Source organism: Dendronephthya gigantea, unplaced genomic scaffold, assembly GCF_004324835.1.
Source record: "Dendronephthya gigantea isolate DGI-Jeju-01 unplaced genomic scaffold, DenGig_1.0 000027F, whole genome shotgun sequence".
Lineage (NCBI taxonomy): Eukaryota > Metazoa > Cnidaria > Anthozoa > Malacalcyonacea > Nephtheidae > Dendronephthya > Dendronephthya gigantea.
In genome coordinates, this window is record NW_021163037.1 from 2,147,872 (window position 1) to 2,272,937 (window position 125,066).

General features: G+C 36.1%; 10 protein-coding genes across 15 annotated transcripts; 5 read left to right on the forward strand and 5 right to left on the reverse strand.

Moving 5' to 3' along the window:
* Nucleotides 1-2,730: 2,730 nt before the first annotated feature.
* LOC114523356 (eukaryotic initiation factor 4A-I-like) lies at nt 2,731-10,746 on the reverse strand. Its single transcript, XM_028544252.1, has 12 exons — nt 10,683-10,746; nt 10,355-10,433; nt 10,172-10,251; nt 9,999-10,051; nt 7,811-7,950; nt 6,632-6,797; nt 6,333-6,442; nt 5,879-6,022; nt 5,585-5,722; nt 4,900-4,989; nt 4,394-4,473; nt 2,731-3,492 (listed from the first exon to the last, which is right to left on the reverse strand). Exons 1-12 carry the CDS (start codon nt 10,715-10,717, stop codon nt 3,348-3,350), a joined length of 1,260 nt encoding a protein of 419 aa, XP_028400053.1. The 5' UTR covers nt 10,718-10,746; the 3' UTR covers nt 2,731-3,347.
* A 2,021-nt stretch (nt 10,747-12,767) lies between these two features.
* Nucleotides 12,768-20,449, reverse strand: LOC114523494. The gene is made up of 6 exons (XM_028544439.1): nt 20,305-20,449; nt 18,559-18,594; nt 18,335-18,436; nt 17,029-17,079; nt 15,858-16,731; nt 12,768-13,423 (listed from the first exon to the last, which is right to left on the reverse strand). Exons 1-6 carry the CDS (start codon nt 20,338-20,340, stop codon nt 13,014-13,016), a joined length of 1,509 nt encoding a protein of 502 aa, XP_028400240.1. The 5' UTR covers nt 20,341-20,449; the 3' UTR covers nt 12,768-13,013.
* Nucleotides 20,450-21,494: 1,045 nt separating this feature from the next.
* LOC114523510 (steryl-sulfatase-like) lies at nt 21,495-26,492 on the reverse strand. The gene is made up of 3 exons (XM_028544460.1): nt 25,854-26,492; nt 23,539-24,237; nt 21,495-22,315 (listed from the first exon to the last, which is right to left on the reverse strand). The coding sequence occupies exons 1-3, from the start codon at nt 26,311-26,313 to the stop codon at nt 21,684-21,686; spliced, it is 1,791 nt and encodes a 596-aa protein (XP_028400261.1). The 5' UTR covers nt 26,314-26,492; the 3' UTR covers nt 21,495-21,683.
* Nucleotides 26,493-27,409: 917 nt separating this feature from the next.
* LOC114523421 (protein ABHD14A-like) lies at nt 27,410-29,202 on the forward strand. Its single transcript, XM_028544326.1, has one exon. It carries the CDS (start codon nt 27,435-27,437, stop codon nt 28,317-28,319), a length of 885 nt encoding a protein of 294 aa, XP_028400127.1. The 5' UTR covers nt 27,410-27,434; the 3' UTR covers nt 28,320-29,202.
* A 2,554-nt stretch (nt 29,203-31,756) lies between these two features.
* Nucleotides 31,757-33,014, forward strand: LOC114523349 (protein BTG2-like). The gene has a single exon (XM_028544246.1). It carries the CDS (start codon nt 31,950-31,952, stop codon nt 32,568-32,570), a length of 621 nt encoding a protein of 206 aa, XP_028400047.1. The 5' UTR covers nt 31,757-31,949; the 3' UTR covers nt 32,571-33,014.
* A 2,815-nt stretch (nt 33,015-35,829) lies between these two features.
* Nucleotides 35,830-51,794, reverse strand: LOC114523348 (glucuronokinase 1-like). 3 transcript variants are annotated; one of them, XM_028544243.1, is made up of 27 exons: nt 51,698-51,794; nt 50,693-50,799; nt 46,740-46,784; nt 46,459-46,545; nt 46,166-46,232; nt 45,943-46,014; nt 45,479-45,567; nt 45,231-45,291; nt 44,985-45,080; nt 44,637-44,708; nt 44,001-44,092; nt 43,536-43,641; nt 43,287-43,366; nt 43,013-43,081; nt 42,461-42,521; nt 41,650-41,666; nt 41,500-41,557; nt 41,299-41,391; nt 41,110-41,170; nt 40,800-40,874; nt 40,360-40,398; nt 40,086-40,143; nt 39,477-39,506; nt 39,055-39,093; nt 38,632-38,695; nt 38,368-38,439; nt 35,830-37,890 (listed from the first exon to the last, which is right to left on the reverse strand). In XM_028544243.1, the coding sequence occupies exons 1-27, from the start codon at nt 51,752-51,754 to the stop codon at nt 37,816-37,818; spliced, it is 1,842 nt and encodes a 613-aa protein (XP_028400044.1). In that variant the 5' UTR covers nt 51,755-51,794; the 3' UTR covers nt 35,830-37,815. The 3 variants fall into 3 exon arrangements, with proteins under 3 accessions (XP_028400044.1, XP_028400045.1, XP_028400046.1); XM_028544244.1 differs by lacking the exon at nt 39,055-39,093; XM_028544245.1 differs by lacking the exons at nt 35,830-37,890; nt 38,368-38,439; nt 38,632-38,695 and having other exon boundaries at nt 39,071-39,148.
* A 236-nt stretch (nt 51,795-52,030) lies between these two features.
* LOC114523397 (ubiquitin-fold modifier-conjugating enzyme 1) lies at nt 52,031-54,158 on the forward strand. Its single transcript, XM_028544297.1, has 6 exons — nt 52,031-52,161; nt 52,754-52,821; nt 52,925-52,988; nt 53,258-53,334; nt 53,435-53,525; nt 53,953-54,158. Exons 1-6 carry the CDS (start codon nt 52,039-52,041, stop codon nt 54,031-54,033), a joined length of 504 nt encoding a protein of 167 aa, XP_028400098.1. The 5' UTR covers nt 52,031-52,038; the 3' UTR covers nt 54,034-54,158.
* Nucleotides 54,159-54,551: 393 nt separating this feature from the next.
* LOC114523347 (fibropellin-1-like) lies at nt 54,552-65,489 on the forward strand. Of its 2 annotated transcripts, none has more exons than XM_028544242.1 (14): nt 54,552-55,861; nt 59,310-59,390; nt 59,887-60,048; nt 60,779-60,946; nt 61,473-61,586; nt 61,870-61,986; nt 62,183-62,299; nt 62,563-62,703; nt 63,412-63,525; nt 63,712-63,831; nt 63,990-64,103; nt 64,231-64,453; nt 64,589-64,882; nt 65,298-65,489. In XM_028544242.1, exons 2-13 carry the CDS (start codon nt 59,324-59,326, stop codon nt 64,815-64,817), a joined length of 1,686 nt encoding a protein of 561 aa, XP_028400043.1. In that variant the 5' UTR covers nt 54,552-55,861; nt 59,310-59,323; the 3' UTR covers nt 64,818-64,882; nt 65,298-65,489. The 2 variants fall into 2 exon arrangements, with proteins under 2 accessions (XP_028400043.1, XP_028400042.1); XM_028544241.1 differs by lacking the exon at nt 54,552-55,861 and adding an exon at nt 57,435-57,933.
* Nucleotides 65,490-67,401: 1,912 nt separating this feature from the next.
* LOC114523345 (fibropellin-1-like) lies at nt 67,402-87,043 on the forward strand. Of its 3 annotated transcripts, none has more exons than XM_028544238.1 (28): nt 67,402-67,464; nt 74,280-74,357; nt 75,263-75,424; nt 75,677-75,844; nt 76,448-76,561; nt 76,973-77,089; nt 77,212-77,331; nt 77,581-77,694; nt 78,604-78,723; nt 78,814-78,927; nt 79,134-79,253; nt 79,708-79,821; nt 79,919-80,038; nt 80,137-80,250; nt 80,453-80,572; nt 80,660-80,773; nt 81,008-81,127; nt 81,341-81,454; nt 81,574-81,693; nt 81,791-81,904; nt 82,812-82,931; nt 83,587-83,700; nt 84,202-84,321; nt 84,657-84,770; nt 84,987-85,106; nt 85,351-85,573; nt 86,160-86,460; nt 86,687-87,043. In XM_028544238.1, the coding sequence occupies exons 2-27, from the start codon at nt 74,294-74,296 to the stop codon at nt 86,440-86,442; spliced, it is 3,357 nt and encodes a 1,118-aa protein (XP_028400039.1). In that variant the 5' UTR covers nt 67,402-67,464; nt 74,280-74,293; the 3' UTR covers nt 86,443-86,460; nt 86,687-87,043. The 3 variants fall into 3 exon arrangements, with proteins under 3 accessions (XP_028400039.1, XP_028400041.1, XP_028400040.1); XM_028544239.1 differs by lacking the exon at nt 67,402-67,464 and adding an exon at nt 69,671-69,723; XM_028544240.1 differs by lacking the exons at nt 80,453-80,572; nt 80,660-80,773; nt 81,008-81,127; nt 81,341-81,454.
* An 11,474-nt stretch (nt 87,044-98,517) lies between these two features.
* LOC114523385 (major facilitator superfamily domain-containing protein 1-like) lies at nt 98,518-116,487 on the reverse strand. The gene is made up of 18 exons (XM_028544282.1): nt 116,290-116,487; nt 114,985-115,037; nt 112,180-112,292; nt 109,595-109,637; nt 109,259-109,326; nt 108,874-108,982; nt 107,983-108,082; nt 107,631-107,729; nt 107,411-107,522; nt 106,179-106,235; nt 105,573-105,652; nt 105,264-105,340; nt 104,974-105,071; nt 101,701-101,813; nt 101,323-101,370; nt 100,646-100,706; nt 99,776-99,896; nt 98,518-98,721 (listed from the first exon to the last, which is right to left on the reverse strand). Exons 1-18 carry the CDS (start codon nt 116,459-116,461, stop codon nt 98,659-98,661), a joined length of 1,587 nt encoding a protein of 528 aa, XP_028400083.1. The 5' UTR covers nt 116,462-116,487; the 3' UTR covers nt 98,518-98,658.
* Nucleotides 116,488-125,066: the final 8,579 nt, after the last annotated feature.

Consider the following 125,066-nt stretch of genomic DNA (forward strand, 5'->3'; position numbering starts at 1 on the left):
TAGCTGGGGTCATTTTGTGATGAAATCATCACGTATAAAGGAATCATAATTCTCTTATAAAAATTCCTTTTTACCACTGCTCGACAGAAACGCTCGCCCTATACCGTATTTTTTTAAAGCCTAAAAATCTGTCCCATCCACCACATATCCGTTTGTCCGTATCTGAAGGCTAACCGTATCCGTATCCTTTCACTAAAAATGATAACACAAGTCTTGTGACTTATTATATGACATATGAGATTTATTATAAGTAATCTTCCTGTGATGCACACTGATGCTGTTGAACTGTACTTAGGTAACTCATGGCAATATTTTATTATTAAATACATTTTATCAGCTATATTTCCCAATTACAACCTCCTTATATAATTAATCACGAATATGTCTATACAAAGAATATAATACTGCAAGTCAGTTCTTGCTAATCTATGCGATTCAAACTGATTAATGCTTATATCTATTTCTGTATAAGCTGTGCGTTTGCGTAGTATGATGGGGCAATGCCAGTCGGTTGAGGGTAGTTGGGACCATAGGCGGCAGGATTGATATTAGAGCCAGCGGCGACAGCAGTTCCCGGAGCACCGACTATCAGCCCCGGCGATCTTTGGCGGTACGACAAACATACGCAAAGCGCAATACCAGCCACAGCTACTCCCAAGACAATGAGACATCCAATCGCGATCAGGACGATGCCCCAAACTGGTAAACATCCTCCTTTCTTACATGAATTGAAACAACAGTTCTCGTCAGGCCCTCCACAGTCTGAATCAAAAGAGCAATAGTATCCCACACAGCTTTCTTTACAGCCGACACTGCAGCAATGGCTGTTTCCGCCACAGTTTTTTTCGAGAATACAAGATCGATTGATACAACTGTCATGGCACAAATAACTACAACACACTCTTAATCCAGCGCACTCGCTATCATCATTGCAAAATATAGAATCGCCTTTAGTTTGTCCACCCAGAGTACCAAAAAACAGCACAAATAACACCACCTTCTCGAGTGTAATATTCGCCATATTTGTCAATTGCGACACTTGACAACGCGATCTGCATAGGTTAAAACCCGGATGCAGACGAACTTGTTCGTAATCATGGCCTGTTAATCAGGCTTATTGAAGATTAAATTCGTGGATTCTAAAAATAGAACTATCACAGATAACCCGATCACCAACTTTTAAGTTGTACGGCAAATTGATCCGCAAAAAGTTAAATGCAGTCGTGGAAACAGACTTCACTGAGGTTTAAAATAAACAACTATACTGGGACTTTAGTAAAGAGATTGACGAAACTAAAGGTATGTTTACCTGAATTTTTTTTGAGAGGTTAGGAGATGTATTTTTCCTGCACTGCAAAACTTGTCCAATATTTCGAAAGCTGTTGCCCCTGACGCTTTCGTATGTAAGCTACTTGCCAACTTGGTTATTTTCAGGTGAAGTTTTCATGTGAAAATACAAACTTCCCTTGCGAACTTTTGCTTAAAAACGTTTTCCACTCTTTGACACTCTCCTCAGTCCTTCTTTGCCGTATGGGCACTGGCACTGAGCTCTACTAAATTCCTAATATAGCCGAGGGAATTTTAACGTAGTTCAGTGAGTATAGCAGTTATTTGATACTAGTACAAAGGCGTTCGATTTTTTATTACCAAACGATTTTTGTACTATTTTCTAAATTTTTTATGGACTTTTTGTTGCTAATATACGGCGAAATAGATATAACTCTAGTCTAGTGCATAATTTTGGCAATTGGCAGTGACAATAAATATAGGAATAAACGAGACAACTACAAGGCTATAGGTTAAGTGTCACAAAACATTTAAAAAAAATTAGGATTGCAGAAAGACTGCAGAACAAAATGTGAAGAACTTGTGCTTGAGTTTAAGTTCATAAATAGCAGAACTCAAGTGGTTGCATGCATAAGAATTAGAGAGTGTACAGTAATAGGATTCCAAATTCGAGTACTTCACAGACAAAATCGAGACGAGACGTGAGACATAGTCCATCCAAGATGGCGTCAAAGTCTAAAATCGAATGGCATGCAAAACCACGCGGAACACCGCGCGAGTCAGAATTAGAATGCGTTCTCCTTCGTCGAACCTCGAACGCAATTAATAGCGTAAGCGCGCAAAGCAGGCTGGTCAAGTTACAATGGTTCAAAATGAGTATGTTAGCGACTACACCGAGATATCGCTAAATTGAAATTGCCCCGAGTTGAAGTAAAGTCAATCGTAAACTCTTACAATGAACCCTATTCTATTTTAGACTGGAACGAAACGGTTGTTTGGCCACAATCTTTAAAGCCAATTTGAAATCCAAATGGGTACCAGTGCCAGTCTCATTCTATCGTTTTCGTCGCGTGATTATTCACTGTAGTACCCAATTTGGCTTCAAAAATGACGACCGAGTTACCAGCGCACAATAGAGCTCACTGATACGCTATCATGATTGGCCAATCTTTTCATGTCCTATAGTTAAAAATTCACTACATGTTCATGTGTCTGGGACGGTCTGGACCATGGACTTTGAAGAGCTATTTACCAAGGTCTCTATTAACCGTCGATGGAAGTTAAATGTTTGGAATGGTCTTTAGAAATGAAAACGATCACGTTAGTTTTGTAAATTGCAAAACAGCCATTCTCTCTTTTAATTTCATTATTTTAGCAAACCAAAAATCATACCGTGGAATACAAGGCTGTAAACATACTTAATAAAACAAAATTCTATGAGGATTTACGTATCATGATGAAAGTAATGTACTATACATCATATGTTTATTATTAAAATAATTTTATGTTGACAAGGAAGTGGAACAACAGTAGACTGGTATATGCAAACAGGGCCGCTCTTAGGGGCGGAGTGGCGTCTTCACCCGGTCCCAAGGAAAAAAGGGAGGGGGGTTAACAAAAATCAGGAGAGTATTATCGTTGAATCGTCTCCGGAATAACACAAAAAACAAATTACACTAACAACTATTCGTAAAACTATAACATCTAAAATGCGAGTTCTGCAGAGATAAAAAGGCTCGATGTTTTGGAGGAAAACTAAAAGTGATAGTGATTTGGGAAAAAAATCAAAACAGACCCAGAGCCCTAGAACTTTAGTTTCGATCATGCAGGACTTTAAAATCGTGGTGCGGGCCTGTATGCAGATACGTGAAGAGGGGCTAACACTATATGCCCTAGTCCCATGGTATTTCTACTTGGATAATTTAACTCGTTTGCATGAAATATCGTTGTACAACAGTGCTTGTTATTCCTACATACTTAATATAGAAATATCTTAACAACAAAATACGTCTTATTTACTTCAATATCATAGCGGAGAAAGAATGTCAATTGTGATTAGTTTAAATCAAGTCAGCCACATTCATCGGCATTTCTTCTATCTCGGTGTTATAGAAAGATTCGATATCTTTCAAGATACGCGAATCTTCCTCGGTGATAAAATTTATAGCCACACCTTTACGACCAAACCGTCCTCCTCTTCCGATTCTAAACAAGATTGTAGGATATGATAGAACTTCTTCTAAGACATGTGCTACAGACATTATCAACACCAACAAGTTGCTACCTGTTTGCCAATCCACACTGATATCACTATTTTAAGACATGCATTGACTGATCTAATAATACTAGTAAGCACTTAGAAAGCGAAATTAATAAACATTTAATGCCCAAGTTAAAAAGATTTAATGCATCATGTAATCTCCAAAAAGAATCTTTACTACAATTAACAACTAACTACGCTTTCTGATGGGGTAGGGCCTTGGTTCGTGTCAGGTTCAAAATCGATCACAAAAATTGTGCGTATAGATAACGACGCGTAGTATTTTCCTCATGCAGTTCTGGTCTTCTGCAAGTTCATTATATTCTACTCTGACTTTCGTTGGTATAGTTGCTTACATCCTGTGTGTTATCAGATCATGACCAGTGCAAGTATTAATGTGAACATCACAAATGTGAATGAGAAAAGTTGAGAGCATGTAACCACTAGCAAAACTTTTTAACAACTATCTCAGGTAATATATAAACTTTAAAGGCCTATCTATGCTACATACGCGATTTCTCGTATACGATCTCCACTGTGGTGTATGTGATCGGATTAATATTTTAAATTTCGTCATCAGCGAAAAAAGAAAGGAAGTCATTGGAATCTTTATCTTTCATCGCGCACAACCAATCGTATAATGGTAATTATGTAAATAGGGCATAAGAATGACAATTGCGATTTTCGAACTTCGATGGTTGGAAAAGTGAGAGGTTATATATCAGCTTTTCTTTAAATATGCGAATTCCCGTTGGACGCAATCTGAAGGTCCCTACACATGCACAAACAATATGCTGCCTAGTGTTTTTCTAGCACAACCTGTTCTGGCACTACATGTACACATACCTGTGAATATAGTTTTCACGATTAGCCGGGAGGTCATAGTTTATTACTAACGAAACTTGTTGTACGTCAATACCACGTGCCTGGAAACATTTTAAACAAAAAAAGTTCACTATCCTTCGTATGTACTGCTACATTGATACGGTATACACAAGGTCGGAATTTGATATTAAAATTGGGAGGAGGATAATTAGCCATTTCCCAATCGAGCAGGGTACTACTGGGTCTAGTCGCGAACCGCAAAGCATCTATGGACTGTTTGGAGGGACAAATGATTATTTCCTGTCCCTCCAAACAGTCCATATATTCTTTGCGGATCGCGACAAGACCCAGTACCCAGCTCGATTGGGAAATGGCTAAAGAGAAAGGACATAAGAAGACCTGCTGTCAAAGTTTGCACAGAACTAGTGCGCCCAGCGTACAATATTCACCGCATGATTGAAAATGCAGTTTTTTTCTTATCAGCCATAGATGCAAAGCGAAATAACAATCTGTTAAAATATACATACAAGTAAGTCGGTAGTGATGAGCACTCGGCTGGACCCAGATCGGAATTCTTTCATAATAATATCTCGTTCCTTCTGATCCATATCACCATGCTGCAAAAATCCAAACAAAATAAGCATACTATACAGATGAGCTGGTTTTATACGGAAGGAAACTCGTTTTGCTTTAGTTTATACTTTATAGGTGTAAAGTTCCGGGTTAAAATATCCTACATTAACTGCTATAGACTAAGGCACTGTACTCAAATATATAAGCATAATTTAAAGCAGTTAAATGAATGCTCTGAACATTGAAACAGACTCAATTAAATCACTGAAAACAGTGATATGAAGAATTGATTTTATCTTGGATTGATTTTCCTAGTTAGTTTTCCATTAGAAGAATGGTTAGATGGCAGAAGTGATAGTGCTATTGTATACAGTAAAATACTGCAAATAAGGCTAACTGTACGAATCATGCGTTTTGAACAATGCACAAAATGTCTTCAATGTATTTTAGCTTCTTTCTCCCATTGTTTATAAGCTACAGTAAACGGCCTTTTTTAACCCGGTTCTAGTTCCAAAACGACAAAATTTCAAAAATACCCCCCTTGCACCTCTCCATAAAACAAAACTAGAAGCAAAATGTAGCACAACACTGTGCTTATCGACAAAATCGAAGTCTTGGGATATCAAGCAGCTTACTTACCATTGACGAAACTGTGAAATCCCTGCTTTGCATTTTTTCGGTAAGCCAGTCGACCTTCCTTCGTGTATTGAGAAATATTACTGCCTGCGTAATAGTTAATGTCTCGTACAGATCACATAGCGTCTCAAACTTCCACTCCTAAGAGACAAGCGAGAATGATATAAATATACCGTACCTGCCATACCGTTCATAGCGAGCCCCCCGCCCCCCGAAAAAAAAACTGTCTATAAATTTCAAATAGCATTCACGGTGCAGTGTTCGAAGTAAAACATAAAAATCAAACCATTTACTAACCTCCTTATCGACCTGAACGTAGAACTGCCTAATGCCTTCTAGGGTAAGCTCTTCTTTCTTCACGAGGATTCGAATTGGATCTCTCATGAAACGTTTTGTGACTTCGAGTACGTCAGTTGGCATTGTCGCAGATAGAAGAATTACCTGTACAGTGTAATATGGTTGAGCGTGGGAAACGAAAACACAAGATGCAATGCACAGGATTTCCTTTAACAGAGAATTAGGCTTCAAATCGGCTTCAAATCGCCTTCAAAAGATGGCGACCGAGTTATCTTTCCAGTTCACATAGAGTTGACTGAACGTTATTAGATATTATAAAAAATATCGGCAAAAGATGAGAAAGAGAATTATAAAGAGAATTATACATATACAAATCTCTTTAATCGGCTTGCCGACACAGTCTCGTATCTAATGATCATTTGTACTGTAGCTGTCATTACTAAAATTAATTTACCTGAATATCACTATTGAGCAACTGAAAAATATCGTAAATTTGGTCCTTAAACCCTCTTGACAGCATTTCATCTGCTTCATCGAGCACGAAAAATCTAATAGACTCGCGTTCTACACAACGAAAACCAAATGATGTCAGTAGAGCATGTTGCAACCTAATGACGGTGGTGGCACGCATTTTGCAATGGAGTTTGTGCAGAGGGGGTTTGTGTAAAGTTTGGCAAATCTACTTTTTGACAGCCTCATTTACAGCGTCATATGGAAACCAAGCTTAAATGGGGTTTAATTAATAAGTCTTACCCAATAGGCCTCTACTCAACATATCAAAAACCCGGCCTGGTGTACCAACAATCACGTGTTGGCCCTCCTTTAACTTGTTTATTCCAACAGCCACGTTTGTTCCACCAATGCAGGCGAAGCACTTCACATTCATATAATCTCCAAGGGCAATAACTACTTTCTGAATCTAAACGATAAAACATCAATTTCAAGTTTTTCGTATGAAAGAATTTTTAGCCAGGATCAAGATTTTGAGTTCCCCCAAAAAGTATTATTGGCGTTTGTAATAACAACAAAAATAATCATACTAAAGGCCCTGTTACACGGTGCAATTTTTCTTGCAACTTGCAATGCAATTCTACTTTTAGGAGATGTAAATTAGTGAAGAAGCTTCGATAGTTGCCAAATTTTCATATCTTTAAAGTAGAATTGCATTGCAAGTTGCAAGAAAAATTGCACCCTGTAGGAGGGCCTTAATACTAATGCTAGTAATAAAGGGATTTCAATTTCTTATTAATACTATTAATACGAATTCTGCAAACGATCACAGTTTTGAATGACTAAATGTTCTACCCAAAAATGCATTACTACAAAACGTGGTCAGGAAAAACAGGATTTAAAAAAGAGGTCTAACATATGTATTTGTTCTCCCCTAATGCTCCAGGATACTATTAAATACCAGAAAATTAAAATTATACTGCTGCTTTGTGCCTTAATATTTCGGCCATAATTGTGCAGTGGCGAGAGAGATTGTAACAGACAATTGGCATTGCAAACCAATATTGACCAAGAAGAACATATTGGAGTTGGTTAAATTCTAAAAGAGTGTGTGTGTCAAGTTATTACAGTGCACAATGACACACAGTTAGTAGATAGTGATACTGTATTTACTGTAACCTGTTCTAGGTTCATATGAAACTTTCTAATTTTCCTTTATGTCCTTGCAATTTTTAATGGTGCACTAACATAAAAACATTTGTGGAATTAGTACCCTCGCCTGTTGCAAAGGGGATAAAGTTACACATGTGTAGCTACTTATAAGAATACTGTGGAACTGATTTCTGGATGTGGTTACAGAGTTCCATCTGTTTTCTTGCTGGAACTTAATTACAGCTTCCAGCGAAAACCTCAAAAAGCTGTCATAAAATGCAACGAAACTATTCTATGATGACAAATTTATTTCTCAGAATTGTTACCTACCTGTTGTGCAAGCTCTCTTGTTGGTGCCAACACTAATGCTTGTGGCTTCTTATGTTCTAAATCCAGCTGTTGCAAAATTGCAATGGAAAATGTGGCTGTTTTGCCAGTACCCGACTGGGCTTGTGCAATGACATCTCGACCTGGAAAATTATGGTCATCAGGATTAAAATCAGTTTTGTGTTGAGATCCCAAAATTTACAATAAAAGTAGAATAACCAATTATTGCTATACTACAATACCTATATACATGAAAACTTTACTATAATAATAATGATATAAATTTCTGAATATATCAACAAAGAAATATGTTATACTAAAGAGAACTGTTGAATTTCATACAGTATAAATTGTTCAGTCCTCAGTGGAAGCTCAGCTTCAGGGGCCATGTCGGTGTTCCTTTTAGGTTTTTGGTCAAGTACCTCTGTATAACTATACAGCCTGTTCATGTAAACATGCCTGCTGGCATTCTCTGTATTATTTTCAATGTATTTTTTCTTAAAATTTCATATTTAAAAATAAAATTCCAATTTCAGGGTGCATGTGCAAATCAATCCTTTCACTGATGATGTAAATTGTAGCAAATTAAAAATCTGTACATAACAAAGATCACAATCATGTTTGTAGATGAATGTGACAAAGCTAACAAGTTGGAAAAAAATGTTAGTATTGTTTAGTTTACAAAGTTCAAAAGTTTAGCAATTGAAAAAATCAGCAAAAATGTCCAAAATCTAGCCACTTGCTCTCATGAATTTTTGTATTACCTTGAACTCATTTAAAGTTTAAAAATAAAATGAGAGTATTTTTTAAACCAGTTTAACCATTCCTGCCCTTGCTTTTCATTTAGGAACCTCTCACTATAGAAATTATGGTTTTCTACATGCAAATGCATCACATTAAAATAAAAAAAGAAACTCATGGGAACAATATTTCTTATGCATAGCAGGGAATTGATAGATATCAAGCAGGTCACACAGTGTTTTAAAAATAATCATTGCAGTAGGCATATATTTGCCTGACTTACTGATAGTCTAGAAATATATTCTACTGGATAAATACTGAAGAGAATAGTCAGACTGGTCATATTTTCAGTCGTCAAAAAGTTACTGGATCAGCAGGCAAGAAAACCATTCATATTTCATAGAGAGCAAAGATGAAAACTCTCCAATCAACAGGGCTGTATTAAACGAAAGGTAGCCCCGAGGCATGTTGGCCCAATCACAGTCTGCGACACACGCAAGCTGCATACTATCAATCACCTAATTAAAATTTGAATTATACAAAAACTTCGTAATGAAATTTGACATTTTTGTTTAAAACAATTGTAGCAAAGCTCAATTGAACAGAAACTTCACAGGGTTTTGAATTCAATTTGAAGCACAACAAAAGGTAATGGAACTGTTGCTTTGAAGCCCAAAGTTTGCCAAAATGTCACGGAATTGGAAGATATGTGATGCAATGCAGTATAACAACTGGCTAAAATAGACAACAACATCGACATTTCAATTAAACCCCTTAGGTCAAAACATTGATAATTCAATAAAACCTCTTAGGTCAAAACATTGAAAAGTGTTTTGATCTTTGTTAGACAGTTTTTATATGTATTGTGTTGGTATTGGTTCTGTGGATAATTTCTAGTGCAGTGGTTGATATGATGAATGAAATTGCCAACCGACACACATATCAGCTTACATGCATAGATCAGATGCAGTATAAAACTGGACATACGCACTTCCTAAGTTACCTGGGACTAAACTAAAATAAAAAAACTGGCAAAGCAAAATAGAAGGCTGAAGAAAATCCGAACGTATCACCACTGAAAACCCTTCATATATTTGCCAGCAAAATTGCCAAGCTGCTTCATTGCACATGCTGTCAATAACCAACCAAATGAGCAATCTCATTCAATATTAACAGTGTCAATCAATACTTAGCATGCAGTATGTGACGTAATAAGTAAGCTGCATTTACACAAGGACAATGGGATTGCTTCTGCTTGTGGGGATTGGTTCTTTAAACCACAATGGTGAAATGGCTAATCAATGAGGGAAAACTTTGGCCAAGGATGTTGGCATTAACACCGTTATTGAACTTTCCCAACCCTTACCCTATTGCGCAATAATTGAAAGAAAACTTTGCAACCATTATAAAATATAAAAAATGAAAGCTTAACATCTGATCAAAATCATACCTTGGCAACATGGGATAATGGCTCTTTGTTGAATTGCTGATGGCTTTTCAAAACTATTAACAAAAGTAACACGAAGTTTAATGACGACAAAAATATATCCATAAAATTATGGCAAAATTTCAATATTTTCACAAAAGTGACCATATAAATCTCATAAACAAAAGGAACAATACCCGTAAGAAAAAATTCCACGGAGTAAATCCTCTCTTAAGTTCATATCATCAAAACATTCACATACTTCGTCCCAGTTCGACTAGAAGTGACACAAGAAAAGGATGTACATTTCAATTTGTTCAATTCAATGAAACATGACAAGCGCACCGGCAATTTTATGGGTTTAGAAAATACATTTTTACTTCAATAGCTTGCCCTTCTTGTCCTGGTGGACCATCTTTCGAACCGTTGTGATCTCTTGGCGGTATATCGCCTGGAATACTATAACATGGGGAAATATCGTCGAAATATTAGTTAAAACACCGTCAATCGCAAAGCAGAACAAACCAAAGACAACACGTGTCTTTCGTGCCTGCTCAGGTCGGCGAAATGATCGTGTTTATTAACGTATAAACAATCGAATAATAGACCCTAAAATACTACCAAATAAAGCACAGAAACTATTATTTTATATACGAGGGGTGAAATCGGTGATTTCTTTTTTTCATTTTAAGAAATATATCCACATACCCTGAATCTGGTCTATCTTCGGGCTTGTGCGACATGTTCCTCAAAGCGGGAAAGGATGGGGAGATTCACGGCCTGGAACTAGAAGCCATAGTTAATTATAGGGGGGGTCCCAAAATTCGTTTTTCGTGCAGGGCTGTTCAAACAATACATTTTAAGGTCCGTTCTGCGCATATGCAGATTTTCTTGCTCTGGGGCAAGTTGTATCAACCACCAAGCCCGTTTAGCGGATAAGTCAAATCAGTGGCATAGGAAGGGGGGGGGAGTACTGGGAGCACGTGCCCCCCCCCAAGATTTTTCAAGGGACCAAAAGTGCCCTTTTTGTGAAAAAAATGCCTTTTTGGGAAGCGAAAAGAAATAAAAAAGTATCAACTATTTCCCAATAATCCTTAAATTGAGAGGGATTTGCGGCCATTTCAGAGGCCTATATCTCAAAATTTTCTCGGCGGAGCATTCCCCCGGACCCCCCTAACAGTACGAAGCCCAAGCCAATACGAAAAATGCTCTGCGGTCGGCGGTCCCTGAATCAAACCGTCCCTATGTATATATATTTTATTAACCATTTTAACCGTCATTTTTATTAACCAAAAGTGCCCCTAGAAGCTGGTGCCCCCCCCCCAACCTCTGGATGCTTCCTATGCCCTTGAGTCAAATTGAAATAACACTCTAACGTCTCTCTTGAATGAGTAACTTGAATATTATGCACTGAATTTGTAGTTGTAAACAGTATCTTTGTATTACGGTCAAAAACATTTAGTTCGCTTGTTGAATAAAACGATAGACTTGCTTTCTATTTTGGACTTATCCACCGTTTAAGCTAAACGGGCTTGATACAACCGGCCCCAGATCAGTGCTCACAACAATCCTGGTGACATTTTAAAAATGGCACATCTAACATTGGAAGTTTGGTAATTAAATAAAAGTCACAACAAAGGAAGCTTGTCAGTATCCCAACTGGTCTGTCGTAACACCTGCGGGGCTTTCGCAAAAGTCTTTTGGATTGTCTATGGTTTGCTATAGGAAAATTATTTGGCTAGAACGGACCTCATTTTTCCCATTAATTTACTGATAGCATTTAAATGTATTGAGATGTCCTTCCAAAATCTTGTCATGACCAGAACTTTTTTTCAAACAGATCATCACCTCAGCGGCTTGGGTAACCAGAATGGCAGGAAGTCCCTAGGGCTTGGGGGGGACCCCATTCTAAATTCGTTTCGATAATGTCATGCCAGCAGCCAGATAATTGCCTACGACCTTCTACGATGAGCAGTGACTCACTTGGCACTAGGAATTAAAAACTATTTTTGGGGGTGTGTAACTGCACAGTAATGAACCGTTCTCGGTCTGGCTGTCCACCTCACTTGCCGGAATACGGTGTAGCGAATCAGACCGTATACTATAGACGTTTGTTTATTAAGCCTTAAGGCAAAGCACGAAGCGAAAACGTCAACATTCACCTTTCAGTTATATCTTTAATTTCATTTTTCTAAACTGCGTATACATAATCGACCCTTTCATAATTTCAGTTCATTGTCTATTCGATTGACCTGATTTATACTAGAGAACGGAATGACGGATCATCCGTCTGGACCAACTTGGGCAAGCGAAAGATAGTTCGTCTTTTAGTTCGTCTGTGTATAAACGCGGGCAAACAACGCGGGGTCAAGACGAATTATCTGTGTAGTTCGTCTATTTAGACGAACGTGCATGCGTAGTTCGTCTGGACGGATCATCCGTCTGTGAGAGTGCATGTGAGTGTAAATACGGCATCTAATTACAAGCTACGGTGGCCCCTATGTGCAATACACAAATCAAAGTCACAATTCAAAACAAAATGTTCAGTACACAAATCAAAATAAAAGTTCACGTAGAAAAGTTTCAGTGCGCGACAAATTTGAGAAATACACAACAAAATATCTCGACTGAAACACGTTGCAAAATTTTGTACGAAACGTGAATACAAAACTCGATACGCGACAAAGATTGCTCTCAGTACAAAACAAAATGTTGCTCGGGGACTTTTAGGGATCATCTGGGACATTATGCGGACACGCTGTTGTCAACTACATATAAAATAAAAATATTGACTAAAAACTAAACAATACATTGAAAAACAAACAAAAATGTGATTGGTCACTATTGAAGTGCGAACCGTCGCACAAATTCACCAGTTGAATAAAAATTGCCCGTGCTAGACCTGGGTTAAAATCAATATTTTACGGTTACTCAAAATTAATTTCTCGTACATCTATAGAATGTGTAATTCATTGTATCCTGTTATAGCGTAGAAATTTAACACATTGTAAAAAGTGCATGTGCATGTATCGTTTATGTTCAATCAGTAGTAGTTTCCTCTTGAGATGCTTGAGTTTCTTCCTTCTTCGTGTGCAACAATTGGAGTATATCCATGACCAAATTTCGCACGAAATTGAAAAAGAATTTCAGGTCATCCGGAATTTTCTCTGCTTTTTTTGCATTATCTTTCAAAGCCGTCATTGTGCTCTTCAACTCTTTCAAACTTTTGATATGATTCTTGATATCCGTCACCGAGATGTCGAGGATATCTTTCGATAATTTGATTAGCTTCTGGATAGAATCTGGAAATAGATCGACCAACTCACCACCACTCTTTAAAACTCCATTGAAACCATCCCGCATATCCTGCATCGCCTTCGGCTCCAAGCCCTCAACTTTTTCGACTTTAACATGATTTCCATTTACCGATATTACGATATGAACTTGGCCTATTTCAAACCAATATTTTAAAGTCAATTTTGGCTTCAATTAACTGTATGTCCATATATTTAGCACTATACTGACAAACTCTTAAAATATTCGCATTACTTCAAATGAAACCAACCCACCTCGCTCTTTCCCGATCTAAAGTCCCACCCTTTTTAGCATCTCAATTCGCGCCCAATACATCCTAAAAAACCTTCCTAGATAGGAGGACCCTTAGTTATGGAGAGGTTTTTATAGGGATGCCTATCAATATTCTATACAGATTCACGCGATAGAAAAATCAATTAATGGCCGATTCATACTTGCAATGGTAAGAAAATTTGCTTTCAGTCAGTGGAACCGGTAAGCCCCCCCCCCTCATCAGTCAGTCAGTGGCACGGCAAGAGCCCAAGGGGTAAAGTAGCCCCTCCCATCTAGAACCGGCTTTCCGATTTTTCCAAATTCAATGAAATGGTTACCAATTTTGAAATTTACTAAAGTTATAGAGTGAAAATTCAATAAATCCAGGAGCTGTCCCAGAAGTTGCCCCCTCGCAATCAGTGAAGAAGAATAGAAAGCCAAAAATAAAAAGGTTGTTTGTATTATTGCACGTGTATAATTATAGATCTAGAGATGATATTCGCACAGTGGAAAGATAAGATAAAAATGCTAGTTCTTCACTCAATAAATCAACTTTATGCAATCCGATTAGACGTACGATTTTCACCAGTTAGAAAATGTCGTACACTGCGGCCACTGAGTAGACGTATATACGAGTGAGTTTATAACTCGCATTACCAGAAATTTGCGACACGATAATTTGCATGTATACTAATTTGCATTTAACTTTCAGCAAAATGGCCTTCAACTTTTACTATAAAATACATATAGTAAATATACAAAACTTAAAAATGCCGTTGCCCTAGACCTTGCCTACTGTTTCCCGACCTCTAGATGGGTAGAGCAGCTGTTTAGAAACGTTTTGGAGAGCAAATTTTTTAGCTTGGGCATTTTTGCAATCTGCCAAATTTAAAAATATATTGCTTAAAAAAGTTTTATCCGTGTTCTGTCAACGAACTTATAAAATCGCTCACATTGATTCGAATATCTCGATTCAGGTAGTTGATGAATTGACGTGTATATAATATACCAAAAAAAAATTGTTAAAGAAAATAAACTTTTCTGTACGGCTCGGATTTTCACTGCAATCACTTTAAAAAATATTATCAGTCTTATCAGGAACTTGAACAGTACGAAGGCTATATGCACATTTGTTCACAATCAGTTGGCCGAACGTAGAAATACCTAAGGTAAGTAATTCGATCATTAAAACGTTGGGAAACGGCTGTTCTATTGACCCAGAGGTCGGGAAACAGTACGCAAGGTCTAGGGCAACGGCATTTTTAGGTTTTGTATATTTACTATATGTATTTAATAGTAAAAGTTGAAGGCCATTATGCTAAAGTTAAATGCAAATTAGTATAAATGCAAATTATCATGTCGCAAATTTCTGGTAATGAATGGTTCATAAACTGAATTGTATGCACTCGCGAACCATGAAGTAATTTCTATTTTTTCATCAAATGTACATCGCATACTGCTAAATCGAAGTTCTACTCATGAAAGCTTAGATTTTCAATACCAAGATCAGGGAAATAATTATTACTTATCAGGGACCGCGGAGCGTTTTTCGTATTGCTGGGGCTCGGAACCGCGCGCCTGCTAGGAAAGTCCGGGAAAATTTTGAAATATACTGGTCTCTGAAATCGCCGCAAATGCCTCTCAATTTAAGGATTAATGGAAAATAATAGATAGTATGTAAAGTTTCCAGCATGTTTGGCGCTCATAACAAACATTAAACAATATAACCTTGCTTTGGTTATGATGTCAAATATTTTGATATGCATCGATAACCACGCTGTTTTAATGGTCAAATGCTTGTCCTATATGTAAAGTTTCCAGCATGTTTAACGCTCATATACAAACATTAAACAATATAACCATGCATGCTTTGGTTATGATGTCAAATATTTTGAAATGGGTAACCACGCTGTTTTAATGGTCAAATGCTTGCCCTATGTAAAGTTTCCAGCATTTTGGCGCTTGTATTGCTTGTAAATTTGAGCGAACTAAAAAATATTCGAAATTAAAGACTAATTACGGAAAAATTATTGGTGGGGCTAAAGCCCAGCGAGCCACCCTGCTCCGCGGTCCCTGCTTATCGCTACCGCTCTATGCGAAGAACACGATATCAACGAGAATACTATATAGAATACCAACGAGAATACTAAAACTTCTAGCAACGGGATCATCTTTAATAATGAAAATGCCCAACCATTAATATAAATTCAAATTTTTGGCCTTTATATCTTCGGAAACAAACATATTCGTGCAGAAATAATCAAGTACGCGTGGTCTATTAATTTGGGGAAATATAACTTATAGTACGTGGCTCACCTTTTCTTAGCCTCTTTTTTAGGTCTTCCAAATAATCATCAAACGCCTTCGATGGATCATCGCGGAACTCGCTAACGGCTTTTGCGGCCTGCTCGACTCGCTTCCTGGCGTTGAACATGTCAATGCTTAATTTCACCACCGGGTTCACCAGTTTGGCAACATCGTTGAAGAGTCGATCAACATCAGGGATTCCAAGCGAAGTGAAGTGGATTTCCTCCGGCGGTGGGTATCCTTCGGCAACTTTCGTGAAGCTTTCAATCTTCTTTTCCAAATCTTCAGCCACTTTCTCCGTCCTCTTTTTCAATTCTTCCCTGTTCTTGTCTTCACCTAGCTCCTCTATCACATCATTCACAATGCTGTTCGCGTATTCGAAGAAATCCTTGACGATCTTCGGCGCCTTTTTGAGCTCTTTGACATTCGCGCGCATGCTTTTTACCGGTTCTGGCAACTTCTCGAAATCATATCCGCTTCCCCGGAATTCCTCACCCGCTACCTCGCTCTCGTCCAGCGACATGACATCTTTAAAACATTCGATGCTCTTACTGATCACCTTTACTGAGAGTTTTTCCAAATCTTCGTATGTCTTAAAGATGCTAGTTAGTGCCTTCGCGTCGTTCACTTGGACAGTTTTGGGGAATTTTAGAGCCAACTTCTTGATGACAACGCGTTGACCTTTCAATTGCTCTTTGAAATGGACGAGACAGGCCCGGAAATCCTCTTCCGAATTACACGCGGTTTGAAACTTTTTCATCGCATCTTGCATATCAATCTGGCATTTGTTGAATTCATCGAAAGTCTTCTGGAATTTTTGGAAGATTTCATCGACTTTTCTCACTGTAAGAGGTTTCATCTGAATCCTTTCAATCTTGACAGACTTAAAAAATAGTTAAAAGATGCGTTATCTTTGCGTTATCTTTACAAGGCGTTGTCGTTGCGTTATTTATGCAAGGTAGAAATTTGGAATGTACAAAGAAGTGCCCGTATTATGGACGTACAGTTATTAAACCAGTGAACACCAAGATAAAATTTTTTTCTGGTCAAATAGAGTTACGATTTACCAGGGGATTTGTTCAAATGGTATATATTACATCCTAAAATTATCATAATACATTGAGTAAAAATAAATTCAAGCTAAGGCAGTTTATCTGGTTCCATGTTGAGGTGTACTCACCTTTGGAGGTTGCGCTCGACGACTGTTTTCCAACCCGTTATTGGTATGTTGCTAAACAAAATAGAGTAACAATAATTATACTTTTAAAGTAAAATTCCTAGTTCCGCGTGACAACGAAAACATTAGCCGCCACTGGGAACTGTCGTTCGCTTTTTTGTCGTTCAACTCACTGAAATGTTTTCGCATACAACCTTCGTTTATTGCATGTATTTATATGTCGGTCGGGTAAGGAACCGAGCTCAACTGTGAAATATTTAACAAATAGATAACATTGAAACGTTGTCTGTTCAGTAATATAGACACACGGATGACGTCATTTGAGATAAGAACAAAACCAAGTTGCCTCGAGCTACCGGGGCGAGTGGTCTCTTTTGTTCTTATCACAAATTACGTCATCCGTGTATAAGTGAACAGACAACGGTTCGATGTTATCTATTTGTTTTATATAATAAAATCGAAAAAAATCCAAAATTAAACACGCAGATAAGTTTCCCCAACACTTGGAAAATTGTCAAAGTAGAAAATTTGCAGATATCACCGTACATGATCAATAGGATAGACGAAATGCTATTGGCTAGCTTAAGACACGTGCTAAAATATATATGATTGGCTTACAAAATAAAACAAGAGATTACTGAGTAAATTCGTTAGCATTAACTGGGAGGTCATTCCGTGCGTCTGTCCTCTTATAGATCATGGCTCTCTACCAATCAGTAAAATCGCTTGAACTCTTAACGTTATTATATAAAAAGAAATACAACCGACAGAGCAGAACCTTATTTTCCGGGATCTTCTCGCTTATAATGTAGTGATCGAAAAACGTAAGTTCTTGCCTGTTTTTTATTATCAATAATTGATTAATATTTTCTCATTAGTAGAGGTTATTGACGTGTCCGCAAACATAATTGAAATGTATCGCCACTTGCAGAAAATATTAGAAAAATATATGAGTAATTATACACGAAAAATTTGGTCACGTAGGTCATTTTGACACACTTAAAATGCACAAAAGTGACGGACGTAGGAGTGGAATTCGACAGTATCGACACTGAATTCTTTAAACAAATTCGTAGCATTCGTAAATGTTTCGTAGCATTTTTAATAACTTATACCGTAGTGAACTATGGATTTTACAGATTTTAAATTTCTCATAGTTTAACTTTGTGAATGGACATGGACGTGGCTGGGTCTGATTAAAGTAGACGCCGGCTTGAAAAGATATCAATGGCGTAGCAAAAGCTCTTATTATATAGCTTCTGCTAGTTTTTGCAGTTAGATTTTAAAGATATCCTCTCCTTATCTTTACCTGTGAGTTTGGACTGCCTTGGCTGTCCGTTGTGCCAGTTGTTTGATAACCGCTTTCATTTCCTTGTTCACCAGCACTAGTGATTAAAGGACTTTTTTCGTTCTAAAAATTAGACGAGAAATGCCGTGTGACGATGTAGAGATTTAGTTATGCGCAAACACTGTAAAACGATCCTGGATAAGAAAAACAGGAGCCATGGCCGAAATACCTACTACAAAACTCACCTTATCCCCTTCACCATCTTGACTTTCACGTTTACACTAAACGATAGAAAGATTAGAGGATTGAAAAAAAAACTCCGATATGATTTCCAATCAAATGATTTTTACCTTGGAAATTAATACATGCATATCAAGAAATTTCGGAAAAAATTAATGTTCGGGAGTCTTCGTAGGAACTTCGGAACCTACCGGAAAAACACATGTTTTTCGGGTCTTTGTGGTTTTTCGTTTTGATCTTTGGATAATCTTTTGTTCAACATTTTTTTATTCAAATATATTATTTATTGGTTTATATCATTTATTATTCGTATGGGATAATTTGCGAGTTCTAAAGAACAATTAACATTCCACGAGATTTGCAAATGGTGCCAAACAATAGCTTTGTGAGTTTATGGTATGATTAAACTGTACAATACAAATTCGGTTATAATTTGCCTCGATTGCTAGTTGCGGTACTCTATATTTGGCTTCAATTTGGCTTCAAAGATGGCAGCCAAATAACCATCAGTTATCGTTCCAGTGTTTATAGAGTTCGCTGGTCTGATTAAAAACATTCACCAAACTACTTCGAAAAAATTGAATAACAGGTTTTAGAACCTTCCGCAGAATAGGTTATTCACAGATTAGTAAATATCAACCGGAAAGATCTTGAAAAATTGTATTCTACGTCATTAGTTCAAAGTCTAGGTATCGCTGGTTTTTCTTGTAACTTTATTAGCAGGGTTAATATTGGTCAGATATCACAATTAACAGCTTGCTTTGAAGTTTTAATCTGGTTTTATACCGGGTATACACGGCTGCATTAATATTCAAATTAAGACCATTTTACACATGGAAATATTTTTGTTAAATAAAAATTTAACATTTAATCTTTGTCTAAACACACTTGCCGTAAAAAATTATGTTTTACATTTTCCCCAAACACACAGGCAATATTTGTCACATAAAATTTGTCAAAGAAAGTTTCTTTAGTGAAACTATGTAAACTTTGCTCTGCAAGCATGTGTTTGAAGCATGCTAATGAATGTCAAAAAAGCCAAATTGCTGTTTCAATACAAAAGTCATTATGGTCAAAGTTGGTACATACAATACAAACGTTCTCGCCGATGGCGGAAGTAGCATATTATGTGGCATACATTACAGAACCGTCTACGATCAATACTTGATAACGCGCAGGCATTAAATTTGTACCATAAAATTTGTAGGAGCACAGTTAAAAATGGTATGTACACCAATCGAATGCCGTCGGTGTAAATGATATTTTTTCGTATGTGACATAGCTAGGATATAGCTGAAAACATGGTACTGATCAGTCTGATATAAAATGTTGCCACATGCAGAGCCAAATTGAGTAACTGCAAGCATGGTCGTGCTCGTCTATGTTGTCAAAGCGTGTACACGCATTGTGTCTAAACGTAACACCATGCAAAGAACATGTACGTGTATTATATGATTATCTATACGTATATACGATACGCGGGATGATGCAAACTATTTCCAAAGTTTGCTGTGAATTAAACTGGGCCAACAACGTTATGAGTGGCACTAGGACAGAATATTCTCATTGACGGTATAATTTAAACTGATTGAAATTTGAACGAACAGACAAAGATTATTGCCGGGATGATTTTAAGAAATATCAACAGGTAAACCTGACTAACGCGAGGAAATTACGCTTACCATGTAGCCCAGCTATGTGATGTGGCCGCGGGAATACAAATATCTACAAGTAGTAATGCAAGTATTTACCTTAAATAGAGAAAGACAACAGCAATTATCTGCCATCGTACTGTCGATGGAGTGATATCGTTGAAGTTTTAAAATTTGCAACGAATTAAAAGTCGCCTGGCTCCTGTCTGTGAAGTGAAACGATCGATTAGTGTATGACACCTAATACCTTTCACGTGAGGCTATTAAAACGAATTACCGGAAGAGACACAGTATTGTGCAATCATGCACCTTTATATACTCGGAATAATTCGCGATACTGATGAAATGTCAAATACTGCATGGCATGCACTAGGACTGGACATGTCATAAGCACTAGGACTGGACATGCGCTATACGCAGTTAACAAGTCCATAAAATATAATAGAAATGATATCTAAATCAAATATTATGTGTAATAATAATGCTTCAAATATTACATCATATGTCAGGCCCGTGCGTGTCATAGCAAAATTAACAATGCATTGTTGGGCACGCAGGGACCGGTAGTCGTTATAAATGATCATTTTGTCTAATAATGAAATTGACAGCGGATATCATATGACTGCAGCGTACCTCTACAACAAGTCACATGAATACCACGAGTATTCTATTTCCGCATGCCCGACCTTCCTGTTTTTCGTGCGCGCTAGCTGCACTTCGTTTTTTCGCTTTTTGCGTTTTCAATTTGTTGCCTCTCATGAACGTCTTTCGTCCCTCTACATGTTCAAATCAAAGTAGCATTAAGGATACATAAATCTTGTAAAAAATAATTCTATCGAAAACCGACATCGGTACGGTAACAAATGAACAACATATTTATATACTGATGCCATATGCGTATGTCGAAAGTATTGATGCCTATTCATACAAAATTTTCCGCTTATTACCTATATAGCATTATTACCCATCAAACATTACCTATGTAGCATAATTATACAAGGGTATAATTAAAATCTCTGGGCGGAATTAGTGCATGCCCTCGTACGGCGCTCTGCACTGGCTTTGGGATAACAACCTTCTAACAAAGGGGCACCAAACAGTATACTCTACGACACTTTTGAATTAGGGCTGTTTCCCATTTCAGCCGCATTGTTTCGAATCTTAATTCTATTGTGTAAGAACCACCTTAAAGTTAGAGTAAGAGACTCATTTATGTCCGAAATGCTACAGATCAACCCAGATACCGTAACAACAACATCAAATTTACACAGTTTTGCGAGAGAAAACTAAAATATTTGTTATTTTTTGTCCTTTATTTAAAAGAGAGAAACTATCTTGGTTTTCATTTGCGGCGATCAAAGAAAGTAAACGTTTTTGCTCCATTTTATCCAAAAAAGGTCAAGTTCTGCAAGAAGAGTGAATCAGACAAAGCCAGTCATTAAATAATGATGTAACTAATGAAATTTATCTCATGCAATTCACTCGGTTTCGACGCAAGAACAGTATGGAAAATTACAACATAGCTGAAAAAGTGGATTTAGCTGTGGACGAACCCTAGAATAACCAAGTTGTTTTGGAACCGGTCGTATTCCCTGCTGGTGGTTCTTCACAGCCTGCTTCATCTTTGATATGACATCCTGATGTTGTTCAAGCAAAGGTTCAAGTGGGTACCTCTCGTAAGGATCGTGTGTTACATCATAGAGCAATGGGGGATCGTGACGGGTAACGTGATCACCAAAGCATGGACACAAAACCAACGAGCTATCACACACTTCTCTACCTGGTGCCCATACAGGAGTTATGAAGTGTGCTTTCCATGTCACGTTCAGTCCTGAGCGAGGTCGATATCTCACCGCGTGAATAGAACTTCCGCAATAATGAAACATAAATTCGTGCGGGGAAACGGCTTGTTCTTGAAGCAACAGTGGAAGAATATTTTTACCGTCAATCGCCCTTTCTTCTGGTATTCTTCCTCCAGCCATTTCAATCATCGTTGTGAATATGTCCATGCTGCTTGTTGGTTCGTTGATTACAATTCCTTCTGGGATATGATCCTTCCACATCGCCACGGTTGGTACACGTATTCCTCCCTCCCAGGTTTGGGCTTTTCCTAGGAAAGCAACATCACTTTCAGTCCATTTAACACGAGTAAATATCGTATAAATACAGTTACCGCTAGCTATAAAAATAATGAAAGTGATTCACGAGACCCTGGCTTGCCGATCATGTGAGGTAATTTCTTAATGAACGTTGGCAGCTTAGGGGATTCCAAGTGGATGCTCGAGTGGATATTCTTTCAGACAAAAGTATCCTTTCTTTACTTTAAAACGGATGTAGAGAAATGATTAGTTAAATCAAACGTTATTTTGTAGATTAACCATCATAGATTCTTCATGCAGCGGCCTACATTTAGCTTAAAGATCTGACTTTAGCCGAGTTTACACTACGTCTACGTGGTTTGACCTGGCCTGAACCAGAGCTAGGTGTGAACGTTGTTTATCAGGCCCAGACCAGGCCTGGACCAACACCGCAGAAATTGGTGTTTATGAAGATCAATCTGAAAATTTAATCACTGGTTAAAAAATGTGCATTTCTGTATCGCTATCAAAGAGAAAACTATTGAATAACTTTAAAAAGTTCGGTTTTTCTTCCGAATACGCATTCTACAATCTTTTGACAGCTAATCATACACATCTGACAGCTGTGAAATGGCCATTTCGAGGGCTTAAAGTATACACATTTAAGGTTATCAATTCAGATGATTCGTTTTTGCCGTGTGCAAGCTTTAAATCTTTTGTGCAAGACATATTTTGTGTAGTATCTATAAATCTTTTTTCTCACCAAGTTTGAAGCCTTAATATTGAGAATTGCGGCTAAGTATTTTTCAATTTTACCAATTTCCGCGGTGTCGCCTGGACCTGGTCTGGCCACATATGGCACATAATCCAGGCGAACAGAAGAAGGTTGCCTGGACCAGGACCTTTGGGTGATGGGTTTTACCTAGTCGTAATCTATTTGCCACTTAATAGTACGATGCATACTAGTATTACCACTTTTCGGTGTGTTTTGGGTCCAATCTCGTAACCAGGGTCTTTTCTGTGCTCACGCTGGGGGGCAAAGGACCTGTGTACGAGGTTGTTTTGGGTCTTATTCCAAGTATTTTGTCAATAATACTTGCTCGATATCCGATATCATCAACACGAAAGACAGTGTGAACGTGGACTTGTCATCGTTTCATCGAAACGACTGCAGCCTGTTTTTTTTTTCTTTCGGTTATGATGAAACAATTTATACACTCGCCATTATATTCTTACATGCCTTATATTAACTTACCTCCCTTATACGGTCCATTTGAACCGCCAAGATGCTCTCCAGAGGATGACATAATTTCCAAAAATGGACCATGATCCGATGTGAAATACACCAAGGTATCTTCCAAGAGATCTTCCTCCTCAAGTGTTGAAACTATTTCGCCCACACTCCAGTCCATTTCTTCGACGTTGTCACCATAGCGACCGTGCGCACTGTGACCTTTGAACCTCGGCGACGTGAACAACACCGCGTGAACTTTTGCAAAAGACATGAAAAGAAGGAATGGTTCCTGTTTATTTCGGCGAATGAATCCCCTCGCTTCGTTCGTGAACCGAACTGTTAGATTCTCAAGATTGGTCGGCTGTTCGACAGTTTCAAAACCACGCATTGTAATGCAAGACAGTCTTGAATAGATAATCCGAAGTACATACGGTGAGAGCAAAAGGCAGAGAACACCAAAGCACCCGAAAAGGACGGTAAATCTCTTGGATGTTACATTAGTGGCGAATAATCCTACAAACAGAACCACGAAGGCTACAGCAACACGGTGTACTGGCCTCTGCACCACTTGCAAGAAACTGGACCCATCCGCATACGGTCCACAATCGCGTAAATTTGTAAGTGGTAGTCCGTAATATTGGTCGAAACCCATGTTAAGTGGATGGTGGCAATAATCACGCCTTTCACAATGCAAGCCAAGATGCCATTTGCCAATCATACCTAAAGCAATCATATACTGGGGGTTACTCAGTTAAAGAATTGTTTCGGAATAGGCATGCATGCAGCCTGCAGGGCAAATGATCTTTTGGGGCAAGGGGGCTACGCATCTCCGTCTGACGTAATGGGCAAAAAAATCTAGACATTTTCGCTTAGGGTCCAACCAAGTCAGGCCAAATTACCCAACTTATTATCAATTCTTATTGGTTACATTGCCACATACACACTGCATGCCAAAACATCGCGAAAAACCGTCTACGCACGCGCCAAATTATCAAACTGTGTCGGAAAATCTAAAAAATTACTTTTGAAATAATCATACCCGTTAACTTACAGGCGAAAATATACAAGACGGATAGACCAAACAATCGTTATAAAGCGTTCTAGTATTTAAAGTATCGAACGAAATGGAATTTGTGTGTATTTTCTTGTTTTTAACGGGTATAGCTACAAAATATTATTCGGAAAGAAAAGTTCAAACCTAAAAGTTAAGAAAAAAAAATGATTCTTCTGTGGCCTTTAAAGAGCATAGTAAATAGTTATTAGTTGGATAGATTTGGTGTATTTATGGCAAATGTTTGAAAATAAAATATTTTACTGCCTTTTAATATGTAGTGTTCTTTGCTTATACCTTTAAAGCCAAAAACAAAGGCCTTTTCATATGGTCACGACGACATATAATTTAACCATGTCGAACAGTGGAAGCGAGTTTTACCGCCCGAACGCATTGATATAGCACGATTGTTGGCTTTAACATGATCCGTCAAATGAAAAAAAATGTTCTGAGGATAGAGATATGGACAACTTAAGCTACCTTAACTCAGTACCTTGTGGCTCTTGCCATTTGAATCTGCATAGTATGGGGTAAACGGAGTAAAAAAGTTAACAACAGTTGGGCGAGGCAACGAAATGCTCGTGAATGCCTCACTAAAACCTGACCTAAGGCTAAAATCAGACAAAATGCCGTTTATGCTGTTTTTTGATTTCACTATAGCATAACATAAGTGTAGGAGATTTAAAATTCCGCCGGACTTAAATATATATGAAAAAGAGACAAGCAGGAAATATATTCTTTTGAATTTTTTTGTCTTGTCTGAAGAGTGAAGTGTTTTGGCTTATGCTTGTGTCGCACGCTTCTTAAATCCTTCTTTATTGTTTTGCCTTCTTCCTTATATATGCTTATGATTATGTCGCAAGTGAAAACAACCAGACTATTTTAATAATATCGCTACTATTTCGTCGTTCAACAAGATGTAGTCGTGTATGGGCGTTGACACGTCGCAGTTTGCACAGGATTGAAGATTTAATATAAGCGCGACTGCGCGAGTACCAAAGTGTAAGACAAAGTGCACGTATCATGCGGTTTATTTAGATTTCAGTTTAGATTTAAAGTACGATGTGCTTCTGAATGTCGCGATCGAACAACATTTGGATTTTAGGTTCGCAAGGCATCTAAATGAGTATGAATGCATTGTTTATGTTCAGAAGCTGCGAGCTTTATATTGAAGACTGGCACGCGCAAAGCACGCCGGACCTAACGCCGGAACAGGCGTTTTGTTTTAAATTAATGAATTAGTTTACCCTCATACGTGTTGCGAATTAAGACGAAGGGAACATACTTGTTCGATAGCCGATTTCTTGTAGGGCCCTTGCGAAGGTAGTTTCATTGTTTGGCAAGCCACCTGAGCAAGCAAGGTTAGACAACACTCTTAATTCGTTAGGTCCCGACGCCATACCAGAACGTATTGCGTAACGACCTGTTAACATGGCGGCACGACTTGGCGTACAGATGGATTCCGGTGACAAATTGTGATTTAACTTCGCCCCACGTGCTGCTATGCGATCGATATTTGGCGTCTTAATTGTATCGTTGCCGAAGCATCCTATATCTCCGACACCAAGATCATCGACCAAAAATACAACGAAGTTCGGCTTGCGAACTGATGTTGTTGTGTGGGGCACATCATTATTCGTTACTTTGTCAGCGCTCGATGTTTCATCCAACTCCAAAGATGTAGCAATATTCGCTAAGAATATGGAGATCAATTGAGTGCAAAATGCGATATCGACAAGAAGCATCGTTTCAAATAGTTACTTTACGGTTGTGTCGCGTGTGACCAAGCCAATTAAACGGCTGTTGCAGGCAATGAGCCAGTCAGATCGACTGTGTACTTTGTTTGTATCCGGTTACCATTTTATTGACACTGCCTTTCCTTCAAGAGATTATAAAAATAATTAACGAGCATCAAGCGACTTTATATAAACGTGGACGGCGCAGTAGCTGCGGGGGGGGGGGGGTGGCTCACTTCATGAAAAACGAATTCCACATGAAAGCTAGTGTAGGATTGGGGAGCAAAGCCCTCCCCCCCGCATATAAAATGCATATCTTGTATCAGCCTGGTGCAGGCTAGCGTGATAATGAATTGAAAAATACATTTGCACGTACTTAATACTCGACATTTATCAAAATCTACAGAGAATTAACGCTACTCGTCATTTTTATTAAAAGTCGGTTATTGAAACCTTCTATTATTATATAAAGCTTTAACTTGTGAATTTTGAGTGCATGGCCGCGTGAACAGTGAGAGGTCGATGTTATAGGGACAACACAGAATTGAGATAATTATGGCAATGGCTTATTTCTCAATCAGTAAATATTTAAACAAGTTGACTGAATGTAGCCTGCTCGCAGACCCCGCCTGGAAATTAGGGAGGGGGGAAAATAGGGCCCCTATTTTTCCCCCCTCCCTAATTTCCAGGCGGGGTCTGCGAGCAGGCTAACTGAATGCTTTGTTGGCTTTTGTGAGGGACGTTAATTTAAATGTCTTTAAATAATTTTAAATTACAGGAAGATGCAATGGCAATTATCGCATAATTATCTCAATTATCTATGTATGGGAGGAGGAGTTGCGGTGAAACCTGGGGGGGGAGCCGTCTTCCCCCGACTTAGCCTATCAGGACCCTGGTTCGATACGATGTGTGTACAGGTCATGTCATAGAAAACGTTAAATTCGAGAGTATCTTATTCATAAATTCATGTATGCGAAATTAACATTTCAGGCTCTCACTCCAGCTCTTATGTAAGGTCTGTAAGCCCTTAAAACACAAAGACTTTTCAAGACGTCACAACAACAATACAGCGCCAATATTAGGTATATTGGATTCATCCACTGGAGTCGAATTCGTAAATAACCCGAAGAATGAACAACTCCAGCTCTATAAGATGGACGTTATTTTTCATCTTACTGATAGCACTTGGTCTTTTTGCGTACAAAGTTCTTAAAAGTTTGCCAAGTACCAGAATCGCGAGGCTGTACCGAAAGATGCCGTACAACAAACTGAACAAACCGTCGCCTCGCAATGCTAATGACGTTTCTTACATCAGCAGATATTATAAAATAATGAAACCGACTACTGTGATCGTGCCAAAAACGCAACCAAAACCAGTAATTAGAAAGTCGAAACTAAAATGGAAAAGGGGTATTATATTTTACCGAGAAATCAACCCGATTTCTGCACCTAAACTGCACATTCTTTTGTTACACGGCAAAATGTTTACATCTGCAAATTGGGCAAAATTGAATACTATGAATATTTTGGCTGCTCGTGGATATCGCGTGGTGGCGATGGATTTGCCAGGTCAAGGAAAATCAACATACAAGTTCCAAGTTCATTCAAACGACAAAAACAGAGCGAAGTTTTTGGCGAATTTTATGCGTGAAGTTGGTCTCGTATCGCCGGTGATTGTATCACCGTCGTCAAGCGGGCGATACAGTATTCCCTATATCACTGCTTTGAAAAATTCAGCCAAAGAGGTGTTGAATGGGTTCGTTTCTATCGCCGCGGTTGGCACAGACAGAGTGCCTGGAAAGGAATACAAGAATTTTCCAACAACACTGATCGTGCGGGGCTCAAAAGATACCTCATTAGGCGAGACATCTTCAAGTACACTTCGATTAAACATACCTCATTCTGTCGTGAAGGTGATCCAAGGAGCAGGGCATGCTTGCTATATGGATAAGCCTGGCGAATTTCATGCAATATTGCTGAAATTCCTTAAAGATATTTTTAGTCATGGGATTTAAATTATTGGGTTTTCCTCCTTCTTTGAAGCCTCGATTTCGACATAGCACCGGAATTATGAGCTTTCCCATACTCTTCCCATAGTTCCCTCGAGGCCCACGGTATGCACTACACATTAAGATGCCATGCATGATCATCTCACTCGGCCGATATCATGCACATTGTGGTATTTCAACTAGTGGTTAACATATTTCACCGTCTGAACCCACAGTAAATCTATTCAGAAAGCAATTAATATGGTACCAGATGGTATTATATCAGGCTCTTTTATTATAAATCTATACAGGCAGATACAGTTTAGTTCAATTTGTAGACACTTTACCGGCACATCCTGCAAAAACAAACCCATGCATGCACCATTTTATTGCAATGAAAAATAAAGAAATATCATTCCTGGATATATGTTGTCATTCCTTATTACAGTTTAAATCAATGTCATGGTTGTCCTTTCAGTTTCTACGTTCTAAATAGACTATACTTTATATATGATTAAGGGGCTGTAATGTATAGGATGACCCGTCTAAAGTTAGTTAAATACACTCATCCGAATATTAAGATTAAGAAATAAGCGTAAATGTAAATGCTATTCACAGGTATATATCAAAGATTAGGAGTTGAGAGAGCCCTCGTGCAATACCATGCACGGCATAACGGTCGATATCGATAGGCAAATTGGTAACAATGAGATGCGGCCATGGCTTCGTTTCGCCCGCCTTAAAATTCGCGAGGAGATGAAAAGTCGAAAAAAGGGCCGAGGAAAATGTGTTAAAATCTTTCGTTTTATTAGTCAGAATAATAAGTTTCTATTTATCCATATAGCAATTTATGAATTCAAACCCAAATAGTGTACTTCAAATAAGGAGTACTTCAAATAAAGAACCTAGTTACGCGTGTTGTTAAAGAAACTAAACCAATAAAAGAAAGCTATGTTCAGTGTTAATGAATAATTGTTACATTACCCATTACTTGCTTGCTATAAGATGAACGTTCGACTGTGCACGAAGGATTTTTATACGATTATAGCTAACAGGTAATTTTGATTTATTTATTTATTTTCATTATTCATACATTTCTGTATAAAATTTTTAAAATACTTGAATATTTTTCGAGTCTTGTCGGAAATTTGGATTATCTTTCGGATATCAATCGCCGACTAAAGGTTACCGGCAGAAAATATGTGGTTATTTGATGTTTTCCTTAGAGCATCATGCTTAATATGCATATCAGCCCATTCAAGGAAACAAAGGCCAAACCTCATGCAAGATGCTAGGCGGCTGATTAGTAATAGTACTTCAAGTCATATTCGCATAGGATATTTTCATTTAGGTCATTATAGCTATAAGTTACCCCTATCTTACTAGCTGTATCCCAAGTAATGCACTTTCAAATGGTTCCCTGCTTGACTCAAGGATTTGATATGGAATCATATTCCAGATAATGCAAGGAAACGCTATGGTAAATAACAAAAATTTGATTATATATGTTACCAAGAAGATTATGGTACTAGTTGTGCTATCAAACATATGTCTTATGCAGGGACGCCGGAACAGGGGGGGCAGCAGGGGCAACTGCCCCCCTTGCCTTTTACCAGCAGGGGCAAGGGGGGCAAAAATGCCCTTTCATTTTAAAAGATTAATTACATTCTATATCCGAAGTAGACGTGCCAGAAACGAGCATCAAGAATAACACAATCGTCTAGGCACAGAAATTATCTTGGAAAGAGAAATCACGACCATACGAAGTTCAACTGACGATGTTTTGCAAACATTCTTTATCAGTGCGCCGCTACAGGAGTGCCCTTTTACCAAAATTTGCCCCCCTTGCCCTCACATCGTTCCGGCGTCCCTGGTCTTATGAATTAATGAAAATGCAACTGAGCCTATTCATTCCTCCATTAGTCTATAATCTATTAACCTTCAATTCCTGATTAGCCCCATGATAATATTCCTTGTAATGGTGGGGAGGGTAAAACTGTCCAGAAAATTATAAAAGTTGCTGCAAATTGGAAACAAACTGCTCAGTCAATGCATGTCTGTATAAATTTATTTTCCATTATTTTTCTCAGTGATTGTAACGCCGTAATACAGTTTCCGATACAAGGATACGCGAACTCAGATTCATTCGAAGATTCATTCAAATGTTCATCTTAGCAAGCCAGTGATGGGTATTATCATTCTCTTTATCGTATTCTTAATGTTATCGCTGAGGTTAGCTGAGTGCAAATAATACTCTGAGCATGCGCATTGGCTTCAATTTTGTAAACAACAATGGTGACTCTAGAATTGGAACTGGATTTTTTTCCAGAAAATACGCTTGAGTTGTGAACGAGCTTGTAGTCGTAGAATCCAAAACTACTGTATTCCTTGTTGTCCAAACAATAAAACTGAATCTCAATTAGGAATTATGAGGGACATTCACATTTCACACGAGCGCAGTTACTGGATCGAGATTCAACGAAGCGTGAGAAGATTTTACGGTAAAGAAATAGCCGGCCTCGCAACCAATCAGTAAAGAAGCAAAAGCTATTTTTCGGATCAACATATTACACTTATTTAAATACCTCAAAGTCATTTCTTGCTTCGTTTAACTGTGCTCGTGCAGTTAAAACCTGTACTCGCTAGGTTTAAAACGCTAAATAATTACACGTGCACGCAAAAGCGCTTATGCAATTGCAAAACCTCTTCCGCATAATGCCCGATTTCGACTAGCGATATTTTTCACGCGAAGCGAATTTATTCCTTGGTATTTGAGCAATTCGTTTCAGATGGTTGCAGTTGAGAGCTCTGAAAAAAAGTAAAATGTTACTTCGCGCGAAAACTATCGCTAGTAGTGGAAAACCGGCTCCGTGCCCTGGAAATTCATGTGCGTAACTGATCGAAACTCACGTGCTATAGCCTTCGCCGGAATTAACGATTAAATATAGAACGTGGCATAAGCACATGCATTCATCAGACGGTTATCAGCTATACACATGCATATTTAAAACAGTTTAAAAAACACTATCCGGTTGCATAAATATATTTGATCCAGATTTCGTACAAGTCCCGCGGACTCGTATACAACATATATAATTGCACTGTTTGAGCAGGCCTTAAACATAAGATGAGGTTAGTGGTAAGTGGGGTTATCAAAGCATACTGAAATATGCTATTTTCTAAAAGGTAAAATATATATATTGGCTTTGTTATCGCACCATGACAAAGTACAAAATACAAATCCTCACAGATAAACATGCCTGCCATGTTCGGGCGAACGTCACATCCGGCAGCCGTTCTTTGTTTTGACTGCGCCTACGTAAGCGTTCTCGAGGGGCTTGCCCGTCACCTGGCAATATGACACGTGTGAATGTCGATGTCGCGTTCTGATTGGTCAACGCTTACGCCAACTGCTATTTTTGGCATGCCAGCTGTGCAACTACGCATTCAGACAATAATATTTTGTTGTGGCTTACGTACTCGTTATGTTATATTGCCTCAGCGAAGAAGGAAAAAGAACGTTCGCGCTGGATCTTTAAAGCGACGCGTTAGGACAGCCTTTCGATATCCAACCAACCTCACACAGTGTTCATATACAGAATAAAAGACACCGTCAAAAATAATTTCGTACAGATTCATAACAAACAACACGATATCATGAAGGAGGAAATCGCTTGCGCGTGCGAGTTCTTGTGCTCCAAACTTCGTTCGGACAGTAACATAACCTTAACCCAAGGACAATTGGAGACCTTTAGAACAGTCTTAAATGATCTGATCGTCGACAAATTCACAAATCATTGGTATCCTAGCAAACCAATCCGAGGAAGCGGTTTTCGTTGCGTGAACATAGACAAGGACACGAAAATCGTCGACCCAATGTTGATAAAAGCTGCTGAAGTAAGCGATATAACGAAGGATATATTCCTTTCCGTGTTTCGTTTTGGGCTTGCGTTGTGGGTGGATCCCGGAGACGTCTCGTATCGAACTGGCCACAGCTCAAACGTAATGTCCCTTTACAGAAGTGTTACGAACGTCAAATGTACACCATTGCCCGTGAGTTACCAATTTCCCGTTTCGAATCAGTCGCTGTACAAGCCCGTTTATACCAATGCCTTGGTTGTGAACGCATTTGACCACCAATGGAAGGGACAGAGTAATACCATCACATACCCACAACTGACGAGCAAGCAACTAAAGCAATTACAACGAGGTTATATCGACCGTTTCCACTGGAAAAGCACGAACTACTTTCCCAAGCAGGTCACTGAAGTTTACTGAGCAATGCCTGTAAATTTTTAAATTGTTCAATCAACGGAAATTGTGAGATATGTTTATAGATTAGTGTTCGTATTTTAGAATACATCAGGCACGCATTCAATAATTCCAATTAACATTTGTATAAAGCCAACCACGCTACGAATTTTATCTGTATTATTTTAAATTGTTGGCTATCGTTAGTGTTTCTTATTCAAACTATATATATCGACAACATGGACAAAACAAAGGCTGCATAGCTAGATATTGTACAGTTAATATGTATATGTATTATATGTTGATCCGGATACTAATTCATATTTTTACTCATTGACATTTGGGGGCGAGTTTTAAATGTATAGACTATATAAGAGTAGAGATAGATATTTTCATGACACCAAATAGAGAATATATTTATGCTAGAAAACCGAAAAGAAATAAATTTTCCAATTTTATTTGGTTCAGTAATTCAGTTAAAACGATTGCTTGTACTATTATATATATACCTTCATCACCTTTTAAAATAGAGGCTGTGAATTTGTTTTTCATGGTGAGTAAGAGTTTGGCGTTGTTGGTTATGAACCTTACACCCTGCTGAGACTTGGGAGGAGTTAGTTTACACGGGTAATTCCCATTTTACACATCCTGTCTATATGTGATAAAAACAATCTGTCTTTTCCTGATGTAATTGCATTAGTCAAATCGATCAAAGCATAAAATGAAAATCACTTGGTTGGCGCACTGCCATAAACCAATAATTTACCCTGGCCTACTATATACAAAAATTTGTTTTTCATGGGTGTATGAATATGGACTAAACTAAACCTCAGACAGTGTGCAGGATTTACTAACAAAACTTGATTTATTTCCATCGTGATTTATATCATGCGATGATCTTATCATATATAGAGTTATATAGACGGTGGGTCTGAGATGGCCTGCATGGTCTGATTGTCGACAGAATCTCTTCTTTCGGTACAGACAATGGACTGTTTAATATCATTCCAAACATGATAAGGAAACCAAGCCCAAATGACAAGGGTTATCACCTGGCAACAAGGGCTTCAAGTGCATGCATTGTGATAGTGACGTGCGCTGGGCGACGACTTGAGTGGGCGTTCGGGCATAGATAATACTACAAAATCTAGATATAAAGCTGTTTTCACGGGAAAGCGAGGTTCCTGTCTGTGTGTTCTCAGCCAGAACTAATGGTCATATCCTGCAATACATCGTGTAATTTACTAGGAATTCAGGAAAAATGGTAGCAGAGTCAGGAACCGAGTATATGAGAAAGGACCTTAATTGTGCATGCGTCAGTCCTAGTGTTCAGATCCCAAGGCTGCCATTTACAGTTCTACATAGATGATCAGTTGAACACCATGAAAGGCGTAATACGGTAATAGAGAACCGTATACACTGGAGTGTACAAATTGTTACTAAAAGTCTGAAACGATAAGTTTTTATTATATCGTTACTTATCTGCATAATTCGCCTGATGATGATGTGGTTTTAATTAGGCAGTGTGCAATGCCCATGAATGATAATCTCATATTCATCATTTATTATATACTATATATTATATTACATACTTTGGTATTTTAAATGTTGATATTTTTCAACTAAGAGACAGACGTTTAAAAATTTGTAAGGTCAGTATCACAAGGGCTCAGTGAAATATAACTATTATACCATGCATGAAAATTAAATTAAATATCTCGTTTGCAGGACTTTAGTCGTCAAGACTCAAGATTTCTAATTTCCTGTATATACCAAGCATCTATTAAAATTATATCAACGAGTATCATGTATAATATATATAAATAAATAGCAAAGAAATTATCGACCCGGAAGTTCATATTTTACAAACTATAGCAATCCTTAGTTAGTGCAGTGTCTAAGAGTCCCTGGATTTTTGTGGCGAATTAACAATATAGAAAATGCGGATTCAACAATAGACTGAATGGTTTAAAATAAGCATTACGCTTTTTCTGAAAGACAAATTCCAATGAGGTTTACTGACTGCATTTATTTTAACTGAATTTAGCAACGGTGAACTATTTCTATTGGCTATTTTTGTTGGTGTTAATAATAGATACTAATATTTACCGGCCAAACCTTCCCATTTAATTATGCGGATTTTTTTCCGAGTTATACGTATGAATTTTTCTAGTTTCAGTGAACTTAGAATAAGGTCATTGGCCATTGTCGCTGGGCATACCTTGAATTTTGGTGGACAAGTCAGCTATATTTTTTTATTATATAAGTGATTTATTCATCTGCCATTCAAAATAGGTTTTCCAGCTAATAATGATTAACTCTCTAAAAACTCTTAGGAAACTTAGGAAAAAAACCCTTGCTTGGGAGTTTGATTGATGCCGTGAAAACACCGTGCGAGAGAGAATTGTTACAGTGGGTATCTTCGGAAGTTGTCGGAGTACGCCGTCAAAACATCGCAGACACACTTACAATGTTGTTAATGTTGACGTGTAGGATGTTGTAATAAAGAGGCCATATTAACCTGCTGTACTCTTCTCACAAAGGTTACTTAATAGTGCAGTTCGTTTTGCCTGTTAAAGTGAAGACAATCTCCTGAGAATATGAGGCAACTTAAGGGTAAACCAGCGAAAGAATCGAAGAGGGAAAAACGCGAACGGAGAAAGGGAAATTTGCGTGGCCAAGAGCTTGGACTTAAAGTCGCTTTACCGGCTTTACTTGTTGCTTTTGCTGTTCTGGCTGTCATTATTTATAATGCTACTCATTGAAGAAGAATTGTGAACTATTTTGTTTGATTAATGGAACTGCATTTTACTTTAACTGTATATAGAATCGCTTTCAAGTTACAATATTTACTTTATCGTATTAATTAGTAAACTTGCTAGCCTTATTTGAATTTGCTATATTTTTGTAACGAAGAACATCTACTTGCTTTGTACAAGATTTGTCATGCGAATATCGAGGAAAGTTCAGGAAACGTATAGACAAATATCGCTGCGTAAATCAGACATTTAATCGTGGATATGGACAATTCATCATGCTTTGATTCTGTGGTATTTTTAAAGTTAATATTTTAATGAGATACATTACTTTAATGTGTAAGGACTAAGGTCAGTATGACAAGAGATTATTGAAATATATGAAAAGTATGGAAACCAAATTCAATATCTCTCGTTTGGTTGTCAAGACTATACCAAGGACCTATCAAAATTCCATCGTGGATATATTGCGACAACCATGACAACCACATGGCAATGATTGTATTGTAAGGGACAGTTCCTCAGTCACCAATAAGTAAAAGCTGTTATTGTCGGGTTGTCGCTTGTCAAGTGTTAAAAATGAATTAGTATTTTATGAACAGAAACCATGAGTCATAACCAGTTGATAATAAGGAACAAATTCAAGATTAAAACCGACTCGAATTAAAATTTCAGACATTCAATGTACGATTCAAAAATAGGCAGGTTGAGCGTAGGCCACTACCAGGCGCGCACGCCGTAGTATGTTTACATGTATAGATTATAATAATCAATTATTGGACGAGGTCTCACAAAATATCGTGATTTGTCGGTGGCGAACAGTTCCAATTATTTACTTATCTTATTATTTTTTGGTATTTTCCGCGTTTTTTTCTTCGAGTAAGCAATACAACTCATTTTCCAAAAGCAATTTGATTGGCTAATAGTTGACAGTTAAATCGCGCAATCACGCAAAATTCAGTTATCTGCTAGCAGATGAGTTATCTGCAAGTGGGCCTGCGGTGGTTACCAAGCGATATTTATTTCTAAAGGAAAACAAACGTAGTCGTAGAAAAAAGCAAATATGGATAGATTTTCAAACTTCACTATGTTTATTATTCTTCAAATGTATAATAAAATAATTATTGAATTCGGTTTTTGTGATATGCGCCTTCGGCTCGGCTGATAACGTTTATCTCGACCTTGATAATTTCATCTCGACCTTGATAATTCCATAAAATTCTCGCCTTCGGCTCGGCTAACAACGCTTACCTCGACAATTCAATAATTTCAATGTGTTGACATTTCTGTCTCTTCGGCTCGGCTGATAAAGCTTACCTCGACCTTGATTATTCCGCATATCACAAAAACGGAAAAACCTCATCCAATATTATTTATTTACTACGGCGTGTGCGCCTGGTAGCAGGCTACCTGTAAAGGGGTTAAGAGGTAATTTTCTGTCTGAAGTTTACATTAAACTACAAATGTAAAAATCTTCAATTTGGAATCGCAAATTCTCTTCTAAAGATGTCTTGTATTACACAGAGTAAAATATTATAGGCAAGTGAAGTATTGATGACTGAAGGATATATGTCAGTATAAAATCTATATGTTATTTACTGGCTGCAAGGTCCTGATAGAAAAATATTCTGGCAGCTTTCGGTCGGATTATAATTGTGTAGTCATGCAGACTCAGCAATCAGTGACAGTGGGGACAAAAACATAAACAATCATGACCAAAACCTCATTCGTATACCAAAATTCACTTCAATTTATCGTGATAATCATTTGTGCATGCATATATTTCAAAATAGACGCTTTCGCTCTAGAAAATATAGGATTCCGGACCGTGGTTAGATATCGTAAAATTCTGCCCGCTGCTACAGCCAATCAAATTGCAGGAAAGACTAGGATTCCGCCCGCTGCTGATTTGTAAAAAAATAAATATTCTTCTTCTTGAAAAGTACTTGAAAAGAGCGACCTCGCGCTCATCTCATGCATATTTCAGCCAATCAACGCGCAAAAGATAGTCAAAAAAGAAATCCATTTTGCAATATGTATTCGTTTATATATATCCATCGTTGTTCTTTATAAAACCAGTCGAAATTTTGTGATTGTGTTTAGTAATAAAAACTATAGCTCTGACATAAATTTGAAACCGAAATATAGTATGTTTCAAGCGTAAAAAATGGATTTCAATTTGACAACTAGTCCCAGTCCTTTCTCGCCATTTAGACTACCTGGATATGCTATTTCTGTTTTGCAGTTCTACTATTCGCGGGGTCTTCGCGAATATCGCGTGTTGTACCCGCATGCCCGCGGCTTTTTTGCAACTCGTTGACGTCGTAAATATACATCCTAGCAGCCAACAGCGCAGGCTATTTAAAAATTTAGACATTTATACTCGAAATTATGTGTAAAAGACAAAGTCTTTGGTATCCTAGTGGCAGTGCAGCCGTGTTGTAAAATAACAAGTATATGTGTATCTTCAACTTTCGACATCGCGGTGTTCGGCGGTGGAAGTCAGAGTTTGAGCATTAACTAGGGGGAGGATATGGAATGATATCACAAAATACAAATCCTTCAGCTTGAAACGCTTTTCTAAGTTCGCTCTATAAATATGATAGATACGAAGGATATGAATGTCATAACAAAAATCAAAACGGACAGCATATCACGTCTCATGCATGTCAGTTTTACTGTTGATTTAACTTTCTCTGATGAGCCGCCGGTTACCCGAGATTTAACAAAGCCTGACATGACTGAAGTGTTAGAATGTGTCTTTTTGAGACCAAACAACTGAAACAAGCACATGCTATTGTCGGCTAACAAACACGACCAACAAGAACTATGAAAGGGAAGTGTCCCTCGTATTAACTCGCGTTCACATTGGCTACAGAGACGGTGGGAAATTAAACCGTCAGTTACAGACTAAATCTTGCAGTTCCAATCTAAATCGCTTGCTGCTTCCATGCATCAAACAAAATTAGTCGACCGTGTGATTCGTACTGGTAAAATCTTTTGTTTCCACATTTATACACTAAAAACCCGAGAAATGAGAAATATGGACAGAAAATAAATCAAAATACCTTATGCTGGTTATCTAGACATAAGCCAATTACAGCTCCTCCACTTCCTGGAAATTTAACTGCAGATCCAAACTAGAAACGGAATTATGAAAATTCCAATTAAGACAATTAAATATAAATAGATTGCATCCAGGATATTACATTGCAGGCGGTGCAGCGATGTATATTTTAATCACTGTCCAAATGTTATTTGTCTTGGATTGTACAGTTATTGTTGACCAACCATTTCATTAGGCCGTTAAATTTCATTCAAAAATAGTTTACCTGACGAGCGATTTCAACCATCCGTAGGTTCGACTCTCCCAAAGCAGAATCGCCGTAAATTTTCCTGCAAAGCAGTCCCGCGATTATCAAAAAGATCATTTAAAGGTCTGTTCATACGATCCAATTTTGCATGTTTGTTCGGTCCAATTCATTTTTGATGTATGCATGTTACTAATAAAGATGCAGCCCATCGAATCGAATACATTAATTTGTAATACATTACTATCTCTATAAAACACGCTTTCACTATATATGAAATTTCATTTTACAACAAATATGGCTATAGTAAAATGAAGAGTTTATACATGGTTTAAATTCCTCGGTTTTTTAGATTCGACAAAAACTCACATCCTGACTTATTGATATTACTGATGATCATGGACGTACAGATATTCTTGAGCAATGGTTGTGTATAATTTTTACCTCCTCAAATCAAAATTCTTGTTCATAATATTTGCCAAGCTATACAAAATGATTTTATCATATATAGTCATGTTTGAGCGGGTTCTATGTAAAACTAAAAAAGAAATTCAACGGCGGCTTTCAAAATGCTACTCTTTAGGGAAATTCAGAAAGGGAAAAACTGCATGCATGTAGCAGGCCTAAAGTTGTAAGGTTTCGTTTCAACTATAGCAAGTCTCGCCGGCGTTCGGACTCTGTATATATATTTGGGGCAGGCTGTAGGGGCGGACGGATGGCTTCAGCAATGACTTGAGTACAAATTTCCAAGCACTGCACAAACCAAACAAAAACTGCTATACTGAAAAATCAAAATACTTACGGAGACACTTAAATGAAAAAAGCCCATGAGAGTTTTAACTTATTTTTGAAAATATTTCACTTACCGTGTTACATCCTTCTTTTCAAGAGCATCCCTATATATACACGCATTGAGAGTTGCGAATCAGAAAAAAACTAGCATATTTTTATAGATATAAAAAGCTAATCATTTCGAAGCCGATATGTGCCTAGCTTAACAGGGAAAGAAAGGGCGTTGGGAAATTTTTTTGTGGCATTGTTACACGGTGTACGACTATACTGTGTGACTGAGGACTGGTTTGTGTTAATGGAGATCCTTGACCATTTGCAGTGCATGATTAGTTTTCGAAAACCCTATCCAGTGAGCTTAAACCATTTAACTCCACCCCTCCTTCTGTTCCATGCTTAAATTTCACTAAATAGAGAGTCATAAAAGGAACAGTGAAACTGGCCGAAAGCCGGATTGCACGTTTCCTTTACTATGACTATATACATGTTATGGAACTAGTATGGAAGTTCAAAAACATCCATACTATTGCCATTGTTTCCATACCATTCATACACTATGACTATGGAAACAGTGTGCATGGGTATAGCAAATTTTGCAAATAAATTTCAGTGTATCGTGTCCACGCTTGCCCTAATTTTTCAGTGTTTGTCGTTTCCACACTTCGTTCAATATTGTGTACACCAACCTCGCCTGATCAGTGTAATCTCCAAATTCCTTCATGGCAGCGACAACATCCTTATCACCTGGCATTAATTCAAAGATTATTTGGTGCGTTACAAAGACCGTTAAAAGCTACGACAAAAATTACAGTTTGAAAAGCTCGCTCGATCATCGACGCTACCAAATGCAAAGTATATATATCCTATATAGGCCTATAGATTTAAGCATATTTTACAGGATTTATGCATATGATTGTGACAACGAGTCAGACATTAATTATGAAAACCTATATATATTACCTTGATTCCATCTCTGCGTGACGTCACTGTGAAATTTTCCTGTTGGAAGTAATACGAATTTGTATATATATTGAACTGAATTGAAGAGAGTCGTAAGGAACTTGACCTGGGAATTGTTATTGAAATTTAAGATAACATTTGAGATAAAATATGAGATAAAACTTCGAAAACTTGGATTGTGAGGACTTAATTTCCGGGGAAAACTTTAGGACCGAGGAAAAAATGAGATTGAAGTCCAGAAATAATGCATGTCAACAACACATGCAAAAAAAGCTGTATGGCCATGAAATATCTCCCAGATCGTAATATATTATGCTAGAAATTGATTAATTTGAATCTAACTGAGCCGTATATTAACTGAAATGTTGCAGTTATCAATAATATTATATCATTTTTTGGTAGAGAAAATTAATATCACAAAATACCGCATTTATACTAACCTGAATCACTGGGATCTGTGACATAAGCAAGCCATAAGTTTGGCTTTGGATTAACAGATAAATGGACATAGTTTCCTAAACACATAATAAAAATGTTGTCAGTGCAAGGACATGCATATTGAAAACTAATAACAATGTTTGATATGTTGTCACCTAAGTTTACAAAAACTTTATTTACAAAATTCTATAAGTATCGAATATATGTATATATAAAGGCATGTAAATATTTGCGCGAACGCCAACGGTGTTGTTTAGTTTTTTTTTTTTATTTTAGATGCAGGTCAATTTTGACCATACACCGAATTCATACCGTATCCTTGTTTATCAATCAGATCTTTGTTGAAGTCCATGTAAACAAGACCTTCATAAACCTGAAGTGGAAGGAAACGACATAAAACATAAATATAAATTTTAGCCAAGCGCTTTCCGTATATGATGTGAGCAAGTTTTACACTATTTTTGACCACACTAAACTATATATACATAGTAAATAACATACCTGAATCACTCGATCCTGTAAACCAGCTTTTATAAAGAGTTCATCTTTCTCAACGTCTAATATGAATCGAGGTTGGATTGGTTTTTCAAGATCCTTTCATTCATGCAACCATGTAACATAAAATTAATGGCACTGCATGTGTATCGAAAAAGTGGTAAAACGCAATAATACTTTAGCACATTTAGAATCTTGTGCACTTACCAGATCGTTCAGGTTGAAAAACTCCATTAGACACCTCAACGTCGCGGTTACAATGGCACTTTTCAAGATAAGATATATATAATATATATACATGCAAATAAATCAGATAGTAAAGGGATTTATAAATGCACATTTTGCATGAACACACACCTGCTTCCAGCTAATCCCTGTTAAAACAAATTAGGTTTATAGTTATACTTTTTTATTCACAAGCAACCGGGCTTTATATTAAAGATAGATTTTTAAATCAGTATATAATTTAGAAATATAATTAATGTAAGAAATGCACGGAATTTGATTGGTTTGCCACGCAGCAGCATAATGGTTATCGTAATCAAAGATACGGCATACGGCCAACCAATGGAAATTTCCCCAGATTCAATGAGTCATGCAATCTATCGACATTTTTTGTCCAGGGCACTGCCAAGCTGGTGTACCGTGTACGTCGGTTTCACATGCATCATGCATCATACAATACGTAGAGAAAGTCACTCTGCAATCATCAATACACGCATTTAATGATTTTAAATTGCCTTCATGCATAGATGCATCGACGGTCGATTGCAGTAAAAAAATTATAAATAATGACAAAAAAAAATACAAACGTTTTTCAGATATCGGTCTTTTTCTTCCAGGCCCTAACCCGCTAAACAAAACCACCCCAAACACCCCCGCACGCTTACGTTTTTAAGCTGACCTCTACACAATAGCTGAATGCAAAGTTATATATTTTACTACTGAAGCGCCTGGGTACGAGGCTGATCATCGGGGAACATGCATGAAAATTTTGACAATATGCATGTATATTTCTATTTTAAATCCGTATATATTCGACTGCATGCATGTCTATATGTGTTCTGCATTCCAACTCATGTCATATAATTGATTTAGAACTAGGATAACCTCGTTCTAGGAAAAAGCATATGCAGGAGAAGGCCTGGATAACACAATGTTTACTTACTACTTGACGAGGAATGTTGGTGTCATATTTGAGCGTAAAATTCCTTTTTGCTAACGCAATCCTATAAGTGAAAAATAAATTTCCTCATCATGCATAAGGAAAATACTTCCATTCGCGCTAATCCAGAAGAAATTGCTCAACAAGAGTGAAGAAAACTCGCTCAGCGAATTCTCCCAGCATCCTGATGGATTACACAGTAAAAATGTATGATTTGTTTTTCAGCGAATATTTTGCAAGTCGGATGTCACTTTGAAAGCAGGACATGAACGAACCAAAATAGTTCTTGTCAATTAAATATATGTACGTATTATGTACGTATTTGACAGAAATGCCAAATACGAAAAGCTGTTAAAAAAATAACAATATATAGGCCCTTTTAAAAAGAAAAATAGAACCTTTCAAGGTATTAAATTCTGATGTTTTTGGATCAGCTGCGAGATAGCGGAAAATATCTTGAACTGATTAGTTATAATCAATTAGTCATAAGCCATGTTTTCCCAACTTTAAAAAGAATATATATGCACGCATATAAAGACATTATTGAGTAATTACCCTTGCTCTGAACAATATTGATAAAATTTCTTACACGTCGCTTGCAGCAATCGCAGTCCACCAAAATATCTGTGGGAAAGCATTAAACAATAGTTTAATTATTTTTATTTATAATTATTTTAATTGCCTCCCATCAGACACAACCCAATCAACTCTACAAATGTACACAAAATTTCAGCAGTTTCGGTTTTTCTATTTTTGTATCCGTCTATCAGTCTGTTCAGTGACAGATTGTTAATTTATTATTGTATACATTGCTATATATATAACGTACCCCTCTTTTCTACTTATGCCATGAAGATCCCCTAAGCTTCCAAACTCTGTTGGATCGTTCAAAGGATGTGGAACTAAAACCTGCGCATAAAAAATCACTATATACAAACACGCATTTATGCACAATATATTTGTTCGGTCATGCAACCACCATGCATTTTAACAAACAAAATTTGGAGAGATTTGGTGTCGTACCTATATTTAAATACGACGGAAAATAAGCTACCGGTAACTACGCACTAAAACCTACTAGTTTTTCACTCTCTGTAATTGTAACTTCAGCCCAAAAGTTTGAAATTGACATAGAAATTGTTTTACCATAGAAACCATCGGAAGGATTGCCAACCAAGCCTATCCTATATGTCACATAGTAAACATGAACATGCATGATGTAAAAAAATACATAAAACAAGAAAACCCATGCATGCATATCATTCATATGCCCAACATATTGCCCATGCATGAGTTTCTGTGTATGCTTGTTAGGCTAATTTAGTTCGGTGAAAGGCCCAAATGTTAATAGTCCCTTCAGTATTGACAAATAGATGGTGCGGAGTGTAATGCTAGCCTATATAACGGCCTTACCCAGCCTTATAAATACATCGCTAAGGGTTACTTGTTGCAAAGGGCGCTTATTTCTATCAATTTTTATGAACAATTTAGCCTTTCGACCTCCGCCTGGGCCACCATCATATAGTAAAGCTTATATTCTAACCTTGCATATACACGTGACACAAACGAATTCTTCACAGCCTGATTTTTAATACCCGCAAAGTAAGCAACCCATCTTTTGTAATCAGACAGACCCTATAGGTGAAATATTCAAAAATCATATTAATTAGCGTATTCAAGAAAAAAGATTATTAATACAAGGTAGCCTTAATTTCGTTAATTTCGTTTGAAATCATTTTAATTGTTAACTAGTACATAGCTATGTTTAAGCTTTGAATTATCTATTTGTAGCACGTGTCGTTGACAGCCGGAGTTGTGCATGCTTGATTGAGGTCTTACTTATAAAGCCTAGCAATTATAGATTGTTTAATATTCACCAGTACAAACGTTTTCACTTTTTCCGAAAAAAACCCCTCCTAAAATTAATATTCATGAGCAGAACTGCATTCAGTCTTAATGTCCCATCACTCGTATAGAAAGACTTGTTTATTATAATTCGACTAAAAGCGAGAGGATTCTGAATGAATGTATTTATAGAGTAATATTAGTTTGGACTACTTGGTAACCCTTGAATTGTAAAATAAATTGCAAACGCATAGCATTTAAATAAGAAAATATTCATGCTATTTTTTTGTTTATCAAGTTACACAATAAATTACGTGTACAAACTATCGTTTACCACTTGTCCTATCAACTGAAATCCTGTTGGTAATTTCATTCCAAAAACTGGGGTCTGCATCACCAGCCATTCCTTCCAAGATATACAGCAAGTTTAACATGTCAAACAAAGTAACAAAACGCATTAATGGATCAGGTAAAAAGTGTTTCGTGCAATCCGAACATAAAACCTATATAGACATGTCCAGACAGGTCAAGTAAAACAGAGCACATGAACTATATATACATGCTAATTTCTTATTTGTTGTTGCAAAGGATCTGCGCGCGCTACTTTTGCCATCAAGTGGAATACTAGTGCAGACTATGACAAAGCAAAATTATAGCGAGGGCATGCAATTCATATGTATACCATGTATTTTCCAAACACTCTTTGGTCCGATTTCGGGTTTTCTTGCAGAAATGTATCAACCGTATACAATGTTTCTTTGCGAAGACAGTAAAAAACCTAAAAATATATATAACTGGCTCCAATATAACAACGCAGAAGCGTGGCAGCGTCTTCTAGAATTCTGATCCGTTTAAATTTTGGTCAGTTAAACCAGAAATTCAATGAATCAATTACTGGATATTTTAACAAGTAAAGTTTAATCCTTACCACGCTAGCTAACCTCGACTTCGTTTCATGGGGTTCAGGCTTTTCAAGAAATTTACAAATTCTAAAAAAACAGATGAACAATCGTTCTATTCATCCCCCAGATGCCGTTGAATGAAACTCTTTAACTGGAAAGTTTACGTAGTTAAATCAGTCGGAGTGTCAAAATACACGATTCCAATTCCGATTGGCTTTGTCACTATGCCAAAAACGTTGTTCTTATTTCACACAAAAATGCAACGCATATTTACTTGTTTGTTGTAGGACAAACTTCAATGATTCCGCGTGATCGAGTGCTTTCACCCTCATCCATTTCATAGTAAATTGCAAGTTCTCCTTTCTGAAAGATCAATCAATAAACCATTCCGTTATTAACCAAACGCTGATCTTGAAAAATCATCGGCATTGGTATTTGGTACAGTTCCCCAAAATTAATAAAATTTTAAAAATTGAAAAAATATATAGCCTTAGAAATTTCGGGATCTCTCTTTGCGTCTCTTAAAATGATAACAATGACTGTCACTCGTACTTTAGTGTGGACTTTTTTAGGACTAGTGTGCGAATAATACAACATTTTTTAAGGTGCTTAAATTTAAGGTTCTTTCTAAAGTAGGGGGCCCCTTCCAGCGGCCCTGGATATTTGTATAAACTTTGTCTCCGTAACATTCAGGCTAAGTTTACTATTTGAATGCGAGACTCGCAAGATGATTTTTACCTTTGTTTTAAAATAGTTAATTACTTGACATATGTCAAACTTTTGATCTTGAAACAGCATGTCACCAGCTACCTTAAAAGTTACATGTGAATATACCGCATTACAAAGATATAATCTTTGTGGAAAGTGAAAACGCGTGAATTTATCCCTATTCTGAAGTTTAAACAGCTTTTTTAAAATTGTACAAGTGGATTCAGTGAATCGAACCAACAACATTTCTTACCACCAAAACATCGTCCTGAATATTCTTGTTGCGCAATACCAGCTCAAAGTCGGCGACAGAACCAAGTCTGAAAATCCGAGCACATAATTGTATACACTACACTACTGTCCAGAAATAACCTAACACTGCGGCTGCGGTTCAGCTGCGGTTAGGTCGCGGTTCGGGTGCGGTCGCAGACGACCGCAAAGAAAAAAATACGATCGCGGTTGCCGTTCACTTCCGAACGGAATTTATCAGGCTTTAAAGTTTACTGCTCAATGCTTGAACACACTACAAATGATGAAGCGGCTCACCTAGATTGAAACGTTGTTGATCCATCGTTCACAATGTTCTCCTTTGGAAAATCGTGGGCTGTCGCCCATCGTTCGTAATGCTTGTATCTAGTCGATGCGGGTTGATGAGAAATAAATTTGTTACCACAACTTGGTATATTAACTTCTCACTAAAAATTTATACTCATCATAGCAACATCATTGTCTTTGCACCAGTCTTACAGTAAGACTGGTGCAAAGACAATGATAAATAAGTCTTACAACGTTCCTGAATTATCGAATGTTGTCCAGCCAATACTTACTTGTCTGCATTTGTCACCAAGTATACCGCGGTGAAATACTGTCTCCTAATTAACACATGTTAATGTGTTTAGTTAAGAATTATAAAAAAATTAAAATACAACTAATTTTTTAATACTCCTGATTATTAGTATTATATAAGACTGCGGAGAGGAAGAAGAAATTTGTCTTTTTCGACCGGGACGAGAGTAACAAAAATGAACGATAGTGAGTGCTTATATATTACACATCAATCTGAGCTAGACTTGACTTACATACATTAAGAAAATATTATTCTCCGCAAGTCACACCTGTGCATGGTAACACAGAGGAGAGATTGACAGAGAGTCGACTCGCGGCTCCACGCGTCCCCACTTTTTTACTCGCACGCGCTAGTAAGCGTTTACACCCGATTCCCTTCTGGTAAGCTCCGAACACATTTTTAATAAGGAAAAATGGAATTTTTGCCAGTAAAAATGCAATTTAAAAAAATTTAACCGCTTTGGCTAAAATGTTCCAAACGTTTTTTGTAGTGTAAGGTAAGAGCTAAAACATATTTTCTTTAGAAAGCCCAGGGATAATATGCTTGGTGAAAATTTTATCAAAAAAGTTTGAAAAATGACTGAAAAAGTATGTAATCGAAAAGCAACTCTGCTTGAGAAGTAAAGATACGTAATTATGAATGTTTTCAGTGTATGTTTGTATCATCAAATGGTACTAATTATTAAAAAACTGATATCCTCTGCGAGTTAAAGCTATATAACGCCAAAAACTTTTGTTTTGTTTTGAAATGTTTGCAATGTATTTTGTCGATATTTTGAAATTAAAACGCGAATTTAGAGGTATTCTTTGAAATTCGTCCTATATTGTTATTCCACAAATATGCAAACGCTCTGCCTGCTAGTTGACAAACAATAAAAAAGGAGCTCTGACAACGTTTCACTTTGGCAAACACAATTTGACAATTCGGGTACAAATATGGCAGCCGACAAGGGTAATCAGAACTCACTTACAAAACAAGGATTTTAATACTGCTTTTAAAAACAGCACGATCATACCCAACAAAACAAACAACTTACCGTTAATCTCCAAAATTTTAATCCAAAAATGAAGATAATCCGACCCAATTAAAAAAAAATCAATTTTTCACATTTCGAACAGCGTTTTTTCTATACTTTTGTATTGAAATTTGGCCGAAAGAGCTTACCAGAAGAGAATCGGGTGTTTGCGTGGCGCGTGGAATGACGTGATATTTGGCAAAACTCGGGGACACTCGTTTCAATATTAAATCGGTAGAGTCGACTCTCTGTCCATCTCTCCTCTGTGATGGTAATCACGTTGCTCTATATAGCTATCTTTATCATTCTGCGATCAGTGGCACGCATGTCATCACATCCAACCTCGTACCCAGGGTCTTTTCTCTGCGAGACCCTGGGTACGAGGTTGCATCACATCATGCACTGCGACGTTCGTTCCTCTGTGAGTTTGAGCGCGAAAAATTTGAGTCGTTATTTGTTACGCTGTATACGGATTTAACTGAAGAATTCGGAACCATTTCAGCGACTTAACCTTATATTATTCAGTGAAATGAGTGTGAAGCAACAATTGGAAAAGATCACAAAACACGATGTTAAACGTTTCACTCTAGATGGAACCGAAGCACTCGCTAAAGTTGTTTCAGTATATGACGGAGACACATGCGATGTTGTGTTTTATCACGACGATATGGAAAAATTCGTCCGCTTCAAATGTCGTTTGACAGGCTACGACGCACCGGAGTTAAACAAGGAGAATGGTGAACTGACCCGAGACTACTTAGCTCATCTATGTATGGGTAATAAACCTAATAATTTTGATGACAGCGGAGTGTGGGAGGAAGCACAACTTCAATATTTGTTAGACAAAAGCAAGAACACGGTGTATGCCGTGTTCGGGAAGTACGATAAGTATGGCCGTCCTTTGCTGACTCTCAAAACCCGGCGTGGTGGCATGTCTATCAATGAGATGGTTCGCGATTTTATAGTCGATTTCAATTTAGCGAAATGGTTATAGTCTGTAGTTTCACTCGTATTGTGGACATTTGGAGCGATTGTTTAGCAAAGAATGAGCTTGAATTTTGTTCATATCAGTCCATAAAAATACATTAGCTATATACTGCAGCAAGCGGGCTTAGCCTAGCTTTATTATATATATTGTATCACTGTTTCACATTAAATCAACCAACATAAGAACCATGCAACCTTAGCGTATACTTTCTGTTCAGTAGGTTCATACTAGTCGGGATATTGTTAAAACTCTTAGCATGCATGCAGACACACTTGCACTGACTTACATATGTATTGTGCTATAAAGCCATCTAGCGCCATTGGCAGTGCCATTGGGACATGATTACCATAATAACTATTTTACAGCAAGTCAAATACGCAGCAAGTCGTTATATACGCCTCGGAAAAATTGGGCAAATAAATCATCCTAATTTTGTTATTATATAAACTTTCGCTACTACACAGTTCCAGGTAATATACTTTTTACGGATTCCAAGAAATAGTTTGACTTCCTGATTTCGCAATGCAGGAAATTTTCAAGGTGCACGCTGCACGTACAGCGGCGAGGTTGCTACGCATGCGTAGGACAACATCACAAATTTGTTACGTATATAGAATCGAAAAAACCTTACAAAGTTTGCGAGCTATACATAAAGAACATCCGGTTTTTACTGTTATTGCACCTCATTCTGGCTATTTAGCTTACTTTGGCCATTTGTTCAAAGCTAGGTTGGCGCTAACCCTCAGCAGGGTTAAATTTTAATCATACTGCTCACGGTTTTACTTTATATGCTTCTGAACCACTGTTCGTTATATAAAAAAATATGAATTCCATCGGTCCAGAAAATATTTATAAAAAAAAGATATTCAACTTTGTAACAAGCGATAAAAAAATTAATGTAAGGATCAACCCAGGGTTAATTAAGTTAGCCGGCTTTTGAACAACCGCCCCATGTTTGCTAGCTTTGCTTTCATATCAATATACTTTGGAAAAAGTATTACCATGATATCGCTGAATGCCACTGCGGTTCATGATCCTGGTCATGCCAGGCATGCCAGTCTTGCCAGTAATGCAAGCGATCCACTTGATCGGGTTTTTACTGAATGTAATGTACTAGTCATCCAAGTATACTTGCATAATAACAAGTTTTAGGGTACTGATTGATGCATTTTTTGGCACATATAATCGAGCACTTTGACTTAGCGTGCATGAATCAGGCTGGTTCACAATTTACCTATGCTATATTTACGCACATGCGGTTTACGCAATATTTCGATTGGACTATGGAAACTACGAAACGTGTGTTCATTACACCCCATGCATGGTTTGATATACAAACGTTCCGAAACTATTTCCCATCTAACAAAGTAACAAGATTGCAAGTTGGAAGAAAAATTGCATCGTGTAACAACATATAGTTGGTTTTTGGATAACTGTACGACAATAGGTCCGGACTAGTTAATTAAAATCAAGTAAAGCTGTAAATAGAACAAAGTTGACCGGTTGAAAAATGAATAGGGGTCAAGTGGATAACCTTTTGAAACAATGAAGCAGTTTCAATCGAAAAATATCAAATTGGGTAGACTAAATAAACTTGTATTTTCTTGCGGTCGTTTTTTTAAAATGGATGCTATCCAACTATAAATTTGCGCCGGGTTAATTTACCTCTCAAAAGTAGAGTTGCACCGAAAGTACGCAACAGCCTGCGTACGAAAAACGTTCATCTGGAGAGCAGCCTTTTAATACTAGCGGGAAACTGAGTTCATTCTAGGTCCAGGTCAAAGATTATGCGCATTTAATCTATTTAGAAAAGGTGTTTAACTTCTTTTGCCTCTCTGCTTAATTGTTTCAACGCCATTAATACCAGTATTTTCAATTTAGCCGCTTCCTTCCCAAAGGTAAAAAGTTGTATAATCAATAAGAAACTTACACATTGATTGCATCCCACCAAAAATCAAGAATCTTTTTACCACCAACTCCTGGAAGTAAGGCTTTAGGGACCCCTTGAAGATGAGTAAATGCACCGGTCTTGTCATTCTGAAATTTTAAGACAATGCAAGATGATTTTTAATGTCACAAACATTCAATCAATTTTCAATAGAGGAAAAATAATTTCTTGATTTTTGTCCTCCTGACTGTTTGCATCCATCACGCTAAGCAGGCTCCCGTCGCAATAGAACAGAAACATCTCAACGTAATAGAGCCTGTTTAATTTTTTTGGGGGGAGGGGCATGACAAGAACAGAAAAGCACAATGTCAAACTGACCATTCTTTTGTCTGAGAAAAATGTGGGGAGCATGGCCTCACCAGCACCCCTGCTCCATGGTACATGAAATACAGTATGAAGAGGGATTCAGTATGTAATATATAAAATACTAAAATCAAGAATGGAATCCTGAATTGCACAAGATGATGAAGACAGCAAATAATTTGGACCAGGTACATGCTACAATGAATCTAAGCACTCAAGCGCTGACTGCGCTGTGATTTATGCACACAATCATAGACAACATTTAAATGTCAACATGCACATGCAGTTTTAATCTGTACATCTCAAATAAAAACATCATATTTTCATAATATATTGTACATTTGTACATGTTCAACATGTATACAAATTATTTGATTAACTTTTGGCAGTTGTTTTGAGTGCATTTTAACCACCATAGGAATCAAAATATGCATAACCAATAATTTATAATGCGTAAGATAAGTAGTTTTCTTCTAAAATGATGATCCACCATTAGCATATTGGATGATAACAATGATCACCCAGTTCATTTCATGTACTTGCTCCTGATCCAAATAATATCAATAAACATACCCAATCGTGGTGAGTGTATGACAGCCCTTGGTATCATTTAGGGCTGTACCAATTATTGGGCACTGGGTCTATTAAGCATAATGCATGGTTTGGGCAATGCATACAGCATACCTTGATTTCATTTTCCAGTATTGTTCCATGGCCTGCCACAAGAATGATGCAAATCATTTCTGCCAGAAGGATTTATTTTGGCATTTAATTTTAAATAACAATATAAATTGTTACTTGACTTTAAACTAATCACTTTATTCTTTTCTGTTTCTTAAATGGTTTATTAGCAATTTAATGGTTTATGATTAACAACTTAAATGTAGCAAATATGTTTGAATTTGCTAATATAATTCCAAATTTAGAAATCCCCCTCACCCCAGACCCCCACGTTTCCAAATTCCCACAAGTTTCCACAAAACCGCTGGCGAAGCAACATATGGTAGGCGGCTCAGAAAACAAAAATGGTGGACGAAGCGACAAAGAAAACTCTTGCTGCAATTCCACTTTTAAAGACAAAAGCTGGGCCTAGAGATAAAGATTCCTGGGTGATACGGTTAAAGGAAGAATATAGTTCACTGATTAAGGTTATAAGCAATTAGATTTTAGTGTTTCTAGCTGTTTGCGTGCCAGTGTGCAACATAGACGAATTTAATACTCGAGCTTAAATAATTAAATGACGTGTTATTAAGGAAAATATAATATAATATACTCGTCCTTACTATAATATACAGTAAGGGCCTGATATTTTAGGCACAATAGATACTTCCAAACTTGCCCTCGAATGAAAACCTATAGTGCCTATGAAGCATGAAAAAAAATATTTCACCAAGAGCCTGTGGACTTCCATCATGGCATTTTACCAAGATTTAGATGTATGGAAAGTGGAAACTGTTATGACATCAGTGGACAATCTATAAGGACTGTGCAGTGTACACAGAGGTGTTCTTGGTGTTTATAAAGAGTTCAATTTCAATATTTCACTATTATTGTGATAAATCACATGTATACACCAGAGGATGTACATTTACATAACAGCTTGTTGCTGAAAATTGCAAAATTTGATGCACTTGGTGCTCACCAAACACCCTCAAAAAATTGAGCAGGATCGACCATTGTGTGAAATTATTTATGCTTGTTGGATTCTTACAATGTACTATCTATGATTATTTTATTCAGTATGTTGGCAATAATAAACAGGCAGATAATGATTGGTTTCGCCTAGAATCTAATAAAGAAGGGACTAGGTAGGCATGTCTTTTTTGTTCATTTTCAAATGTGTGCATTTTACATTGTATGTTATATTAGGTTTGGGATAGGTGTAAAAAGGTTTTCCCCTTTTGTCTGCAGGTGGTTTGGAAAATGTTGGTATGTGCACAACCTTCTAAAGTATGAATTTGATATTGAGTTTGACGTAAGTGCAACAAAGCAAAAAGTGTGATTTGTGAGTGTCAAATGTTGAGAAAGTTGACTATTAATGTCAAGTAACCAAGTTATCATTACAAACCAGAGTCAGAATGCCTTCTAATAAAACTGCAATACTTTTGCAACTATTCTGACAATATTTTGCCTATAATGTGGCTCTGATCTATAAGTTATTTTTTTATTTTTTTGTAAATATTCCTTTGTCATTTGTTAGGAATGACCATTCTATCACTTCACATGTATTTATCCCACTCATAGATACCAGTTACATATCCCACTACAGCTCCAGAGATTGCAATACCAGAATTAGATGGGAAAACAGCAAAAATGTACAGGTATATGTGCTTCATTTTGTTCAAAAAATGACCCATTATGCCTAATGTCACATTCATAATTTAGCGGATGCTTTGATGCTAAAATTTAAGACTGTTATAGAGGTGGAAAAATTTGTCTTACGGAACATTTTAAACCGTTATGGGCAAGGAACGTGCCGAAGTTTGGAATAGCACACGCAATGGCTTTAGGTGTAAGTTTAATTTACTCTTTATGTTTGTGGCATTAACCATGATTATTAGAATATACAAAGTTTGCAGACTAGATAGAAGTACAATACAACTCATTATCTATGTTATTGTCCAGGTTTATGCAAAAAATGGTTCCTTATCCGTCACATGTCTATTGTGTTTTTGCCCAACTAACAAATAGCAATGGCTTGGCTTAGCTCCAAAACCGTGACTTGAACAACATGTTAACTCAAACCTTACTATTGGTTTATTTGCTCAAAATACAATAGACACGTGACGAATAAGGAACAATATTTTGCATAAATGTTCCCCAATATAGTTAATGAGTTCTATTGTATTTTGATGTAGTCTCTAAACCACGTATATTCTATTAACTGTGCATTAACCTATAGCCAAAAGAAATTGTTAAATTATCCTTCTTCTTTTCAGCTTGGCCCATGGCTTGCAGTGGAAATACCAGACTTGATAGACAAAGGCATTGTCATCTACAAAGAAAAAAGTGCAAAATAATCATTTTTTTCTTATTTATAAATAATTCTGTACATCATAAAGAATATCATGAAATGAAAACGTCTTTCACTTCTGTGATATAAAATGAACCGTATATAATAAAAAAATGAAATACAATTTTATACACACAACGGGCCCTGCCCTCCAGCGTTTTATTTTGATTCTTTTGATTCCTGGTTCCACTTTCATTTCCCAGAGTTCATTCCTGTTTAGTTCCGGTATTTTATACCGACCTTTTATCCTAACCCTTTGTGACGACAGGATGCATTTATTTTTATTTCTGCACGTCATAACTCAACCTTGGCTTTGTGCGAAACAAAGACCACATGACACATTTATAACTGCTGCGTTCTGATTGGTTATATGTTGCAGGTGGGGTAGATTAAATCATTCTGATTGGACGCTTGGGCGAAGTCACGCGCAAGACGTCGTGCTCTGATTGGTCAATATTACAAAGGCGAAACAAATAATTGAAATAAAACATCTGCTGCGGTTTGATTGCGTATGTTTTATAGCAATATTTGTTCTAAAGTGTTTCGTTCGTAGGCTTTTACGAACGCTTTTTACTGGGAAGAATCCTTTTGTTTTCTTACAAATTGTATTCAAAGTAAAGCTTAAATCTCATCAAAGAAACAAAGTGAATTTGAGTCGTTAATCTCAACCGAAAAATGAGTCGCGATCTAACAAGAAGGAAGCAGTCGAAGGCTTTGTCACCGCCAGGAAGTCGAAGCAGAACTTCACCTCGCGTCGTTGATACTTCGCCAGTTCGTTTTGAACAGCATTTTGTTGACTCTACAGTCCCTCACGACATAGACTCTGCCTTCTACGCCGGCCCAAAGACGGCTCCACATCCAAGTAATTTACCATTACCGCCAGCACACTGGCTAACGTTTTCACAACCAATACAAGACTTGACGCTCATGACGATGCATATAAGACAGATGTTGAAAGTGCAATCGTAGCTAAAAGCATATTTCTCTTTCTAAATAGCCTATATCGTTCTTTTTTGTGGAAATTTTGTGTAAATCTGTAACATATTTTTAGCTTAGATTCGTAATGCGTAGATTGTATAAATGTAAATTTAGCTTTTGTATACATAGTCAGACAAAGACAAACCTACATATATAGGCATAGCCTGAACGACGAATTGACATAAAACAACAACGTATTCTGAACGAACTTGCACAACTTGCTACTAAATCATCCTAAAACCATTAGGCAACTTAGCGGGCAAATAGGTATAACAAACTAGGATCTTACTCCAAAACAACGATATTTTCACGTACAATCCTCTCCTGAACTGCTGGACCACTCTCAAGAATTCAGCAAGTGCTAAAAGCAAAGAATTTTAAAGACACTTCATCAACAGACATGCCACACGACAAAACCGGACTGCAACAACGAAATCTCAAGAAGATTAAAAGCACCTGAAAGCAGACGAGACCGAATGAAGTTTTTGGTTCTCGCTTCTTCAAGCCAACGACCACTGGACAAGACAAACAACAACAGGCTCTTTTTAGGGCCGCCAAATCGCTCAAAAGAAATAAACGAAAATTCTCGATAAACAAGGTGTTCAATGGGGGGTGGGTGGTTTAGACTCTCAAAATTCCCCACTTCTCTTTACCCACAAATACAGATGTTGAAAAAATGATTGTTTAGGGGTCAGGGTTGATATTAATGCAGGCAGTATGTTTGAGAAATTTAGTGTGATAACCAGTTGATTTGCCAAATGCCATACCTACAAAGCCAGAAGGATGTGAAACTTGATGTGAGGTGGATTTGGAACTGCAAATATTTCGACCTGATGCAAGGTTGTGGATCTGATAGTGTAAGTAGTGCTTTGACTGAAGTGCCCATTATCACCATTATCTGCAAATGTCTGTTGCCACTTGCCACTGTTGTCATTCGATATTTTAATTTCCCAATGAAGCTAATGCTAATGTAGTGAGTGCGTAGAGACTGCATAGGGGACAACCATAGAAATTAACAGCATGCATCTTTCTTCTAGTATAAAGTATAAGTGTGTTGTTATGTATAGGTCAACTTAAAAATATATATATATATATATATATATATATATATATTTATTATATATATATAAATATATATATATATATATATATATATATATATATTTACCCATTTGCAAAAACGTAAATATATATATATATATATATATATTATATTATATATATATATATATACACCCGTTTGCAAAAACGATGGCCGCAGATAAATATATAGATAGATACCCGAAATCTAATTAGAATTGCATATGTTGTGTAATATGATTGAAATCCCTTGCAAATGTATTCATATGCAATTCTAATTAGACTTCGAGTATCTATCTATCTATCTGCGGCCAACGTTTTTGCAAATGGGTGTATATATATATATATATCGCGAAAAATCATTGTAATTTTAAGATTTTAAATGATAATATAGCTCTGCTTTTCAATTTAGTATTGAGCACTCTTTTAGTCTTAACGAAATACGATTATCTTCGTTATATATATATATATATATATATATATATATATATATATATATATATATATATATATATATATATATATATATATATATATATATCACTTTGACACATTACTCGCTGCAAAACATTTAGAACTTATGTTAATTTTTTACGGTAAATACAGGTACTTTAATAATATAAGGGCGGTGAATTTCCACTTGCAGAGAAAGAGTTCGCAATTTTGACAGAATAAATAAATAACTTGACTGTTCTCATTTGAAAAAAACATAATTTCATGCAAATATTTCGCTAGCGAATCATTTCTCTGCAAGCCTAGAAATTCAGGCCAAGGGTCCAGACTGTTCTCATTTCAAAAAGAAAAAGCCATCTCTTTCAGTCTGTCACAACATTATCGCTTTAAATTTCAAACCACCTTAAATGAGATGGATTTCAGGTTTTACTCTCACGAGCTATGTTAAAGATGCAAAACATCCTTCCTCAAGACATGCATGAAAAAGAATTTTTCATTTTGACCAATAAGTATAGAAATACGACACAACGCGAGAACGAGGCTCGCGGTTTTGGCCCCTGAGCCTCGTTTTCGTGTTATGGCTTGTTTCCACATTTATTGGTCAAAATAAAAAAATCTTTTCCATGCATGTGTTCAAGAAGGATATTTGTATGTTTGCACGTTGCTACTTGCTCGTCAAAGTAAAACTTGAAATCCATTTCATTTAAGGTGGTTCTAAATTTAAAACGTGATGTTAAAATGTTGTGACGTAATTACCGAAAAGGTCTATTATACAGATTGAGTAAAAAAAAGCTAGCTGACACCTTTGAAATTCAAATTACGTGGCTGTAATGTGACAGAAGTTGCCTAAAATACCTCATAGGTATACGAAGCATATCAAATAAGTGAACCCATTAATTAACCTAAAACATAAAGTTTGCTCCCTTTGGAAGTTGCATTCTAAGCTTTGTAGATAAATGCTAACAAAATGCATTCTAAGCTTTGTAGATAAAAAACAACAGTTTTATCAAATCGTTTTTCTAGCACACGCGCCACGTTGAATTAGTTCAAAACACTTTTGCATTAATTAACCACGTCCTGTTAATTGTACACATGGGTCTGGCATGGGCATTGTCAAATTCCAGCCATAAGTTCGCGGCTAATTTGAATTTCAAAGGTGTCAGGTTTTTTTTACTCACCCTGTACTACGCAATCGAGCCATCCACGTTCACATGCTCTTTAAAGTACTTCGCGGAGAAAGCACTAAGCGCGGAGGTGCTTTGGGAGGTTGCAAACAAAGCGCCTGGGAAAGAGACTGCAATCGAGCTTTAAATACACAAAGCCTGGGGCATACAGTGCTTCTACACACCGAATTCAAGCACACACGCTCTTGGTCTCTTTGGAAGATCAGTAGAAGGTAGGAAAGCATCAATTTTTTATAATTTTAGCCGTGCAAGTTAATACTACATAGAATAATATGGCATTATCCTTGGGTATACATGTGTAATGCTATAAAAGGTTGAATTTGCTATGTTCAAGGTAGTGAGTTTCAAAACCGGCCTTTGAATTATACTGTTGATTGTCGAAAGCATGATTTCTCATCCACTCTATAATATTTATCCATAAGTTATAACCGTCACGATTGTTAAATGTATAAAAACTTGTGCCGTAATATACTTAGATGTCCTTTTCTATTGGTGTATAGTTGGGTAATATGGGTGTGTATATTTTTACAACAAAAAATGAATGTTCAGTACTATTGCTTCGCGTTTTAACGATCCTTGTCTGTTGAATTTATTCAAGAGGACGCATAGCTCACCCCGACCCGACCGAGATTCCAATTTATATAAATTCATGCATTAGTATACATTATCTTGCATGGAAATGGGAATCCTTTTACGTCTTTACCGCGGCATATTCCAGATGACTATATAGCTAGCTATAATCCTGTCACTCACAAAACGCGTGATGAGTCGGTCGGTTAACAGCTCTTTAGGCATTCTCAATAAATCATAGATATATATACGGATTAATCGGTCGTGAGGAAGCTTAAATAACAGCTATATAGGAAATAGTCAAGTACTACATCCAGAACTACGATAACCATAGACGTGTATTGCTAACAGTCGGTTCTTGGCCGGATAGCAAATTGTTTCAATACCAGGGTGGGGCAATTCATTCATGACTATTGCACATAGTTGAGGCGTACTCGGTACTCCGGACAAATTTCGGACGTCGAACTTTTCATGCGCCGAACGACGGATTCTTAACATACTACCTGTTGAGACGAGGTTTAAAATATTTTGTTGCTGGCTTAATCGAAAACTAAGGGCGTGACGCTTTCAACAGTATCATAAAGTGGAATGACACTGCAGTATATCACCTGTATCGCTTAATTTCGCTTCCAATCAGTTCATGCTAAATAGACGTGTATATAGATATTATGCATCATTGCGCTAGGAATCTAACATGGCGATCAAACAAAATAAAATTTTTTACCTTTGCAATGCAAGAGTATACATAGTGAAGCAGGACGTGAACGTCAAAGACAACGTGAAAATGGCGAAAAAATGGGTGAATCTCCCCAAACTGCTTTCAACTTACTCGTTTTATTACGCGCGGATAACTTTAAATCTTTCAAATTGTTATTTAACGAATGTGTCAAATGCATACTAAAAGATGCGGAAAACTAACTTCTTTCGATTTATTCCCCTAGCTTTTTCAAATGTGACATAATTATATGTGATTTAATGATTTGAAATAAATGAATAACAGTCCATATTTGTTCTCAAGGATTTAGCGTCAAAATGAAGCAAGTTAACTTGATCATGTTGTGTGCAGTGGCAATTGCTTTATTAACTGAAGTGAAATCAGGTATAAGTGTAGATATATTCATACACGAGTATTTAAGGCTGGGATAACTCCAAGGCTAAGTAAACGAAGGTTCAATGTTACATTCATACTCACAAACTATTAACGTACACCGTGTTTTATGGCAATATATTGTAGAGTGACTCGTAAAATCTTATTTCTTTCATTAAATCGATTAAATCGCCACAAAAGTCAACTGTTGAGCCTATACTTTACGATAAGAAATTGAGCATCGCTGATCACTCTGATATACTTCACAATTTTTCTAAACGTAGAAACTACTATAGAGTTAGTAGGATTTTACTCGGTAAGCGAATAGCGGGATAACGCCTAAGCGTGACAACTCGCGGTAATCGTAATGTTAAAACAATAGGGAAAAAATATACGAAGCGAGTCAACTCGGCAAAGCGAGTCAACTCACATAGATGGGACTACTCGGCCCTTTAAGCAGCCGGAGGCATCAACATTTGAGTGAATGTCACATCTTTCATCCTTTTAGAATGCGCAATTGTAACAGACGACGGCGATTGTTGTGTAATCCCATTTACTTACAAAGGTAAAATCTACGAGTTTTGCACATTTAAAGACGCGAAGATACCATGGTGTTCACTGACTGCTGATTATGACAAGGACAAAATGTACGGCGTCTGCGAATTCAAAAGTAAGTTTCCATGTTAATGCATGTCATGCATGGGCGTTCTTCGTATCGGCTGACCTTCGTGTTGCATTGCCACTGGTGCATGCCAACCTCGCAGGCCAGGCTCTTCTACCTACGCTCCACGGCCCACGCTGGGGCGAAGACCCTGGTTAAGGCTGGTCACTTGTGACAGTCTAGGTGGCTTTGTACTGCCACGCGTTCAGCCGCAACTAAAAATAGCAGTTCACACAATAAACTGAATAAATACAGCTAGTATGGCGCAGCAGAAAACTCCAAAGAACAATAAACCGAATTTAGATTCAAAGTGTGTGTGTAGACTGTATCATCGTCGATAGAATCAGTTTTAGTATCGTCACAAGTTCTGTTGACATTCGATAGACACTCGAAGGCTTGTCATATATTCTGAATTTGGGCGTTAATGAGTGAATTTAGAGGTCAAATAACAATAACGACACAGGGTATTTCGCTTTGCAGTACAACAGCGCTCGATATTCAGTCCTTAGAAACGCGCTGTTTTAACTGATGTAATTTATGCGCTATTTGTGTCCCACCCATGTCCCACCCATCCCCACACGGGAGAAGCGTAACAAAATAATCGCAAACCATCCTTCACCAGGGTCTTCGCCGCAGCGTGGGCCGTGGAGCGTAGGTAGAAGAGCCTGTCCTGGGAGGTTGTGGTACATGTATGCATCGTTGCAACGTTCAATTTGTCATCTGTCAATTTGAATTCCAGCTTGTCAAATCAAAACTACAAATGGCGAATGTTGTGTGTTCCCATTCACATACGGAGGAGTTTCTTACGACGCGTGTACAATTAGGTGGGACAAGAACGCATGGTGTGGCACAAAGTCTTCTGTCGATTATCTTACAGTTGAGCCAAGAGGATACTGCCGATTATATGGTATTTGAGCAGCCTGCATACATATACTAATAATGGTACCCCTATACACAAGACCCTCGTCCGATAAAAATTGATCTATATTCTATATCGCACATTTTCACCTTTACAACTATTGTTGTACATGGCGGGAGACGATTACAGTAATAAAGGCATGTTAACGAAGGCGGGAGACGATTACAGTAATAAAGGCATGTTAACGAAGGCGGGAAACGATTACAGTAATAAAGGCATTTTAATTTTTACGAAGATTACAGTAATAAAGGCATTTTAACAATAGGTACAAAGTTCTACTAAAAATTCCCAAGCCCTTCCCCAGTATGGGCATGTCAATTGATTTTAGTGCTAGTGGAAAGTTTGAGCATCGACCATTCTTTATAATAATTTGTATACAATTAGATCAAGATATGCTCTGTAATTTGTACCACAGTGGAATACCACTAAAAATGCAAATAGTAGATGAAGCGTTTTATTTTGGGTGTAGCGTCTCGTAACATGATCGTAACTGGATAATACTTTCCTCTTTCAGCCGAACCGTGTTTTAAGAACCCATGCAAAAACAGTGGCGTTTGCCAAAGTGACAAGTCTCAATTTTACTGCAACTGTACAAAGGGGTATAAAGGAAAAACGTGTTCAGAGAAAGGTTAGCGATGATATAATATTATCATGTCCGTGCATCTTTGGGTGGAAAGCCTACAGCGTGTTTTGGGTTCGGTTTAGCTAGACGCCCTGCTTTGAACCTGGTAGTTTTATTTATCCATCAGTTTTGAAGCTCAAATCTAATGTCTAAATAGGGGGCTTAAGAAGTTTCGAAAGGTTTAGATGTTCGCAACACTACCTTGCAGAATTTATTTCAAATTCGTGTTTATTGGACTACCATGATACCAGTGATTATCCAAAATTATTTATGCTATTATTCTGATTAGTGCTTCCATGTGAAAGTTCGCCATGTAAAAATGGAGGACAGTGTGAAAATGATGGCGAAGAGTTTAAATGCAACTGCCTGGAAGGATACAAAGGAGATGATTGTGGCATTGAAGCAGGTAAAAAAATAATATCGGTAAAACCCACGTTAAGGATAGAATGCACACAGATTAATCATTTGTGAATGAACAAGGTTTCGCAACACTCACTACCTTGAAGAGCCAGTTAGCCCTATTAGAAATTCGTGTTTATTGGACTACCATGATACCACTGATTATCGAAAGTAAAATTTATTTATACTATTATTCTTAATAGTGCATCCATGTGAAAGTTCGCCATGTAAAAATGGGGGACAGTGTGAGAATGATGGCGAAGAGTATAAGTGTAACTGCCTGGAAGGATACAATGGAGATGATTGCGGCATCAAAGCAGGTGAGAAAAATATTACCCACCTTAATGCAGATGCTAGGGGATTTCAGTCCCCTGCAGTCCCATGTGTGACCTCTAGTCCCATAAACCTAATTTAATAATGCACAATTATACAATCAATCTAGTCACTCTGCAGCACTGTGTTTCTCTACGATTACTTACTATGACAAGAATACCACCAGTGAAATTGTAACAAGTCGTATTCTAGGCATACGCATATGCATTTCTATTGGCTTGTAATGACGGCAGCAATTCCTACCTTGCAGGTACCTTAGTGTCATCGATACTCGACCCTTGCAATACCTCTCCGTGCCAAAATGGAGCGAAATGTTTTAGTGACACTGCGAAAGAAGAGATCTACTGCAAATGCCCTAAAGGTTTCAAAGGAGAAACGTGTGCAGAAAAAGGTGACGGTCTATTGACCTACTAGAAATGCAACGAGTTGATCAAACTAGTTGAAATATATAGAACATCACAATTTGGAAAAAACTAGCAAGAAAAGAATTTATTTAGCTCATATCAATATTGATTACCTATTTTATTTCAACAGTTTTTTGTTAATCATTAATTTAAATATGCAAAGTTAAAGAGTAGTGTAGCAGTGTCTTCTGACAACTTCGTGTCAAATGTGATTTAACCACCCCCTAAAATGGACATATTCGACCTTTCGAGATGTTATGCAGAAAGGTGATTTTGTACAGGGCCGTAGCTAGAGGCTTAATGGGGTGTATATTCATATATTCGTCTTATGCCCGATTGATTTTTTTGTACGATATTATTTCTACGGTATACAGTATAAACATGAATACATGAATATACACCCCCCCCCCAATTAAGCAGTCTAGCTACACCCCTTACGGGGGGGGGGGGCAGGGGAAGACAGAGATAAACTCCTCGCTCGCTTTCCTAAATTTTATGCACATAAAATACCTGTCGAAGCTGTTAGCTAGGTTATTTCAGAACACCTGGAAGATGATTGGATATTACGTATCAAACTGCAATGGAAAACTGAGAATCCTTGTAACGAAGAACTCCCTATGATACGAAATTGCTATATTTTATGATACAAAATTTGGATAATTCATATATCTGCATAATTTGTTGTTTTTATATAGTTGATCCATGCAAGCTCTCTCCCTGTGAAAATGGTGGAACGTGTGTAAATAAGAGTGACAATTTCCAGTGTAAATGTGCTAAGAATTTTCAAGGCGACACTTGTCGATTCAGAGGCAAGTATACCTGGATGAAACGAACACAGATGATATAAATTAGCCTATATATTGGTCGTTAAAAGGACCACTAGTACATCTCCTATATAAGGAGAGGAAACCCAATGGAATAATCTTTAAATTCTACATCCATCAGGGCCCAGTCAAACCCGACGGTAAAAAATAACATATTTTGTCATTATTAAGTTGACCTCTGCAGCAGAACTCGGTGTGAAAACGGAGGGAAATGCTTAAGCGACATGCAAAACTTTGTCTTTCATTGCCAATGCTCTGAAGGATTCGAAGGAGAAAAATGTGGAGTGAGAAGTAAGCCTTTTGTTTCTCATAATAGTACCAATTATTATTAGCTGGGGTGCAAACTTCAGATATCAGTGCAGGATCAATAAATCTGTCATTGCTCATGCACATGTCGTGTTTCAAGAATCGACAAATTCCGATGTGCTACCCTATCTATTTTTACACAGTCGAACCATGCAACTCTTTTCCATGCGAAAACGGCGGAAAATGCGTAAATACGGGTAATACGTTTCGTTGTGAATGTGCGGAACCTTATGAAGGCGATACATGTCAATCCAAAGGTTTGTTATACTGGTGCTACCTTCATGTGAACAACATATATTTAAATATGATGAAATTCGTCACCATCCGTTAATTCTTAATAATATTCTTGAAACCGAAGTTGCTTTTCTGTAACCCTGCTTTTAGCTAATGGCTCGTGTAAAAATGCAAACTGGTGGAGAAGTTTTGACAGCACTGGATGGTCGAGATGTCCTTCCACGTCTCCTTACATCAATGGTTTGTACAGAAGCAAAACTTCATTGCCCTCCAGTGATAGTATACAGCTTCTGGAAGAAGCTAAGTGTTGTGAAGGCTACAAGAACCTGAAGAGTGAATGCTTAGTGGTAGATTGGACCATAAGCTTTGATAAGTACGTCGCAATATTTATAGGCGTAATACGTATAGTAAATAAAAAAATAGCTAAATAACGTACCCACCTGCATGATATTCCTAGAACTATTCCAAACGGGGCCTGTTATAATAATTTCTATTCAATATTTTATAGGGATAAGACATGGAATTTGTGTACAGATGGGTACTACTTGTCAGGCCTGTATCGTTCATCTGGAAATAATTTGCACAACATCGAGAAAGCGTGGTGTTGCAAGCCGAGAGGCGCGCCTAATTCATGCACGTCTTGCTACAACGAGAACGTTCGCACAAAATTCGACTACAACAAGAAAGGGATGGTGTCGTGCTTAAAACCTGGTCATTATATAACCGGTCTATATTGATCCACCTGTGATCTCATGTATTGTATCGAAGAGTTCAAATGCTGTCAGTTGTGATTCATTTCCAGGTTGGTATATAAATACTTCTTATACCTGTCCAAAAATCGTATACGGTGCTAGTATTTGTTGCGCGGTCAAAATGTCATCCACTGATGAGTAAAATTGTTTGCCACTTAGACGCATTGTTTGCTTAGGCCTGGTTTTCATATATCGCCATTCATCGGCGATGCGTAATATTCTATTGCTGGTGATTATTGATACATAAAATGCTTTGTCTATCGAAAGAAATTATTTACTTCAATGGTCAATGACGATGAATCGTAGAACATCGCCGATGAATTACGACATATGAGAACCAGTCTTTAACGTGCTTTCGGTGACTTCTCTTTGTTAGAAGGTAGTTGTTAGAAGTCATAGAAGGACATCACGAAATGACAACTTACTTTTAATTACAAGTGGAATAATCTCTTACCTTATTTACAGTTCTGCTGGTTAACGTGCGACCAAGCGTGAGTGTGATTGCATTGAGTCTTGCAAATGACTTTGGCCAGATGACTGATGACGTTATACATAAGTTCAGATTTGGTATTCCAACGTTTTTTAAAGTATTTGGAATGTGATTCGATGGTCCCAGCAAAAGAAGTTGTTAACATTAATAAATTATATTAAATCTTTCGGTAGAAGGTCTCATCAGTTGTTCTCGTTGTGTTGCTCTTCAGAATAAAGTTTACATACATTAGTTACTCTTCTAAATAAAGTGTACATACAATACATACAACAGCCGTGACGCCGCGAATCCAGCTGTGGTGCCTTTTACCAGCAGAAGCAAGGGGAAAAATTGCCCTTTCATTTTAAAGGATTACATTATACATCTATCCCCGCCCCGTGCGAGGGTACTATTATAATTATGTACGACATGGTCATGCATGTGACGTACGTTGTTCAGGTGACGTAAGTTCTTGTCGCACGGTGCAATTTTTCATTAAAATTGGTAGGGAATAATGTACGTTGCAATGGCATTATAGCGAGAAGAGTTCTATGAAAATTTTCGCCGTTCAACAGGGCGTATAATCAAATGCGTTCAAAACTCGTCTGCCTGCATGTTTGCATGAGATAAGAGAAGAAATTTGCCAATAAAAATTTCATCGCGTAAAAGAATATAATGTAATGGGGTAAAAATTGAAATGGTAATTTTGCATATGACGCTAACTCGGCTATTTTACATTCAACATTTTGTAATTAGATATTTGAATAATGATTGCCTCTGATATCACGTGCGAAGCCTTGTGTATCAAAGCCGGGATGATGCGTTGTCACAAGACGTTCCTCACCGGATATACTGAAGGTTTAACGCGGTTAGACAAAGTTGAATTATAATGGCGTTTTTAGGTGAAACTGATCGCGTGGAGTGAAATTCGTATAACTATTTGTTTCGTGAGACTGGAACAGGACTAGTGCAGAACTAATTTCTAGAGGACATAGAGTACTTCATAAGGGTTGCCAGATTACTGAATAAATTTGCCAAATGTTATTAGCATGCATAATCGCTGTTTTCTTTGTTTCAAACAAAGAAATCAAAGGGCCGACCACAACAAGGTTTGGCTTTTTTGGACTTTATTCCGCGTCGATGATTTCGCTTAAAGCCCGCCGCACACGAGAGCTATCATGCAGCTGAGCAGCCTGAGCTAATGGCGGCGAGGCAGTTAGCTCAGCCTGAAAACCATCCGCACACGTGAGAAACCTGCCTCTCGAGGAGAATTCCTCACGAAAAACTATCCGCCAGAGTGACTTGCTGAGCGTTAAGCCACGCGTGGTCTTTACCTCAGCTAGTAGCGCAGTGTGCGGCGAGCTTTACGGCGCTGTTACGCTTAAGCAATTTTCCTTGTAACTTGGAATGCATTTATAATTTTCAGGCACGTTAATTTGTACAGCCGAGTTTTCGAAATCTATAAGAAACCGTTAGCAGATCGTAAGAAATGTTTGTACTCGTCAACATTAGATGCTTCAGAAGTAGAATTGCATTGCAAGTTGCAAGAAAATTTGCATAGTGAACACCGCCTTTAGGGGAAAAAGTCGCTTCGTTCACATATACCCTGAAGCGCTATGAAAATTCGGCACAACAAAATATATCCTATCTTTAGGATTCTTTGGAAACACTTCTGAACGGTCTGATTTCCTTGATCATTATGGGAGGTCAAAACTAAGATAATACAATATCTAGGATGCTGTATAGGGAGCATGGTATGAGTATCCTATTAAAAGAGATGGTTGATGATACATCATCTCATCTTATCATCTCATTATTTATCGTTTGAATTGCATTCGACCACCATAAAAATGCGACGATTAACCTAGGTCAGTAGGCCTTACATAGACTCCTATAGTTAAAGTTAACCCCAGTTTGTCGCTGTGTATGAGTTTTACGTCTATTTTCTGTGTTTGTTCACGCATGCATGCAGTTCAACGCTTCATTTCAATATGAATATCGCTTATGGTCATTCTTCCTGTGCGAAATTAATTAAGAATGCATGTTCGTCATAAAATCACTCGACCAGGACAATCTATTATATGATATGGTTGATTCAGGCTAACATTGTGCTCAAATGCTTCACCCCGTCAGCTGAGAAAGTGGTACAGAAATAAGTGCTAGGTATGTTGATATTATTTCTACTTCAGTATCCTAACTAAGACGTGCAAATATAGTATATGGTTATAAGATCCAAATGTTTGGATGATGGTTGTAGTTTTTGACACTTGACAGGCATGTTAGTATATATAATTGCGTTCATGCGTATAGTTTGCTACAGTTCACGTTGTCGTTGGAAAGTTTTTACAACCGGCTGAGGATTAAATTTTTGACGTCTCACGCCTGATCACTGGTAATCTTGTAAAAATACAAATCAGGCACTAAGCCTGTTATTTAGGTATCAACTCATACAGTATAGACTATAATTATTCAGCGGCTCCTCCATTCAATACATATGGGAATCGTACGTAGCTTGAATTGTGCTAGAGTTGTTTGCCCGTCCAGTAATTCAGGAGTAACTTTGTGTGAAATTTATCAAAGTTCGATATCTGCGTGTTAATAATGTGAAATATTTCTCGGGCCTTTTATCCTAGTTCAACGATGGTAGGATAAATCCGTTTATTTTGATCGGTTATCATAGCCAATATATACTTCATGCAGAAAATCACACTATAATGTTCACTCAATAAACTAAGTTTTAAAATTTGGACCGGAGATTTCACTCGTTAGATTTCTAATTCAGAGGGTATATATTTATATATTCATGTTCACATGTAAATTCGGTATTTCACAACAAGGACCGCGTATACGAAAAATGTTCGCTGCCTTTACCACGCCAATAAATCTCTGGCGTTAACTCGGTCCTGCTAAAAACCGCCCGACACCGCCCGAGAGTATAGAAAACTGCCCGAGACTTGAAAAAACCGCCCGAAAGAAACTGAAGCGATTGTAATACTTGTAACATCGCAGCATTGCAGTCATTTAATTTGTCTTTAATATTGGTAAATATGAAACGTGCTAAGAACCGGTCAACCATTCACGACTATAGCTAGTACAGATTAGCAAGTTGAATTGCAGTTCGTGCATGAGAATTTCTCTCAGAAATTGCGCTCGGATTGCGTACTGCGTCAAGAACGCCAAAAGTTGGAAGAAAACTAGGGAAAAAGAAAGGAATAAAAAACCGATAACACGAACAAAGTTATCTAGTAAAATCTCTCGGGATCTATTGCATGATGCATGATGTGTATAGCACCGTACAATATATATACTATGATGCATATTGAATATATATTCGGCTGTATGTATGAGTAACTAATATTTAGCTGTAATTACGTTTTTTTTTATTCTACCGGGGTTTTTTATTCTATTTTATTGAAATCATATTTTCTCAAGGGCGGTTTTTTTAAGCCTCGGGCGATTTTTAGTAAGACCCCTTTTACAACTTTTTCAGTTGGCAATTTTTTTCCTGCCGTATGTGCATGCATGTGCATTCAACCACAGCAAAATAAAATTGCACATGCATGCAAAGCGCATGATCAAATACATTTCAAAACTTATCTAATTGTTTATCATCCGGTAAGAGGACTTGATCGTGTAAGAGCGCCTTAACTTTACTAACCAACGTAACCAATGTACTTTATGTAACCAATTATAATTTTATGTCCAAAAACATACACTGATAATTTTTTCCCCTTAAATTGCAATTTACATACCAGTTAAGTGACCCCCACGCAGTAATTATATACAGCATAACTCCTTAGCTCGTTACCCAAAATTCCCAAACGTATACTGTCTGCTGGCATTGATCTTGTTAATATTGTACAACCTAGTGGTAAAATGAAAATGAAATAAAATGTTAAGTGCACAAATAATTCATTTTGTATCATACTTTTGTCGAATATCGATAACGCTATATATAATTCTACTACTTCCAATCAATTATATGCGCAGTTCAATGGTCGCAATATTGGTAGCACCTAGTTGTCAGTGACATAGTTGGCCAATCACAATCGCCCTTAGAGTTCACTACGATTTAACCGCTATCCGCAATATCCGGTTAAGAGCTCTATAAAACCGGGCTGCAACTATTTTTGCATTTGATTATCGCCTCTTAATGGAAATTCCGTTCCGTTCTTAAGGAAAAAATTCTCAATGCAAGTCAGCCCACACTTACCACTACGGTTGGCTTACAGTTACATTGATTTAGACACCATTTCTCTGCAATTTCCTAAGTGTGTTGTCAATAACTGCAGTCTCGTTTTAAAGCACTGAGATATTTATGAATTAATCTGTGTAGCGGACGTATTTTAATTCAATGCAGTGTTTTATTTAGGATGTAGGATGTATTTTAATTCAAAGTCACTTAACAGTGAAGCGGCGAAGGTAATTATTAGTATTTGAGTGATTCCTAAATCCTCAGTAATGGGCTTGGTTACGCATAATTAATGTAGTTCGCATGCATGATTGGTAATTATGAGCGTACCGGTTAACGCGCCAAGAGTGTTAAGCTCGCCGCACCCGAGAGCAATAAGCTGAGCTAAAGACTTCGCGAGGTTGTTAGCTCAGCAAAGTGATAGTTTTCGTAAGGAATTCGCCACGAGGGACAAGTTTCTCACGTGTGCGGATGTTTTCGGGCTGATCTAACTGCCTCGCGAGGTCGTTAGCTCAGCTGATAGCTCTCGTGCGTGGGGCGGACTTTAAGCTTGTTCTCCACTAGGCAAAATTTTCCGCGTGTAGCGAAGTTTCTCTTTGTTTTCTGATATTATTTCTGCATGAAAGCAAGCAGACAATAAAAAATGGCGCTTCGCAGGCAAAGTTACGCCTATAGAAGAAGGGTCGACACAGACCGCACGCGATACAGCAACGCGACGCGAATTATCAGCTTCAGAAGCATATAAATGAAATCGGTCTGGATTCAAAATTTGAAATCCTTATGAACGCGCCAGAGCAATCAAAATGTATTATTCTTAAATATTCAACAAGAATATGATAAAAGGTTAAACTTTATTTGCCTGTCTGTGTGGGTCTTATGTTATGAAGTGAATTCGCGCGAAAATTAAGTAGCTACCACGTCCACACTGTTTTGCTTTGTTTTAATTAATGATTCATATAAATTATATAATTATCGCCATTAACAAAAAATGTTTTTATTTTAAAAATGTAATTGCACACGAAAAACTCTATATACCCACACTGTTTTATTTTCCAAAATATTTCCTCACAGAATTAATTAAACGTATGATATACCCATTTCAACGACAGAAACCTTATCTGTGTAGTGTTAACACTTGTTTTGACATACCCGTCTTTTAATCTCTCTCAATTGACTGAAGTTGAAGTTCGTCATTGTGGCTTCACGCCATTTTGGGGTGCAAATTGAACTATACTTGTTATACATGGCAAGCTAACACTGAATGCAGACGATATTGTAACATTACGGCTTAGGTTACGTTCAGATGGTACCAGAAGAATTTGGGACCGCACTCGAATTCATCCAGTAAAGATGTTGGCACAGTAAAAATAGATAAAAATGGTCCTACGTGTTTACATGCATGCATGAGAAAATAAAAGAAATTCGAACACGGTCCCAAATTCGTCCGGAACAGTGTGAACGTAGCCATTCTATAGTCCACGCAGCCAATTTATGGTCCAGCCTTCAAAGCACAGTGCCACAATGTCTTAATTGTTTTACCGGCCCTCACCTATTCGAAGGCATTACGAATCATAAATACACAACACACCACTTCAGTCGCAAGGTTCGATTTCTACCGAAGGATCGATATACTTGACACAGTTTTGACACACAACTGTACCTTGCTTGAATTCGAGTTGTGTATTATTTCACTCGAATTTAAAACCCTTAATTTACAGCTGATATACACTGTAAAAACTGAATGGTTGAAATGACCAAAAAAAAAGGTTGCAACCATTTAAAATGGTTGTTTCAACCAATTAAATTGGTTAAAACCAAATTAAAATGGTAGAAATAACCAATAAAAAATTGGTAAAATGGATATGAAAGCTCATATTGGTAAAAACAACCAAATATATTTAGTAGCAACAAATAAAATTTGGTTAAATTGACCAATTACTCTTTGCGGTCGATGAAGTATATTTGTACACCTCTGGTTCTTTTTTTTTATTGAATCCAATAGAATATGATATAGCACATTCTAAATCCTATAGAATATTCTATAGGACTTTTTATGATTTTATGCTATAGAGAATTCTATTGCTATATTCTATAGAATTTACAAATCCTATAGAATATTAAATTTTAAAGTTAAAATTCTCAGCAAAAATCGCTCCGGTTTTGGAAGGACAAATCACACATATTTCACTGTTAACTGTTTTCATAATATACCTGTTCGCGGTAAGGTGGCGGGTGTTTTGCCCAAACAAGACCGCAAGGTCATGTGGGACTTGTCCAACCGACACGCGTTATTTTCAAATTTGAGCGCGTCTTTGACTCTTTGTCATCCGTTCAAGGTTTTATAGTAGAATTTAGTGAGTTTTTCTTTCGTATTTTAACATAAAATACGCGTTATTTGAATTTGTCAATAAGTAGTCATGCGAAATGGGTGAAACAGGCTGGATTAATACGCGAGGAGATCCGGTTATTTGTGAATAGTGACTGTGATCGCGAGGATGGTTGTCATGGCCATGTGGAATTTCTAAAGTTAATAAGAAAATAATCAAAGGTTCCATTCGACCATCTACAATTTCAACAACAACATGTGTACAGCTAAAGTATTATAATTCAGTGGTGAGTGTGTTTGTATATAGTATATGTTATATTTAAAATATTGACTATTTTTTCAGATCAGACTTTGTATGGCTGCTGGACCCTTTTTCAAAACTTTGTCCAGCTGTCACTTCACTCACTTGCCTATTAGTATTAATTAATATAAAATGCCCTCTATGTATAACCATGCACTGAGTCATTTAAAAGATTACTTTATTCACTCCATCAAGGCTTCAAGATCACCTTTAAGTGCAAGATACTTATGACTGATGCTGAATCAGAAATGGCAAGTATTATTGTATTTATATGCTGTCAAAACTCAACAACTGCAAATCCTACTTCTGGTGAATCATATAGATAATATAATATACCTTTTATTTATATCATTATAAATAGGACAATTACAACTAAAATTTATTTCTGTCAATGCTTTTGCAGTACATTTATAAATTCTATAGCTATTATATCATGGCATAATGCTAGGAGTGAATAAGGTGCTAAATGTTTAATTTTCATATTAACCGTTAAAATTTACAGATTTTCTTATATCCAAACATCATATTAACCAAAGGTCAAAATAGAGTTATAAAAGCAAAATTAAATGTAAAAGATTTGGTTTAGGCAATTATGGGCATGTCAAGGATGCAAGAACAACTTTGCTGTCATTCCATCCCTGGAAAAGCTTCAAATGCCTTTAAAGAAAAGGATGCAAAACCCCAACTCAACCCAGAGAAAATTAAGAGTATATGTGGTAAGTAGTATTGTTAGTAACTATGTGTGGAAGTTAATATATCTTATATACATATCTTGGTTTAGCTATTGTTGACTTTTACTTTTTCTGTGTGTAGAGCATCATTTCAATGCACATGGTTGAGATGCCGAAACATTGATTCAAAGAAGCCGTCAATGCTGGCTGCTCTGGAAAAGAACAAGAACAAAGATGTCCAACACATTATTGGTCTGTTAGAGGATTGTCACCCGAACAAGAAAAAGGTATCTACAGATATATATGTATATAATATACAACGTTGAAATACAGTATGCAAATCACATTTATTATGTTGCCTGCTGAATCTTGTAATCAAACTTATTTAATAGAAATGGAAAACCATTGCATTTTCACTGCCCCACTGCTTCAGTTGGGACAGAAAAAGACCTGGCCAATTTTTTTGGGAAATTGGCCCTGTAAATATTAAACTATAGGCCATAAAAACTTAAAATATGCTCAAGTGGCTTCTTGTCTAGTGTAGGATCTTGTTCTTTTGTGTCCCAGGATTTTTCCCATATGTAAATGTTTTATTTCCAAGCTTAGGAATATTAAGTTTTATAATTTTTAAATTTTATTTTAGGATGACAGTGGTGTTGAAATTTTGACTATTGTCAAAAAAAGCACATCCCCGAAGGTGCTATTAACTGGATCTCTTGGTGACATTCACTAGACCTTGTGGCTGAAGGCATGGTAGTTCAAGCAGTTTTCCATCTTAAATGAAGTTATGTGTTTGCTGACTGCATTGTATGTATCCAACGCAGAGAACCCTAAAGCTGGAGGTGGGTAGACAAAGAATGTGTTTCCTTCTTCTGGACCAGATATTACTACAAACAGACGGAAAACGGAACATTCCAATTGGAGTTGAAAACTTTTTACCCCAGCTTTGAGAACCTGGAAATGACTTAAGTATAGATGAATCCTAGTAAGATAAGTGTTTGCATGTAGTAACTTGTATATATGTGTGCAAATAACCATTAGGATAAATTATTTATTATATTAGATCTTTTATAATATATATGTGTGTATTGACAAAATTTGATTTGAAGTGCTTTGAATTTCAGGATAATTTAACCAATCTTTAATTGGTTAAAATAATTGGTCAAAAAAACCATTGCACATTGGTTACATTAACCAAATTCAATACAGGTTACATCAACCTATTAAATATTGGTAGATTCAACCAATATTAATATTGGTAATTTTAACCAAAATGAATTTGGTAAAAAAATAACCAAATTTTAATTGGTTGTCCTGGTTGCATCCAGGAGAACCTTTTTTTTTTGGTTGTTTCAACCATTCATTTTTTACAGTGTAGCTAGTTCAGGTTTTAAATGTCATTGATGTCGATACTTGCGAGGATACTTGACACTTCCACCGATAAACGTTTTCACATTAATAATAAAACATAAAAACTTTGTTTCGAAGGATTTAGTGTCAAAATGAAGCAAGGATACTTGATGACGATGGTAGTTTTGGCTGTCTCTCTCACCGAAGTAAAATCAGGTTTGTACACTTCTTATTAGTGGTATATAATAAGTTTTGTTAAAACTGTTTAAAAGAATTAGGATAACTCTACGCCCAGAGATTTTAAGTCAAAACTCTCACGCCATAACCTGTACCCCTACAATACTACCCAAGAGCTACCTTGCTTATACCACGGACTAGAGTTTCTTTTCAAAATCTACATTATGGAATAGTATAGTATCATGAAAATAGTAAATATAAGTTTGTAATAAGTTGGAAATAGTATATATAGGTTTGTGATATCCATACTAATTGCCATTCCCATAATATGGATGTATTAGGCATGAGTGGAAACGGTATGGGTGTATATACTATATAGTATAGATTTTAACTCAGGCCATTCCTTATGACGAAATGGTAAATTAATACTCTAGCTCTCAGTGGAAGTCTTGCATGCATTCTATACCATGCAGGCTTGAACCCTCTAACTCCAACAAACTTTGCACGCTTAGAGTTGGGGCCTTTTTTAGTTAGCTGCATGCATTAACATTTAAGCCCTTAAAAAATTAAGGTGTTACTCTAATTCATGACAAAATTCCATAATCTGCCCTGACATCGCATGACAACCAACATGTTTATACTGAAAGCCCGTAACCCCTCATGAAGCACTCTATTCTTTTCTTGGAGAAAAAAGCGACTGGGTACTGAATGGATTCAATAGCTAGATTCGTTCTTGTTTCGATGTTTCTTCAATTTCTGTCAATGCTAATTTCTGCTATATTAACTTAATATAAGATAATATAAAACTAACATAATTAATATATATAAGCGATCATAGAGTTTGGGGCCTGTATTAGCTGCCTCATAGAATAAAAACTATGTACACTCAATTCCCACTCATGCCAGTTCACATTATAACCCATATATTTTTTCATTTTTTTCAGAATGTTCTATCGAAACGGAGGACGGTGACTGCTGCGTATTTCCATTTATCTACAAAGGTGAAACCTATAACTTTTGCACGTTTAAAGACAGTATCAAACCATGGTGTTCGCTGACTTCGAATTACGACGCAGATAAAAAATCTGGTACATGCAAATACGAAAGTAAGTCTTCTTATAAGAGATAGCGAAATATAGCGGTAGACAAAATGGCAAAACGAACTTTTTCTTGAAGAGTTTTTTTAGTGCATTCGTGATGCATAAGATGCACAGTATTTGCGTTAAATTACAATATGCACTGATACTCTCTATCATTGACATGCAATCATAAAATAATTTTAGCATTTGACAGACAGATTTTATTTGAAAAGTGTGGTTCTGGCAGCCAGTTATATCGTGCTATTGTTTCCTTATTAGCTTGCCAAATTAAAACTACAAATGACGAATGCTGCGTGTTCCCATTCACGTACGGGGGAAATACTTACCACGCGTGTACAATGGCTTGGGACTCGAACGCATGGTGTGGCACGAAATCGTCTGTCCAATACTTTAATAGGGAACCAAGAGGAAACTGCCGATCGTATGGTATGGTTATTTGATCCTTGAAATCAGGAGGTTTTTGTATGACCGATTGTCCGGAAAATTTTAATGTGTTGGCTATATAACCCATGCATTGACATGTATCATATCGAATATATTTCTAGTGCATGCATGCACGAAGCATGCCATTTTGAGGCCGACATATTAAACTATTTATTACAAACGTGAAAAGTTATTTGTTTCTCTGTATTATAGTTGTATATAACTTCTAAATTTACATGATTTCATAAATTCATTTATCGTAACACGAAGCATAGACGACAAAAAATCGTAATAAGTGGGGGGGGAGAAGGCTAGTTATAAGTGGGGGGGAGAAGGTTAATATAAATATACTGATGTTCAACATTATTAGTTCCTTTTGAAATTGACTGCTTTTTCCGTCTGCTAACATGGATATACATATTAGCCCCTCCCACGCCCACTATTTCCGCCGTCAATGCGATATGCTTTGTTATATGGAAAGATTCTGGCGCGATTAAGCCCTATTTTTGAGCGTCGTGAATAGGCCAGTGGATCCACCTAATATAGAACCAAGTATCCAGTCGTGTCACGAGACATGATAATAACACCTTTTCTCTTCCTTCTTAGCGGAACCGTGTTTTAAAAACCCATGCGAAAACAACGGCGTGTGTCGAAGCGACAAATCGCATTTTACCTGTGATTGCCGAACGGGGTATAGAGGGAAAACTTGTTCAGAAAAAGGTTAGTGTTATAGTATAAAACCGCCCCGATTAGAAGTCACATATATTTTTAAAAAAATGCGAAAACGAGCGCGACCAAGTTCTGAGGCCGTAACAGTCGTAGGTAAAAGAGCCTGGCTTGCGAGGTTGGTAACAGTCACGGGTTTTCCGACCGTATTCATCATTACAATATATAATGCTATGTTATCGTATCGTCGTATGTATAAGCGATTGACGACAAACTCTTTTGTAGTTTGTGCTATTATATTTGGACAATATAGAAATAATAACACAATGCTTGCGACAGTATGCGATATATACTTTTCGTTGATGATATTCGTTCAAAACTTAGAGAATTTTATGGTTTCAGTTTCTTTTCTTCTTCGAAGCTTATTCTAGAGTAACATTACTCGTATATATTACTCGTAAATAGTTCTTCCATGTGAAAGTTCGCCATGTAAAAACGGAGGAAAGTGTGAAAATGACGGCGAGGCATACAAGTGCAACTGCCTAGAAGGATACAAGGGAACCGATTGTGGCACGAAAATAGGTAATTAATAAACGTCTTAGATCGTGGATGTATACTTCTTGAATTGTACACAGCCGCTAAAGCAACCATCACATCAGAAAATACGGCAATCACAAAGAAAGTTATTTATTTCTTACCTATAGTGGACCCTTGCAAAAATTCTCCATGTCAGAATGATGGGAAGTGTTTTAGCGACTACGAAAAAGAAGAGTTTTATTGCCAGTGTCCAAAGGGATTTGAAGGAATCGCTTGCGCAGAGGAAGGTATAACAACGATGTTTACAATGCTTATTTTTTAGAAATCGTTTTTTAGAAAAAATTCCAGAAATTTATGCTGCCAGATAACGATAATATTAATTTTAGCAGGATTTATATATGTTGATAAACGATATGCCCTCATGGCTTATTTTTTTGTGAAAGAATCCGGTATTTGAATACACCTAAAATACCATCGAGGTGAAGGAATTATGGCACAGAATTATGAGAATTCAACTGTTTTAAATGTTTTTATAGTTGATCCATGCGATCCATCGCCTTGTGAAAATTCTGGACAATGTTCTGCCGTTGGACAGAATTTTCAGTGTAAATGTTCAAGTAACTATGAAGGAGATACTTGTCAATGCAAAGGTTTGTAATTATCAATTTTATGATTGTCAACGACATTGCTAATTGACATGAATCATGTTGTTCGTGATTGACGTTCCAGAAAGAAATTTTATATGAAGATTTATATAAGATATGCGAAAAGATAGCTTTCTGTATTTTTTGAAAATTGTAAGATGAAGATTGGGACAGGAAATTTGAGCACCTATTAATATGAAAAATTATTTCCATTTATAAAAAAAAGTACCAAAATAATTCACTCTACAACAGGTGGTTTGATTTAGTGATAAGTTTTTCATGGTCGAACGTTTAGAGAAGTGGCGATCATTGCATGAATATCACTCCCAGTAGTAAGAGCAAAGTCATTCTTGGAATGAGCGTAAATATATTTAAGATTTAGTATTGTTTATATTATTTAGAATTTTCAGACAAAAAGATCAAAGAGCAACTAGATACTCTGGAAAAATTTTATACGCCCCAACTGCTGAGTTTCTGCCAAACACTTACATGCTTATATTACGTTAAAATGTGCATTTTCAAAAAAAATTCCAGATAGAAGGGGATCACTTTTATACTACTAATTGCGCGATCTACCTCTGGGAAAGGAACGTGTTGCATGTGCACATGTCTATATAGTTATATATATATATATATATATATATATATATATATATATATATATATATATATATATATATATATAGTATAGGGGCGTCGAGGCAAACAGTTTTTGTAAGGATAATGGTCATAAAACACGAGTCTTGTATCAAAGATCCTCAAAGAATGTATATCGGCATGTTCATTTGCATGCCAGGCGTATATTAACATACTACAGAGAACAGATACAAAATCCGACCCTCAGTGTGGATAGGAACCATGACGTTCGATGTATTTAACATACTCTTGATTAATTTCACACTCTTTGTCTTTTAGCCGATCCATGTAAGAGTAGTCCATGTGAAAATGGAGGAGAATGTTTAAGTAACTTCGAAAACTTCACTTTCTCGTGCAAGTGCTCTGAAGGATACGAAGGAGTGAAATGTGAAGAAACAGGTAAAGCTGGAATTTGTTCATTTGAATTACGAATAAAAGATGGCCATCAACAAAGCTATAAATGTTCAATTCTAAAATCTATTCCAACAGCGAACCCATGCGAGTCCGATCCTTGCAAGAATAGTGGAAAATGTGAAAACAAGGGAAACGATTTTCAGTGTGAATGCTCAGACCATTATGAAGGGGATACTTGTGAATCAATAGGTTCGTACTTTTTGTGTCAAAAGTGGTTATTTTCCGTAATGATTATACTGTGTAAAATATACCATTTATACGAGAGCGCTGCACGCGGAGAAGACAGTAAATCCACGCATACCAAGTCAAATTCGTCGTTTATAAAGTAACCATAAGGAGTGCGTCGGGCAAAAGATTTTTTAAACAGAATTTAAAAAGAACTTTTTTCATATTAGTTGATCCATGCCGAAACAATCCATGTAAGAACGGTGGACAATGTCTTAGCAACTTGGAAACCTTTACCTTCTCGTGCAAATGCTCTGAAGGATACGAAGGGGAGAAATGCGAAGAAACAGGTAACAATATAGCTACATGTGTTACCGAGCGTGTGATCTGTACTGTGAAATATCAGACCAAGGCATGGAAAAAACCTCGGACTGATATTTCACAGCATTGACCGAACAAACGAGGTCAATAATCGGTTTATTATATGGCTAAAAATCAGATATCCGGTATACAGGTCCAGATACGGAATATACTGATCACGGTTCGAATATGAGTTTATACGGACTGCTCGTCAACCAATCGGAATAAAGGATTTTGAAAAGCCGTATAATAACAAGTGTATATGCGCGGTTGAAAAACTCAGAAGATGATCTTAAGCGGCTGTGGAAGTCTGTGATCTCAAAATATTTGATATTCCACCTCAACGGCATTTAAATGCCACATCTATCTTTCGACATTGAAATAAAGTTTGTCAGCAGAAAAAAACTACTATATGATACTTGAATTCTATTCCAATTTCCACAGCTAACCCATGCGAGTCTACTCCTTGTAAAAATGGTGGAAAATGTGAAAACAAAGGAAACGATTTTCAGTGTGAATGCACTGAGAATTACGAAGGGGATACTTGTGAATCAATAGGTTTGTAAAATATGTTGCAATGGTGCGTAATTTTGTTTTGCAATGATCATGATATTTGTGAAAAAGATTAAAAAATTTAAATCAAAAACTATTATAGTTGATCCATGCAAAAGTGATTCTTGTAAGAACGGAGGACAATGCTTGAGCAACTTGGAAGATTTTTCTTTCACGTGCAAATGTTCTGAAGGTTACAAAGGAGAACATTGTGAGGAGACAGGTAACAATACAACGGCATTCACGGATTTAAATATTTTCATCAACAAATTTAATGATTGCTAATTCTGACTGTTAATATGTTTTTCGCCTTTACTTCAGCAAATCCGTGCGAGTCTTCGCCTTGTAAAAATGATGGAAAATGTGAAAATAAGGGAAATGATTTTGAGTGTGAATGTTCAGAGAATTATGAAGGGAATACTTGTGAATCGATAGGTATTTTTTTGTCAAAAGTGTTTATGTTTAGCAAAAAAATTTCCCCTTGTACATTACATGCAACAGCGGTACAACATTTCAACACTGTGCGTACAGGTAGCAATATAAAACAGTTCATGAGGATATTACTTAAAGTGAAAAATATTCCTAAAAGGTTCTAAATGAAAATAACTAAAACATCTCATTTTTTCATATTATATAGTTGATCCATGCCGAAACAATCCATGTAAGAACGGAGGACAATGCTTCAGCAACTTGGAAAATTTTTCTTTCAAGTGCAAATGTTCTGAAGGTTACGAAGGAGAACATTGTGAGGAAACAGGTAACAATATAGTTATAGGGGCATTCATAGATTCAAAATTACTGTTTCCTAATTCTGAATATTAATTGTTTTTCACGCTTGCTTCAGCAAATCCGTGCGAGTCTTCCCCTTGCAAAAATAGCGCGAAATGTGAAAATGAGGGAGATGGCTTTCAGTGTCAATGCTCAGAGCATTATGAAGGAAATACTTGTGAATCAATAGGTTGGTACTTTTTGTGTCAAAAGTGTTAAGTTCTGCAATGACTTCTGTAATTTTTCCCCTTATACAAGAGCACTGCTCAATTCTTCTATACACTGTGCATACATGCGCGTGTACCAATCTACAACAGAAAACATAAATATACCCATTTGTTAATTTTTAATTTTTATATATCATGAATATCTTCCAAAAGATTTTAATCAAAATAATTAAAATATTCCTAATTTTCAAAAATAGTTGACCCATGCCGAAACAATCCATGTAAGAACGGTGGACACTGTCTTAGCAACTTGGAAACCTTTACCTTCTCATGCAATTGCTCTGAAGGATACGAAGGGGAGAAATGCGAAGAAAAAGGTAACAATAAATATAGATATAGCGCCCAATCGCGGTTAAAAAACTCGGAAGATAATCCTGTACGTTTGACGTGGGAATCAGTGATATCATAATATTTGACATTTCACACTCATCGGCATTTAGAAAATGGCGCATTAATCTTTCGAAAATGAAATAGAGTTTGTCAACGGCAAAACTGCAATAATACTTGAATTCTATTCCCAATTTTTTTAGCTAATCCATGCGGATCTACTCCTTGTAAAAATGGTGGAAAATGTGAAAATATAGGAAAAGACGTTCAGTGTGAATGCTCCGAGAATTATGAAGGCGATACTTGTGAATCGATAGGTTGGTAAAATATGTTGCTATTGTGTATAATTATGTTTGCAGTGACTGTTTTAAAACGTTTTACACAATGCAGAGACACGGAAATATTTATGAAAAAGTTCAAATAAATACCATTTTAGTTGATCCATGCAAAAGTGATTCTTGTAAGAACGGAGGGCAATGCTTGAGCAACTTGGAAGATTTTTCTTTCACATGCAAATGTTCTGAAGGTTACAAAGGAGAACATTGTGAGGAGACAGGTAACATACAGCGGCATTCGCGGATTTAAATATTTTCATCAATATATTTAATGATTGCTAATTCTGACTATTAATATGTTTTTCACGTTTGCTTCAGCAAATCCGTGCGAGTCTTCGCCTTGTAAAAACGGTGGGAGATGTAAAAATAAGGGAAATGATTTTCAGTGTAATTGCACAGAGCATTATGAAGGCGATACTTGCGAGTCAATAGGTTGGTACTTTTTGGTTTGGTGTAAACGCAGGATTTCTAGGATTAATTGCAAGGATCTTTGTGCTCTCTTATTGTTTCACCAGATCGAGCGAACTCAGTGGCGTAAATCTCCAACTATGGGCCCCCGGAGAGGTTAAGATTCCCCGGTTCCGGTATACGGGTACAGATAGCCTTATTTTGTTCGCTGAATTTCCATCATCACTTTTCAATTTTTTCAACGATTACTTCGACAATTTATTTTCAGTGGACTTTAGCCTCTTGAGGCAAGCATAATTTGTATCACGAAACTTGCAAACAACAAGAAATTCCAATGAGTAAAATATGTCTACCCGTACCGTATCCGTACCGAAACCGGGGTATCTTAACCTCTCTATTAAGGAAGGGCCCCCTGATTATACATCCTCCCCAAACCATTTTACGGTGCCAACCCTTCCAATGGATTTTTATGCACAAACACGAGATCCATAAGCTGTGTGCGCTAAATTGTGCATCGTAATTTTGGAGATTATATATTATAGCTTTTGAACATACTACAGAACACTGCAGAGGAAGCAGCTCCGTTAAAAATATGAATAATTCATACATTTTGACAGGAAATAACACGAGGAATAAAGTTGTTTTAACAATGTTTCTATATCAGATTTTGAAAATCTCTTGTTTTCACCTATATTATACAATATTTGAGATTCAGTGATATTAACCAAGCCCCCCCCCTGAGAAGCGGACTCACCTAGGGCCCCGCCCGGTTTAGGGCTTTAGTAATCGAGCACTCAAATATCAGTTTTCCACAAATCTGACTTTGATACGTTTACAACCTTTACCGTAGCCGATTCAATATATAAGTTATAGTGCAATATTTTTGCAAAGGGTAGAGAATTCAAACTGATCGAAGTCTGTATCCTTTTAGTTGATCCGTGCAAGGACAGTCAATGTGAAAATGGAGGACAGTGTCTTAGTAACCTGCACGACTTCACGTACTTCTGCAAATGCCCCACGGAGTACAAAGGAGACACATGTGAAAAGAAAGGTAAAAATGGGTAAAACGGAGTCGTATATGCCCTTCATAGATGCCATATCCGCCATATTAAAAAAATGAAGAAAAACACTCCTGCGAGCATGCAGTGACAAATACTGCAATTTCATTGGAACATAGGGGTGCAATTTTAAGCATTTATTATTACATGATAAAATTACGGGATGCTGACTGGTCGAGAGAAGTACAGTAAAGCTCAATAATTTTATATCTGCTGTAATCAATGGCAAATACTCAATTTAAGGAATAATCGCACTCCATAGGTATTAAAAATAATTCCCATAGGTATTAAAAAACAGTTTAGTATTTACAACTAGCAAATCATCATTTAGCAAGCATACAAAATATGAATTTCTTTCACTAGCTAGTCATTCATTCTTCCAATTTGTCAAAAGTGCTAAAACAACCAATATTTTTGCTGCTTTGACGAAAAATATTCCTAAAACGAGATGTTTTCTGATGTATACTGACAGAACGAGTTTTTAAATAATCGTTTCACCAACCTGATTTTACAGAGCATTGTTGCACTGCTTTTTTAGGTAAATTACCGGCACATGTCAGAGCAGTTATCCTTCAGTATTCATTAGTAAACTGTACGTCCAACAGTGTTGTATAATTATACTAAATCCAATATAATTATTTTTTATAATCGATCCATGCGAGTCTTCTCCTTGTAAAAATGGTGGAAATTGTGTGAAAAATGGAGTCAATTTCAAGTGTGAATGTACAGCACAATTCGAAGGCGATACTTGTCAATCAATAGGTATATCACACTAATTTGGAGTTTACATATGTTGTTGGACATCTTAGAGACAACCGCAAACAGTATCATGTTACAAAGAGGCGTATTCAGGAAGAGTTTATTATATGGGTTTTCAAAATCCTCCGGATCCATTCTGATTGGTTGACGAGTGGTCCCTAAACCCATACCCTAACCGTGGTCTGTATATTCCGTATCTGAACCAGTATCTAAAGCCATACTAAAAAGCCTCTGTCTGATATTTTACAGTACACATCTCACGCTCAGTCAATAATCAGTTAGTAGGTATACAGAAAGGGATGTATTCCATATCTGTCACAAAGCCGTAGATCAAACGAGGAATGATTGTCTCAAATCTCTCAGTTAATTCCAACCGTATCTTTTAAACTGTTCTAACTGTTATAATTATACACACAAGGCAAAACACTGCGGATATAGCTATAGTAATTCGAAATTACTCGACAATGGTCAGGCATTCAATTAGCTAAATCAAACTTTTTACAGTTGATCCCTGCAGCAGTACTCCGTGTAAGAACGAAGGGAAATGTTTGAGCGACATGAAAGACTCCACGTTCCTTTGCAAATGTTCGAAAGGATTTGAAGGGGAAACATGTGAAGTGAAAGGTACGAATATTTTGTCTATAATAATTTAGTCATACTTATAATGATACTATACAAAAACGTAAAGTCGCACAATTTACTCTCTCTTTTATTGGTCTTTTGTGTGTTTAGAGCGAAAAAAGGAACAACTTTCTCGTTATAATTTGAATTTTCTTAGTTCGATTATTAAAGGAACCGTGCATGGTTATATATTCGTGATAAAACTTACGCATAAACCCATCCCATCGACAGCAACCGAGTATAGCAACGAAAATAATTCCGGGTTGAAAACCCAAACAAGATGAAAAGCGGGAATATATAAAATTGAGTAGTAACCATATTCATTTAATTACATGCAGTCAATCCATGCGACTCTTCTCCCTGTGCAAACGGCGGGAAGTGCGTCGAATCAGATGATGGTTTCAAATGTGAATGTACAGAACACTACGAAGGCAATAAGTGTCAGTTAAAAGGTTGGTTACTTTTCAGTCACTTGTTATAAAATTACACAAAAATGTCAATTGGGATTTCCGTCCTGTTTTTCTCTCCTGTCACTTAGTTTGTTGTAGCTACGTTTTTCTCTCCTGTCACTTACTTTTTGGGGAGAGTTTACTTTCTGTACGTTATACACCTGTATTTATGTGACAAATTCTATGGTTGTAAAATGTTTGCGTATTTATAATTCTTAGTCGATCCTTGCAAAAGTAGTCCATGTAAAAACGGTGGAAGATGTCAAAGTGACTTGGAAAAGTTCACGTTCTCATGCAAATGCTCTTACGGATTCTTTGGAAAAACTTGTGAAAGGCGAGGTGATGAACTTTTTAAACACATTACGAGTGCTATACTCCTTAATTGCACCAGCAAAAATCGCACGATATTTATATTTTTTTTATTAGAAAGATAAAATCGTGCAATTTTTACAGAGCATATTGTCGAGGTCATAAAGCCGTACCAATTTCGCGGTATCTATCATACCGATCGGCTCTTTCTCTTTCTCATTAGTTTTCCGATGTACTGTTAAAACTTAAAAACCATTTTCTGCAACCGTTGTAGCTACTGGCTCATGCACAAATGCAAACTGGGTGACAAGTTTTGACAGAGCTGGATGGTCAAAATGTGATGGCAAATTTCCTTATATTGATGGCTTTTACCGAAGCAGATCAGTATTTCCATTCAATGATTTCATATTTCATCTGGAAAAAGCCGAGTGCTGTGAAGGTTACAAGTATATGAATAGTGAATGTTTGGTGGTGGATTGGACCATAAGTTTTGATAGGTAAGTTTGGCTTACTAAATTATAGCGTATAAGCCTACCTATTCGATCCTAATATATCAGACTGAAGTTTGCATGCTCGTTTTTTTCAATACATTCAGGATCTTATCAAACTGTTCCGTCGGTATATTCAAGTTAATTTCATCATATAGAAACTCTTCCGAACACATAGTTTATTTCATTTCTTTTTATCGTCCCATTCTTTCTTATATTTACTAAATCTATGCACTAGAATTCGTGGAATTCATAGAAAGCACCGCTTATCCTAGATCTATTCGACTTTGTAATGTCACAACGATCATCGTTAGGGAACAAAAATCCTTGCCTGCATAAAAATTTTGCACAGCCTTAATAATCTAAAACTCAGGTTACTGGCATTACTTTTCTTTTCAACCAATAACCGTAGATCATATATAAGCTAGCTAATTCAAGGTAAGAACTCAGTGTTCAGTTTACCTTCGAACAGGAAACAGGAAACCTTCAAACATGGTTTTACTTCATTTAGTTATTTCCTACTGTCTGTGTTTTGATTTTTTCACTAAATTTCACTGCGTCATGAAAACTATTCCTTTTTTTTTAATAAATATAGAAAAAACACATGGAACTTGTGTAAAACCGGGTACTATTTGTCAGGCCTGTCTCGTTCACGAGGACAAAATTTGCACAATATTGAGAAAGCGTGGTGTTGCAAGCCCAGAGGGGCGCCGAATTCCTACAAGTCCTGCTACAATGAGAACGTTTGGGCTAAATTCGACTACAATAGGCAGGGGATGGTGTCGTGCTCAAAACCTGGTCATTATATAACTGGTCTATACAGGTCCACTTGCGACCTCCTGTATTGTATCGAGGAATTCAAATGCTGCAAACTGTAGATTTTTGATTTCAATAAGGTTAGTAATTCGTGCAGTATAACTGGTACGTCCTCCTTGGGAGTTGTGCATCGTTGCATGTGCGTACTAAATGACTGTATGTCTATATGACCGAAAACTGTTGACTAAGTGACCGAAAACTAGTCTAGTTACACAGTTATCACATCCCTATAAATTACAAGCTGAAACTTAAAAGTGAATGACTCAAACTTAAAAGTTCATATGTAAATTTTTTTTTAATTTGCAGTTCTACCACTTGGGATATGCGTGCGCATGCGTGGAGTTTGAAGAATGAAGAACTGCTTTTATCAACATTTTCGTGTTATTTTAGTAAAACCTTTAACTGGGGTTCAGTGACGTAGCTATAGTAGCGATTTGTGTCCGTACCGATAGGTGATTATTTTTCAGATTCATAGGAAATGGATTTGTGATATGTCTAATCGCAACTTGTTGTTTTATAAAAAAATTAAATAAACACGAAGAGTTAATCTCGCGCGTGAAGTCAAATAACACTCGAATGTAGCCTAATTACAATGTAGCCTGGCAGCGTCTTCAAACAACTTCGCGTCAAATGTGATATAACAACTGCCTGAAGAAGACAAAAAACCTTTTAATTTTTCGACCTAGCTTTCGACCTGGCTTTCCTCAGGGGAGAGTAGCTACATATTTTGCCTATATGGGTGCCGAACCCGTGATAAAGATAATAGGAAAGAGGAAACAAAAAATGAAAAAAAAATTGGAATATCATTATGTTGCCAACGCAATCGAGGAAACCTGATTTGGCACAATAAGTAACATTACAATTTGTTATGATGAAAACAAAGAAATAATTACACTAATTTCCCTGTTTATATTATAATATTATTTACCATTATTTGAAATTTGAACTCAACAATCATGCAATATTCTGTAAAAAGATTGCCAAACGATCGCAACATTTTGTTGCAATTTTGTTGTATAACCTTGTTGGACGATGTTGAGACAGAATGCGACCGTTTGATTACAGCTTTAAATATTTTTGAGCCCGGTAATTTGCACTATACGTATCGACGATTTTAACTTTCGTACGAAAAATTGATATACGGCTTTATAATAAACACACCTGCGGGGAAGTGAGTCCGGGATGCTGGAAATTTTCCGAATTTACAGAGCGTATATGTTTAGTTTTTAGACTCGAGAGGCTTGATTTCATTTAAAATACAACAACTGTAACCATTTGTAACCTGTAACCATGCTGGAATTTTTCTCATTGCATTTAAAACAGAAATTTAAAACTCTAGCCTTTCTCCACAAGAGCTCTGCATAGGGATGTTTAAGGGATGTTTTTCTATTTGAAAACATTTTTTCATATAAATTCGTCGAGAAAGTTAAATAGAAAAATGCAGCATTTCACCGCAAGTTCTGGTGGTCTGTTGATGATGGCGAACTTCTCCCGATTTTTAAAGCGGAGGTTCTAGTTCCTGAGCCGAATATTTTTCTATCATATAAAAATCCTTGGAAAAAAGGTTTGAGTAAAATAAGAGACTGTGTCTTCGTGTGCAGGCATGTACTCGGCATGTGCTGACGGTGCACCAGTCCAAGATATAAACAAACTTTTAAATGTTCTTGCTTCACTTCATTTCTTAACCATATTCATAAAGATTTTGAGAGCAGTTTTTGAGTAGGCAAGAGAAGTAGAGTTATTTAATAAGACTTGGTGTGCAATTATATTTATAGCTGTGAATTTACTTGCATATGTTGCAAAATTCTGATAAAACTACTGAGTTAACAACCATTTTCTCTTAAATTTTAATTTGTCCCTTTAACTCGAGAGTCTACTTTATAAAGGATTCTACTTATACGACGTCGATCATTCAACAGAAACGAATATTATTGAATTTCGGTGATGGAAATAATGTTTATTGCTTCAGGTGAGAAGATTTTGCATGCATGTATTTCTAGTATGCATATAAATTAATAAGGAATGTGCATGAAAAAAGGAACTAAGGAACCATGATAAGCTGTTCCACTAAAAGGCAAAAGATCGAGATCAAAAGTATCAAACAACGAGAATGTCAAGGATCGTACATCCCAAGAAACTCGAGGTCGATCGGGATAAGACTGTAACATTCCCGAAGTCATTCTTTTCTAGGTGCGCGAGAGTATTGAATGTTCTTTCAATTTCCAAACGGGCTGACAACGAAGAACATAAGCTTTTGTCGATTCAAAAACGATCTCTATAGCTATTACCATTCGGCCTTGAATAAACATAACGCGGAAAATCCTAGAACTTGGAAGTCTGTTTGTTTGTCTTGTAACGCGTCCCGTAATTTGTCTAATTCAAACTCGTGTTGCTATTAATTCAAATGTTTGTCTTTGTGTTCGTTTTGCATGTCCAGCTTTGTTACACGTAATTTCCTCACAGGTAGATATTCCTGTGAGATTTGAGCAGTCATTTTGCTCTCGTGAACTCACAGAGTACAATTATATTCTGCTCCTATCATGAGGACGATTTTCCTGAATGTAAACTATATATTGTGTGGAGATTGTATGATGTTTTATTTGTTTTGAAAGGGCTGCTATAATTGGCGTGAGCTGTAGCAATACCCTGCCTCGATTATCAGTTTGTGAATATATATATATTCATACATTTGTATTAATTTTGTGCTTTTCGTGTTTGTATTACTGTATCTTGTATTCAAGTGGCAAAGCAAAATAGATAAATAAATAAATATTTAAACTTTGCAACGCTACCACTGAAAGTTCTAATATTTTCTGGTAGGTTGTTCCATAGATATACTATTCAATCAAAGAATGTCGCCTTTCGACATTTAGTTCTACATTTAGGAATTTTCAATTTCCCTTCAGCAGTTAATCGCCTAAGAATCAATAGACTCGACATAAGAATCAATAGAACAGTTATATAAACCAGTTCTCATCGTCATTGTCTCAGTCGTTCCTTATATATTTCATTTCTGGCATTAACATACGTATGGCACGTCGTTGAACATTTTCAAGCAACTTGATCAACGTAATTGACTTGGCTTCTCACCAAAGTAATGTACAGAGATATCTTTTTAGAGATTGTACGTCGAATAAACCCCAACATCCTGTTTGCCTTATTAACTTGCAATTGAGTGTATAATTATATGCTCACCAAAAGTAGCATTACTACTCAGTTGTACTTCCAGATCACGTTGCTCACTGACTCTCCTAATAAAGGAGCCTCAAATAGTATAGCCACAAGACACCGGATTTCGTTTTCTTGTTATTGTGCATGGAGATGGTACACTTCTCAATATTGAAATTTAATTTCCATTGGGTACTCTAGTTACCTAAATTATTTAGGTTAATTTTGAAGTTAATGAAAGACTGCAGTTTTTTAATTTCGGAACCCTGAATAAATATTTCAAATCTATCAAATTAATTAATAAGCATTTACTAATCGTTACTATATAAAGGAAACGAAGATGTTGTGGCGAGCGGCGCCGAGAAAACGCAGAAGCCTTAAGAGAATTAAAGTTATTTAATATCTGTTGCCTGAAATTGGAGTGCAATTTCAGTTGTGAAATTAGATGCGAATGTTGAAACCACTGGTTGAAACATTCTAATTAATCTACCAAATGAAATACCATTTTCCCCAAATTTCATTTTGTGACCTGTGAAATCAGACTTAACTTTATTGATCGTAAAAAATCGTACCGTGACCATTGGCTTCACCTGGGCCACATATAATTAGTTTATGGCAGAGTAATACTTCTTTGCTCAAGGCGTTCCATATCTGCGATATTTTATAGCGTCAACACAAATGGTTGATATTAGGTTAAAGTTGAGAATATAAGGTACAGTTACTTGCGTTTTGGGCAAGAACATAATTCATCATAACTCATTGAGGTCATTAATTTATGTACAATCCTTCGACAAAAGATTTCATAAAATAAAATAGGGTTAGTCGCTAAATGTTCTGCTGATCTAGTGGTGAGGCAATGCTCTGCCCGGTTCCAAACTGGAGGTTCGAATCCTACTATACTGCTTGTAGTCTAATGACTAAGACAATGGTCTCCCAAGTGGTAGATCGATAGTTCGAATCCTAATAAACCCTTTTTCATTATGAACTTCGTGAAAACGATAAAGTAAATTAAATAACCATAGCCGTTCAGCAAAAGATCTTGTAGTCTAGTGGTTAATACAATGGTCTCCGAAAAATGTGAAATAAAAAAAGTGGTAAATCGATAGTTCGAATCCTACCGTAACCGTTTTTCATTATGAACTTTGTGAAAACGATAAAGTAAATTAAATAACCATAGTCTTTCAGCAGAAGATCTTGTAGCCTAGTGGCTAACATAATGGACTCCCAAGTTCTAAATCGATGGTTCGAATCCTACCATAACCGTTTTTCATTATGAACTTTGTGAAAAGGATAAAGTAAATTAAATAACCATGGTTTTTCAGCACAAGCTCTTGTAGTGTTGTGATCAAGATGTTAGTCCCATGTGTTGACAGTCAAAGGTTCGAATCTCGTTTTAGATGAAAATTTTCGTTATTTATACAACGTGGTAAGTTTATGGTGAATAAATTGGTGCAGGCTTCCAACAATCACCAGTTAGCCTTGTGGTAAAATCGTGGACTGTCAAGTACAAGATCGAGGTATCAAAAACAGTATGGTACGTTCCTCATGGTGGTGGAAGGAAAAATAAAAAAAAAAGAAAATTGGTAGGTATGTTGCTTGGGGAAAGTTTGTACTCGATTAATCTTTGCAAATCAAAGTTAATCTTTAGGGAAATCAGGGGATAGGTAGGGTGAATGAGGGGTATATGAGTACAAAAAGACTTAGTAATTGGGCGGCTGCCCCGGGCGGCCTCGGCTCCCGGGGCAAGGAAAAAGGGATAGGTGAGAAAACACGATATAAAATGTTTAAGTTTTTTTGTACTCATTTAAACCTCTTTACCCCTATTTATCCTCCTATTTACTCCTATCTATCCCTACTTTTTCCTATCCTCCGATATCCCTAACTATCCCCTAACTCAATTAAATGTTTGAAGAAAGCTTGCTTTGAAAGTCAGGAAAGCCGGGGGAAAAAGAACCCCCCTCAGTCTACTCCTCGCCCAAGGCGAGGGCATATTCGCCCTCTCGCTCTACTCCTCTCACACTCACAAATTCTCACTTTATTACCTTGTTCTTTTTCGGTTTATCCAGGGCTTGAACCATCGACTGTATACTTGGCAGATCATCGTCTTCACCACTACATAACCAGTTCTTGTGGTGTAAGCATGGACTTTTTTATTTTACTTAATCCTTTTTGGAAGGATCTTAAATGAAATAGAAGAAAAAAGCATTCCTATCTGGGGCTCGAACCTTCGCCCTTAAACTCGGAGAGCACTGCCTTTACCAGTAGACCGCACAATCTGGCGATGAAAGACTGGCAGTGTACTTTTTTATATTACTGAAAACCTTATGGGTAGGGTCTCAAATGAAATAACAATTTAAAGGAGTTATTTTTAATGTTCATGATTTATTTTCTTGTCTAAAACACGCACACAATTGTATCTAATGCGTAGCTTGTAACCTAATAGTAGCCATTTGTGTTCTCGCTAAAATATCACATACAGGTATGAAGTGCCCTAAAGCACTATTGTTTTCATAAGTTAGTTGTTATATGCGGCCCAAGTGAAGCTAATGGTTACGGTGCGATTGTTTTGTATTTTTAATGAAGTAGATTCAAAGTAAAGTACAAGAATTAAGAAAAGCCGAATACTCATGTTACTGAGACTGGAAAGTCGATAGCCGTAAACACCCGTCTGAATGTGAATTGGGATCTGGAAAATTTATACGTTTGGTGATGCATGGTTGATGGTTCGGCTAATGCGTAATCATTACGATAATAATTGTTTATTTTCCGTAGCCTTGTTCCGTCCTTGCATGACCGTGCTGATATTTCTCAAACTCGTCTGATTTACTGATCCGTCTAAATGCGAATTTAAGACGAGTTTCTCCTCCAGACGAGTTTCCCGTCTTCAATGAGCGTCCCGTCCCGTCTTTATTTAGAGGGGAAAGTTAGACAGGAAAATTCGGACGACAAACCCGTCTGTGATTCACCGTCTCTAATACTGATGAATTCGACTAAATGTATATAACTCGTATAGTCATGAGGCAACAAGCATTACATCTGAAATTGCAAATAAGCAAATATCCAGTTAAACCGATAGAGAAATATTCTTTCAAGACTGTTCGTCGCCGCTTCGTCTAGCCGGTTCGTCGAATATAAAATGCACTAATCTAATATTTAAACCTTTGGAGTAAAGAGACCAACGGCTTAACAACTGCTTGACGACCACATTGTTTGTCGATAAGCTATTGTAGTATTGTTGTCTATTTGACTTAATCGTTTCTTCGAAGAACTTATAAATGAATAGTTATGAATCGTTGCCGTAATATTGTAGAGCCGCTGTTTGTTTGTTTGTTATCGCGGTTAACTGCGGAAATTGCGCTTTTGAACTGAACTTCTTTTTTCTTAGCGTATTTTCGAAGAATTTTAAATTACTGAATTAGGCTACACTTTTTTGTATTACTTAATACCTTTTTGGTCAGATCTCAATTGAAATAACAATTTAAATAAGTTCATTTTAATTTTCATGATTGATTTTCTCGTCTAAAACGCACACAACCATAAAGCTTGCATGCCTGTGTCTTGGAGCACTACTTTTCCAGATCCCAATTCACATTCAGACGGGTGTTTACGGCTATCAACTTTCCAGTCTCAGTAACATGAGTATTCGGCTTTTCTTAATTCTTGTACTTTACTTTGAATATACTTCATTAAAAATACAAAACAATCGCACCGTAACCATTAGCTTCACTTGGGCCGCATATAACAACTAACTTATGGAAACAATAGTGCTTTAAGGCACTTCATACCTGTATGTGATATTTTAGCGAGAACAAAAATGGCTATACTATTAGGTTACAAGCTACGCATTAGATACAATTGTGTGCGTGTTTTAGACAAGAAAATAAATCATGAACATTAAAAATAACTCCTTTAAATTGTTATTTCATTTGAGACCCTACCCATAAGGTTTTCAGTAATATAAAAAAGTGCACTGCCAGTCTTTCATCGCAAGATCTTGCGGTCTACTGGTAAAGGCAGTGCTCTCCGAGTTTAAGGGCAAAGGTTCGAGTCCCAGATAGGAATGCTTTTTTCTTCTATTTCATTTAAGATCCTTCCAAAAAGAATTAAGTAAAATAAAAAAGTCCATGCTTACACCACAAGAACTGGTTGTGTAGTGGTGAAGGCGATGATCTGCCAAGTATACAGTCGATGGTTCAAGCCCTGGATAAACCGAAAAAGAACAAGGTAATAAAGTGAGAATTTGTGAGTGTGAGAGGAGTAGAGCGAGAGGGCGAATATGCCCTCGCCTTGGGCGAGGAGTAGACTGAGGGGGGTTCTCTTTCCCCCGGCTTTCCTGACTTTCAAAGCAAGCTTTCTTCAAACATTTAATTGAGTTAGGGGATAGTTAGGGATGTCGGAGGATAGGAAAAAGTAGGGATAGATAGGAGTAAATAGGAGGATAAATAGGGGTAAAGAGGTTTAAATGAGTACAAAAAAACTTTAACATTTTATATCGTGTTTTCTCACCTATCCCTTTTTCCTTGCCCCGGGAGCCGAGGCCGCCCGGGGCAGCCGCCCAATTACTAAGTCTTTTTGTACTCATATACCCCTCATTCACCCTACCTATCCCCTGATTTCCCTAAAGATTAACTTTGATTTGCAAAGATTAATCGAGTACAAACTTTCCCCAAGCAACATACCTACCAATTTTCTTTTTTTTTATTTTTCCTTCCACCGCCATGAGGAACGTACCATACTGTTTTTGATACCTCGATCTTGTACCTGACAGTCCACGATTTTACCACAAGGCTAACTGGTGATTGTTGGAAGCCTGCACCAATTTATTCACCATAAACTTACCACTTTGTATAAATAACGAAAATTTTCATCTAAAACGAGATTCGAACCTTTGACTGTCAACACATGGGACTAACATCTTGACCACAACACTACAAGAGCTTGTGCTGAAAAAGCATGGTTATTTAATTTACTTTATCCTTTTCACAAAGTTCATAATGAAAAACGGTTATGGTAGAATTCGAACCATCGATTTACAACTTGGGAGTCCATTATGGAGTCCACTATACTGTTAGACTACAAGCAGTATAGTAGGATTCGAACCTCCAGTTTGGAACCGGGCAGAGCATTGCCTCACCACTAGATCAGCAGAACATTTAGCGACTAACCCTATTTTATTTTATTAAACCTTTTGTCGAAGGATTGTACATAAATTAATGACCTCAATGAGTTATGATGAATTATGTTCTTGCCCAAAACGCAAGTAACTGTACCTTATATTCTCAACTTTAACCTAATATCAACCATTTGTGTTGACGCTATAAAATATCGCAGATATGGAACGCCTTGAGCAAAGAAGTATTACTCTGCCATAAACTAATTATATGTGGCCCAGGTGAAGCCAATGGTCACGGTACGATTTTTTACGATCAATAAAGTTAAGTCTGATTTCACAGGTCACAAAATGAAATTTGGGGAAAATGGTATTTCATTTGGTAGATTAATTAGAATGTTTCAACCAGTGGTTTCAACATTCGCATCTAATTTCACAACTGAAATTGCACTCCAATTTCAGGCAACATATATTAAATAACTCCACCTCTCTTTAAGCTCCGTTAACATAAAAAATGTTGTCACGTTTTTTCCAAATGGTTAAGTAGTTTTCGATATTTTGCAAAAACTGAATACCCTTTCAATATATCATTTCCAAAATCACGCCTTTTACATTGTAAAAAATCGATATTTAGCACGATATTTATGGGATCGCGACGTAATAACACGACGATTGTCTTCACCACTTGGCCAAAATATCTTGAAATCAACAGCTATAAATATATTTTTTCTAACTTACCTAAATCTTCTCTTTTACGCCATATTCCTTCCGTTTAAAGCCGGCGCATACTAGAGCTATGTGCTTCGCAAAAAGTCATTCGTGGCAATTGGCGTAAGCCAGTTGCTCTCGTGTGCGAGCGACTTTTCAGGAGACTTTGGTCATTCGTGCCACTTACGGCAAATATCTAGCATGTTTGATAATTTCTGCCTCGCGTGCCGAAATCTTTCCGTGTGCGGCAAACTGAAAGCTATCTGCTTATGGATTGTCTTAACACAGCATGCGTAATATACGAAAGTATACATCCAAGATGGCGGACAGATTGCAAAAATAAAAATTATGGATGGAAGTGAAGACGAAGAGGTTTTGTTATTTTTGTTGCTGTTGCGTCGGACTAGACTAGACTTCCGCTTTAAACACCGTGATTAATTATATTACCTGTTTGAGAGAGCTTACTAGTTATTTCTGCAATAGCGCATTCCCGTTTCTCTCTGCTTCTAAAATCTGTAGAATTCACATCGTATAAACACCTGTATTCTGGCCAAAGATCAACCAGTTTGTCTTCCAATGTGGTCTCAGCCACCAATTCGTCTTGCTTTGTTTGCACCGCTATCTTGGATGTTTACTTTCGTATATTACGCATGCGCTGTTAAGACAATCCATAAGCAGATAGCTTTCAGTTTGACGCACACGGAAAGATTTCGGCACGCGAGGCAGATATTATCAAACACGCTAGATATTTGCCGTAAGTGGCACGAATGACCAAAGTCGCCTGAAAAGTCTCCCGCACACGAAAGCAACTGGCTTACGCCAATTGCCACGAATGACTTTTTGCTAAGCACATAGCTCTAGTGTGCGCCGGCCTTAAGACGTGCGAGAAGCAGACAACTGCGGCGCCATAATCAAACTTGAAGAGGAGCCTCTTCCTCGAAACAGGACGAGAGAGCGAGATTGACGTGTCACGCAGTGGATTTAGTTAAGAAATGATGTGAATAAAAAACAATCTTGATCAAACGTAGATAATTAAAGATAGTAAGCGCACGACGCATCTCTGCAAATTTCTAATTAAGCTACTGGAGCTTCAGCACTTGGTGTTAAAGGCTACATTTATTTATTTTTACCTAAATCCCTTTTCAAAGTCATAATGAAAATTTAGTCGTCTCATTAGTTAACCTGCACCGTACTGAACGTACGATTGAGTAGCCTCGTTAACTAAACGAGAGTTCGGTTCGCAATCGTTAATATAGACGGTTTCTATTAGCTAAAACAAATTTAATTATCGTATTCGTTTGTAAACTTTAAGCCATAACATAAGCCATGCATATTTAGTGATTTTTGGTCATGTAATTTTGTGTTGTGACATCGTGTATTAGGTGTATATAGTTATAAATATTACCATGCATGTAACGGGATGACGATGATTGATGAACTGTGATGGTAGTTTTTCAAACTGCGGAATAAGCCGAATAACTTGTAGTTGTAGTACTTGTATATAAGTTGTATATACAAGGGATACAGAGTGCACGACTCTGCAAACTGCAGCAAATAATTAATTTGCATTGCACCTACTGCTGATTTTTTGGAAATGTTTTTTATCCCCCTTCTTTATTCCAGATTCGGTGGATCAAACACGATAATCGCACATGTGTTATTATCGCTTTTCAAAATGGCGGATTCGTCAATAAAACCCTTCATATTATAAAATAAATTAAATAAATATAATGATATTGAATATTGCTACAAATGGGCAAACATACTTGCTTGGATCCGAACGATCGACTTACCATTTGGGAGCCCGCATTGTCTTCGTAACTAGACCACGAATCTTCTTCTAAACGGCTATGGTTATTTAATTTACTCCTGTTACATGATCCGTAACACCATGTAATTATAATAATATAGCGTTATAATTATACTTCCCAAACTATATATATATATTATATTCGATGAACCTTAGTGAACTTAGATTTATATTCATGAGTAAGCAAATAGTTATATTCAGGAAAGACTTCTTACAAGTATGAGTAAGCAAATAACACCTTATCCCACAAACGACGTCTAACAAGGTATCGACCAGAAACCACGAGAGTGTGCTACAACGCACTGTATTACATTGGAGAAAATGACTTGTAGTTTTATAGTCTCTTCTCCTAGCAAGCGTATAAAGTCTGCATGAGGACTGGACAATTCAGGCATTATTCGTAATATACAATACATAGAGATTACTTCTTGGTTGGCGAGTACTATACGATACGGGTTGTGAAGGATCGCAAAACGAACGAGTGAGTTTGCGATCCTTCACAACGAGTTCAAAACAAAAAGATAAGATATATTGTAGCGAAACTATAAATGCCAATTTGACATATTTTGCGTACGCAAATGGTATCCCCAAACTGGACCCGAATCAATGACCCTATATTCAATTTTTCTAAGGGGCTGTTTACGCGAGCCCGATTTCCCGAGATTCTGCAAAGTGGAAGAGGTCTTCAGGAAACCAAACAAGAACATGCTATTGTCGGAATGATAAAACCCCTGGGATGTTTATGTTATATACTTATTTCGATACCCCAAAGTCATCTCACGATTCAGACCCGATAAGATTCATACAATTGTGTTATGTTAATAATATATTGTTGATTAGAAAAATAGATACGACCCGAGCTAAGAAGGTAGAATATGTGGCACAAAATATCTAATTAGACAAATTGTTTCATGAAATTATGGAGAAATATCTCAAAAAACATCTTGACATTCCGACTTTACAACGAGATGTCACCCAGGTTCAGTACAATTCGCTATACCTTTAATTTTATCTCATATAGCCCTAGTTATCGTATTTGATTGGTTCGTGTTTCAAAGCTGCCGGTGGTTGTGGTCAAATCCCAAACCTCGCTATTAAACGTTTACTCGCGCATCGATCCTCCGACGAGGGCCGGCCCTTGGGTCGAAATTGTCAAGACGTTTCCTTGTATTCAAGGCTCTGCATGGATGAAACAGATTTGTCGATTACAATGATTCGATTTCAATTTGGATCTCACCTATGATCTCAGTTATTGCATATAAAGAGAGCTGCATTTCCATGCATGCACTCACAACACATAAATGCACTTAAGTCACTCTTATATAACATCTAGTGACAATGGAAATATCAAAAATATAAATTTTCAAATCATTCCTAGTACAAATTGGCTACTAAAATTAAATCAATTTAGCAATGTTAAAAAAAGCCCACACCAATTTTGTTTCGGGTCATCTCCTGTGGGTCGTAATCTTTTTTTGATATTCATTTTAACAAGTGAGGATATGCCAGGGCAGATGATCTGTGAGAAACAGGAACCTGGAATTTCTGTAAAGAGAATACGCAGTTGTCAAACAAAGATATATAGAATATTCGTTATCTTGCACTAAAAATTTTGGGAAGATATTCTTCCAAAATGGAAACGTGCCGAACGCACATTTTTACGAATTGATTGTGGAAAAGATGTTTGAGACAGCCCAGCTCCGACTTGTATATTTCGCCATAATATGTAAAACTGTGACATGTGCATATTGCATTTCTCTGCCACGTGAGAATCAGAAATAAAAATGATTCAATGAGAATCAGAAATCAAAATCTTCTTTTATCTTGGCAATTTGTTAAAAAAATGGTCGCTGCTCAGGGAGTCTATAGAAACAAAAGCAAAATGTCGCTTCGAGCGAAAAATACCGCTCGTTAAAAACTGGCTCAAATTGCAATAAGAGTTGAAACCTGCAGGACCAATAACACATTGGCCTTGTTTTTTCTACAATAAAAAGACACTATAGACACTTCACACCTTATTACACTTTACACCTTATTCAAGTGAAGTTTTTCACCTTTCCTTTTTCCTCCAACAATCCCTCATTTTTTTCAATGTTGAAAAATTGGTGAAATTGCATGCACCTTTGAAAAACCGATTTAAAACCCATCGCTTCATGTAAATTATTTCGAGCCCAGTGCTCCGACCACAAGCTGCGCGGGCTTAATTTGTTGTATAGTACATATCGGAAATATAAAAGTGTTTTGATCAATTTGTCAAACAAAAGAAACAAGAACAATAAAAAGAACAATATTTATCAAAAGAAATCACTCAACTGTCTCAGCACACGTTTTTGAGGAACTAATCGGCATATTTGTTCACATTGCTCAAACAAAGCCAATTAGAATGCTCAATTTTCTTATATATCATGCAGAATGGCAAATAACGTATGTTTTATTTACCGGACATAGTCAATATTTATGCACTCAGATTGGGTTACTGAAAATATAAAATGGAACTGCAAATTTGCTTATTGGTCTAAAACAAAATTCCTTTTTCATTGTATGGCCATACAATCTGAAACGGCCGAGTGAATCAAATTAAGAAATTTGTCCAACTTACATTTTTGCCAACTCGTGATAGATATCGGAACCGGAGTTGTTGAGCTGACCGAGGCTGTATAGATGTTTGTCCATCATATGTATACGGATCATTCTTTTGGTTTTCGTCAGTGGAGAACGTTCTGGAAATGAATAAGCGATATACAACTACAATTATACCTATAACAGATTTTATAATTATAGACCATCGGTACTGCGAGTTTTTATTAGAAATAACGTCTCATTAGTGGTGGATTCGTTAGTGGATGGTAAAAAGACAACCTGCATGTTCGCAAGAGTGGTACAGGCGCGTTAACGACACCTCACACACCATTGTCATCAGCTGTTTAGATGCAAAATCTCCAGCATTATAGTAATATAAAGAACTCACAATCATCAACGACTCCTCAAAAGAAGTCGCGCGACTCGTGTACTGAATGGTGGGTGGGTGTTACAACGGCTTTGCTCATTATAATCAGAGGCAACTGGATGTAAAAATTGCTTAATTCAAATATGGACTCCAGGTCATATTGATGTCAAATAGATGGTCAAATATTCTTACATGCATATTATTTTAATAATTATTGCAACTCAAAATGTAAACAAAGCGCTTGTTCACATCGCAGAAAGAAAGACTGTACATCACATCACATCCAAAACCCTTTATAAATTCAACAATACGCTATAGAGCGATAGCTATCTCTAATTTTTGCAGCGCGGAAAAAAGAATATCAGAAAACCAGCTGCGGAAACAGCTTCTAATAGAAGAAAAGATTTGAAGTGTGTTGATAAAGAACACCAAATCCAAAATTTTTGCGGATGTTTATAGCTATCCGTTGGGTTTAAACCCGCTGGAGTTTATAGCAACCCGTCAAAAACAGAAAAAACTTACAGCGCTGATTTCGGTAATTGTAATTGGTTTCTTTGTTTTGTTGACAGATTAAGTTTCCCGCCTAAAAAAGCAAAATATTAAAAGTTAACTAAATCTCGATTTCATGACTGAAGTGGCCTTATATATGCATATACATACTATACTCGAAAAAACCAAACTCCTTACAAAGGATTTTAATAAAATTAAATCTTCCGAAGTACCAGATGCTATAATCATTCATCTACATGTTAAATTCAATTAAATTTTCTTGTACTTGGTTTTGAAAAACGAAAAACGCAACAGTGTTTTCAGTGTAATCTTTTACGAACTATTTTTTGTAATAGGCACCTTAAAAATGTAGGGCGGGAACACAACGACAGCGGCTATCAATACAATGACAGTGTATTCGCTACCTCGAATTAAGCTCTGTAGAATTGTTTCCTACTAATGTTTTTAACGTCTTATACATCATTAATTTGATGCGATTGATAATATTTAACAACTTTTAACCATGCCATTAATTCATTTAGCTAGAGTATTCCAGCCGCGTCGTCGTCGGTTTGCCGTCCCGGACGCATGCTTAACTTAAGGATCCCAAATAGCTATCTCATTACCATCGGAATCGAAGTCATGTTTTGAATAAATATTAGATTCCTGATGACACATGACGTCGATTCCATGAGAATGAAAAACTATACCTTTGGCTGAATCAGCCAGATAAAGCATAATAGTGCACATCAACGCAACTGAAAAATAAAAGATAGAAAAAGTAGGCAACTTATCATCATTGTGTAACATGGAATTGTATAAACATAATCCATCAATTAAGCTGATTTTCATTAGGGAAAGTGGAAAATATTACGTTAAATCCTTAGACTCGATAAAACGCTTTACATCAAGTCAGATTTTGCATTTTTACGAGATACGCTATATATAAAATTCTACATCAATTAAATTCCTCCTCCTTCAGGTACAATATATTAGGGAAGATAATAACGGAAGAAGCCATTTAATTAGAGCTTAAAGTAATCTCTTGAAATATTCAACAAATGCAATAACAGCGGGACAAAACTTACTGCATAGCCAAGCACAGAAAAATACTTCTAAAAATAGATAGCCTTTGGCGTCGACAATGGCACCGGCCGCCATGTTAATAAGAGCAAGGCCAAGATTCTGTATCGACTGCATGCTACATAATAGATATAAAACACATTCTTGGCGCTCCGGCATAATATACATAAATTATATTCATCTACTTTGAAAACTACATGGTATTTTATTTAATAGAAGAAAACAGGATAACTAAATAATATACAGATACGATAAAATGTATACATTTAAAAACAAATATCCTTTACCAGCTGATAGTTTTAGTAATATAGAATTAAAGTAATTCCGAAAAATGAAAGCATGATACAAATTTTATTCGGTATATTTCGAATCAAGATCGATTCATCTTCAGCAGAATGGTTTAACGTTTATAAGATTTGCGTAACTATAAAGCGCGTACCATTCAAAACATGCGTGATCGTAGCACGCGTAAACAAGTAAAACAAATTTTAACGTACAACCAATTCAAATGTTAACCGCTGTTCTTCTGTTCAGCGATATTATGTTCAGGAGTTTAGATGTTTGTTGACAGCGCTATTTTCGTCTTTGTATGCATGTTCTCGTACCCGTTCTAGTAGCGTTCTGTCAGTTTTATCAATGTAGGTTTTGTTACATTTTGGACAAGTAAACTCGTAGACAATGTTGGATTTGCTTTGTTTAGTCCACGTAATAGCTGTTCTCCCTTTGTACCAATATTTGGCATTTCTAACAATAGTGTAGGTATAGTGGCGTTAGCGTCTGTCACGTTATTGTTGTTCTCATTGTCAGTAGATTCAAAATGGTGTTGATCGAAGCGTTTCATTAATGAGCAGACAACATGTTTAGGATAACCGTTCCATCATAAAAATTGCAGTTTTTGTGTGAGTTTAGATGGTGAACACATGTTGTAGATGCGGTTAAGAAGAGAACGAATCCATGCAATGCGATGTTTTCATAGTACAAAACTATCAAAGTATATTGACAAGTAAAAGTACGTTTTCGGTATATGGAAAACTTGTTGTCGTCAAGATTGAGGTCGAGAAAGTGAGGTGGTTCGTCAGGAAACTGGTCATAAGTAAAGCGGATGTCAAATGAGTGAAATTTGTAACATATCAACGTCATCATGCTTAACTACTAGTAGTGTATCATCTACATAGTGGCAATATAATTTATTGATACCGCATGATGGAACGGTTATCCTAAACATGTTGTCTGCTCATTAATGAAACGCTTCGATCAACACCATTTTAAATCTACTGACCATGAGAACAACAATAACGTGACAGACGCTAACGCCACTATACCTACACTATTGTTAGAAATGCCAAATATTGGTACAAAGGGAGAACAACTATTACGTACACTAAAGAAAAAACTTCTGATCAGAACAAAAGTAACAACAGCAAATTTGAACTTGTTTACGAAAGGAAGCAAAGACGAAGTTCCTAAACAAAGCAAATCCAACATTGTTTACGAGTTTACTTGACCAAAATGTAACAAAACCTACATTGATAAAACTGACGGACGAGCACATGCATAAAAAGACGAGGATAGCGCTGTCAACAAACATCTAAACTCCTGTTTATATCGCTACTGATTTTAAACTCTAAATCTAACAATGAACAGACAGAAACGTGTTCTGACAAATACCAAAATCATCGACTACTCAAAAGAACTGTAACTTGTTACTTTATAAAGAAGCATTACACATCAAAAGACGAAAATCGATATTAAATAATGGACTAAAGGCTAGTAGAGAACTGCAGTCATTTAACTAATGGCAAATGACACTGAACAGAAGAACAGCGGTTAACATTTGAATTATTTTCACGTTAAATTCGTTTTAATTGAATTCGTGAATGACCTTCCCAACGTTGCCACGTCTTCATCTTCGGCAATGTTTGCGGATGACACAAAGTGTTTCCACACCATCGAACATCACAAGGACGTGCATGATCTCCAAACTGATCTCGACAACATTTGTGAATGGTGTGATGTTTGGAGAATGGATTTAAACGGGGGGAAATGCAGTCACCTTCGCATCACGAGGAACTTAAACCCGATTGATTCGTCCTACAGTCTAATGGGGACAGCAGTTAGGAACGTAACCACCCAGAAAGATCTCGGAATTCTCGTCCAGCACAGCCTCAAGTGGAATGATCATGTGTCTGTTGTGTCGAGCAAAGCCAACAAGATGTTAGGATTCGTGAAAAGGTCTTGCCATGGTATGCATGATGTACGCGTGCGTAAGGCACTCTACACCAGTCTTGTACGTAGCCATTTCGCCTACGCGTCTGAAGTTTGGGCTCCGCAAACAGTCACCCTAATACAACAACTTGAGAAAGTTCAACGTCGAGCTACCAAATTCATATTATCACTGCCATTCCGGACTAATATTACGTACAAGGACAGGCTTTTGAAGATCGGTCTGCTGCCCCTAACCTACTGGCACGAATATCTGGACATCATGTACCTATTCCAACATTCACAAGGTGACCCCAACATCTGCACTAAACAATCAGAACGCATCACAAGACGATCAGACACCACAGGTCGTTACACCACGTTTAATATACATAAAGCAAACACGACAACCTTTCAGAACAGTTTCTACTGCAGAACCCCAAGAATTTTCAATGAATTACCAGAACATCTCCGCGACTCCAAACTCTCAATCTCTAAATTCAAATCTGAACTGTTTAATTATTATAACTATCTCACAGAACATGTATATGACGTGGACATTCCGCAAACGTTTAAGAGTGTATGTGTAAAATGTAATTCGTCTCGTCCTTTGTATAGTCTAAATGTAAAGTTGTGTTGTTGAGAGTTATCCATGCATGTTCAACATATTGTGAAACAACCTTGTATTGTATAATATTTTGTAATAATGTCCACCACTAATGTTCATGTAAATATTCTTATTCTATTTAGTATAATTGTACTGTAAGCAAGGGACCCCATAACTGGAGTTAAAACTCTGTGGGGCTCACCAGCCAAACATGGCGAAGAGTATAAATAAAAAAAATAAATAAAATAATTGCTTACGCGTGCTACGCTTACGTATGTTTAGAATTGTACGCGCTTTATAGTTACGCAAATCTTGTAAACGTAAACCATTCTGCTGAAGATGATTCGATCTTGATTCGAAATATCGTTTTTCGGAATTACTTTAATTTATATCATTTTTCGGAATTACTTTAATTCTATATGTACAAAAACAAATATATATGTATAAAGTACAAGTTAACAATACTTACAGTCCATAAGCAGTTCCAAGTTGATGCTCTGGCACTACCAGAGCCACTAAGGGCCACAATGCACATGCTACTATTGAGTACGATAAACCCATAAAAACCTAAATACGTAAATGTATTCAGAAAATAATATTCAGAGGTAAGAACGTTCCAACTCGGGGCAAATCACCACACTCAGAGAGGACATACAATGTCACTCAATAGGTGGCAGCTAGACGATTAAGTTTACGATCCTGAATGTATTTAAAATAGTATATAATTATTCAACGGCAAACTATATTCCCAGGACATACCATAGACACAATGGGAGAGAAAAATGTAAATGCCATGTACACGTGACAGCCAAGGGTCATCGAGACTCCAAGAAGTACTTGAAGGAAAAATAAAAGCGAAATAATATACATATAAGAACGAAACAGACCGACAACTTTTTACGACTTTAAAAAGCCAACTTCGCGCTCAGGAATAACCTAAAGTTTTTTATACAAAAAAAATTTGGTAATATTTTTAGATACAAATTTATTATTATTTTAAATATTACATGAAATTACAATGAATTAGCCTACGTAGCAAAAATTATAAACAACTCAAAAATTACTTACTCCATGAAACATTTCGCCCAAACTTATCGACAAGAAATCCAAACACGGGTGATGCTCCGGCAGATATGAAAAACATGATGCTGAAAAAAAAATACCGCGCGATGAATATATTGCATGCAAATGCAACATGCAGCTGTTGATCTCTGACCGCTGCTTTCATACTAATGGATTTCACGTGACGCCATATATGGACTCAATAGTGAGGTCAACTTAAAATCGAGGTTAAAAGTTCAGTGTGGTTATATTGGCTTTGTGCTTTAATAGTAGAAAATACGTGCAATTTCGTATTTTTTGATAATTGTCGAGCTAAAATGACTGATTATGTGAAAAAATTGAAAATGGATATTTTTATATGTAAAGTCATTATACATATATTATGGCTGTACATATAAAAAATATCCATTTTCAATTTTTTCAGTAATTATCATTGAATAATTATCCACTACCATTTTTTATTGTTTATAAGTCTCAGTAGAAGCGGACCACTAGATCTGAGCCTCATAAATAGATTTCTTTTATATTTCTACCGTCGGTACTCTGTGTCTTATTGTTATCATTAACCAATGGCAAAGCTTCATATAGGTACGTACCAACCCTACGGCTTACCTGTTGAGAATACTTGCTGTAGCAGGAGTTACGTCATATTTATATTCGAAAAATAAACTATATTAAAAAAGAACATGCATATGTGATTTAAAACAACTGTATGCATTAGAGATGTTAACCAGAGGCCAGTTGCATGAAGGCGTGATAAAGCCTTATCTATCGGATAGTGATTACCATATATAATGGTAATTGCACTGAGTGGAGTGCGATTTTGTGTGAAATCAAACGCGTGATTACAAATTATAATCACAAGTTTGATTTCACACCAAAGTTGCACGGCACAAAGTGCAATTTCTACTTTATTATATTCATTTTGAAATCATACTAAAAATTTAAAAAATTCAAAACAATTTGTTGGCTGAAAGAACCGTGAACGCTAAATCTATTCTTGTCAAGAAATTTTGCGGGACATTTAAAAATTCAAAATAATGAAATTTTGCGCCATTTCCCCCTGTCACTTGAATGGACTGTTACACTGAAATAATAAATCTGATTGGTTATTGTGGTGCAGAGGTTCAATCTTATTGACTTATAAATGATGCGATTAATGTTCAAAAATAGTGCGATTTGGGAATTAATCACACAATCATTTTTAACCAATCAAATTGCAATAAACACCATTGATTTCAAAATGAATATAATAATAAATATATAAACATGCTTTACAAGCAATGAAAGTAGAGATTTGGAGCTGAAAGCCATCAAAGAGAGTTTTCAATTTAAGAAATACTAAGGATTGAACCAGGTTATACATCAACGACGCGCGATTTTAGAGCGATAGGTGGATAGCGCGATCCAGCTTACATACAACCGGCCTTATCAGTTTAACCCAGCTAAATAATTAGGCAAAACCCTGTCTAATGAACCCATTTTTCCATTGAATTAGACGCGCATTAACTAATGTATCGTTTTGCAACATTTTTTAATTAAACCTCAAAAGCTTATAATAGATCTTCCCTACTGCTTTTCTTCCCGTCCCCCATTTTTCCTTTCTTCCTTCGTTCTCACATTGCTGCCGATTGCCAGCATACATGTATACCATGCTTTAACTTAATATGGAATGGAATCATTTTAGGCTCTATTTTTAGATTGTTAGACACCCATGAAGATCGATTTGAATTAAGTGATTTTGTCCCTTATATGTGTATATAATACTACAATCGCCGATCGTTTTGTATGACACAGATGACACATGTAATATATGTTCAACACATTTAAGAAAACCCACTCACACGCCCAAGCTGACAAATGGGAAAACAGCCACGTAGTAAGCGACACATATAAAGAAGATCAACCACAATGTGAGCGGAAAATCTTTAATATCAGACAGACGTATCACCTCACCTAGGAAATAATGAAACAGAATTCCATATTAAGTCACATTCAAGGACGTTTGAATGCATTTGTGTAGTAAAATTAAAAGCCTCGCCTATGATATGCATGGCAACTAACCCGTTTTGCTTTCGCCTCTCTTTAATATACGCTCGGCTCGCCTGTCAAAGAAGGCCAAAATTAAGGCAGCCAGTAATGACAATAGACAGAAAAGTACACCTACGAAAAGACAAAGAAGTAAACATGAAATGACGATATTCAAATCACGGACACAAACAACACAATGCACATGCAATAACTAACTTAATTTATACATAAAATCTTATATATCATGCCAAGAATGTGTTCGGAAGGCTCAAGACCATATTTCATCTTTTGTGAAAGTGGTACCTGCTCACAAGACTACTGGTACCTGATTTCAGGACGACAGAATATACTGTGCAGAATATCACAGAATAGTATTATACAGCACCTACAAAGAGTGTCCATCCTAAGGTCACATGTCCAATTCCAAACCTTTCCGAGAACATATTGTAAATTGGCCTCATTACATTCAAATTCACGGTGCTGCCCTAGAGTGAAAAACACAGAGAATATAGAAATACATCCCATGTTACATCTCAGGTTTCAAAATATAATAAAATATTAAGTTTCCAAGCACCAAAAAAATTCATATAAGAGAGAAGAAGAACGGACATCAACCGGATATCATGCAAGCATTTTCTACACTTAGGGCTATAGCTTTCAAAACTCGCCATTATACTCTTACTACTCTTGAAAATTTGTAGAAAATAACACCTCGGTTGGTTCTGTAATTTTTCTCGGTCGTTTCTTTTCCCAGAAATATTCACCGTTCTTTTTGTTTAATAATAGATTAGTATAACAGAGGAGGCAATGAAGATATCAAATGCTTTAAGTAATTTTAACTTATCTTTTCTATTTAGTACCCATGAGGCCCACAGGCTTTGGCTATAAAGTTGACTATCAAATCAAATCTACGCCTTGTTCACGTCTGTAACAAGTCATCAGATCGATTTCATGTAAAATTTGACACAGTAAGCAAATACTGTGATTTTGACTACAATCCAGAAGATTAGGCAGAAGGCATTTGAACACCCACGCCGGGGCGTAACTAGAACGATAATCGGGGTTGGGGGGGGGTTAGGTTGGTGGTGGGGGTGAATATTCATAAGTATATTCAGTTCTGCCCGACGGATTTCTATTGTAAACTATTGCACTTATAAAAAAAATCCCCCGAATTATTGTTCTAGTTACGTCACTGCAGCCGCGGCATGCACTCTAGACAATCAATATCTAACCAAGACACTCTAGAGGTACCATATAACTAAGCTCGACTGCTTACCACTCGCGAAATACTGAGCTGTAAACCAAACACTAAATTCAACTCTTTCCCCTTAAACCAGGAAACGGAATATGTGTTCTGAGCAACAGCAAGATTCTCCCCACCAAGACTTTAGACATATACAAAAAGAACATATATAAGTAATTTTGAGGAGATGAATACTGAGTTTCTGGTATAAGAAAACAATTTTAGTTGATGAAATGATAGGCTGATCAGCTGATGCTGTACATAAAAATCTATATATCCTGTTCATCAAAACGCGACGAACATTTGCTTTGGAATTTTAAATGACTAAAATAAAACTGATAATCCGCCGCGTGGCGAACCGGGAGGGGAGGGAGGACTTGCAGGTCAAAATGCTTCGTAATTGGTGAACTTAACTTACCCGAAGATAAACCTTCCGGATTCCATTACAGGATAGCTTCCTATGTATGCTCCAATGGCGAAGACAATCTGAAAAAAACAGCATGCAGCAAACGACGGGGTTTACCTTTAGTACGTAATTCATAAAGAGGAAAATAAATTCCTTAAAATAAACGTTTCTCTATATTTGAAAAACTTAACTCGGCATTTCAGGTTACTATTCGTATATTTTCCTGTCATCTGAATTATGAATGTACAACCGTTTTCCCGCACAAATTTTATGTACTATGTAGGAACATACACATGCGTTGCTTGTTAAGTTATAAAGCTTTCGTATACTCATTTGTTATAACTGTACCTGGCCAGCTAAAACAAATAAACTGAATACAATGGCGCCGAGTCTGAAAGTGAGAAAAAGGTTATGGTAATGAAAATAAATTGCATGTTTCTTAGGACCGGGAGACTTAATTACAGTTCAGAACTCATATTTTAAATTCATCGAACTCTTCGCACACGAATGACATCGCACTATACAGGCATCTGGGGCCGGTTGTTCAAAAGCAGGTTAAATTTAACCCTGGGTTAGTGCTAAACCTGGGTTAAAATCCTTAACCCTAGGTTAGCTAAACCTGGGTTAAAACTGTGTTGTTCAAAGCAGGGTTGGCGGTAGGGTTAGTTAACCTAGGGTTAAAAGATTTAACCTAAGATTAAATGTATTTTAAGGACTAAATTGGATATAAGAACGTTTTCGATTGGTCAATAAACGAGCGTCAAAACTTTACCCGACGAGGATATATTGTTAGTCGAAAGATTATATGCCGTGAGGGCAGGGTCGCAGGGACGTTGTTTTGAACAGTAATTTCCGTGCATGGAATTTTGGAAAGATTCGAAATGAAAGGCCATTTTCTATGATAAACAATGTCGATGTGAAACAAAATTAAGCAAATTATAAACAATCTATTTTAAAATTTCAGGCATTCTTTTATTATTCAAAATTCAGGAACAAACATAACTTTACCACTTGCTGCCAATCAAAAGCATTGAATTTAAGCATCCGAAACAAATATTTCGATTACGATGTTTCAATTTGTACGGTTGTATTCATTTATCGTGATTGAATTGAAGCGAAGATAAATAAATCAATACATCAGCTGAAACCGAACGAAGTCAAACTTAAACAATTATTTGCTGTCGAAATTATTCGTAAAACCTTTCAAAAGTGTTTAATTCATGACGAATTATACGTGTTTACGTGTTTCAGCTCCGTATTCATCCATTTTGAATCAAAGTTAACCCAGAATTAAAAAGTTAACCCATCTAGCTAGCAGGGTTAATTTTTTTTATCAATTTTAACTCAGGGTTAACGCTAACCGAGCTTTGTGCAACGCAAATCAACCAAGGTTTAAAATTTAACCCTGGGTTAGGCATTTTTAACCCTGGGTTAGCGTTAACCGGGTTTTGAACAGCCGGCCCCAGGAGGACAAAAAACGGACGTGACGTTTTGGTAAATATATTCAGATGTATGAAATTGTAATTATAATTCATTAATCACATAATAATTAACTATGAACTAAGGTAAACATTTTCTAAAGTGACATTTTCTAAACAAGCAAGGTCGTCGTGTCTTGATCTTTAATTGGGTTGGGGCGGTTCATATATTCATCATGTTGAAATAAGCATAAAAACAATTGCTTCCAAAAGAAATTAGTCAGCATAACGCAAATATTTACCCCCCCCCCCAAAATACGCTTCTGGCTGTGGCACACATAGCTTGTGGTGGTGGTGGTACCATATATTTCATTGGTCGGTATGATTTGAGACTCTTCAAATTTTTAATAGCTTAAATGTCCTCAATTTTATATTATTTGATACATACTTTAAGTATAATAGTATATTCAGATAAATCTTTAACTTGACGTTGACAACATTAACAGAGAAATTCAGAAAATATCCTTACGGTTTAAGACTTATAAACTCGCAATTATTCCAAAGAAAACCAACTTCATTTTATTTACATCAAGACAAAACCAGAGTAATATATAGTTACCATGAACGTACGTATTGATGAAATGGAAATTGGCGAAGTGAAAGAGAATAAGAGTTCATTAGTCCGGCGGCACAAAGAACATAAAAACATGGCTACATAAGCATGCGCATTTTAATCAAAGAAGTGATTAATACCAGAGATAGGAAACTATGGGACAACATAACGGCAGACACACTCAATGAGTGGCGTATCTAATTTAAGTTCGCCAGTATCTTAATTAGGATTGCTAGTCTTGGGTACCGATAGAAATAGTCACGTGAATAAGCAGCATGCTTTTGACTTTGTATTTCATAATATATTCGACGTAAAGTGAATAAAACCCTAAAATTGTAGTATAGGTTTTTTAGTTCACCCTACACGAACAATTGCGAAGATCACGAGGGCCACGAAGCGTTAGAAGTATCGTGGATGACATAATATTCTATGGAAAACCGAGACAACAACACGTTGAGAACTTTTTCTTTGGAGAAGTCTTGTCTGATACTAAACGAGATTCTAAACGTGTGAACCACTTACAAAATGCACCAACGCCTACTAATAATCACGACGTCAGAAGTTTATTATGCATGGCCAATTACAGTAGCCGCTACATCGCAAACTGCTTTATTAGCAAATAAGTGCATGGCATACTTTGATACCCAAAAGGATACATTATTACTGTGGATGCACGTCGCGTGGGTGTATCCGCTATTCTATCCCAATCAACGCCAGGCAAGGGTGAATGGTGAGGGAGTCGTACATGTAGCATACGCTAGTCAGACACTGACTGAAGTTGAAAAGCGATGTGTAGAAATAAAATAGTCCTCACACTTTTGTCAAGAAAGTTTGCGCTTGCCTGAAATTGCTGAATTTATAAGCAGTGTTTTTCAGAATTTCATGATCCACAGACAGCTTACCTTATGCCAAATACTTTGTCTATTAAATATCCTCCAAGGCAACTGAGTATGACATTAGGCCACGAATACAATGCATATAACATTGCATAGCTTTCTGTAGTTACTTCCATGTCCTTTGTATGAAAAAGAAAAATAATTCATTGTTATTGTGAAAAATTCTATTTAACAATTAGTCGCCGAAGGCGAGGTGATTACAAGCGACTGAGCCGAAAGCCAAATGAATATACTCAATATAGGCTTGTAATCACCGAACCTGAGGCGACTATTTGTTTTACTGTAGTATAAATTTCGAGGTGTTTCGCGGCGACTGTTTGTTGAGTATAAATTTCGTGGTGCAAGTAAGAATCAGCACAATTGCATAACTAGGGATCCAAGCATTGTGCAAAGTTTCCATGCCTTCTAACAACCCCGTACCCAGGGTCTTTAACCGTGGAGCGTAGGTTAAAGACCCTGGGTACGAGGTTGGCCTTCTAATACCTCAGCAACCAGGCATTTGTCCCAACATGAACGAGTCACGTTTTGACTTCTGCCAGTAAGTATATAAAGAACTAGGTTAAACATTACCCTTAATCAAACAGACAGGAAATTACACAAATTACGTTAGCTGCGATATTGTCATTATTACTTGAACTCTGGTGAGAGTCTTAAATTCGGTCAATTTTTTTCTGCGCAAGACTTATTCTCCCACGCGGCCAATCTTTATTTCGGCCAACCGAAATAAATGGCTATCGCATGTGACACATTTGTGATCATCTTATTGGCGTTTAGCGGCTCATTTAACTTCCTGTTTCTTCGCGCTAACGTCAGCGGCTGATTCGACTTCCAGCTTCTTTGTGCTTGACATCAGCTGCTGGTCAGGATTGTTTTCTGACATACGAAGCGTAATAATAGTGCGTTTTATTTTGCGTATCCAAGTATTTGTGAATGCACGCTTTCTAAGCGTACTCGATCAAAGCTAAACGACACTTCACGCATATTCAAAGCTAAACGACACTGCATACATATTCTTTGTACTCGATCAAAACTATACGAATGTACGCATCATCAGTGTACTCGATCGAAGCTAAACGCGACACAGCACGCATATCCTGTGTACTCGATCCGAGGCTAAACGACGGCACGCGTATTCGTGCATATTTGTGGGAAAACAATTGCCGCTTATTCCGTCGCCTAATCCTCACGAGTGAAAAGGAACATTTTCTTCTTTTAAGTGTATATTAGGTATAAGGAATATTAGGGATAGGTATAAAAACAGTTTCTTTCCTAGCACGAGTAGCACATTAAACAAGTAATTTTTTAATAATTTTCTTGTATGATTGCATGGCGACTTTAGCGGGTTAACGGACCGAAAGCTTTGCAGTATTTAATACTTACGTGGTGTACCTACAAGTTATTATAATTAAGTAATTTTTTAATTGCAATAAAATTTTAAGCTTTCTTGTAAAATAGTTAGAAATATATTTATATATATTGTAACTTTTAATATTTGGAACACATTGGAATTCATTTTTTATGCGATGATGTGTTACTAAATTTAATCTTATCATATTCTGTGAAAAACTAAAAGACTACGCGCATATTTTGTGTACTCGATTTAGTTATTAGAGTTCAAAATTTAATAAAATATTATGCTGCTAAAATCAGTAAAATGGGTATGGGCAATCCATGATTCGCAGACTCTCCATTCCACTGTTAAAGATAGCCCTTGTTTTAACTTTTAAGTTAACCTGCGATGTTTTTACAGTGCCTGCCAATCTTTTGCCTTTATTTATAAACTTTTCCCACTATAATAGCTCCTTTAGCTCAAGTAAACGCTTAGCAAGGAAGCATCTTGTTAAATTATAATTTTAGTTGTTCAAGCAAAGCGGGCGCAATTTTCTCAGATTACAGGGTTTGACAAAAAGCACCATGTTTGGCATGTAACTACATGTATATGATGGCAAAAATTTATACGTCATTTCAAAAGAATAGCCAAAATACTTGCATTGTAAATAATGAAAATGGAACGCGGTGCATATTATGTCTATGATGTGGATTTCGATGCGGATGCTTCGACGTAAATCGATACAAGACAATATAGCTACTTATATTTATAATCAATATTGCATACCGCCAAAATGATTTCATTACTGCACCAAATGTAGGTTTTGTATAGTATCAATTATGTACTGTATGCAGAATAGCAGGTGTGGAAACAATATATATTCACGTAAGAAAGAGATCTCGTAAGCTCTTCGCTGTGTTTATGGGATAAACTGTCCAAATTATATTTATGCTTAATTAATTAATGCTGGTAACTCATAACATAAGTTTATAAATTGTGTAGTTTCTTAAAGAATTACTCAATATTTGCGTCCGAAATGTTTGAAACAACACTCGTTGCTCCTCGTTTCTTTAGTTCTTACATCGTGAATATTTAATTTTCGCCACTCAGAAAATTATAAATTGACCCGTGACTATCACTTTAGAGACAGTGAATTTTGATCAATCAGAATGCAGGAAAATGAATAGTCACCTCGAAATTTATACTAAATACATTTAGTATTTTTTATATTCACCTTCAAATGCAGTTCTTGTGTCAATTCACTTGTGCAAAAGTGTTAAAACAACTCGGTGATTATCCCAGAATAATTGTTAAATATTCTTTGATATATGTAAAAAATTATCATTAGCCTCAGTTTGTTGTTCATCAAGGGCTTGATAACCTTTTATGGATAAGGTTCTGAACTTCATTCAATGAATAATGATTGGATTCTAATAACAGTATGTACCAGCTGAAACCTTTATATGTATACATGTACTTACCCGTTCAATCTGTTTTTGTAATGCAGCTGGGTTATCATAGCAAAAGTATGATCCTAAGTAAAGATTAAAATAAGAATGATTCAGATAAGAACATTTTTTTATCAATGAACTTTATGAAAAAATATTAGTGGTTTTACTATTAGAATGTTATTCCTACAAAAAATGAACAAAGAAAAAGTTACAATTGAACCATACAAGTGAAAAGTTGAGTCTAAAAGGTGAAACTGCAAATTTAAATTTTAAATTTTTAATAAGACTATTTGTCACTTTGTATATGGTATTTTAAAATTTTAGTTTGGTAGATATTCAAATTGGAATTGATGTTTTTTGGTAGAAATCACAACTTCAAATGCTTAATGATCATTTCACTTTTATTTTTATATAGATCATTGTGAAAATTTTATTCATATCAAAATATTCCAAAATAAATTTTAAAGAGTTCATTTTAAACTTGTGATGTTCATAATTTTAAATATATATGAATTTCATAAAAAGGCCAATCCAAGCCTTTGTTGATGAACCTGCTTGTGATTTCCAATTTATATTTATATATATTAAGTTCACAAATAAACTTGAAAACTATTGGATTTGGAAATATTGAGGCATTTCAACACATATTTGCAGGTCTAAAAGGCTAAGTTGGGTAATCATAAAAGCTTTATCTGAAGTTTAAGTTGCAAATATATGTCTTTACACATGAACCTACTATTAATTTTAAAGCATATTACTTTTGCAGGAGTAATCTTGAAGTTACACAATTTTGCACAACAATATATGTGTATATGTGTCACGAAAATTCCTAAATGGTTAATAGGAAATGCAATAGTGTTAAAAAATTTTAGAGACGATTCCAATAATTCAACTGGCAACTGCTGTGGCAATTTTCAAATGAAAAATGGGATAGTATATATAGCCATCCTGTGTAAAGATGATATTACTCAAGAGGTAAACTATACAGCTATTGGTAAACTATTACTATGAATGTGGATCAAAATCTGTTAGTTTAACTTCGTCAGAAACAGGAAAACAGCCAATCATAGTCGAGGAGCATATAATAAACTAAATAAAGTAGCAAATTAATATTGCTGACTCCGTCAATGAATTCTCAGAACATATTTTGAAAAAAGTGCACAGTAACGTTCCATTTCTAAGACAGAAATGGAACGTTCCATCAGTAACGTTTTATTTCTGTTTTAGAAAGATAATATTGCACAAATGCTAATATACATTAGATATATTGAGTATACGACACGAGAGCACCAACATGTGTCACGTGAAATGTTCATTTAGTAGGAAGTGACTTACCAAAACTGAGCGAACATATGAACACGAGAACAATATAACGATGTAACCGACGTTTTGGATTACATATAGCCACACTCCCACAACCTTGCAACTCATCTTCAGGTTCTTTTTCCAGAAGTGGCTTGGTCTCGTTTTGATCCGCCGTGCGATCTCCCACTTCGTTATCCGCCATAGTTTGATATCAGTGCTTGATCCACGCACTGGATCCACCACAATCCACTGAGCTATACTATCACAACAAAATTCATGAATTCCTCAAACTTTCCTCATATTTCGGAAGAATTCCTTAGACACAAATAACAAAGTAACACAAAGTATAGCAATTACGTAATTTACAACTTTCATCGGCCACATGTGACCAATTGGGCCAAAACAATCACATTTAACTTAAACCAGGCAAAAACAACTTAAGCACGAGTTTCAGCAACACTTGAAAAAATTTCCCCGAAAAAAGTGATTCCCAGATCGCTTCCCAAAAATCGACCAATTTCCCCGTTTTGCAGAAAATTTCCCCAAAAGTGCGAGTAAATGACGAGCAATATAGAAAATATAGCTCAGTGGTAATTGTACGTTGTTGTTAATTAGTTGTAGTTCTGGATGTCTGAGATTAAACAACTTTAAAACTTGTTGGTACCTCCAACTTCTTGAGTGTTTGAACACAACAGTCAACAGTGGCGACGAGCTCGAAGATTTCGGAACGGCTGAAATTGTCTGTTAAATATGGCTGCAATTAACCATTTAAAACCTAAACCGTTTGTCATTGCAGAACGTTTTACATTTCACGAACGAAAGCAGTAAAGCTTCAGAGAAAGCTGTTGTCAGAGGCGGACTTGACGAGTTGAAGTTAAAAAAAGCCTTAGATGTTGCCTTGAGCATGGGAATGGCAGCTGAAGAAGCGAAAAGGCGTAATTGCAATTGCAGGCGATGGCCCTGAGAGGGATCATGGTTACAACAAGATGTCCATTGAATGCTTTCGTTTGTTACATCTGGATCAACAGCCTCACGTGATGCGAAAAAGGTTTCTTTCATTCTTCCAGGTCTTCTATCTGACGTCTTCCTCACATATTCCCAGAGATATTCAAACAGGTTTAGGTCAGAATTTTTTCGTTGCCCTGTACTGATTGATATTTCTTTTTGTGGGGCTTTTTTCTCTGTCACATGGTGCCCTATCTTGTTCAAAGATAAAGTCTCAACCGCAAAGCTCTCTCAACCTTTTAGAAAGTCCGAAGATCGTAAATTTTCGACTAGATACGGAAAATGGTATGTTTGGCTTGTATCTAAAACTTTCCTAATAGATGAGATGGCTTTGTGGTGAAGATTATATTTTCCAGTAAGATGGGGAACCATGTCATACAGAAAAGAGCCTGAAAAAAAGTGATATTGACCAGCCCAGGGCTATAAGAGATTGCTGACGTAAACCTCATTGAACATTTTTGGGAATAAGTGAGGAAGAGGTCAGATAGAAGAGCATCTCGACATGTGGAAGATTCGACAGTTCAAAATCAGCCTTGGCGGAACACGTATGTCAAACTAACCATAACATTGCATGGAATGATTCAAAGATCATTACCACTAATGATCGTTATGGACAAAGGCGTTGTTTAGAATCAAATCAATTCGAATCCAATCAATTCGAATCAAATCAATTCGAATCAAATCAATTCGAATCAAAACAATTCGAATCAAATCAATTCGAATCCAATCAATTCGAATCAAATCAATTCGAATCAAATCAATTCGAATCAAATCAATTCGAATCAAATCAATTCGAATCAATCAATTCGAATCAAATCAATTCGAATCAAATCAATTCGAATCAAATCAATTCGAATCAAATCAATTCGAATCAAATCAATTCGAATCAAATCAATTCGAATCAAATCAATTCGAATCAAATCAATTCAAATCAAATCAATTGGAATCAAATCAATTCGAATCAAATCAATTCAAATAAATTCAATTCGAATCACATCAATTCGAATCAAATCAATTCAAATCAAATCAATTCGAATTAAATCAATTCGAATCAAATCAATTCGAATCAAATCAATTCGAATCAAATCAATTCGAATCAAATCAATTCGAATCAAATCAATTCAAATCAAATCAATTCGAATCAAATCAATTCGAATCAAATCAATTCAAATCAATTCAATTCGAATCACATCAATTCGAATCAAATCAATTCAAATCAAATCAATTCGAATTAAATCAATTCGAATAAAATCAATTCGAATAAAATCAATTCGAATCAAATCAATTCGAATCAAATCAATTCGAATCAAATCAATCGGAATCAAATCAATTCGAATCCAATCAATCCGAATCAATCAATTCGAATCAAATCAATTCGAATCAAATCAATTCGAATTTAATCAATTCGAATCAAATCAATTCGAATCAATTTAATTCGAATCAAATCAATTCGAATCAAATCAATTCGAATCAAATCAATTCGAATCAAATCAATTCGAATCAAATCAATTCGAATCAAATCAATTCGAATCAAATCAATTCGAATCAAATCAATTGGAATCAAATCAATTCGAATCAAATCAATTCGAATCAAATCAATTCGAATCAAATCAATTCGAATCAAATCAATTCGAATCAAATCAATTCGAATCAAATCAATTCGAATCAATCAATTCGAATCAAATCAATTCGAATCAAATCAATTCGAATCAAATCAATTCGAATCAAATCAATTCGAATCAAATCAATTCGAATCAAATCAATTCGAATCAAATCAATCGGAATCAAATCAATTCGAATCCAATCAATCCGAATCAAATCAATTCGAATCAAATCAATTCGAATCAAATCAATTCGAATTTAATCAATTCGAATCAAATCAATTCGAATCAATTTAATTCGAATCAAATCAATTCGAATCAAATCAATTCGAATCAAATCAATTCGAATCAAATCAATTCGAATCAAATCAATTCGAATCAAATCAATTCGAATCAAATCAATTCGAATCAAATCAATTGGAATCAAATCAATTCGAATCAAATCAATTCGAATCAAATCAATTCGAATCAAATCAATTCGAATCAAATCAACTCGAATCAAATCAATTCGAATCAAATCAATTCGAATCAATTCAATTCGAATCAAATCAATTCGAATCAAATCAATTCGAATCAAATCAATTTGAATCAAATCAATTTGAATCAAATCAATTCGAATCAAATCAATTCGAATCAAATCAATTCGAATCAAATCAATTCGAATAAAATCAATTCGAATCAAATCAATTCGAATCAAATCAATTCGAATCAAATCAATTCGAATCAAATCAATTCGAATCAAATAAATTCGAATCAAATCAATTCAATTCGAATCAAATCAGTTCAATTCGAATCAAATCAATTCGAATCAAATCAATTCGAATCAAATCACTTCGAATCAAATCAATTCAATTCGAATCAAATCAATTCGAATCAAATCAATTCGAATCAAATCATATCGAATCAAATCAATTCGAATCAAATCAATTCGAATCAAATCAATTCGAATCAAATCAATTCGAATCAAATCAATTCGAATCAAATCAATTCCAGTCAAATCAATTCGAATCAAATCAATTCGAATCAAATAAATTCGAATCAAATAAATTCGAATCAAATCAATTCGAGTCAAATCAATTCGAATCAAATCAATTCGAATCAAATCAATTCGAATCAAATCAATTCGAATCAAATCAATTCGAGTCAAATCAATTCGAATCAAATCAATTCGAATCAAATCAATTCGAATCAAATCAATTCGAATCAAATCAATTCGAATCAAATCAATTCGAATCAAATCAATTCGAATCAAATCAATTCGAATCAAATCAATTCGAATCAAATCAATTCGAATCAAATCATTTCGAATCAAATCAATTCGAATCAAATCAATTCGAATCAAATCAATTCGAATCAAATCAACTCGAATCAAATCAATTCGAATCAAATCAATTCGAATCAATTGAATTCGAATCAAATCAATTCGAATCAAATCAATTCGAATCAAATCAATTCGAATCAAATCAATTCGAATCAAATCAATTCGAATCAAATCAATTCGAATCAAATCAATTCGAATCAAATCAATTGGAATCAAATCAATTCGAATCAAATCAATTCGAATCAAATCAATTCGAATCAAATCAATTCGAATCAAATCAACTCGAATCAAATCAATTCGAATCAAATCAATTCGAATCAATTCAATTCGAATCAAATCAATTCGAATCAAATCAATTCGAATCAAATCAATTTGAATCAATTCAATTCGAATCAAATCAATTCGAATCAAATCAATTCGAATCAAATCAAATCAATTCGAATCAAATCAATTCAATTCGAATCAAATCAATTCGAATAAAATCAATTCGAATCAAATAATATCGAATCAAATCAATTCGAATCAAATCAATTCGAATCAAATCAATTCGAATCAAATCAATTCAAATCAAATCAATTCGAATCAAATCAATTCGAATCAAATCAATTCAATTCGAATCAAATCAGTTCAATTCGAATCAAATCAATTCAAATCAAATCAATTCGAGTCAAATCAATTCGAATCAAATCAATTCGAATGAAATCAATTCGAGTCAAATCAATTCGAATCAAATCAATTCGAATCAAATCAATTCGAATCAAATCAATTCGAATCAAATCAATTCGAATCAAATCAATTCGAATCAAATCAATTCGAATCAAATCAATTCGAATCAAATCAATTCGAATCAAATCAATTCGAATCAAATCAATTCGAATCAAATCCATCCGAATTTTATCATTTTGAATCAAATCAATTCAATTCGAATCAAATGAATTCAATTCGAATCAAATCAATTCGAGTCAAATCAATTCGAATCAAATCAATTCGAATCAAATCAATTCGAGTCAAATCAATTCGAATCAAATCAATTCGAATCAAATCAATTCGAATCAAATCAATTCGAATCAAATCAATTTGAATCAAATCAATTTGAATCAAATCAATTCGAATCAAATCAATTCGAATCAAATCAATTCGAATCAATCAATTCGAATCAAATCAATTCGAATCAAATCAATTCGAATCAAATCAATTCGAATCAAATCAATTCGAATCAAATCAATTCGAATCAAATAAATTCGAATCAAATAAATTCGAATAAAATCAATTCAATTCGAATCAAATCAGTTCAATTCGAATCAAATCAATTCGAATCAAATCAATTCGAATCAAATCAAATCAATTCGAATCAAATCAATTCAATTCGAATCAAATCAATTCGAATCAAACCATATCGAATCAAACCATATCGAATCAAATCAATTCGAATCAAATCAATTCGAATCAAATCAATTCGAATCAAATCAATTCGAATCAAATCAATTCGAATCAAATCAATTCCAGTCAAATCAATTCGAATCAAATCAATTCGAATCAAATAAATTCGAATCAAATAAATTCGAATCAAATCAATTCGAGTCAAATCAATTCGAATCAAATCAATTCGAATCCAATCAATTCGAATCAAATCAATTCGAATCAAATCAATTCGAATCAAATCAATTCGAATCAAATCAATTCGAATCAAATCAATTCGAATCAAATCAATTCGAATCAAATCAATTCGAATCAAATCAATTCGAATGAAATCAATTCGAATCAAATCAATTCGAATCAAATCAATTCGAATCAAATCAATTCGAATCAAATCATTCAATCAAATCAATTGGAATCAAATCAATTCGAATCAAATCAATTCAAATAAATTCAATTCGAATCACATCAATTCGAATCAAATCAATTCGAATCAAATCCATCCGAATTTTATCATTTTGAATCAAATCAATTCAATTCGAATCAAATGAATTCAATTCGAATCAAATCAATTCGAGTCAAATCAATTCGAATCAAATCAATTCGAATCAAATCAATTCGAGTCAAATCAATTCGAATCAAATCAATTCGAATCAAATCAATTCGAATCAAATCAATTCGAATCAAATCAATTTGAATCAAATCAATTTGAATCAAATCAATTCGAATCAAATCAATTCGAATCAAATCAATTCGAATCAAATCAATTCGAATCAAATCAATTCGAATCAAATCAATTCGAATCAAATCAATTCGAATCAAATCAATTCGAATCAAATCAATTCGAATCAAATAAATTCGAATCAAATAAATTCGAATAAAATCAATTCAATTCGAATCAAATCAGTTCAATTCGAATCAAATCAATTCGAATCAAATCAATTCGAATCAAATCAAATCAATTCGAATCAAATCAATTCAATTCGAATCAATCAATTCGAATCAAACCATATCGAATCAAATCATATCGAATCAAATCAATTCGAATCAAATCAATTCGAATCAAATCAATTCGAATCAAATCAATTCGAATCAAATCAATTCGAATCAAATCAATTCCAGTCAAATCAATTCGAATCAAATCAATTCGAATCAAATAAATTCGAATCAAATAAATTCGAATCAAATCAATTCGAGTCAAATCAATTCGAATCAAATCAATTCGAATCCAATCAATTCGAATCAAATCAATTCGAATCAAATCAATTCGAATCAAATCAATTCGAATCAAATCAATTCGAATCAAATCAATTCGAATCAAATCAATTCGAATCAAATCAATTCGAATCAAATCAATTCGAATGAAATCAATTCGAATCAAATCAATTCGAATCAAATCAATTCGAATCAAATCAATTCGAATCAAATCAATTCAAATCAAATCAATTGGAATCAAATCAATTCGAATCAAATCAATTCAAATAAATTCAATTCGAATCACATCAATTCGAATCAAATCAATTCAAATCAAATCAATTCGAATTAAATCAATTCGAATCAAATCAATTCGAATCAAATCAATTCGAATCAAATCAATTCGAATCAAATCAATTCGAATCAAATCAATTCGAATCAAATCAATTCGAATCAAATCAATTCGAATCAAATCAATTCGAATCAAATCAATTCGAATCAAATCATATCGAATCAAATCAATTCGAATCAAATCAATTCGAATCAAATCAATTCGAATCAAATCAATTCAATTCGAATCAAATCAGTTCAATTCGAATCAAATCAATTCGAATCAAATCAATTCGAATCAAATCAAATCAATTCGAATCAAATCAATTCAATTCGAATCAAATCAATTCGAATCAAACCATATCGAATCAAACCATATCGAATCAAATCAATTCGAATCAAATCAATTCGAATCAAATCAATTCGAATCAAATCAATTCGAATCAAATCAATTCGAATCAAATCAATTCCAGTCAAATCAATTCGAATCAAATCAATTCGAATCAAATAAATTCGAATCAAATAAATTCGAATCAAATCAATTCGAGTCAAATCAATTCGAATCAAATCAATTCGAATCCAATCAATTCGAATCAAATCAATTCGAATCAAATCAATTCGAATCAAATCAATTCGAATCAAATCAATTCGAATCAAATCAATTCGAATCAAATCAATTCGAATCAAATCAATTCGAATCAAATCAATTCGAATGAAATCAATTCGAATCAAATCAATTCGAATCAAATCAATTCGAATCAAATCAATTCGAATCAAATCAATTCAAATCAAATCAATTGGAATCAAATCAATTCGAATCAAATCAATTCAAATAAATTCAATTCGAATCACATCAATTCGAATCAAATCAATTCAAATCAAATCAATTCGAATTAAATCAATTCGAATCAAATCAATTCGAATCAAATCAATTCGAATCAAATAAATTCGAATCAAATCAATTCGAATCAAATCAATTCAAATCAAATCAATTGGAATCAAATCAATTCAAATCAATTCAATTCGAATCACATCAATTCGAATCAAATCAATTCAAATCAAATCAATTCCAATCAAATCAATTCGAATCAAATCAATTCGAATCAATTCAATTCGAATCAAATCAATTCGAATCAAATCAATTTGAATCAAATCAATTTGAATCAAATTAATTCGAATCAAATCAATTCGAATCAAATCAATTCGAATCAAATCAATTCGAATCAAATCAATTCGAATCAAATCAATTCGAATCAAATCAATTCGAATCAAATCAATTCGAATCAAATCAATTCGAATCAAATAAATTCGAATCAAATCAATTCAATTCGAATCAAATCAGTTCAATTCGAATCAAATCAATTCGAATCAAATCAATTCGAATCAAATCAAATCATATCGAATCAAATCAATTCAATTCGAATCAAATCAATTCGAATAAAATCAATTCGAATCAAATAAATTCGAATCAAGTCAATTCGAATCAAATCAATTCGAATCAAATAAATTCGAATCAAATCAATTCGAATCAAATCAATTCGAGTCAAATCAATTCGAATCAAATCAATTCGAACATCAATTCGAATCAAATCAATTCGAATCAAATCAATTCGAGTCAAATCAATTCGAATCAAATCAATTCGAATCAAATCAATTCGAATCAAATCAATTCGAATCAAATCAACTCGAATCAAATCAACTCGAATCAAATCAATTCGAATCAATTTAATTCGAATCAAATCAATTCGAATCAAATCAATTCGAATCAAATCAATTCGAGTCAAATCAATTCGAATCAAATCAATTCGAATCCAATCAATTCGAATCAAATCAATTCGAATCAAATCAATTCGAATCAAATCAATTCGAATCAAATCAAACTTCGAATCAATCAATCGAATCAAATCAATTCGAATCAATTCCAATTCGAATAAATCAAT

What these genes read in the sequence shown, in the direction of transcription:
- LOC114523347 (XM_028544242.1), top strand. Translation starts at nt 59,324, where the DNA reads ATGAAGCAAGTTAACTTGATCATGTTGTGTGCAGTGGCAATTGCTTTA. An exon ending in AGGATACTGCCGATTATATG is followed by an intron (nt 60,947 to 61,472) that starts GTATTTGAGCAG and finishes TTCCTCTTTCAG; the next exon opens with CCGAACCGTGTTTTAAGAAC. An exon ending in AAAAACGTGTTCAGAGAAAG is followed by an intron (nt 61,587 to 61,869) that starts GTTAGCGATGAT and finishes TATTCTGATTAG; the next exon opens with TGCTTCCATGTGAAAGTTCG.
- LOC114523397 (XM_028544297.1), top strand. Translation starts at nt 52,039, where the DNA reads ATGGTGGACGAAGCGACAAAGAAAACTCTTGCTGCAATTCCACTTTTA. An exon ending in AATATAGTTCACTGATTAAG is followed by an intron (nt 52,162 to 52,753) that starts GTTATAAGCAAT and finishes TATTTTATTCAG; the next exon opens with TATGTTGGCAATAATAAACA. An exon ending in AATTTGATATTGAGTTTGAC is followed by an intron (nt 52,989 to 53,257) that starts GTAAGTGCAACA and finishes TCCCACTCATAG; the next exon opens with ATACCAGTTACATATCCCAC.
- LOC114523421 (XM_028544326.1), top strand. Translation starts at nt 27,435, where the DNA reads ATGAACAACTCCAGCTCTATAAGATGGACGTTATTTTTCATCTTACTG.
- LOC114523348 (XM_028544243.1), bottom strand. Translation starts at nt 51,754, where the DNA reads ATGATTTGCATCATTCTTGTGGCAGGCCATGGAACAATACTGGAAAAT. An exon ending in TTGGTGACAAATGCAGACAA is followed by an intron (nt 46,546 to 46,739) that starts GTAAGTATTGGC and finishes CGCATCGACTAG; the next exon opens with ATACAAGCATTACGAACGAT. An exon ending in TTAACTATTTTAAAACAAAG is followed by an intron (nt 45,568 to 45,942) that starts GTAAAAATCATC and finishes TTGATCTTTCAG; the next exon opens with AAAGGAGAACTTGCAATTTA.
- LOC114523345 (XM_028544238.1), top strand. Translation starts at nt 74,294, where the DNA reads ATGAAGCAAGGATACTTGATGACGATGGTAGTTTTGGCTGTCTCTCTC. An exon ending in AGAACATTGTGAGGAGACAG is followed by an intron (nt 80,039 to 80,136) that starts GTAACAATACAA and finishes CCTTTACTTCAG; the next exon opens with CAAATCCGTGCGAGTCTTCG. An exon ending in CGATACTTGTCAATCAATAG is followed by an intron (nt 83,701 to 84,201) that starts GTATATCACACT and finishes AACTTTTTACAG; the next exon opens with TTGATCCCTGCAGCAGTACT.
- LOC114523510 (XM_028544460.1), bottom strand. Translation starts at nt 26,313, where the DNA reads ATGCTTCTTGTCGATATCGCATTTTGCACTCAATTGATCTCCATATTC. An exon ending in AGAAATCGGCTATCGAACAA is followed by an intron (nt 24,238 to 25,853) that starts GTATGTTCCCTT and finishes TGATTGCTTTAG; the next exon opens with GTATGATTGGCAAATGGCAT. An exon ending in AAATGGACCGTATAAGGGAG is followed by an intron (nt 22,316 to 23,538) that starts GTAAGTTAATAT and finishes TTGCTTTCCTAG; the next exon opens with GAAAAGCCCAAACCTGGGAG.
- LOC114523385 (XM_028544282.1), bottom strand. Translation starts at nt 116,461, where the DNA reads ATGGCGGATAACGAAGTGGGAGATCGCACGGCGGATCAAAACGAGACC. An exon ending in CATATGTTCGCTCAGTTTTG is followed by an intron (nt 115,038 to 116,289) that starts GTAAGTCACTTC and finishes ATCTTTACTTAG; the next exon opens with GATCATACTTTTGCTATGAT. An exon ending in CTTGGAACTGCTTATGGACT is followed by an intron (nt 101,814 to 104,973) that starts GTAAGTATTGTT and finishes TCTATTATGTAG; the next exon opens with CATGCAGTCGATACAGAATC.
- LOC114523494 (XM_028544439.1), bottom strand. Translation starts at nt 20,340, where the DNA reads ATGGCAGATAATTGCTGTTGTCTTTCTCTATTTAAG. An exon ending in GTTGTCTTTCTCTATTTAAG is followed by an intron (nt 18,595 to 20,304) that starts GTAAATACTTGC and finishes TCTATCGTTTAG; the next exon opens with TGTAAACGTGAAAGTCAAGA. An exon ending in AAGGCAGTCCAAACTCACAG is followed by an intron (nt 17,080 to 18,334) that starts GTAAAGATAAGG and finishes TATTTTGTTTAG; the next exon opens with CAACATACCAATAACGGGTT.
- LOC114523356 (XM_028544252.1), bottom strand. Translation starts at nt 10,717, where the DNA reads ATGTCGCACAAGCCCGAAGATAGACCAGATTCAGG. An exon ending in AAGAAGGGCAAGCTATTGAA is followed by an intron (nt 10,252 to 10,354) that starts GTAAAAATGTAT and finishes TGTCACTTCTAG; the next exon opens with TCGAACTGGGACGAAGTATG. An exon ending in CAAGAGAGCTTGCACAACAG is followed by an intron (nt 6,798 to 7,810) that starts GTAGGTAACAAT and finishes TTTATCGTTTAG; the next exon opens with ATTCAGAAAGTAGTTATTGC.
- LOC114523349 (XM_028544246.1), top strand. Translation starts at nt 31,950, where the DNA reads ATGAAGGAGGAAATCGCTTGCGCGTGCGAGTTCTTGTGCTCCAAACTT.